The sequence below is a fragment of the Glycine max genome, chromosome 17, assembly GCF_000004515.6.
Source record: "Glycine max cultivar Williams 82 chromosome 17, Glycine_max_v4.0, whole genome shotgun sequence".
Lineage (NCBI taxonomy): Eukaryota > Viridiplantae > Streptophyta > Magnoliopsida > Fabales > Fabaceae > Glycine > Glycine max.
Genome location: NC_038253.2, coordinates 38,521,099 through 38,651,064, shown reverse-complemented (window position 1 = coordinate 38,651,064; position 129,966 = coordinate 38,521,099). Strand labels below are relative to the sequence as shown.

The 129,966-nt window shown below is 32.2% G+C and overlaps 12 protein-coding genes across 23 annotated transcripts; 6 read left to right on the top strand and 6 right to left on the bottom strand.

The window, feature by feature from the left end:
• Positions 1-9,190: 9,190 nt before the first annotated feature.
• LOC100818319 (endo-1,4-beta-xylanase 1) lies at positions 9,191-15,669 on the bottom strand. Of its 5 annotated transcripts, none has more exons than XM_006601189.4 (8): positions 14,916-15,669; positions 14,040-14,653; positions 12,975-13,342; positions 12,726-12,882; positions 12,129-12,481; positions 11,752-11,929; positions 11,035-11,574; positions 9,191-10,494 (listed from the first exon to the last, which is right to left on the bottom strand). In XM_006601189.4, exons 2-8 carry the CDS (start codon positions 14,121-14,123, stop codon positions 9,379-9,381), a joined length of 2,796 nt encoding a protein of 931 aa, XP_006601252.1. In that variant the 5' UTR covers positions 14,124-14,653; positions 14,916-15,669; the 3' UTR covers positions 9,191-9,378. The 5 variants fall into 5 exon arrangements, with proteins under 5 accessions (XP_006601252.1, XP_040867426.1, XP_040867428.1 ...); XM_041011492.1 differs by having other exon boundaries at positions 14,040-14,644; XM_041011494.1 differs by having other exon boundaries at positions 12,975-13,332; positions 14,916-15,668.
• Positions 15,670-19,102: 3,433 nt separating this feature from the next.
• LOC100817786 (RNA pseudouridine synthase 3, mitochondrial) lies at positions 19,103-32,126 on the bottom strand. The gene is made up of 10 exons (XM_006601187.4): positions 31,854-32,126; positions 30,540-30,866; positions 29,619-29,681; positions 29,287-29,445; positions 29,115-29,162; positions 28,949-29,029; positions 21,221-21,337; positions 20,991-21,092; positions 20,709-20,867; positions 19,103-19,616 (listed from the first exon to the last, which is right to left on the bottom strand). The coding sequence occupies exons 2-10, from the start codon at positions 30,864-30,866 to the stop codon at positions 19,242-19,244; spliced, it is 1,431 nt and encodes a 476-aa protein (XP_006601250.1). The 5' UTR covers positions 31,854-32,126; the 3' UTR covers positions 19,103-19,241.
• Positions 32,127-34,533: 2,407 nt separating this feature from the next.
• On the top strand, positions 34,534-37,821 carry LOC100789985 (transcription factor RAX2). The gene is made up of 3 exons (XM_003550246.4): positions 34,534-34,730; positions 35,532-35,661; positions 36,852-37,821. Exons 1-3 carry the CDS (start codon positions 34,595-34,597, stop codon positions 37,513-37,515), a joined length of 930 nt encoding a protein of 309 aa, XP_003550294.1. The 5' UTR covers positions 34,534-34,594; the 3' UTR covers positions 37,516-37,821.
• Positions 37,822-49,618: 11,797 nt separating this feature from the next.
• LOC100789110 (clathrin interactor EPSIN 1) lies at positions 49,619-59,306 on the top strand. Of its 2 annotated transcripts, XM_003550244.5 has the most exons (11): positions 49,619-49,859; positions 50,013-50,064; positions 50,482-50,561; positions 50,689-50,767; positions 50,900-50,983; positions 51,092-51,237; positions 51,353-51,604; positions 52,673-52,821; positions 57,248-57,441; positions 57,973-58,360; positions 58,836-59,306. In XM_003550244.5, exons 1-11 carry the CDS (start codon positions 49,819-49,821, stop codon positions 59,063-59,065), a joined length of 1,695 nt encoding a protein of 564 aa, XP_003550292.1. In that variant the 5' UTR covers positions 49,619-49,818; the 3' UTR covers positions 59,066-59,306. The 2 variants fall into 2 exon arrangements, with proteins under 2 accessions (XP_003550292.1, XP_040867425.1); XM_041011491.1 differs by having other exon boundaries at positions 49,640-49,859; positions 50,900-51,237.
• Positions 59,307-60,526: 1,220 nt separating this feature from the next.
• On the bottom strand, positions 60,527-67,764 carry LOC100788577 (egalitarian protein homolog). 2 transcript variants are annotated; one of them, XM_006601185.3, is made up of 10 exons: positions 67,567-67,764; positions 67,110-67,285; positions 66,271-66,402; positions 66,037-66,087; positions 63,238-63,334; positions 63,033-63,079; positions 62,438-62,654; positions 61,482-61,614; positions 61,329-61,371; positions 60,527-60,931 (listed from the first exon to the last, which is right to left on the bottom strand). In XM_006601185.3, the coding sequence occupies exons 1-10, from the start codon at positions 67,628-67,630 to the stop codon at positions 60,857-60,859; spliced, it is 1,035 nt and encodes a 344-aa protein (XP_006601248.1). In that variant the 5' UTR covers positions 67,631-67,764; the 3' UTR covers positions 60,527-60,856. The 2 variants fall into 2 exon arrangements, with proteins under 2 accessions (XP_006601248.1, XP_003550291.1); XM_003550243.4 differs by having other exon boundaries at positions 61,482-61,611.
• A 4,487-nt stretch (positions 67,765-72,251) lies between these two features.
• LOC100788038 (protein EARLY FLOWERING 3) lies at positions 72,252-77,057 on the top strand. The gene is made up of 4 exons (XM_003550242.4): positions 72,252-72,707; positions 73,484-74,358; positions 75,666-75,717; positions 75,855-77,057. The coding sequence occupies exons 1-4, from the start codon at positions 72,498-72,500 to the stop codon at positions 76,857-76,859; spliced, it is 2,142 nt and encodes a 713-aa protein (XP_003550290.1). The 5' UTR covers positions 72,252-72,497; the 3' UTR covers positions 76,860-77,057.
• A 635-nt stretch (positions 77,058-77,692) lies between these two features.
• Positions 77,693-81,802, bottom strand: LOC100816380 (uncharacterized). Its single transcript, XM_003549314.4, has 7 exons — positions 81,571-81,802; positions 81,236-81,322; positions 80,772-81,089; positions 79,777-79,938; positions 79,447-79,500; positions 79,089-79,235; positions 77,693-78,290 (listed from the first exon to the last, which is right to left on the bottom strand). Exons 1-7 carry the CDS (start codon positions 81,745-81,747, stop codon positions 77,913-77,915), a joined length of 1,323 nt encoding a protein of 440 aa, XP_003549362.2. The 5' UTR covers positions 81,748-81,802; the 3' UTR covers positions 77,693-77,912.
• Positions 81,803-82,650: 848 nt separating this feature from the next.
• LOC100787512 (pyruvate dehydrogenase E1 component subunit beta-like) lies at positions 82,651-86,252 on the bottom strand. The gene is made up of 4 exons (NM_001255165.3): positions 86,046-86,252; positions 85,606-85,706; positions 85,462-85,508; positions 82,651-83,938 (listed from the first exon to the last, which is right to left on the bottom strand). The coding sequence occupies exons 1-4, from the start codon at positions 86,134-86,136 to the stop codon at positions 82,966-82,968; spliced, it is 1,212 nt and encodes a 403-aa protein (NP_001242094.2). The 5' UTR covers positions 86,137-86,252; the 3' UTR covers positions 82,651-82,965.
• Positions 86,253-87,315: 1,063 nt separating this feature from the next.
• LOC100786433 (phenylalanine--tRNA ligase alpha subunit, cytoplasmic) lies at positions 87,316-95,996 on the top strand. Its single transcript, XM_014770005.3, has 18 exons — positions 87,316-87,701; positions 88,003-88,078; positions 88,496-88,509; positions 90,706-90,762; positions 91,371-91,426; positions 91,542-91,634; positions 91,767-91,857; positions 92,446-92,483; positions 92,575-92,613; positions 93,646-93,722; positions 93,805-93,889; positions 94,002-94,098; positions 94,312-94,408; positions 94,893-94,964; positions 95,135-95,201; positions 95,288-95,413; positions 95,584-95,638; positions 95,796-95,996. The coding sequence occupies exons 1-18, from the start codon at positions 87,429-87,431 to the stop codon at positions 95,847-95,849; spliced, it is 1,467 nt and encodes a 488-aa protein (XP_014625491.1). The 5' UTR covers positions 87,316-87,428; the 3' UTR covers positions 95,850-95,996.
• Positions 95,997-97,227: 1,231 nt separating this feature from the next.
• On the top strand, positions 97,228-100,123 carry LOC100527737 (uncharacterized). The gene is made up of 4 exons (NM_001249713.2): positions 97,228-97,436; positions 97,543-97,650; positions 98,530-98,697; positions 99,797-100,123. The coding sequence occupies exons 1-4, from the start codon at positions 97,335-97,337 to the stop codon at positions 99,917-99,919; spliced, it is 501 nt and encodes a 166-aa protein (NP_001236642.1). The 5' UTR covers positions 97,228-97,334; the 3' UTR covers positions 99,920-100,123.
• A 3,918-nt stretch (positions 100,124-104,041) lies between these two features.
• Positions 104,042-108,418, top strand: LOC100785919 (glycosyltransferase BC10). The gene is made up of 2 exons (XM_003550238.4): positions 104,042-105,271; positions 107,549-108,418. Exons 1-2 carry the CDS (start codon positions 104,768-104,770, stop codon positions 108,188-108,190), a joined length of 1,146 nt encoding a protein of 381 aa, XP_003550286.1. The 5' UTR covers positions 104,042-104,767; the 3' UTR covers positions 108,191-108,418.
• A 7,273-nt stretch (positions 108,419-115,691) lies between these two features.
• On the bottom strand, positions 115,692-124,961 carry LOC100784851 (uncharacterized protein DDB_G0287625). 6 transcript variants are annotated; one of them, XM_014769827.2, is made up of 8 exons: positions 124,688-124,893; positions 124,476-124,586; positions 124,181-124,397; positions 122,820-123,089; positions 122,638-122,708; positions 119,309-119,654; positions 116,003-116,095; positions 115,692-115,884 (listed from the first exon to the last, which is right to left on the bottom strand). In XM_014769827.2, the coding sequence occupies exons 4-8, from the start codon at positions 123,087-123,089 to the stop codon at positions 115,834-115,836; spliced, it is 831 nt and encodes a 276-aa protein (XP_014625313.1). In that variant the 5' UTR covers positions 124,181-124,397; positions 124,476-124,586; positions 124,688-124,893; the 3' UTR covers positions 115,692-115,833. The 6 variants fall into 6 exon arrangements, with proteins under 6 accessions (XP_014625313.1, XP_040867424.1, XP_006601246.1 ...); XM_041011490.1 differs by having other exon boundaries at positions 116,018-116,095; XM_006601183.4 differs by having other exon boundaries at positions 122,638-123,089; positions 124,688-124,961.
• Between the last annotated feature and the right edge of the window lie 5,005 nt (positions 124,962-129,966).

Sequence of the window (129,966 nt, the reverse complement as noted above, 5' to 3'; positions counted from 1 at the left end):
ACATCAAGAAAATATAATCTTATAATTATAAAAAAATTAAAAAATTTATTTTTGTTTTCTATAAAAAAATTTCTAATTTCTAGATATATTAACTATTTTTTTATATATTTTTATTTAATTATTTTCTATTAAAATATTAACATGAAAAATAAATATATAAATAAAAAATTATTTAATTATAATAATAATATAAATAATTAATAAATTTAATACGATACTTATTTTTTAAACAAAATATAAATTAATTGAAAGGATATTTTAATTAGTAACAGAGAAAATATATAATACTGAAGGAAATATTTCCGAAATTGATACAATAAACTGTTTTTGTTTCATTATGAGTTTGAGTAGAGTCTTTTTCTGACAGTGCCTGCATTTTTCAGTCACAATCACGTTGTCAAAGTCGCGGGCCCCACCTCACACACCCTATATGCATAAATTTTTCTGAGTAAGGGACCCACCAACGGTGTCGTTTCGAGGAACAGCGCGCGGGAACAGCGCGGGAGCTGTTTCCCAATGCACACTGCACATTGCAATTCCATATCATAACACTGCCCCCACCATCATATAATTTCTTTTTAAAACAAAAAACTTGGAGGATTCTTTGCTTTTTTTATACTCTTAATTTTCATAAATTATTTTTTTTAGTTTCTCGCATAATTAATTTTTAATTATTATAAATTTATTTTATTTTTTAATAGTTAGAATTTTTATTCTAAAACCGATAAAGTATTAAAAATTACCATATAAGAGTCAAAATTTATTATGTGAGAGACTAAAATGAGTAATTTATTAAATCCAGAGTCTAATAAGAGAATATTTAACTTTTAGCATTAAAAAGAATATACTTTCAAGTTTAGGAACAAAAATAATAATAAAAAAAACTTTTTTTTTTTTATATCTTTTGTTTGTTTTCTTCTCCCTCCTTGTTGATTCATTTCCAGGTATATCATACCCCGTGTCTCTGCACAAATTTGTGTGTATTTCGATTGAATTGGACGTTCGGCCTAAGCCATTGTTTGGATTTTAGTTTGTTTTGGAATCAAGGGGGGGTTTGATTGATTGAAACTTCAATTTATTCAAAGATGAATGAAAAAGGTTTATTATTGGTATATTTATGATGTGTCATACCTTACTACTTAATTAGGGCAAGTAAAAGAGCCCAATTGGCAATCCTTTCAATATGAGAGAGACCCATTTGTGTGTTTGTGAAAGCAATAGGTCCGACAAGGGGCACTATGTACCCATGTGAGGAGTGGGCTCCATTGGAGGGTGAGTGAGAAGACAACCTTCAGGTATGGCAATGGGTCTACCCTAACGGGCCCAATTATCATCTTTGCAATCATCATCATCATTCCCATGTTCCTATTTTATAAATATAAAAAAAATCATTAAAATTCTATTCATAATCTAATTTTTTTCATATTATACATCTTTTTATCATATTATAGATTTGAAGTATTCTTTAAACATGATTCATCTTTAGTGTCTCTTTTTTATTTATTTATACGTCAATATTAATTATTATTTTTTATTAATGGAGAATTCAAACAAATGACTTTTCTTTTTTCTTTAGCATCAAGTTTATCTTTTAATATATATAGTGTATATTCTCTTAACTATATATTTTTTTTTATCCCCGAGACTTTAACCTTAAATTAAGCTTAAAGAACCTAAGTCTAGTTACATTTACATTATCAGAATGTTGGTTACACTATCATTTAATTATGAATAAATTATAACATATGATAAAATTACAGAATTTTGTAATATATAATTATGTTATAATTTATATTTAAAATTATTTTTAATTAATTAACAAAATAAAAAATAGAAATTTGATATGATTGAAGAAAATTGACATGATTATATTGACATACGAGCTTATCGGACATGTATCCAAATAAATAAAAAAATATAAAGAAAATGAGATAGAAGAGAAAATAAGTGAATATTAATTTATAATTTTTTATTTTCTTTATACTTAAAAATATAAGAGTCTTTCATATATAACAGAAGTGTATTTATTTATTTATTTATACCATATATAACATGTATTATAGTCATAGGAGTCATTACTCATTAGTAGATAAATAGATAGTGGGAGGTTGTCATGTTGACGTAAGTGGTGTCTGTACTTTGTGGACAGTGTCTCTCTCAGCTGGATCTGGGTCATCACACTATTGGATTCGATGACTTATAAATTAATAATGGACCCTCTTTTTTGTTTTTTGGTAAATAAAAACAAACTCCATTCGTTTATCTTGAGGTTTCGAACCATAAAACTATGCTCACCCTTTGGTAACATTAACTATTTACTCTCGAATCTTTGTTGATTCTAAATGGAATCCATGTCCATAACCTTAATATTATAATAGCTTAATTTATTTTCTTCTATAGTAGAATAGAAATATTAATTATATTTTAGATTGGCCATGGTTGATGTGGGTCAAGTCTACCGTCTCCTTGTCGAGTATCATGGACCCATGATGCATGTTGTCCCAATTAAATTATGTCATCGTGTATGATTGTGAGTATATATATATATTATGTACATGTTACTGATAAAAATATATATATTATATGTACATGTGTAGGTGCGAGTTGTGTTTGACTATGATCAGCTACGTAATCTGAGTGACCTGAGATACTTCATTCTCTCTTTCTAGTTCCCTTTCAGTGATTGAAGAAGAGGAGGTTACTAACATACTATTTATTTTTTTTCATTTGGTTGGTAAGAAGGAGAGAGAAATTGATAAAAAAAAATTATTATTATTATTTAGTGTGGGTTGTACACCTCTTTCACTCTATTTAAATTTAAATATTTTTTCTCTATTTTATTTCATTCCATTTTACTCCATTCAACCAAATCATACCTAAAAGATTATACGAGAGCTTTTATGAAAGTTAAATTTTATTTAAGTTAGATAAAACTATTAATAGGTGATAAACTATTATGTGTAAGAAGGAAGTGATAAAATTTTCTTTCAAATATTTCAAAATTACAGAAATTTATTAACATATTATTTAACTAATTTTTAAGCCCACTTTATTATTTACTAATGTTTTTTATAGGATAGAAATTGAGAAGAAATAAAAAAAAACAAATAGAAATGAGAGAGTAAAGTTGTTCAATTATGTAGAAATATATGGGAAGAGAAAAAAAAAAGTTGAGACCACACCTTTATATTTCTCTACAAAAGTGAGAGGAAATGATCAGCAGAATGACTTTTGTGGCTCCCAGTGGTAGATTTTGGTTTAAACTATAAATCATGCCTTTTTATTATTTTTTATCTCTTCTCTATTTCTCTTATACTAAACACTCACATTTTTATTTTATTTCTTATATATTTTCATTCTTTGTATTTCTGTCTTCTCTATTTTCATTCATTCTATTTTTTTTACTCATTTCTTTCCTTCCTATCATACTTATCATAAAATTTATAAAAAAAAATTGCTAACTTACACTTATGATTAGAAAAAATATTTTAGCAAATTACATCTTATGTTTGTTTTTAGAAAATTTATTTACAAGGTCTACTAATATATATCAACATGTTTATTAAGAAGTATAGTTTAGTTAATTGAATAAGATGCATGAGTTATTATAAATCTTCTAATATTATCTTCAATTTTTATGAATAAAAAATATATCTGTATTTTTAAAAAGAATATTTAACTAATTGTCCTTAATGTATTTTAAGAAAATGCAAAAATTATAACTTACTATTATACTATATTTCTTCTAAAAAAATCGGTACGTGTATTAATAAATTCCGAATATTTTTTCTAAGAAACAATAAAATACGCGTTATTTTCACTTTTCTTATTCTGGCAACCCTGTGAAAGGAAATTTTGTCCTTCTGTCCATGATTCTTTATTAGGAAATTTCTCTAAAATAATTCTAATAAAAGAAAATTTGAATTTAACTTGATTTAAGAAAAAAACAATTAAAACTGAAAAGTACAGTAAAAAGTTGAGGCTTTTTTTTTTTAGAAAACAAGAACACAAAAAATTTTGAGTTAATTCAAATGAGAAAAACATTAAGGTTCGTTCTATGTCTCCTGGAATTCTTAATTTGGGCTTTGATTCAATTTGATTCTTTATTACGTTTGTTGGGATTTTATAATTTATTTACATCACATTTTTTTAGGTAATTGGACTTTACCCCTGATTAACATTTCTAATTTCTTATGAAGCTTTGGTATAAGGGAGTTTTTCGTTTCTCATAAATATGACGCTGAAAATGCTTTTTTATTTATGTTTGGTTTATTGTTTAAAAAATAACACTCAGAAAATATTATTTCTCGGGAATGTGGAGAGGTGCGAATTTAGTTTTTTTTAGTGTAAAAAAAAAGAACCTAACTTTTTTTTGTATTGGAAAAAAAGTTTATTGAAATAAAATATCATGTTGCTTTTATTAGGTCATTTAATAAAATAAAATAAAAATGGAAAAGTTTTACTAAAACTAAACGTAAAATTTTTTAGTTCCCAACAAACATATACAACTATTTCCAATAATATTTATAACCAAATAAACTAAATTTTAATCATTTTAAGAAATTACGATTCCCAGGATATTCATTATTATCAAAAATCATGATTCATGAAATTTTTTTTATAACGGTAACAAACATCTGGTGACTATTTCTAGTTTAGAGAATTACTAGGTTTGTGCCTTAAAATAGTAAAGTCGCATTTACAAGAGGAGGAGGGGGTTTTGACCAATTTATCAGAAGCATTGGGTACAGATGACTAAGACACATAGATATAAAAAAATAAATAAACTTTCATCAAAATACTCTCATATTAAAATTTATTTAACCCCAACAAAGAAGAGTTTAGTTGGACGCTTGAAGAGATATGAGTTTTTACCCTAATCATTCTCCTTATGAGAATTTTGAAGAATCTCACTAACAACGACCGAATATATAAATTGATTTAGTGGTAAAAAGAGAAAAAAAAAAGTTAAAAAATTGAATTTTTCCACTAATAAAAACTAATAATTAACATTTTTGAATAAAAATAACCTCAACAACAACTGCCTAATGAGAGAGTTGAAGAAAAAACAACTTAATCATTTTTTCCTTTCCTGTTGTTTTATATTGTTGGCTAAGTAATTGACATTGAAAAAAAGGCATATAATAATTAAGTTCTATTTTTGGATTTTTTTTTACATATTAAGTTTTCTTTCTTAATTCATTAGAGTTTTTATCCCTCTTTCTTGATTTCTAAAAAGAAAAAATAAACACACACAAATCTTAATTGAAATCCATAAAATAAGACAAAATCATTCATTCTAATATTCTAAATACATTTATTTTAGGACAAAATGGGTCCATATTTAAAATAAGTGTCTCCAAATATATAAAAAAATCTAATGAAGATAGTTCAATTGACAAAACACATTAAAATTCTTTGAGTAAGAACGCAGAGTTTTAAGTATGACTAAGTCTTGAATCCGTGATTACAGTTGTTATTAATTAAAAAATATAAAAAAAAATAGATAACTCAAGAAATAATCAACTCTTAATACTTTTTTTTTGTTCTTTTAATTTAAATTGTATGTAATTTATTTTCTAACCTTTTTAAGGTAAATCATGTCTCTTTGGTTTTAAAATATATTAAAAAAAATCTAATCCTTTGTTAATTTCTTTTACCTAAAATCCTAGAAATCTTTTTTTTTTTTTAAGGAAGAAGCCTTTTTCAAACCTCCGAATTTAAGATGAATGAAATGGAAGTATAAAACACTAGTTCATTTGGAGACCGAAATTGATTTTTTTTTTATATAAAAAAGGCAAAAGACAAAACTGAAATTGATGGCTAAAAGTCTAAAATACATCTTCAAGTCTTTTACAATAACTAGCTAGGTATTGTAAAAAATAGGAGTGAGAATTGTAAGGAAAAAAAGAAGAAGAAGAAGAAGAAAAATCTAACGGCCTACCTGATAAATTTCTTATACGTAGTTAATTACTATAATATTTTGAAAGTAGAAAGAGACATGCATAATAACAAAAATATACTACAAGTGATCCATATGGGGGATCTTAAAAATGTAAGTTGTAAAGACAAGATGGCAATTGACAGAGAAACATAAACACGCGAGTAAAATTTTGTTTATTCATGTATTAAAATGAAGCTATCATAAAAAAAATAGATTTATTACCTATAAAAATAATGTTTATATTATTAATTAATCATGTAGTGCTTTAAATTTAGGATTTAATTTATCATGTATTTATTGTAAATTATCATGTATGATAAGGTTATATATTTACTTATAGTAATTACTTTAAAAATTATATCTTAAGTTATTTCTTATGAGTTGATAGTGTAAAAGTTTTAATTTTAAGAATTTCACATTGTATGAAAATTTAACTTATATTAATCTCTAAGATAGTTATATGGATTAAACAGTGAGAGCACATCTTTATAAATTATATAATCATGCAAGAATAATAAATATGTACAACAATAAAAAAAAATTATGTGGAGGCATATTCCGCCCGTGATAAAATAATTACTTAAAACAGTGATGGATTTGGAGAAGAAATAAATTTATGGCTGAAATTTTTTTCTTTGTGCTACAGGTACAATGCAATTTATTGACGTGGAGAATTAGATTTAGTGAAGAACATTTGTGCTTGCTTGCAAATTGTATAGAAGTTTCATTTGTTTGTTTTGGGAAAAAAATTGGTTGAAGAAAAAAAAAGTCTTCACAGCATTTTGGTGCACTGGTTGCTGAAGTTGGATGATATTAGCCCACTTCGATGGTCCAGCCCAAGCGTTGCTCTGTACGACTAAAACTATAATATTTTGTTTCTTTTAAAATGAGTCATTCACATTAAAAGTTAAAACGACTAAAATTTAACCCATAGAGTTACTATATTGGTATAAGATTCACTGCATTTACATAGAATGTATTTAACGATAAAATTTATCTTTAATCTAGGGAAAAAAAATTAATGGTTAACAATATGTACACATATAACAAATTATTATGTGAAATCTACTTTTGATTTTCTCATTAATGACTATTAGTTACTTTGGATCTGCTCACTTTTAAGAGGCTAGGAGCTAAAAAAACGCTGTTGCAAAAAAGTCTTCACAATACTGGTGTTGCTGATTTGACACCCTGTTACCATTTCTATTTCATATTTTTTAATTGTTATTAAGTTAAAGGTTGGAAAAACTCTTAATTAATTGATCTATTTTTTTAATAGGTTCAAAGTTTTATTTTTCTTGCAGAAAACATACATTGCTCTAATATTGATACTGATGAACAATGTATTAGATAATGTTTTGTGCTGTTTCTAGGCATTGCAAATGGTTCAATCATTGACATTTACAATAGAAATCGATGAAACCTTTGTTATTAATAGGTTCAAAGCATTTAGCTGTTTATCTTTTGCTTACACTGTCAAACGTGTGTATGAACATAAAATCACAGTAACAATTCCCGATATTCTTCAGATCAGAAGGCAAGCAGTAAAAAGTCAAATTTGAATCTATTCCTTTTTGTGTGAGTGTGCGCATCAAAGGTATTTCTTCTCTTAGCATACATCAAAGATTAATTCCTTTTAGAAATGGAAGTGCATATTTGGGGAAATGGATCTTCTCCATTTTCTTTCCCCTCCATTTCCTCAATTTCTTTAGTCTTATAAGCTTTTAGAAAAATAAATTAAATGGAGATGATTAGTAACATTTATTTTCTAAAAAACTTACTAATAAAAGAAATAGAGAAGATCCAAACCACCAAACTCCCATATTTGGTTATGAGGAGGAACAAAAAAAATCAAGTAAAAAATAAATTTGGAAACTATGTATTTGGTTTCACGTTAAAGAATTAATTATGAATCTAGAATTGATTTTGGATCGATTTGATATATTTGATTACACGTTGAAAAATAGTTTGAAATTAATTTTAAATTTAAAATTAATTTTGAATTGAAATAGATTTTTTTTACATTGGATTCAAAATTTTGTATTAAGTTTTACTCTTAACTAAATTTTATAATAAAAACATTTAAACATAAATCACATTATTTTAAAATTAATTTTAATCCAAATCAATTTTATCACCTTTCATTAAAATACATCAGATTAATTTAAAGGTAACAAATCAATCCGGTTTCTTTCACCGTACTATAGAACCAAAACATGTAAAGTCATTACATTAAGTTTTATTGCTCTAAACAAATTTTTTTCTTTACATACCACACCCTTGTTGGTATATTTAAGGGACACAACTATTTGGTAATTATGTTGGACTTTCTTAAAATTAATTTTAACCCAAATCAATTTTATCACCTTTCATTAAAACACATCAGGTTAATTTTAAAGGTAACAAACCAATCGGATTTCTTTTAACAAACCAATCGAGTTTCTTTCACTGTACTATAGAACCAAAACATGTAAAGTCATTACAATAAGTTTTATCGCTCTAAATTTTTTTTTTCTTTACATACCCATTCTTGTTGGTATATTTAAGGGACACAACTATTTGGTAACTATGTTGGACTTTCTTAATTAAATATGCTCTCTTTTCATAATTAATATAAAATTTAGATAAAAAAAACATTTGTTTGACATACAATTAATAATAAAGAGAACATTTTTTTGATAAATGATTATATGCCCTGCAATGATCAAAGAGAAATATTTGAAATACACTTTCAAACATATTATTTTGAACATATTCTCTTTTATATGTTAAATTTTATTAAAAATTACAAAATTTTGTGAGTTCAACGTATTTAATAAATCTCTCTTCTAATTTTATAGCTTCTAATAAATTTTAACCCAAAAAGAGTGTATAAAAAAAGTATTTTAAAAAATATGTTTCTAACACTCTTCCTAATCAAAATCAACCCACGTTAAGATGTTAGGATTAATTTTTAAGAGGAATATAGTGGGAGTTCGAGCTTTAAAAAAATGTTTGAACTCTTAATAAAATAAATCCCTTAATTAAAGGTAAATTAGAATATCAAAATTTAAAAGCAGCTTAATTCAAATATGCAATTTAGAGAGCCTTCTTAATATTTCCAGTTTTGTTGAAGCACCGTTTTATATTTTCTGTTCCCCTTCTGCCTAATCCTAAGGGTAGAAAGTTTGAAATTAAAAGCAACTAGTATAGTAATAGAATGACCCACAGGCATAGGATTGCATGCAGTTTATAAGTTCAAACAACTGAAACAAGTATCCATTTTCATTTATTTTTCAGTTCTTACAAATATATTCATAATGAGTGAGACAATTTTTAAGTGTTGAGATTTTGTGCAGTTGCCCAGACAACTCAAATCCCAACTATTTTAAGATAACATAACACCACCAATATAAAAGAGACATGATATTAATTCTTGGGGTGAAGCATTATGCTTATAAATCAATGGATACCACTAGTGGAGAGTCACCTTTGTCAAGCACAAATGTCTTTGAAATTTTCTTTGACGGTGTCACAACTTGCACATTGTATGTTCCATGAAAGCCTCTGAAGTTGTATTGGCCTTGTTCATCAACATGGCCACGGCTGTGAGAGAGCCACTCTTGTTTTAGAGCTAAGAACCTTTTCCCAGCCTCATTGATGTCACCTTCTGCATTGACCAAATGTGAATGGTCCCTACTCATAAACAGCTCCCAAAATCCCCACAGCATTAAGCCTTCCACCGTAGGATGAGCCATGGCTTCGCGTAGCATAACTTCGAGATCGTCTGCTCTAACGTATTCGTTGACGGAAGACACGTCAAGCTCGGTGAACCATATAGGTAGGCCAAGAATACCCAACTTGTCCAGGGAAGAACTAACAATAGGCCCTATTGGACAGTCTATGTGGCCTTGAATTCCAATTCCCCCAACCGGAGCACCTTGCTCTTGCAAATCAAGAATGTGATGGATGTACTTATCTGGACATGATCTGGTGTCGCATCCATCTTCAACATGATAATCATTCACAAAGAGTGTGGCAGAAGGGTCTAGTTGGCTTGCAGTCTTGAACATGTTTGCCCTTATATCCTTGCCTAGCCTATCTTGGTAAAATGAACCGTGCAGCATTTCGTTGTTGACATCATAGTGACTGAACTTGCCCTTGTAGCGAGTCAGCAGGCCGTTTAGGCGGTTTTGGACAGCCGTCATCAGATCGTTTTTGTTCAGTGACTTGATCCACTGCTGAACGGTTTCGTCCACTTCCCAGAAGATACAATGGCCGCGAGTTTGTATCTTGTGCTTCTGACACAAGCTTAACATATCATCAGCATCCTTGTAATTGAAATTGCCTTGCTGTGGCTCCGTCCAATACCACTTCAACTCATTTCCAAACACAGCCCAGTTAAAATGCTTCACAATGAAGTTAACAAAGTCCTCGTTGTCAATGTTCGTTCTGCTGATGCATGTTCCAATTGGGAAATCATTATGTGTTTGTATAACTTTTACCGAGGTGTTAGCATAGCTGCCAGAGTCCAGTCCAGAGAATTTCAGGATAACATCACGTTTACGAATCTGCAACCCAGCAAGTCAGTATAAATTAAAATATATAAAAATAATGCAAATCATCTCATATTCCATCAATGAAGAATGGATCATGTAATATTAAGACAAGGCACTATAGTCTGAAACATACTTAGCTTCATGTACCATTTATTTCCTGCCATGGAAAATTTTGTTTTGTTCACAAGAAAAATTATGCTCTTTAGTAATCTCGAGCAGATTTTAGAGCTCATGAAATATGCGAGTTGGAAGGTCATATAGGACCATTTGAAACAGGAAGGAGGTAAACACTTCTCATATCATACATAAACCAATCCTTTGTACAGGTTATTGGTAAATTTGTTAATCTATATAGTGGCATCATGCCTATGCATCAAATTCTAGAGGATATTATCTGCATATCACTTGATCTAATTTCTTTTTTCTTTTTTGTGTTAAATGTTATTCATTCAAACCAGTTCAAGTGCAAAGCAATTTAGGAACATTCCATATGTTTCTGAAGCTATTCTCTAAGACTAATAAAATGAGATATAAAGGAAAACTTGATGTCACCTTATCAGTTTGGATCTTTAAATATCTAAATCTTGTGTGTCTATCCACAGGAAAAATTTGAAGTCCAGCAACCATTAAGTCCACACCAGAAGCAGGACCTTGCACATAAACCATAACCTTTGATGGCTGCTTTTCAATTCTAAAGGACCCTCCAATTTCATGCCACATGTCATCCGAAACCTGAGTTTGTCCTCCATTGACCCACTGATTGTCAACACCAAGGGCAACATTCACATTCTGAGGCCCTGATGATCCTGCTGAGCCAATCCGGACCCAAGCAGACACTTGATAAGTCACAAAGAGTTTCACTTTATCAGTGATGGTCTGAGCAGGACCCATCCATGTTTGCATTCGATTAGTTACAAGGATGTAGCGCCCGCTTAGGAGCTCATGAGGACCAAGAGAATCTCGTGCCATTGGTGGAATTATATGTGGTGAACCAGTTTTAACACTTAAAGTACAATTGCCAAGGGGAAACCATCCATTTGTGCTATCAGCCAGATTGCTGTTCTCAATTATATTAACCCCAAAAGCAACATTCTGCAAAACAAAATCAACTGTTAGGTACTTGAAACATAGAATTGGCAGCACAACCAAAGTACATAAGGCAACAGCTAAATTCTTAAACAATGCTTGTGTAAAACAAATTTTCAGGAAAAACTAGCAATAATTTTATTAAAGTAATTTACAAAAACAAAAAAGCTTCAAAAGTCCAACCTTTACATCTGGTGGGGTTGAAGGAGGTGTTTTAGCCGCATGCTTTAAGACCAAATTATTGAGAAGAATGTCAGTGCCTGGAGGGGGACCCTCTAAATAAAGGACCACTTTCGATGGAGAACCATTCAGAAGGAATTTTCCCTGCATTGTTATCCAATCTTTATCTGTTGCCTGCACACTTCAGAACACACCAGCTTTGTTCAGCAAGTGGAAGAAATGTTAAAGGAGCATGCTAATATCATTATATCACTAAATCATACTATAGCAAGTATCTTTTTGTTTTGTTCATCAAGATTCAAGAATAATAAAAAGAAAGTTATATTATGCCTCAGAGTCTATGTGAAATGTGGTGATAGAAAAATAAGACAGATACTAACTTTGCAATGCCTATATACTGCTCTCGAAGATCTGGCGTTTGGACCCACAAAGTAGCCCGTACATCAGCGGTAGAGACATTGTTTCCAAATATTCTAACTAAAGCAGTGACCTCATAGGCCAGCTTGCGCTGCACGCGTCCAGTGATCTCTTGCTGAATTCCATTCCAGCTTTGTGTGCGTTCTGTTGCAGATGCGAAGAATTTCCCGGACTTTGGAACAATTTTCCCATCATTCATGGAATCATGCAACATAATCTTGCAGCTTCTTCCAGACCAGTTTTTCAGGCCATCATCAAATTGGGGGTTGACTATGATGTTGTCATCTCCAGCTGAAACACATCCTGTGCTTGTGGTCTTTCAAAATAGGAGGATAATGTACATGAGTTAGTATGTTGAAAACATACAGATTTCACAAGACAACTAAGCAGTCAAACTAACACATTTCTTGCAATTTCAATCTAACCATAGAAGAAGTAATAACAATTGCGCAATCATGAGTTTGATATTTATCAAGCAGTATTAGACTTTGCCAATAGGTTGAATTGCACAAAGAAATAACATTGATTAAAATACTCAACTTCATGACATATTGACTTACATTATCATTAGGAGTGGAACAGTTGATCACTACCGATCGTATAAGCAGGTCAACTCCAGGAGCAGGTCCTTCCAAATAAATTATAACCCGATCAGGCATAGTTGACAATGAGAATGTCCCTTCCAACTTTTCCCAGCTATCATTATTAACAGAAGTTCTGTAGAAAATAATGGAAAGCATGTAAAGGGCATTTTCCTCAATTTCTTTAAAACAAGGAAGAAGATACAACAAAATCTCAAAATCTTCTACCTTCCAATGAATAAGTAACGAGTAGCTGAATCATGATGTTCTAGTTTCAGAGTAGCTAGAACATCACTAGATCCCTGAGAAACCCCGGAAACTCCCACACAAGCCGAAACCGTGTAAGTGGAACCAATGGAAATTTTGTTGGTGATGTCTTGCTCAAGACCTTGCCAGCATTCTTTTCGGTCGGTGATAACAGCATAATTAGCATCCAAATCCATTGGGATTCCTCCTTGAGTACCTGATTTGGATGAAATTACATAGCCAGTGCAGCTATTGAGATGCCAAGAGGTCAGCCCACTAGAGAAGTCATGATTAAGTAAAATATTAGCACCCTTGCTCCCACTTGGACCAGAAATGTTTCCTGCCATGATCTTTCAAAAAAAAAAAATCAGAAAACAATTGGAGGTAAATGCCCTAGAAGGAACAATGTGCATGGTTGATACGGCTTGATATGTGTTTGTGTTTAACAAATTGGGAAGAACTCTCCAAAGTCACATTGTGTTCTACAGTCTCACTGTCTAGTGCATATCATGTTTTATCTCCCAGCTAAATTTATTTATTTTACTTTGCCATAAGATTCACTCAAGAATGCCTCATTTACTACTGTCGCATTTACTTCTACTTCCTTAAATCAAGGTCTCATTTAATTTGGTTGCAGCATTAGTCCTTGTTAGCTTGCAACTCACAAACATCTAACAAATTATACTTTGCATAATGTATACATTTACTAAATCTAACACATGAAAACTCGACAACTCTAAGTAGCAGTAACCTTAAATACACTTCAAAGCAAAAACTAAATTCAGCAATGAAGCTAGAAATGGACATCTGAGAGGCAAGATCTCAGACCCCATCCATTGTGGGGCTACCAAAATTATGCAATGTGGTTAATGCAAGACCTTCATTAATATAAAAGGAACAAGCAAATCAAAGGGGGGTGCTAAAGCAAAAATGCCAAAGGCATGACCAATCTCATCACATCACTAAAGAAATATGAACCATTGAGCAAACATGAAGTGAATGACCTTTGACACAGAAAGAAATAGCCCTCAGGGGTTATTAAGGTACCTGAGACTGAGAATGGTTGTGCTTCCAGTGGGAGTGAAACTTGGAGATTCTGCTTGTGAAGCAGCAGGCAGAGAACCTCTTCATTATATACACTCTTGCTCAGAAAATTTGTGAGTGAAGGCTACGGATAACACTGTGGCCAACCAGAAAACTTGATCCTCCATTTGGATATATTATTATTATTATCCAAACTTTTTGATCAATTGAATTATATACCCAAGTAACATCAACCTACACTCTTTCAAATAAACCCAATACCCAAAAAAAACAAAACAACTTTTTTGAAATTCCTCTTAATTTGCCTTCTCTTGCCTCTGTAGTACTTTTTGCTTTATCTTGCAGATTAGTAATGCTTGAATTGGAATGGAAGCCTAAGTAAGGATGAAGGATCGGAAGTTAGGGATGGATGCTTTGGTTCCTTATGAAATACTAAATATCTGATCCACTTAGATGAGACTTAGATTGCAAGATTTTGCAGTGTTAGGTGGAAATGGCTTTTTTATCCGTATATAACATAAAGGATCCAACAATTTCCTACGTATATAAGAACATACTAACTTGAATTGAATTGCAGATATCCAAGCTGCCACTATAACACACGATCTCTAAAGCACCTTGCAACATTTAAATGAAACAAAAATCATAAACCTAAACCATATGTTTATACTAAGAATATAACTCAGTCAATTGAACAGGATACGTGAGTTAGTTATAAACAATGCTGCGCTGCTCTAATAAGTGAAGCCACGTTTACAATAGCTTGTACGTTTGTGAATATTTCGAATTATGTATGCAGATGATAAAAAATATAAAAGAATTGGTGGAATAATATGACATAGTAAGTGGCTGTTACCTAAATCAAAATCGAATACTTACTTGTTGTTTGTGTGTCTCCGGTTCGGTCCAACAAGAAAAGCAGCGGTTCGTGCGATTACAAGGTGGTGCACTGACTGTGAAGGACACAGCATCGTACTACTGTGACTATGAGATTGGTCCATTGAGTACAAAACACGGCGTTTCATGGTTTCAGTTTTAGGAGATTTTGTTTCGCTTAATTATACGATTGTGAAACAACCGATTTAGAAAATAAAAAGATTTTACATCAGTCCACCCTCTTGATAATAATCGATGTAGAAAATCGATTTCCCTCAAATAATTAACCAATGTGATGGAAAGGATATACTTCTTTCATTTTAAATAATTGAGGGCCTAAATTGAAAATTTTAATAATTCAGAGACCAAATTCAACTTTAATATATAAGTATGAGACTAGTTGTATAATTAAGCCTCTTTGAGAGGATCATTGACCAGACTAAGAGAGAAGAAAATTTATTTTATGCACTTTCTAACTTGCTACTTGCACTTCCCATTTTAATTTTGTGAACAAAAATACTCTTGATGAATCTCAACATTCCCTTCCCCCAAATGTCTCACCCCTATGCGATCGTCAGCGACCCCTTTCCCTCAGTCGAAAAATCCCACGTGACAGCATTGTTACTCACCCTCAATCACAGGACACTGGCAAAGTGGTTTGCGACCTCATCCTCTAAGCACAACGCCAACGAATTGGTTTGCGGCCTCACCTTCTTGGTGCGACACCGATGAAGATTAGCCATGGTCATTTTTTTGGTTAAAAATGCTTTGATCTACTATGCTGTTAGGTTCATATGATAGTGCTCTGAGACACATTTGAGAATTTTTAAGACTTATGGAAATACACATTCTGAAATCCAGTTGTAAATATGGCAATGTACAATTGAACACCTATTTTGTAATATAGAACTTTTCATTTTTTTTCGGGTAAATACTCACTTTTATCCCTAAATATGTAATTTGTTGACAAATGTGTCCCTGAAAGATAAAAATACAAAATTTACTCTCTGAAAGTATAAAAAGTGCAACAAATATATTCAGTCGTTAACTTTCATTCGTCATCGTAAATAAAATAGTCTACCTAGCACTGATGGACAAATTTGTCACCGAAATGATTGCCAACGTGGTCATATCTAATTGTCAACATAAGGGCATATTTATCATATAATATTTTTTTGATTTTTCGTCTTCTCACTCCACTGACAAATGCGTTCCTGAAAGATGGAAATACAAAATTTAGTTCTTGAAAATATAAAAAGTGTAACAAATATATCCAAACGTTAATAGTAGATTGCAACTAATTATTATAATTTGAAAAAATCTATAATGATTGTGATAAAAAAATTTAACAAACTCGTAAACTAAATTGAGTCTAAAAAAAAGAATACTGGTTTTATAAACTCGTAAATAACTTTTTTATACTCCCATGCTTGATGAAATGTTCAGGTAAAAAAAAACTTATTGTAAAGCATTATAGTTAAATTAGATCCATGAATAATTTTTAGGAAAAATTGTAATTGCAATGACACTTTTAATTTGTAAAAAACACTCACCTCCTTTGGAATTATTCTTTTTAAGGTTATATTTTATAAATGACCAGTCAATAAAAAATAGTTGTGTATGATTTAAAAAAAATAATTTAATAATCAACAAATTTTTATTATAATTTGTAATTTGATGTCATTGCATATATTAATAGACATTCATATTTTATTGTGAAAAAATTACAAAAAAATAATTAAATAAATAGTGTTTGATTAAATAGAAACAATGATTTTCTAATCGTTTTACAGTAAACAAAAATTCATGTGTTGATCGCATTTATTCAAGAGTTAACAACCAAATGATTGATTTTTTTTGTAGTTGAAGAAAAGTAAGAAGAATTCGCCAAAGCAATAAAAAATCACTTCCACTGATAATATTTTGTCGCAATCATTATAAATTTTTCAAAATTATAATAATTAGTCACAATCTATTATTAGCATCCGGAGATATTTGTTGCACTTTTTATACTTTTGGAGACTAAATTTTATATTTTCATCTTCCAAGGACGTATTTGTTAGCGTAGGAAGACGAAAAGTAAAAAAAAACATTATAAGATAAATATGTCCATATGCTAACAATTAGATATGACTACGTTAACAATCATGACAAATTCGTCCCTCTGTGTCACATAGGCTATTTTATTAACAGTGACGGACGAAAGTTAACGGCTGGATATATTTGTCACACTTTTTACATGTTCAGGGATTAAATTTTGTATGTTCATCTTTCAAGGACGCATTTGTCAACGAATTACACATTCAGGAACAAAAGTGACTATTTATCCCTTTTTTTTTCTTTTGAAATAGGTATTTCAGAATCCATTTCAAATTTAAGTGTATTACGAAATGATATTTTTGATAATAGACTTATAAATCTTAAATGTTTGTAGAATACGTATTTTAGAACAATTTATTTATTTATTTTTTCTTTTAAAATAGGTGTTCCAGAATATATTTTTGGATTCTAAGTGTATTATATAATGGGTATTTCTTAATATAGTTGTAAATCTCAAAATGTATTTTGGAATAGTATTTTTTTTTCCTTTCAGAATAAGTGTTCTTCTGAAATATATTCCTGGATTTCAAATATATTACGAAATAACTATTTTGAAAAGTTATAATATGAAAAGGATAATTTAAGGATATTCAAAAAGTCCGAAAGTGAGGGAAGCATGTAGAAAAATTGCAGAAAATAAATGCCCCAAGTTAATGACAATTGGCAAGTATGCGGGATCTAATGGGCAAATAGACCCAAACCAATAAAACAATCTCGCTATTGGTATTGCATATTATTTTGAGGATAAAGTATTTTGTAGTTCCTTTAAAAAAATTGATTTATTTCTTGAAAAAATAAATCCTATTTTTGTCTCTCTAATTTAAAAATGGGTTAATTATATTTTTACTCCCTACACTATTGCAAAATTCGGTTTTGGCAAATTATATAGGCCTTTATGTTCTTCAGCAAGCCAATTTGTCCTCAAGGTATTATTATTATTAGTTTACAGTTCAGGGAATTGATGAGTTTGTGAAAAAGAGATTAGATTGAAGGAAAAATTAGGAATGTTTAATACATTGTTATGTGGACGAAAGTAATAAGATGGAGAAAGGAAGTCTAGAATGTTTGGTAACAGTAGTTGCACCATTTGGCAAATTCAAATGAACTGATACTCTAAAAAGTGACAAAAAAAATTGAGACATGGTGTATTCATTCATTGTCTAGAATCCATTAGTAGGGTAGTTCATCGGTTATAAAACTATTTACAGTGAAATCCCTATTTCTATTACAAATTGGGCCTAAGCCTATTTATCCTACATCATTAAAATTGAATGCACCTAAAAAAAGTCAACTATAGTCAACTTTTCATACTAAATTCACATGAATATACAATGAAATACAACATAATTGCTCATAAGTCATAAGGGGATTTGGACCCCTGCCACATATTTCAACTCAAGTGTGACACTTATATATATACCTAGAACATCACCATAAAGGTACATGCATTTTTTACTATTAGCCTTTACAAGGGGTTCTTTACTAACTTAGACTTTGGAGTACCTTCACAAACACCTTAATTATGCTGGTGCAAACCAAATTCAAGAAATTCGGAATAACACCCTCACATCTCAAGACAATTCACCCATTAGTCTAGGTCGATAAGTCACCGAAACAAGACCACCACCGTCCATACTTTCAACAGAACAATTAACTTGAAACATGAAGAAAAGTCATGTTCAAACTACCATCAAATGTAATATGTGCCTTATCTTCTACAGAATGTGCATTATTTGTATATGCTCCTCTTAAAAACCTCCATCGTCCTTTCATCAGATATAGGTTTTTCGCCTTGAGTACTTCCAGCCATTGGACATTAACGTCTTTCTCGGTATAAAACTAGAGTGAAAACTCAATTGATAGGAAGCAAATTATCCACTCTAGTCTTTTTGCTTCACAAATCAGTTGCTGCTAATTGCTCGGGAGTAGTTTCAGATGTGTAAAAATAACCTGAAACGTGTTTATCGCATTCGCTTTATTTCATCAAATGAATCTATTTTAGCAAATAGAATAGAGCATTTATTTTTCGAGAAAGGTTTCTTGATTTGAAGAATGATTAATAAATAAACTAACAATTTCATAAGCACAAATCAGAAAAGTTTCAATTATATATTAATACTCAATGTCATTGGACTTTAACCTATGATACCTTTGCCTAAACTAATAAATACTAGCTAACACTATTTCTTTCCCCTTCAGTTAATCAACAAAACGCATTTTGCAGTTCTTTCAGACTAAATACGATGACATAAGATTCCAACTAATTCTCATATGTGAAGGCATTGTTGCCACAAAGCGAAGAACATCAGGCTGCTCTCTAAGTGAAGTACGTAGTTCTTCTGAACTATTGTTCAAAACATGCATAAACTTAACAATGTTGGGGAGTACAAGTTCTCTGCAGTGAAGATGCAATAGAGGAACCTTTGATAAAACACTTCCCTTCTGAACATCTAGGCCTTCCGGCCTCCGCAACTTGTATGGTTTTCCGGTGGTTGGCTCGATATCCACTCGCGGCATTTGTTTCCATCGGCTGTGCACAAACCAGCCATACTTATAGTCACCCACTATCGGTGTGCCAAGTGCTTCAGCACAATGGACACGCAACTGGAAAAGGGAAGAAGAAATCAGCAAATAAAATTTATAGAAAAAAAAAAAGCCTGAATCATGCCAAATATTTTCTATCCTAATTATCCCGTGCCATGTGAATTATTACAGCACTTAAGAATAATAAACTTGGACTTTTTTTCCCTGTAGTATTTTAATGAGGTTGGTATATTTAACAGGGCATCACAATAACTAAAATGGCAAATGGTACAAATTGATATGAATTTATAACAATGATGATATGTATTTTCATTTTACATGCAACTTCAAATAGAAGACATGACAGTCATGGCCTCAGGAACCAAATAGAAGAAATCATCTGAAGCATGTAAGGTTAAAATTCCATCCTTATATCAGAAAATAGGAACTGGAACCAGGTCATCTTTAATGAAAGACAAAGCAAAAAAAAAAAAAGGATAAAGGAGGCACCTTTTAGATATTTGTAAGAATTAGTAGGTTTGAAGTGAACAAGGAAAAGATAGAAAGACCGCTAAAGGAAATAAACTTAAAATATAATTTATAGGGTGCAATACATTACAATACCATAACCTAATCCTCTTATTTATAGTTTTATACTAATAATTAGGTGCAACCCCAAGCCCACTAACAATAAGACTAAGTGACTAACAATCTACCGACCTTACCCAAATTAAATACAGAAACAAATCAGGAAATATATCAGCACCAGAAAACAACTCCTAAATTGATTCCTCAATTATATATAACTAATTGATTACACATTTACACACGTTCTTTTTCTTTTATGCTGGGTGGAAGTTTAGATTAGATGATGCCTAGCCTCTATGTAAGGCCAGGGAAGACCACCTACCTCAAAAAGAATTCGTAGTGGGATTAAATATAACCTACCGGTGGGGTTGCCTTGGAATCAAACCAAAGTCCTGGCTTTGCAGGAGCAGAAGCTCAACCCAGAACCACCCCCCTGTTGGTGATTCCACAACATATTCTAGAGATAATCTGGGTTTAAGATATCCCAAGAATATCCTTACAGATGGAAATTGTGTTTACTCTCTCTCTCTCTCTCTACATGAACAATTCAGTTGAATAGAGAAAACAAAATTGTTTCCAAGATACCTGATGCTTTCGGTAAGTAAGTGGACGCAGCTCAACCCACGAGCATCCATTTATCTGTGGACCAAGCACCCTATACTCAGTTACAGCCTCTTGGCGAGGTTCTACACTTGAATGGTGAGCTAGTATTATCCTCTCAGTCTTCCCATCATTTAGAAGCACCTGAAATAGAAGGCATACAATTACAATCAACACACTGGAAGATACCAACCACATTAAACATGTTATCACTGAATGTATAGATATAGAGAAGAAACTAAAAATGAGATGAGAAAGTTCATAAACCTTAGAAAGAGGAGCATGAATTATGCCTTCCTTCTCCTTGGGAGTCCCTATGACTAATGCCCAATACCTCTGATATGTAGCTTCACATGCTTCATTCCAATCCTAAAATATCCAGTTAATGTTAAAATTCAAATGAAAGTATATTAAGCTGTTTTTCAGAGTGTTTTCAAAGATTCACTGACTAAACACTACAGAAAATAGAAGTTCATTATTTCATGTATTTAAGGCACCTTACAAGAAGATTTTGCATTGTTAATGTTACTGAACAACCATTGGAGATGAGATACACTATCTTTAGTTCTCCCCAGTAAAAGGATGCCACTGCTCTCTCTGTCAAGACGGTGAACCTGAGAAGGCCAACAAAATAATCAAGTTCTCTTGTATTTTCAATATCAACCACTTCTAAAAAACAGCTTCAGAGTCCAAATCATATTAGTATAGAGTAGAAGAGCTGAAGAAATAACTACACCATTTGACATATTATGAAGAAAAATAATCTAGAGTGAATGGAGTGCTCATTGATGGCTCCTGGGTCGATGAACCATCTAGAGTGAAAGAGGAAGTCCACAGGATTTTCCAGCAGAGATTCCAAGCAGTGTTGTTAAATGGCGGCCATGGCGGCGCCATGGCGGATTTAGGTGGCGGATTTGCGAAAAAACGCCACCGAATAGCGGTGGCGTGGCGGGTTTGGGATGGCGGCCGCCATAGCCATGGCGGTCGTGGCGGTTATGGCGGGGTGGCGAAAAATGGCGGGATTTGCTTGGTTTTTGTCTGCGGTAGGAGTTGGGCCGACCCGACCCAACCCTACCCGGTTATGCATTCAATTAAATGTTGTCCCACGCAGCTGTGATTCAAAACAGCTCTGCGTCCCTCCCTCACCCCGCCGCACCCAGCCGCTGCCGCGACAGACGACACCCGCACAGTCCGCGCACCCAACCGCCGCCGCCCGCGACACCCTTACACGAAGACGAAGGCCAACTTCGCGCGAGCCCCGGCAACGCAGCCTCCCGCGACCGCGACACCTCTTCTTTCTGTCTCGTGAAGAAGACGAAGAAGACGAAGACGCAGACGCGGGTCAGCCAGCCTTGATCTTTTTTTTTTATTTTGATTTGGGCTTTTTGCTGTTTGACACCCCATTTTTCTGTCTACAACTTTTTTTTTCCTTTTGCTATTTGACACCCCTTTTTACTAACAGTCCCTTTTTTTTCGTATTTGACACCATAATTTTTTTTTCCTGTTCAGTCCCTTTTTAGTGATTTTAAATGGCTGAACCATCATCCGATGCTGCTACTGCAAGTGCAACGAGGAAAAGTAAGGCAGACCCAGGCTGGAAATATTGCCATTCACTAGTGGAAGGAGATACAAACACCATTGTTTGTAATTTCTGTGGAAAAATCACTAAGGGAGGAATAACCCGAGCCAAACAACACCTGATTGGGAAGTCGGGCAACGTTGCAGCTTGCAAGAAAACTCCCCCAAATGTAGTTGAAGAGTTGAAGGAATATATGGCTACAAAAAAAAGCAGGACCACTTACAGTACTTCTGGCAGTGGTAATATGGCAAATATAAGAGATTTTGAATTTGGTGAACCGATTGGATGTGATGGAAGTGAAGAAGATGAGTTTGCGGACTCTTGTAATGCTGCTGCAAGTGCAAAGACAAAGTGTGGGACTAAAAAAGGACCAATGGACAAATTTTGTAAGAATCCAGAAAATGCAATCAATCGGAGAAAAATGGAGATGCTGAGGCAAATGAACATAAGAGAGTCAATGGATAAGAATGAAGTATTGAAGGTGCATCAACATATTGCTCGCTTTTGGTACCAAGCAGGTTTGTCATTCAACCTCATTAAATTGAAAAGCTTTGAGAACATGGTTGCAGCCATTGGTCAATATGGGCCACATTTGCCCATTCCTAGCTATCATGACATTAGAGTTCCACTCTTGAAGAAGGAAGTTGAATATACTGAAAATTTGATGAAAGGCCATAGGGAGCAATGGGTCAAGTATGGTTGTACTATTACGTCCGATGCATGGACTGATCGGAAACAAAGATGCATCATTAATTTTTTGATTAACTCTCAAGCTGGTACCATGTTTTTGAAGTCTGTTGATGGCTCTGATTTTGTAAAGACAGGTGAAAAGCTTTTTGAGTTGCTTGATGCCATTGTGGAGGAAGTTGGAGAAGAGAATGTTGTTCAAGTTGTAACCGATAATGGGAGCAACTATGTTTTAGCGGGTAAGTTGTTGGAGGAGAAAAGGAAACATATTTATTGGACTCCTTGTGCAGCTCATTGTATTGATTTGATGCTTGAAGATATTGGGAAGCTTCCCTTGATAAGGAAGACAATTAGAAGGGCAATTAATCTAGTTGGGTTTATCTATGCCCATTCTAGTACCTTAAGTTTGTTGAGAAATTTTACAAACAAGAGGGAATTGGTGAGACATGCTATTACTAGATTTGCCACTTCTTATCTAACCTTGGAAAGGCTTCACAAAGAGAAAGCCAATATTAGAAAGATGTTTACTTCTGATGAATGGACCTTGAACAAGCTATCTAAGGAGCCTAAGGGAAAAGAAGCTGCAAAGGTAGTGCTCATGCCTTCTTTTTGGAATAGTGTGGTTTACACTCTTAAAGTCATGGCTCCACTTGTGAAAGTGCTTCGTCTTGTGGATGGTGAAAGGAAACCAGCCATGGGCTATATTTATGAAGCAATGGACAAGGCAAAAAAAACAATTATCAAGTCTTTCAACAACAATGAAAGCAAGTACAAAGATGTGTTTGCAATCATTGATAAAAGATGGAATTGTCAGCTTCATAGGCCATTGCATGTAGCTGCCCACTTCTTAAATCCAGAGTTCTTTTATGACAACACTGACTTGGAGTTTGATTTTGAGGTCACCAATGGTTTGTTTGAGTGCATTAAGAAGTTGATTCCACAATTTGATGTGCAACAGAAAATTCTAACCGAGTTGCATCTTTACAAGATTGGTGCTGACCACTTTGGTTCCGACTTTGCAATGGCTCAAAGGAAAACCCATTCTCCTAGTAAGAAACTTTTATCATACTATTTTTTTATGTACTAGTGTTATAATTCAGAATTCTAAGTTATGCTCTTGGTTGGTAATTGGTATTGCAGCATATTGGTGGCGAATGTTTGGGTCACAAACTCCAAATTTGCAGAAGCTAGCTATTAAGATTTTGAGTTTGACTTGCAGTGCTTCAGGATGTGAAAGAAATTGGAGTGTGTTTGAGCAAGTAATTGTGACAAAACTCTAACTATACTTTTTAATTTTATTTAATTTTGATGATCAAGTTTTATTTGGAGTATATTTGAGATTGAAATCAACATTTATTTGTTATGTTGTAGATTCATTCCAAAAAAAGAAATAGGCTTGAGCACAAGAGGTTGCATGATTTGGTGTTTGTCAAATACAACCAACAATTGAAGCAAAGATATAATGCAAGAGATGAAATTGATCCAATTTCTCTTAATGATATTGATGTATGCAATGAATGGCTCGTGGGAGAGATGGATCAAGATGATGATAATGATGCTGGAAATGATTTGGTATTTGAAGATGATGATGCTCTAAATTGGGCAACTGTGTATCAGGCTTCGGGGGTTGGAGAGTGTAGGATGTATACTAGGCGGAAAAAGCAAAAAACAAGTGTTGCTGCTGCCCAAACTTCTAAAAAACAGGCAATGGTTGTTGGATCTTCATCAAGGAAGCAAAAAGCAGTCCAAGAAAATGATGAGGATCTAGATGCTGAGGAAAATATTGATGTTGAATCTGAAGAAGAAGAAATCATGGTCAATTTTGAGGCGTCTGATGGGGAAGAAGGAGAGGGAGATGCTCCATTACCATATGATAACAACGAAGATGATTATGTTGAGATTGGAGAAGATGATTAGAGCCTCACTTTGCACTTTGCATTATGTTTTTATCATTTTCTTATTTTGAACTCTTTAATGAGTTTATTTGGTGTTGGTACTTGATTATTGTATGAACTCATGAAACTTTTTTAGTTTATTTGAATGCAATCCTTTGTTTTTTTCAATTTCAATGAGTTTATATATATGTTTTTTTTTTTTGTCCGCCATGACATCCGCCATTTTCCGCTACGCCATCCGCCATATTTTTATGGCGAAATTTTGACTTTCTGCCATGAACCGCCATCCGCCATTAACAACATTGATTCCAAGATCCCCAGCAGTGCAGGCCAAAACTGAATGGGATCAGCTTTAACAGCATTGGACAGCAAGAAAATCAATCGCTGGTGGGAAGTTTTAATGAGGAAGAAATAAGGAGGGCGGTATGGGACGGCGGTAGTGAGAAAAGTCCAGGCCCGGATGGACTTAATTTCAAGTTTATCAAGCAATTCTGGCAGTTACTGAAACCTGACATTCTCCGGTTCCTTGATGAATTCCATGCAAATGGGATTTTCCCAAAGGGAAGCAATGCCTCATTTATTACCCTAGACCTATTTCACTAATAGGCTGTGTATACAAGATCGTGGCCAAGCTGCTATCAAATAGGCTGAAGAAAGTCATGCCAATCATCATAGATGAAAGACAATCTGCTTTCATAGATGGTAGACAGCTGCTGCATAGTGTAATCATTGCTAATGAAGTGGTGGAGGAAGCAAAAAGGGGCCAAAAGTCATGTCTGGTGTTCAAAGTAGATTTTGAAAGGGCTTACGACCCTGTCTCGTGGGATTTTCTAATATATATGCTGCACAGAATGGGGTTCTGCAATATGCTGATGATACTATATTTTTTGATGAGGGCACCTTGCAAAATGTCAAGGTCATCAAAACAATCTTGAGGGGATTTGAACTTGCATCTGGTCTTAAAATAAATTTTGCGAAAAGTTGTTTTGGGGCAGTGGAAAAATCTGATCAGTGGAGAAGAGAGGCTGCTGAATTTTTGAACTGCAGAATTCTGCCCTTGCCTTTCACATATTTGGGTATCCCCATTGGGGCAAACCCAAGGCGTAGCGAGTTGTGGGATCCAGTCATTAGAAAGTGTGAGAGAAAATTAGCTAGATGGAAACAAAAACACCTATCTTTCGGGGGGAGAGTGACCCTTATACAGTCTACCCTATCAGCTATCCCCATTTACTTTCTCTCTTTTTTCAGGCTGCCCGACAGAGTAGCGGATAAGTTGATCGGACTCCTACGTAGATTCTTATGGGGAGGTGGATCGGAGCAAAGGAAGATAACATGGGTCAAATGGGAAATAGTCTGCCTTCCAAAAGAAAAAGGGGGTTTGGGTATAAAAGACATAAGGACCTTCAACAAAGCACTACTTGGAAAGTGGAGGTGGGATATGCTTCAGCAAAACAAAGAGTTATGGTCCAGAATACTGGATTCCAAGTATGGTGGGTGGAGATCACTGGTGGACGGTAAAAGAGTCAACAACGAGTCAGTATGGTGGCAGGACCTAATGGAGGTGACTCATGACCAACAGCTGAATAATGTCCTTCAAGATGGAACAACATGGAGAGTGGGGTGTGGGGATAAAATCAGATTTTGGGAGGATTGCTCGTCTGGAAATGGTGAATCACTAATTCTGAAATACCCCAGGCTGTATCAGATATCTCGCCAGCAACAAAAACTCATCGAGCAAGTGGGGAGTTTCAAAGAATCAGCCTGGGAATGGAACCTTTCATGGAGAAGGCCTCTATTTGATAATGAAGTTGCCTCGACTGTAGGTTTTATGGAAGACATCTCACAGATTGTACTCCAGCAACATACAACAGACTGCCGGATGTGGAAACCTGAACCTAATGGATATTACTCTACAAGGAGTGCCTACAACTTGCTGCAAGGAAGTTCAGTGGAGGTAAATCTGGATGGAGCACTTCAGGACCTATGGAAGCTAAAGCTCCCAGCTAAAGCATCAATCTTTGCTTGGAGGTTAATTAGAGATCGATTGCCGACTAAGTCTAACTTGCAAAGGAGGCAAGTAGAGATAAATGACAGCATGTGCCCTTTTTGCAGAAATAAGGAGGAGGATGCATCCCACCTATTTTTTGACTGCAGCAAATCACAACCTTTATGTTGGGAATCCCTATCGTGGATCGGAACCTTGGGGGCCTATCCTATAATTCCAAGGCACCATTTTATGCAGCACGAAAACGGGATGAATGGAGGGAAAAAATACAACAGGTGGAAGTGCGGGTGGGTAGCTCTAACCTGGTCCATTTGGCAGCATAGGATTAAGGTCATTTTCTTGAATGAACCATTCAATGGTAGTAAGCTGATGGAAGATGCATTGTTTCTGCTCTGAACATGGCTCAGAGCAACGGAGAAAGACTTTACAATGCACTTCAACTATTGGTCTAGTAATCTAACAGTAGGTTTCTGTAGTTTAGGAGGGGACACTAGCTGAGGGTTATTGTAGTTGTATACATGACGACTAGTTTGGATCCTATCAGTCTGAAACCAGCCTGACCAGTGGAACCACTAGTCTACTTTATATCATCTTGTATATATATATATATATATATATATATACTTTTGCTGACAAAAAAAAATGAAGAAAAATAATCAGGTATTCAGGTTATATAAGAAACATTAAGCAAAAAAAATTCAAATTTTAAAAGCCTTTCATTAGTGAATGAAATTAATTAAATTTTATGCAATCAATATGAATGTATTTTCAAATCTTTTCTAGTTTCAAGCAAACTACACTATCAAAACAGTGGTCAATAAATTCCTATAATTCCAAAGCTAAAACCAAACATCTTTTTTTTCTTAACCACTTAGAATTGGAAAGAGAGAAATAAAAAAGAAAAGCAATGAAGTTTATCATTCAAAATTAAATTAAAATATTTGAACTTTCATATTAAGCATTAAGTTAACTATAACAGTGTTTACTGTATGTTGTGTTTTGTGTATGACCACACAGCCTTTATTTATGATGAGTAAACAGGATCAATTTTGATTACAAAGGATCAATCTAATAATGACTAAATCACTAATTACTATCTAATCATAATAACAGAATATGTAATCTTAACATTAACAAAAAGCCAACTACTAACAGGAAAAGATTCATTTGAGGCATAGGCCAATCACCGAAACCAAGACAATGTAAACACCCAACACATACAAAAAAGAGATATATATCAGTGTAGTTAGTATTGATGGAATCATACGATTTGACTCCCAATTAGATACGAAATGGAATGGCACCTATGTGATACAAATTGTTCTTTGAATCACTTTTTATCTTGAATCGAAAGCCATCATCAAATGAATCGCATCTAAAACAGTTTATTCATGATTCCACAGCCCACTTGCACAATCCAGAAAAGCAGATTGTGGAAGCAGAACAGATTGGGTTTTGCACGACTTGGATTCTGGAAAAGGGCTTTTAGGGTTGTTTTTACTTTGGTAATTTATTTTTTCTTAGAAGAGAGGGAAACTGCCAAAATGTTGCCTCCAAATAACCCAACTCAGTGAGTTGAGTGCCCTGTTTTTGTCCCCACTCTCACCTTCACATGCGATTTGTGGCATTAGATTCAAGCTAAAATTGATTCAAAAACAATTTTTATCACATAGGTGCCATTTCATATCTAATTGAGAGTCAAATCATATGATTTGAACAATACGTACAACACTGAATTATATCTCTTTTTTGGAAGTGTAGGGTATCTCCACTGTCTTGGTTACAGTGATTGGACTATGCCGCAAATAAATCTGCTCCTGTTAAAATTTGGCCTGAAGGTCTTCCCAGTAATGAGAAACCAGGACTAAGCCATGAAATTGACTAATACTTCCAGAGTTATCACAGATTTTAATATGTTAATATTTTTGTAAAAGTAGGGGGTGCCAGCATATCTATATGAAATTATGAATAGATATCCATTTTTTACAAGATGATTAATTTACTGTCAAGTATAGACCAAATTGTTCCGTTGTAATGATTTACAAGAGGGGTAGTTTACCAGTTTAGGACCCTCATCATAATCATAGGATAGTGCCGCAGCTGCCAAAGCATCCATGCTATTATGAACTGGCAAACTCCCCTAACCAGGTCATAAGCAAGAAACTAAAATCTCATAACTAAAAGTAAGTGAATTCCTATAAATATTGAAGAATAGACATCCAAACCTTAACCGGCAATTTTGGAGGTTTATTTAGCACAATAATAGCTGAGTCCTGAAAGCAATACATTCAAATGCAATATGCAATAAATAAATTATATTTCCATGCAATTGAACAATAAGAATAGTAACAGAAAAGTGTAAAATAAAATAAATTTGACACTAGTTGAAAGGCATGCCTTGTAAATCACCAGCCTCTGCAGATACTTAATTTCGTCGGCATTTGGATATAGTGTTCCACTTGGAATAGCATCGTATCTTTTGGAAATCCTAGTCTCACAAATTGACACAGGCACATGAACTCTGGCACCACGTTTCATCACTTCATTTGGTCTAATCTGCAGTTAAGCTGTATAGTTGTAGTATTATTAAACCTAAAATAAATCATAATTCATAAGCAATTGACTAAAATTTATAGTTGAAAAACAGAGATAGAGAAAGAGAAAATTACCCAAAGTTAAATTTATTTATAGAAAATGGTGAATTAACAGGTAAATGTAGAGATGAATACCTTTCGCATAGGTTTCATCTGCTCTTCTTTCTGAGTGGAAGAGTCATCAGCCTCCATTTGCACCTAGAATAGGAAATTATCAACAAAGCCTGTAAGTACACTTCTCAATCAACATATATATATCAGACCATTAAAAATTATCAAACACAGAAAATGTAGATCCTGCAATTCTGCTACTTATTCCAACTTGCAAAGTAATTAGAATTTTATGAGCATCTCCCTTGGACTTTAGAATGTGTAGTATGCCAACAGAATATTCAAAAACACCATCTATACAACAGCATGCACTTCCTTGCTAAATAGGTTCCTCTAGGCACTTCCAGGACTACCCAATTGAACTTTATGACCTTCTTGCAGGATGATGTAAGGGAATTACAATAATTGTAATTCAAAAACAAACCAAGCCCTTATTTTAAGGTTTAAATTAAAGTATAACTTGAATATGAAAAGTAATCTGTGAATCACAAAAATTTTAAGAAAATTTAGTTACTTAGATACAAAGGCCAAGTTCAAGCACAATATTTTGTAGGAGACAAACTGTTTCTGTTATTTATTCCTCCTTTTTTCCTGCTTTATTGGAGGTGTAAGCACCAAGGTAGGCTGGTGGGTGAGGGGTGAGGGGTGAGGGGTGAGGGGTGAGGGGTGAGGGTGAGTAGGTGGCCTTGTAAAGATTTGAACCTACAATATTATTATCACATGCTAACCTTAAAGACATGGCTCTTAATCTTTATTCTTATCATGTGTTCTAACTTCTATGCTCCTCAAGGACATGGAGATTCAACCTCTTATCAGTTATGATAGAAACAGTCCCGATAAAAATTGTATAACCAATTTAAGGCAATGTCAACAAGTAGATAATAGATTAGGCAGCAGGGGGAAAAAAAGTGCATCCGTTAATACAATAAAATAGTAGATACTTACAAGACCCTCCCTGAAATGGGATTCAATGACAGAACCCCATGTGCCCTTGAAGTAATACTTAATCCAATTGACAGCAGTAACATAATCACGCTGTCGAGAACCACTAATTGAGCTCTTGTCGGGCAAGGGGTGACCAGGAAAAGGTGGCAATGATAGTAGCTGTCTGGGTTTAGGACCTTCTTTGGGAGCATCCAGGCGGGCAATATTGTTAGAAACACTGATTACTGGTTCAACAGAAACCGGCCTTGGGGGTTGAATTCTAGAGTAGTGCCTCGCTACAAACAACAGCCATGAGCAGCTATTATTATTGCTCACATGATTCAACATCTGTAGCCAACAAAGGAAAACACTAGTTCATTAGCAGAAATAAATGGGCTTTTTTATTTCTTTATTCAACATAGAATGTTTCAACTTTCAACAATAATCACATTCACAGCTACAATCAGTAAAAAGGCAAAAGTTCTTGAACCAGAAAAAAAAAAGAGAAAAAACATGAAGGATTTCATAGCTAGAGCTGTCAAATGAGCCAACCCACCCCCTCTCAGCCATAGCCTATTTGGGCCAGCCAAAAACCCATAGGGCAAAGAACCTGCAAGGCCAGAAGCCCACAGGACCTTATGGGTTATGGCCAGCCCATTGCCCTGCTCACTAAAAAAGCTAGCCCACTTGCAAATGGACTAGCTCTAGCCCCTCCCATGTTCTTGCTAGAATTGATATCCAAATTTCATATCTTCATGCATTTTTTATAATGATCCTTAGCATCCATTGTTAATGTTTTAAGTTCAGATAACAGATTTTATGTGACTTCATGGAGTCTCATGATGATTATGATATGAAAACAACAAGCAGAAGTAGTTAAGTTAAGATCAATGATGTTATAACATACAAGATTAGTTTCAATCTCAAGACACATAAGGTAGAAAGTAGCATCTATAGAAAGTCAAAACAACAATGGGAAGGTTGAAGCAACCTATAAACATGGTACACATCCGCCTAACACCTAGTCATCTTCGTATCTATTTCAGAAAAATTGTTACACTTAACCAGCAGTAGTCAACAATAAAGTAGCTTATGAATTGTCAACACAAATTCTACATAAGAGCACAAAATAATAAAATAAATATACTTTAAAACAACAAATTCTCACATAGCCATCAACAAACTAAAGTAGAACCAAGCTTAGGGAAGCACTTCCAAACATCATAACAACAAACAGAAAACAAACAATACTTCAAGTAAAACAACATAACGCAGCCATTAAGCTATATCAATAGCATTCGATTCAAATTTCAGATTCCCAGCCCCAGTACTGACCACTCCAGGAATACAACGTATGAACCGCAACGCCGTCGTCGACCACCAACGTTCACGGCGGAGGAGGAGGAGGAGATCAGTGCTAGTGAGTCTAATAGTGTGATGACGAGTTTCAGCGATGCGTGATTGTGGCTGTGTCTTCGCAAGTGCAGTGATGAGTTAGGGTTCAGTGCAATGCTGTTATTGCTGTGAGTATATGCTGCGTGGTGGAGCGGTGGCGGACGCGGCAGGAACACGTCGTCTGAGTATAAAATAAGCAAAATGTATTCAATTTCAGGGTTTAAACTTTTAACATTGGCTTGGATTTTTTTCAAAATAAAAAAGGAATAAATATTCATTTTCGTGGTTGAATTGTTACGAGGTGACAAAAAAAATTCTCCTTGAATTTGTAAGAAGAATCAGAAATTAGTGATATACATTTCTTTATTATCTAAGGTAATTATGTCTGTATGATATTTTCCACGATGACTTAAAATAATTATTATATGTTCAAAAATTGATTTTTTAATTTGATCTATGAACTTAATAACAATTTGATGTTATTTTAATCATTGAATATAACCACTTATTAATATTTTAATCCCTAAATTTAAAATGTAATATCATTTTAATTTGAAAATACTTTGAAATTTTCAATTAATTCTCATGTTGCTTAAAATTATTAGCATAGACATTGTCATATTCTCTCACTCCTATTTTTATTTTGTAACTTTGTCATTTAAAATAGAGTTTAATGCTTATGCATCAATGGTGTAGAGCTATTTTAGAATGACATTTCATCACAAATCATCATTTGAATTACTTAAGATATTTAAAAACTTATTTACTCTCATTACATAACTTTTTTTTTCTCTTTAAATTATTATAAATATGAAATTAATTTATGAGTGTGATTACATTCCAATAGTAAGTGCTAGATTTAGGACATCACTAACAATATTTTATAAGGTTCCAACCAATTTCTTTTTTACACCAAATGATAATTGCTAGTTTTTCAATTTTGTTAGCAAGAGAGAATGAACCTGAATCCACCGTTTTTCTCTCCTTCTCCTTCATCTTAACCATCTAACCAACCTTATATCTTTGGATTTTAAACCAAATATTATATACAAATCAAGTTATTATCTTATATATTATCAATATGTGTAGAATGTTAGATTAATTAATTAATTAATCTATTTTATGGAATAATGTTAATGATTAAAAGACACTTAAGAAAAATCTGACCCAATATAACGTTGAGTATAAGACGACATGAAAAATAAAAGTGTTAGGATCATTTTTTTACATGTCATTTTGCAGTTTTCACATTGTTGATCAATGAATGAGTATTAGAAGACATGATTTGTTATAAACTATTGTAATTTTCACCCATTATATTATCAATAAAGAATTTAGTTGTCATTGGTTATGTTGGAGTATACAATATATACAACCTATAAAATTGAAAATATATTTCACCTATTTTTGTAGACAATAGTTCACCCATTATATTATTCATGTTGGCGTATACAAATAAAAGAAAATACAATCAAAGGTGAAAACCCAAAAATATATAATTTTGTCTTAAATTTTGGTAGGATAAAATGATTTATTTTTGCATCTCTTTGCTTTTAATTTGATTTTTATGAAAAATAATTTAATTTTCATATGTTTATTTATTTTCAATTTAGTTATATTATTGTATGTCATTGTTATAATACTTTTTTTAGAATTTAAAATTTTCAAAATATAAAAAATAAATTAATAGTCATTTTAAATAAAATATGATATTTTTTATTTCTATATTTGACAATTATTTTTTATTCAATTTTCATCATCATAAGTAATTGTTATTATTATAAGCAAATGTCATTTATTATCACTATACTGATCATTTATATGTAGTGTGACATTTAATTAAAAAATTAGAGTATTTTTAGGAACTAAAATGATATTACATAATTAAATTCAATGACGAAAATGTCAATAAGTGATTAAGTTCAAAATTAAAATAATAATAAATTGTTAAGTTTATAAATCAAATAAAAAAAACTAATTTTTTACACATGACAGTGATGATACGTGATAATTTATCATATTTTTTGCAACTTTAAGAATAAAATTTTAATTTTTTTATCTTTGGATCTAACTCTTCACGCTAATAAATTAAAGAATAAAATTAAGTATTTACTCTTAATAAAATACATATTCTTTTATGAAAAACTACTCCTATAATTTTTTTTAACAAAAATGCTAGTAATACTTTTTCAATTGTTTATTAAAATTTATTAAAAATATAAACTTTTGTATGTCTTACTTTGCTGTTTAACGAGTCTCTCTTTTATAATTTTCGGTCAATTTTAATCATTAATAAAATGTACGTTAAAAAAAAGTATATTAAAGAATGTGTTCACTGTCTTATTTTTGTTTTTGTAAAATTGTGTAAAAAAGAATAAACTTGACAGGCCAAGAAGGTGGACCAAACCCATTTTCAAACCAACAACAAACAGGCCTAGAATTAGAACCGAAATTGGCTTGTACAAACTTGTAAGTTGAACAGTCTCAACGTCTCATCTTATCTTATTAATTAGTATTAGTTAAAATGTTGTAGTAAATGCAATGTTCTGTCTTGTAGTTCACTGGGTCCCTCTGCCTCAGATGACACCAACTTTATAACATCTTCATCACCAGAAAAAGCATCAAAGTCTCATTTTTTTTGTTCTGGGTTCTGTTAAGAGGTTTTCTGCGTGAGAGTGGCCATGGGAAGAGCTCCTTGTTGTGACAAAGCCAACGTTAAGAGAGGACCATGGTCTCCAGAAGAAGATGCAACACTCAAAAATTATGTAGAGACTCATGGCACTGGTGGAAATTGGATTGCATTGCCCAAAAAAGCTGGTTTTTCTCTCTTCCCTTTATTAGCATGCATATATATATATATATATATATATATATACATTATTTCAACACTTTCTTGGACACCCATTTTCATTCATAAATATTTGTTGATTCTTTGTTCCTGTTTTATATTTTTTTTCTCCAATTGAAGGATAACCAACACCCCATGAAAATGAATCCAGCCTAGATTGTTCTTAGACTTTTCTTGGATACCCATCTGCAGCAAACATCATTATTTATTTACTTTGTTTTATTCAACATGAAGAGGACTTGGAATATTTTGTGTTATTGATACAGGCATTTTTCCTTAATATCAATGATGATTTTCATTTGCTAGCTACTTTTTTTTTTGTCAATCTTTTGGTTAAGAGTCAAAACTAATATCTCATGATATTGCAATCAATTTACGAGATAGATTTTTCTTAGAAAATATTATTCTATACACACAAACCTAAAATTATATGTTTAATCAACATAATTATCTAAAAACAACCATGCTCGTGCTACTTTAATTTGAATTAAACACATTGAAAAATGCTATCTATTTCCGTTTCCATAATTTGTACAATTTCCAAGTATACCACGCGTTGTTTTTTTTTTGAATCCGGGTTCAAAATTCATAAATAGCTTGTGAAGCTTTCACGGCATAAAACTAGGAGTGGGGAGTTTCACCTATTATATATACTTTCTTAATTAATTTCTCATTTCAACAACTATAAGATTTGATTTTCTCTCTCTCTCTCTGTGTTTTTCTTTTACTTTACAAAATATCACGTCATGATAGTATATATTATTATGCAGGCCTTAGACGGTGTGGCAAGAGTTGCCGTCTACGGTGGCTCAATTATCTGAGGCCAGACATCAAACATGGAGGCTTTACTGAAGAAGAGGACAACATCATTTGCACCCTCTATGCTCAGATGGGAAGCAGGCATGTTTTTCCAAACATCGTTTCAGTTTAATTAACACTATAATATTGATCATCGATTAAAAAAAATATTCAACAACTGATATATTGATGAAGTACACCCATAAGAGATTATTATAATTATACTTTAACCAACCGTTATAATTATGTATTTGAATAAAAAAATTATCATATGGTCTAAATCACCGGATCACATGATCCTGATATATATATATGAATGGTGTGTTGTTAATTTTTTTCATTAATGATGAGAGATTTGAGTAATATTTTAGATTTAAATTTTATTATTGTTACTGTAAAAATTTATATATTTTTGTGAAATAAAAAAGGTGTTATATATGTGTCATAAAGATTGGTCGAAATAATATGATTCTAGATCATGGAATATTTTTTATTTTTTATTTGGAAAGTATTAGAATAGAGAGAAGCTACAGAAAGATAAAAAAAATGATAAAGAAAGAAAAATGACAAATGTGATTTAAAAAAAAGATAGGTTAAATTAATTTTTTTATTTCTTATAGTTTACATTTTATTTTTTTTAGTCTCTATAGTTTTGAAAGTGATTTTTTTAGTCCTTATAATTTATATTCTAATTCTTTTTTAGTCCTTATATTTTAATTTCATTTTAATCCTTACCATCATGAGTAATATTATCAATTATAATTAACTATAAAAAATATTAAAATAATTCGTAATTAATTTATCGTAAGATAATTTATAATAAAATAATAATTGGTAAATTATAACCAAGTTATAGTTAATTATTTTTATGTTTTTTAGTAAGGATTAAAAGATAATTAAAATATAAATTATAGAGATTAAAAATATCACTTTCAAACTATTAAAAAAGAATTAAAATATAAATTATAATAACTAAAAAAAACACACTAAAAAAATTAAAAAAGAATTAAAATATAAACTATAAGAACTAAAAAGATAAGAATAATAAAAGTATAAGAATGAAACGAGTAATTTAATCAAAAAGATATAAATGAAATAAAAAGATAATATATATTTATTATAAGAGTTGTTGTGTATTTTATTATGTAGAGTGCATTTAATGAACACTTTAAAGAAACCAAAACCATATTTTGAAGTTAATGGGGGTCTAATTATTAGGCTTATGAACAAATATTATTCTAAGTTTAGACCAAGGTGATTTCTCATGAAATCTGTGTTCTTTGCTCTTGCAGATGGTCTGCCATAGCCTCTAAACTTCCTGGTAGAACCGACAATGATGTGAAAAACTACTGGAACACGAAACTGAAGAAGAAGATCATGGCTAGAAAAGTTACCCTCAAAACATTGACTCACAATGACACTCTTCCTTCAACTTCAACTCCATCATCACTAACCAACAACCAAAATGTCAAGACTAGTCAAAATTCACCTTTCCCTTCACAAAATCAAAATTCCCCACCCTCAGTGCTGCCAGTCTTAGATGCTAATAATGCATTATTCATCACTAATAATGAAAAAAGCATTATTAGTTTTGACCAAACTCATCATGGGTTGTATAGTCCACAAGTCATGGATGATGTTGTGTCACAAATTGGTGCAAGTTCAAGGATTATTAACAATAATAATAATAATAATCCTATGCTGTCATTGTCTCAAGAAGGTTCAAGCAGCATTTCGGATTCCTCTTCAATTGCAATGAACAACAACAATGTGTCACATCCAGAACAACAGCATGCTAGTGATGAATCTATGGAAATGTTGATGGATTTTGGCTTTGGATTTCCCTTTGATTTTGCCAATGGTCCTAACTGCCATTATGAGAGAGTTGGTGAATTTGCTACAAGTTCCTATCCAGAGTGGGTTGATTTTAGCTATGCTGACATTAAGCCACATTGACCGAATCAAAATGTTATATAGTTAGCTAGTTATACAATATCGTATAACCATGGGATATTCTGTAAGAAAAAAAAATGCAAAAAGCATATGTGAAGGGAAGACTTAGCTGACATTTAATTTTCTAGTTAGTTGATCTAATATAGTATTAATTGGTAGTACTCGTGTGTTGTGTTCATAGATAGGAACTGCATAGTTTTATTAGGTCAAAATTTGAATCAAGCAAATAAGAAAGATTAAAGATTATTGCTGATAAGATGCTCTTGTGTTTTTGTTATTTTTTTTATTTTTGCTCATCATATATGAAATAGTCTTAGTTGGAAATAATGATTATTAATTTTTATTATAAATATACATAATATATATATATATTTTTCTTTTAACATAATTTATTTTTATACTCTACGATTAAGCTTCAAACTCTGAATTATTAGAAGAAGAGATGTGTCTTTATTAATTAATTAAGATTCATACATGCATGGTATATGGACAATATTTTGGTTGTGGGCCCCAGGAGACTTGGGATTTTTGCTTTTATGTTTGTGTTTATGACATAAGCATGTTGGCAAGGTTAATGTTGGTTAGTGATCACGAAAGTTGCATGGAGGGGTGGCCAGTGGAATTGGATAGTGTGTCATTCGCATTATTCATTTAAACATAAAAGATTCTCTATCTTTTTTACTCCCTCACCTCGCACCTCTCGTGATGCACTTTAACAGCAACAATAGTAAATGGTGTCATTCTGAACTCTGAAATATTAATTCAGAAAAAGTTGAGCGTACACCGCAATTTTGGATAGGTAGAACGGAGAGAAAGTTATAGAAAGAAAAATTGATTAATGTGATGATAATTTGAATAAGTAAAAATTGACAGGAAATAAATAAAAGTGCGTATATAATAACCCTATTAGTTCCTTGCAAAAATTCCCAAGAAGATGGTTTATATATTGTCAATTTTTTCTTATGTTCCTTATGGCATGAACAAGGCTTACGGATACTTTGGGCTGTGTATTATGTAATTGTGTGTGTATACATAAAGACGTGTATGATCAACGAGCTAGGGTTAAATTTAGTGGAAAGAAACAAGGGGTCGTTTAGTGGAAAGCAATAAGGGGGTTTATGTTACGGGATTCAACATCTGTAATTAGTGTTGTAAATACCGTATTTAATTTTTAGGAATAAAAAAAATTAGTGAAAAGAATTAATTTTCACAACATGATAAATTAAGATTCCAATATCTGTTTGAGAGAAATATATCTATATGTCTACTCATATCTCAAATATGCATTACTTTCAAGGAAGAATATCTATGTAAAACAAAATAAAACGCGTGTGTGTACAAACATGTAGTATTAAAGATCACCATATCAACTTGCTCCAATTATAAGAATGTTAACTTAAAGTTATAAAAGGCGTGTATATACAAACATGTAGTATTAAAGATCACCATTTCAACTTGTTCCAATTATAAGAATGTTAACTTAAAGTTATAAAATAATATTAATAAAATATGATTTTATTAAATTTAACTATTAAATTGTTTAATGTTATAATGAAATGTGTGTGTGAAAAAAATAGGTGTTAGAAGCCAATAATTAAGTAACTTTTTTAAAATTATTTTTTATTCACATCATTTATTTTCTTGAAAATTAATAGTTAAAATTAATTATTTTTATAACTATTAGATTTCAAGAAAATAAATAATTAATTACTTTTAAAATTACTCATTGATAATAATTAAAATTAATTATTTATTGTAACTTGTACTTGTTTTCCGAGTCAAGACCAAAGTTTTCTGACTTTGATCCCTACAAGTTCAGGAATCTTATCCTTAAATAGAAAAACACTACTAATGTCATTTTCATGTGCCAACCACAGGTAGCCAAAGTTTACTTAACTATTTTGCTCATTGCTTTTATTACACATTTGACCAGAAATATTTTACTTTTTAATGTAATAGTTATATAATGGCTTTTTTAGCCAACATAAATCAACTTTTTGCGAACATATGAGTCTCTTCACTTTATAAAAATTAATAGTAAATATATTTTTTTTTTAAATCTAAAACTTGAGTTTTAGTTATTTTACCTTTGAGTTGGTCTGTATTTATTTATTCTTTTCAAAATGAGAAAAAGTAAATGATATATATATTTGAAATTAATCTGGCTTGTTTTAATTATTATGGGCCAAACTATTCTCCTTATACAAAAAGGAAATAATTGCGTAGCAGCCTTTTTGAAATTGCACCATTTTTTTAAAATTTCAAAATATTATTTTTGAAAGAGAATTTAAAATATTTTGGAATTGAAATTTTAGAAGATTGTTTCTTTTTTTTTAAAAAAAAAAATTCAATTCCTGGAGTAATATATAGAAAACATTTTTTGAATTTAAAATTCGAAATGTATTAAACTCTCTTCTAAAACTATAGTTTCGAAAATTAATGACTTACAAATCACTTCTTAAAATTTAATTCCTGAAGAAATTTTTTTACATTTCAAAATTAAAAAATAGTGGTACCATTAAAAAAACATACAAAAAGTGATTCCTATAAAAAAAAATTGGAATGCCTGGATTGCTGGCCAAACAACTTGTTTGTTCTCATGTTTGCATGTAACAATTTTAAAACTTGGTCTTATGATGTCCTACATCTGCTTCCTCGTGGCATTACATATATGGATGAATATTCCTTGACAAATAGCTTTAATATAAAAGACAAGCATTATCATAAACACTAAAGACCAGCACCCAATATTCTTTTTCTAATCAGGATTCACTTTTGCATTTGGACTCAGTATAAAATATGCTTGTATTTTCATATAAAGAAGGAAACACAACCTTTAATATTGTTCTCCAGTTTGTATCCTTTCATCATCGTTCCACGACCCCCCAAATAAAAAACGCTTTGGGGATAAAGATTAGTTGCTTCCTCTTGTAACAAGCAGAAGATCAATTTCAATGTTAATTGTTACTTATCTAACTATTTTTTACTAATAAAAAATATCACTTTAGAAAGGAAAAAAAAAAAGTAACATCCACATGTAATCATATCATTGTTTATAGACAAGGAGTCTAATTCAAGTAATTCAGCAAGATATTTAAATTATTATAAATATCTTTACATATCTTTTATTTCTAGAAATAAAAAAACTATTATTTATAGAAGTAATAAATTGCTTAATTAAAAAAAGCAAACTCATTATACTTTTCACTATAAGAAATTAATTAAAGATGTTCTAAGAAAATAATTGAACAGATCTACCAAAATTAAGATACTTAGTCACCATAAGAAAATTATTACTTACTAATAAACAAATTTCTATTTCCATGAGTGTGTCTTTGTCCCATTTTTATCCTCAATTAGTACACTATTTTTTTCTATAAAAAAATCAACAAAAGATTGATCTTCAAATAAAAAGTTATAAGAATTCAAAATTAACTAATAACCGTAAAATCTGACATAAAAAACTAAAATTATAATTACACAAAAATATACTTTTGCCTATAATATCAAAATAGAATTTATTAAAAAAAATTAATTTAAATGTCTTTTATGTTTTTTTTTTTGTAATTTTTTAGGTGAGCATAAGATATCTTTCAACTGAGAGTTGAGGTCTAATAATCCCTTAAGAGATTAAAATTTATTTAAAAGACTGAGAACTTTGAATATTTTTGTTTCATACACACAAAAATGTGGATTAAATTCCCAATTATATTTTTTTGTATATTTCCAATTACATAATAAGATTATTTATCAATTATGCTACATCAATAATGATATCATGTTATTTTATATTTTTTTACCCGGTGCTATTTTTTATTTGTCAACTAGCTTAATGGTTAATTTTACCAAACTCTTCTAGCTTAATAAGTTGGCTATATATTTTTTAATTAAAATTTAGTTTTTTTTTTTTATATTCAATTAATTGTCAACCATGTTTACGGAACAAACAAACTATTTGGAAGAAAGTGTAGCACTTCCCTATTCCTAAGAAAGTCCGCTTTTTAGTTTGGCAAATTCTTCATGACGCTTTGCCAACAAATTATAAGCGCCATGTATGCAACTCAGAAACCAGTCTTCATACTCTTAGAGATTGTCCTCATTCTCATGAGCTCTAGTTGAGAGGGAGTACAAGATGAATTTTATTAAAATGAATTTAAAAAAAAAAAACATAAGAAATAAAAAAGAGAAAATAAATTGATACTAATCTTATTTTTTTTATTCTTTTAAATTTTTATAGGATTGACGATAAAAAATTATAAGACATTTTCAAAATATAAAAATACATAAAAGATAATTATAATTTGTAAAAGCATAAGTCTTTTAAATTTTTTTTATCGTAACATTACGTATTTTATAATAGTTTGTGATATTTTTTTGTGTAATAATATTATAAACTATTTGTTGTTCTCACTAAAAAAAAATTATAGATCCACCACTCATTGATGGTTTGTTTGATTAGAGATAGTAGTGTTGGCAGATGGTTTTTCTTGTGTGCTCGTCATTGTGGTTTGGGTGATCCTCTCCTATCTGAGCTCCTTGCATTGACAGATGGTATTCGTTTATGTTGGGAGAAGGGGTTTAGGAGAATTTCGTGAGTCAGATTGTATGAACATGGTGGAGATGATTGGCCAAATTGGCAGATAATTAAGCATGCATGTCCATGCATATACACTATTCATTCAATCAGAAGTTTCAATTCATGAAGAGGGGTTTTGATATTTTACTCTTCATCACGTGAATATGGAGGTGAATTCAATTGCTAACTTTTTGTCCAAGTGGGGTTCCAGCTTCTAGGTTAACAGATTCATCTCATTGTTGGTCGCTCCCCCCAAATGAAGTGTTCCAATTCCTTTATAGGGATTCTTTGGTTGTTATTTAGTTTTTTCTTTTGTTTTGTTTGTTCTTTATTTCATATAATTCGCCCAAAATAAACGGACTATTTATAAATACACATTCTTGACGGTATTTATAATGAGTTTAACTTTTTTAAAAAATCATTAAAAACATTGGCGGTATAAATATTTTTTACACTATCATTTACTTTGTACTTTATTACATGTGGTAAGATTATTAATTTTTTAAAAATTTATTTTACATAACATATTTAAGATGATTTCTAATTAATTCTCTTAAAATAATATATACATCTTTATACTTGCAAAGTAGATATACTAATAATTGTTTGCAACCGACAAATAAATGAAAGTGTTAGTATAAGCAATAATGATTTAAGTTTAAGCGTACCAAGTTAGTTAAATTAATTTACATCATGAAACACTATTCATATGAGGTTTGCGGTTTATTATTAATACGCGATTAGAAAATTCGAACTTCAGTACTATTCATACTTGAGTCAACAAAGCAAGCAAGCAAGATGACTTATTAATATTATACATACATACACAACATTGATATTAATTAGATTTGATAAATATATCTATAATATGAATGTTAACAATTCTCTTTTTAATTCTATTAACAAAAAAGCAACTCTCTTTTTAATATAGTTTTATTTACACTTTTTATTATTATAATTTATAAAATAATTAGTAGGAACTCATTAAATCTTATTGAGTGAAATTTATACAATTTTATAAATATTAATTAATAGAATGTGTTAAATAATGCAATATATTGCTAGTACTTTTTCTATCTCTAATGCATTTGATATATGCATACGTACCTACTAATCCGACAATTCCAAAATATTTCTTTGACCATTTGATTAAATAATCTACCGCCCAAGAGTGTTAATCAATCAACAAAAAACATAATCAACACGAACGATATAATTTAAGTAAATAAATAGCAGAGAAAAGTCATTCCTAATTTGAGCATTTTGCACATCGAACCCAATGATTCTAGGAAATCATCCTTATTAAATACTTTAGACAATGTCCTCGTATCGAAGTCATATATTATTTTTGTTTAATCAATATAGTATATGAGAATTTTTATTTGAGATCCAATTAATCATCGTTCATCATATTGGATTATTTTGAGATAAAGTGGTATTTTCTATTGCAATTTTATACAAGTCAAAGATCCAATCTAAAATATTGATTAAGAGACACAAATATTAAATTACTTATTGCCAACAATTTTTGGTGAAATCATATATTATTAGTGCGTGTTTATACGTGTGTTAATATAATTGATTTTAGATTAATATAATTTTTTACAAGTAATTATGATTAAGTGTGTCAAATTTAAGTTTGTTAATAATTTAGTTTCTGTATTATACAAAATAAATGTTTATTTTATATAATTAAAATTTATAATTTATAATAAATAAATATTTATAAATATATAAATTATAATTAAAATTTGTAATAAATAATTTCTTGACATGTAAATTCTATTTTAGATTTATGTTATGATATATTATTATTTTTAAAAGAAAGTTGAAACTAAAGATGTTAAATAATAAATTAAAAGAATTAAGAAGTTGCTGATTGTTAGGAGTGTATTTAAATTTTTAAGATAATATTAATATATATATATATATATATATATATATATATATATAACAAATTTATGCTTTTTTTAAAAAGATATCTTATATGCTTCTTAAAAAATATTTTTTTAAAATAACGTTTTAAAGATTTTTTTTGTACATGAAAAAAAAAAAGAAAAAAACTAAGCTAAAGCTAAACTATCCTTGCGTAGAGTCATAAGAAACTAGCCCTGAATTTTAAAATAAATGAATAAATATTTTAAATATAAAAATTATATTATAATTGAAATTCATAACAAATAAACATCTTTAAATATATAAACTATATTTTAGTTTCACAATAAACAATTTAAACTTTGGTATAAAAAGGCAATCGGGCCTAGGGATTGGTTGGCAAACTTTGCCCGTGATTTTGAAGGAATTAAAGTAAATTTTTAGTCTTTTATGTTTTTTTATTGTATTTAGTTTAATCATTTATCGTTTAGAAACTTTAATTTAATGCTTTATATTTTGAAACGATGATTTTTTGAATTCAAAACACGATTTTGATTTTTTTTTAGTAACTTGATACATAAAATTTATCTCATTAAATTTACTCACTTAAAAATATAAAACTTAATTAATGTTAGAAACTAAAAAGGACATAAACATGATAAAACATGAATCAAATGAGCAACTAAAAGAAAAAAAAATCTAATAATAAATTATTTTTATGTTGCTAACAAGATTCATTTTTACTTAATTTATTATTATGTTTATGTCTTTTTCATTTGAACATTAACTAAATTTTATAGTTTTTATGTATGTGAATCTAATGAGACAAATTTTATGTTTCAAATAAGTTAAAAAAATGATTCAAATTTATTTATAAAAAAAATGTATACCAATCTAGTGAGACAAATTTTATTCTCAAATAAATCAAAAAATAATTCAAATTTTTTTAAAAAAATTTGGAAGAATTATTTTGTCTCACTTTAAAAATAAAAAAGAATGAGTTGAGTTTTCAAAAAATAAGAAATCAAACTGAATATAATAGAAAATACAAAAGATTAAAAGTGTATTTTAGTTATGTGAGAGGTTATTCAAGTTTTTCAATATCCCCTCATGGGTGGCATTGATTGGGAGCAGGCATTACATCAGAGAGTTGTTATTCTCACCCTCTTTATTGCTACTCTCACTTTGTATCTATTATTTTTTTTATTTTAAATATACAATGAAATTGTATTTTCATTGCATTTTTTTCACCCTTATATTATAACAAAAATATAATTTTATTGTATATTTTACATAACGAAATCATACTTACATTGCATGTTTATGAAAAATTACAACGGGAATAAGTTTCATTATGTTTTGTGATAGGTATACATGATGAAAACTCAATTCATTGTGTTTATTGTCACAATAAAATCATGTTTTCGTTTGATAAAAGAATGGGAAAAAGAAAACTAACCTCCACACAACCACAAATGACAATAAGGGTTTCTTTGACTCCTATGTCAAGCTTTGACACTGACAGAAGCTAATTAACCAAAAAGAAGGGAGAAGGGAAGAGGAAGTGAAAAGGAATCAGGGTGGGTGTTTGTGGGATTTTCCAAAAAGGGGAAAGGAGGAGAAAGGGAGAGGGGGTGTAGGGAAACAACCAAAGGGTAATTTGAACTTTTTAATGGATTTTTGAAAATGTAGGAACAGTGAGAATAATAAATTGGGAGTGAGAATAGCAACACCCATTCTTATGTAGTGGCCTTTAGGCCTCCCTTTAGAAAAAAGAAACTTTAGTGTAAGGTTGTTTTTAAACTATTCACAATTTTTTAAACAGAACAAATGAAATTCATTTAATAAATAAAGATTAAAAAAATAGATAGAAAGGGATAAATGGTTAAGAAAATTATACCTACGGATAAAAAAAGAAGGAGTTTTAGACGATTGAAAAATAAATTTACATATAAAATAGAGGAGATAGATAATATTAATAATGCCTGATTGAAAGAATAAAAATAAGTATCAACTCTTTAAATTGTGTGTTCTAATTTATAATGTAAAATTATATTTTTAGTTATATAAGAACAAATATGATCACATCTGTTCACTTTAACAAACAATAGGCATAAGTGTAGAAGTAATATCTAAAAAATTCACATCCATCGATTGAATGAAAGGAATTTCTAATTGAATGAGTAACGATTTCTTATGACATAGCTGGTGGGATGTCAATTCATAACATAAATCTATTTTCAATGTAACAAAAAAAGTTAATTTGAGTAGGCTTCAAAGACTGCAGGTGTAATTTACTTGATATAAGTCTGTTACAAGTATTTTGATCCTTTCTGTTTGAGGTTAAGTTAAACTTGATAAAAATAAAATTTAAATTGAATTAAATTGGGTTTGTCAAAATTTTGTAGTGTTAGTTGATAACATTTTTATTCTCAAGATTTTATAATAAATAAATAAGGATATAAAAGATAATTGATACATATGTAAGGTGAGTCTATGTTACTTGTAATTAAGAAAAAAAAATTTAATGATCATGTATAATATACATTAATTTATTTTCTAATAAATAACTAATTTACTCAAAAAATAATTTACTCCATGAAGCATAAAAGAGGAAATAGGAGTGAATGACTATAAAGATTGACCTGTAGAAGGCATATGATAAATTAAATTGGAGTTTTGTAAGGGAAACCCTACAAGGTTTTGGCCTTCTTGTTGGTTTGTAGACATGCTATGGACCTACATATCTATGACTTTTATGAGGATGATTTGGAATGGTGAGAAATTATAGGAATTTAGGTCTTTTAAAGGATTGAGACAAGAAGATCCTTTATCTCCCTATCTTTTTGTTCTTTACTTGGAACGTTTATCTCACATCATTGATATGCCAGTTGATCATAGGATGTGGAAGCCCATTAAGCTGTCTAGAGGTGGTCCTGCCCTTTCCCACCTTGCTTTTGCTGACAACCTGGTTTTATTCTCTAAGGCTAGTCTTGACCAGGTTAAAATCATCAAAGCATGCTTAGGATATTCTGCACCAGTTCGAGCCAGAAAGTAAGCTAGGAGAAGACAAGAATATACTTTTCCATAAATGTGGCTATTGGTGTTAAGAGTCAAATTAGTGGTGCTTTTGGATTTCAAAGAATGGATAATCTCGACCATTATTTGGGAGTTCCTTTAATTCACCAAAGGGTGTTGGGTACTACTGACCAATATATTATGAACAAGATGAACTAGAGGTTGAGTAATTGGAAACAAAAGAGTCACTACTTTGCAGGTCATCTAACCCTCTCAAAAGCAGTGTTGACAACATTATCGTCCTATACCATGCAAATGACCTAAGTATTTATGTGAGGACCTTGATAGGAAATGTCAAAATTTCCTATGGGGGGACTCGAATGATCATCGAAATATGCACATGGTGTCATGTGATCATATTTGTAAATGGAAACAAGAGGGTGGTTTGGGCTTGCATCAAACGAGTCAAGTAAATAAGTTGTTTATGATGAAGAACTGTTGACAAATATGCAACTCTCCTATTAAACTTTAGGTAAGAGTAGTCAACTCCAAATACCATTGTGGAGGAGACCTCTTGCCTAATGGGGTTGTATTAGATTAGGGTTTCAAAGAATTTTAAAAGATTATTTTTTATATATATAAAAAAGTCTTTTGATATTTAATTAAGATTTTTAAATAGTATGAATAAGTCTTGTAGTATTCAATTAAGACTTTTAAGATTTTTTAAGAAAGACAACAAAATTCGTATTCAATTAGGATTTTTTATAACTTATAAAAAAATATTTTGCAATTAAAAAATATACAAATTTTGATGGATTGTTTTTTAAGAAGAATTTCAATGAATTTCATCAGACATTTTGGTATAAAACATCTATCATATAATTTGACACAAACCCTTCGAATTTTGCTAGACTTTTTTTCTTTTTTTTTCTCTATTGATTATGATATTTTATTTTCTCTCATCGTACATATCCCATTTTCTCTTCAATATTCTTCAAGATATGTGTGTCATATATATTTCTCATATTTTTTTGGATTAAAAAAATGTCAAATATACTCCTTCCCTATGCACTTTTCCCTTTATTTTCTAAATTAATGTTTGTCTTATGTGCTTAGAATAATCATGTTTTCTTTAAACTAACTATGCTCATCATCTGTGCGACGCAATATTTTTGTGAGTGTTACCTTTAATGTTGTCATTCACATAACTCAGTATCCCTTTTATCGATTTTTCACCCTCACCACTCCCTTCTAGTATATCCCTTCTAGTATATGTTTATTATTACACCCCAATTAAATGTGTTATTAGATTTATCATAAAATAATTGTAATAATTAAAAAATAATAAAAAACTAACGTATAATTTTAAATTTATTGTTCAAATCCAAAAGTGAGAATGAAAAGATGTTATTGTAAAAAAGGTTAGTATAGAAAAACATAAAACTAAAACCAATATAGCTATTAAAAGATTAAAAAATTATATTGATCTTACTTTTTTTTATCTAAACTTCATAATTTCTTTTTTTAGTAACTCTTGTAATTTTGAATGTATTTTTAAAAATTCATAAAATCTTTTTAAATCTTATAAATTAATAAAAAATATTCAAATCCTTTAAATTCTTATGATATAAATCCATTAAAATTCAAATTATTATAAAAATCTTGTAAAAAAATATGATAAATTTATAATATTTCTATATAATTTTTAAGACTCACAAATTTTTTTTATGCTAAAATATTTTTTAAAAATTTTAATCCAATACACCCTCCTAAATTTGAAGAGCAGGTAGAATAGTTCCAACTTCTAGACAGGTATTTGCAATGCTTCATTTGATGCAGTTAGCAGACTTGAAGGGAGAGTAGGTGGTGGTCGTAGCACCGAGTTTTGGTTGGATCCTTTGGTGTCTATGGAGGGGTTGTATAAAGTGGTGGCGGAGTATAAAGAACAAGGAGGATGGAATTTGAATCAGATACAACATTTGTTACCTGAGAATATCGCCGATATTATTCAAAGTGTAGTGGGTAGCCAAGCTCAATTTATCATTAAAAGTGTCTATGATGAAATCCACCAACGTGGTATTGATAATCAAGTTATTTTTCGTTACATGTTATTTACAAAATATTTATTAATTTTATGGATAATTAATTTTCTTGACCGATCATGTTTATGAAGATTCTCTCTTCTTTGATTATTTTTAATAATGATATTCATATTACAACTTTTATAACAAATTATACAATTGTCATGTCAGCAAAATATTTAAATTTTAATAAAAAAAAATCTCATCCCTAGTCAACAAAAATAAAATAAAATAAAAATCAAATCTTAACGAAAAAATAACAAATGTGATTAAAATAAACAAAACTCATTCCATTTTTATCTTATTTATCTTTTTCCATTAAAATTTGATTTTTTTCTAACCTATTTTTTTAGATTTAAAAAGTAAATTCTGACCTGTTAAGGGATGAGATTTGTTTCTTTTTTTCACATTAAGATTTAAATATTTTGCCGATGTGATACTTGTGGTATAATTTGTGGTAAGAATTGTAGTATGAATATCATTATTTATTATTATTTTTATGTAAAATACTACTATTAGAGAGAGGGTTTAAGCTCAACAACTTTTTTTAAAAACAAAAATAAAATTTATTGGTATTCTCGTGAATGAAAAACATATTGGAAAACAAAAATTCGATCCGAATGTATTAGATCTCAAATTATTATTTCTACTGAAAACTACAGCCATCGATCGAATTTGCTGCAATTAACATAATAGCAGAATCCCTTTTCCAACCTTTCTTCTCTTCAGATCGGATCAGATCAGAATCCCACCGCCATGGATTTCATGAAGGTCTTCGATCAAACCGTTCGAGAAATGTGAGCCAGCCTCTTACTCTAATCCTTTATCGTTTTGCATTGCGATTTTCGTTTTTCCTTTTTAAGAAAACATCATAATCGATTTCAATCTTCTATTTGAATTATTAATTCGCCTTGTTCTTATGATTATGATGTTTGCTTCTGCGGAAACAGAAAGAGAGAGGTGAATCTGAAGGTGCTCAAGGTTCCGGAAATCGAACAGAAGGTAAACACTCTCTGATTGTTGCCAAGTTGCTGTTATTTGCGTAGATTTCATTGAAAATATTACATTTCCTGTTTTATTTTTTATTTTTTTTCGTTGTCTGAAATTCTGCTATTTCGATTTGAAAATCCATTGTTTGGGTGCCTTAATTTCAATTGTTATGAGTATATTTTTCTCGATAAGGATTTCTGCGTTTCTCTTAAATTGATTTGAATGGAATGCGGCTGAGAATTGATTGTGGCATAGTACTTCGTTCTCTACCTATTGTCGCGTAATCTTCGAATAATTTGTTGGCACAACATGGTTTTGGTGTAATGGTGTTGTATAACTGCTTGATTTCATATATTCACAAACTTTAAACCACTAGGATTGGCCACTGGTAACATTTTATTGAGTGTTTTAGCATTTTTCGCAATTTAGGTGCTGGATGCAACTGATAATGAACCTTGGGGTCCTCATGGTACTGTGCTGGCAGAGATTTCACAGGCTACCAAAAAATTGTAAGCAGCTATCTATCTCTTTTTCCGCATATATTACTTTTTATTTTTATTTGTTTTTGGTTTTCATATTTAGTGAAAATTTCTGATATCACTTCTAGTAAGTTAATTGCTTCTGCAATACTTTCAGTACTGAATGCCAAATGATCATGAATGTCCTTTGGACAAGACTGGGTGAAACTGGAAAAGATTGGCGTTATGTATACAAGGTAATTCTTTCCAAATAACCATGCTATTTCCTAAGATTTTAAGATACAAAGAGAAGGCTTTTTAGTGGCATTTTCTATGTTGATACATATGACTTACTTTTCTTTCAATAACTTGAATTACTTTTATGTCAGGCATTAGCTGTTATAGAATATTTGGTAGCACATGGATCTGAACGTGCGGTTGATGACATTATAGAACATACTTTTCAGATATCTGTAAGGGCCATTCTCTTGTATTTAGTTAATTTATTCTTGCAATTAACAACAGTGCTGACAAGTAGAATAAGAGAGTATTTTCTCATAATTTTCTTTGGATTGGTTAAGGCACTTTCTAGTTTTGAATATGTCGAACCTAGTGGTAAGGATGTGGGACTCAATGTAAGGAAGAAGGCTGAAAACATTGTGTCGCTTTTGAATGATAAAGATAAGATACATGAAGTCAGAAATAAAGCTGCTGCAAACCGTGACAAGTAGGTCAAATTTGTCAATATTTTCATCCCAGAATTATCAGGTTGATAAAGCTCTACTCTAGATTGTGTAGTCAGAAAATAATTTTCTTGTTTTTCTCTTGGGTGCTCAATTTAGGTACATTGGAGTTTCTTCTAGTGGGATCACATACAAGTCTGGGTCAGCCTCCTCTTATGGTAGTGGCAGCAGCTTTCAGAGCAGTGGTAAATATGGAGGCTTTGGATCTAGAGATGGCGACAGGTTTAATGATAGCTATAGAGACAAAGGATCCTATGAAGAAGAAAAAGATTACCAAGGAAAATCACACCATGCCACCGCAGGTGACAATCAAGAGAATTCCTTCAAGAAGGGTTCTGCTCGCTCTGCCAGGTAGGACATTTCTAGCTGCTATTATGGCCTGAAAATAATTGTAAATGCATTTTTATGACTGTTCCTTACTATAACTGGAGTATATTGCGTAGCCTTTTGAGAGCAACTGGTGACTATTGTAGAACATAGTGCATAAATTTAGTTATTAATTTCAATTTAGTTAATGGTAGATGGCGTTCTGAAGCAATGCGACTATAATAATAAAATAAAATGATATATGTACAAAAAGTATATGAAAACTCAGCAGACTATAATGATAAGAGAAAAATATATATCAAGAAAAACAAAGTAGAAAGATAGAAATAAAATTCACAAGTATCAGTGTATCACAAGTTAGAGGTTTCATTATAGCATAAGTTCAGAGTGGGCAAATCAGAGACTCATGGATCAGAGAGGAATACAGACTCAAAACAGAGGAATAGAAACTTTTTACTAAATAATATCTCATTCATAATAAGCATATCTGCATTCAATCTCTTGTTTGCACATTTCAATTTAACTCGGTATATCACATAAAAGAAACCTCTAACTTTGATACTATATTACTTCATAAAACCAAAATATTAGATTAAAATGAATGGTAATTAAAAAAGCACCCCCTTTAAATGTTGATGACATAAGATTGGCACTCATTGTAATTTGCCCCTCTTTATTTTCCAAAAGGTTTTCTAAAATTGTTTACTTAAGAAGAAATTTTATCTTATGGATCGATTAAAATATTTGCAAAGTGCACATAAATAAAATATTTATTAAAGCAGAAAGGAAGTTAAATATTGTGTCTGAGTCAAAGACATGTTTCTGTGCATGATACATGTTACATACTCATTGCAGGACGCATGTCCAGTCTCAGGCCTTTGATCTGGAGTCTCCTTGCCTAGTTCAACAAGCTTGTTTTGAATTTTGATAGTACTTTTAAATCGGGAACTTGGTTAATGGTTTAGATGCTTATCTCGATTTTCAGTTTCAACCTTTACTTGAACTGGCTTTGGGTTCTATTCTTATTGTCCAATCCCCATACTGCAATGATTATACTGCCCCTATTCTTATTCCAGAATGTCTGTCTTGCAGCAAAAGTCAGGAGAACAAGTCATCTAGAGTATCAAAGTCATCTACTAATGCAAATAATTATGGTTCAGTTCCTTCTCAAAGTTCAAGTGTACCTGCAAACAGTACTGAGGATGACATGGATGATTTTGATCCAAGAGGAACTTCTACCAGTAAGTCCAACATTGCGGTTGCTGATTCTATTGATCTATTCATTTTAAGAGAATTATTTATTCCTTAATGTGGAGTAAAAATTATGTTGCATATTTTACTGTTATGTATGTGATACATGCAAATTGTACTTTTGAGTTACAAGCCTTTCAAGTTCAACATATTGGTGGTGGAATCAATTATCTCTGTAGACTTAGTTTCTCAGATTTGTCACCATCAAGTTGACTAAAAACTATAGTTAAATCCCCTTTCTACCTTTCTTTGAGTGTGACTTTCTTTGTATTCTTCCATGTGTTGATTCCATTCATTTAGGAGAAATATTAGGCTATTCATTCAAGTTCAGTATAAACTACTGTTGTGCACATTTTACTGTTACGTGTGATGCACATGCACTTGCACATACAAGCTTCCAAATTTCAACATAATAAGCATCCAAGGACTTGGGGAATCTTCCCTTAAAAGCTAGCTGTCAAGGGGGGAGAAGAAAGTCACCTAAGTTTTCCACCGAGCATCCCATACTGCTTCATGTGGGACTTAGGCACTTTATAATACTTAAGTCCCTATCATAGCATTGCCCCTGTGAGTTGACATCTCGGTGGGTGCACTCTACGATGCTTTACTCAGTCTTTCTAGTTAGCCCTTCCATAAGTGACATGTTTTGAAACACTGACAACCAGCTTTGACACCAATGATAAGCACCCACCCTCCATTAAAAGCTAGTTGTCAAGGGAGGAGAACCAAGCCTCTTGTGTACTCCATCGGGCATCCTACTAGTCAATGTGTGACTTAGGCACCCCATAATACCCAAGTCCCTATCATAATCTCTGTATACTTGTCACCATTTGACTGCAAACAAGTTAATCCCCTTTCATTCTTTGATTGTGACCTGCTTTTTTCAGCCATATACTGACAAACTAAGGCCATTTGCTCCTTAAACAACCAATGAAGAAGGTTGCTGTAAGTTTTACACCCCTTCTCCCACCCTCCAGGCCAGCTATTGGCCAAAAAAAGAAGAAAAACCAAATTGAGTATTTGACTCTATATTTGGTGGTGATGGAAAACATTTGGCAAGTGCACTAATCGTTTCAAGTACTAAAAGATGAGTATTGTTCCTGAAAAAGAATTGCCCCTGTGAGTTGACATCTCAGTGGGTGCACGTTTCAAGTACTAAAAGATGAGTATTGTTCCTGAAAAAAAATTGATTTTCAATTGCCATTATTTGATCTAAAAATTGAAATGAATGAAAGAATTTCATATTTTGACATGAATAGGTAATTTTTTTTTTTTTTGGAAGGCCAAGATAAATTATATTATATAGTAAAAGTACCAGAGGTACTACATATTACAAATAGGATCCTGAAAGATCAGGAAAACCCCCTACACGAATGAAAATCCTAAAAACAGAAGCTTTAACTAAAAGCTGTGGACATATTTGAAGACCAACAATAATAAGGAATCTGGAAGTTCCTTTCCCACCCCCTCAGCCAGGTCCATAGTAGGAACAATGAGTTATCTTGCAGCCTAGTAATATCAAAATCTTGATTCTGGAAAATGATATCATTCCTGAGCCTCCAAATTGAAAGTGTAGCTGCTATCCACCACATTATCCTTCTTGTATTAGAGACCTTTGATGCTGCTGAGGAATAATGCTGGAGAAAATTATCCATTGGCCTACAGTGAAGCACCTTGTCTTCCTTTACCCAAGATAAAAATTCCCACCACATAGGCATAATTTTGCCACAAGTGAAAAATAAGTGGGATGCAGTTTCAGGTTGACTATGGCAGAAAGGGCATAAATCATTATCCACCTGAATTTGCCTCTTGGTCAGGTTATCCTTCGTGGGAAGTCTATCCCAAAGTAACCTCCAAGCAAAGGATAGGGCTTTAGGAGGGGCTTTGGTCTCCCAAAGATTCTTGAATCCCAGATGCTGACCTTCAACAGGAAGTTCAGGTTTAATAACTTGATAGACAGATTTAGTTGAGATAATCCCAGTGGATTCAGCTGTCCAAACCCAGGTGTCATTGAGATTGTTGTTTAAACTGATTTGGTGGATGTGATCAATGAATTTAGAAGCTAACTGCACCTCGTTATCAAACAAATGTCTTCTCCAAACCATGTTCCAAACCCACCCATTCTCTGTCCAAGATCCCACCTCTGCTACCCTACAGTCTCTTTGAGAAGAAATGTTGAACAGTTCAGGGAATTGGTCCTTGAGAGAAACTCCTTCATCACCCCAAGGATCTTCCCAAAAGAGGAACTTGTCACCTCTCCCCAGCTTCCACCTGATTTGGTTAGCAGCATTGATCACATTCTGATGCTGAAAGATGACCCTTAAGTCAGCCCACCAAGTAGAAAAGTACTGTTTTCTAGGCCCATGCTCCAATCCTCTCCAGCCATTGTACTTAGAGATCAAAATTCTGGTCCAAAGTTGGTCTGGTTGGTGAAACATCGTCCACTTCCATTTGAACAGAAGAGCCTGGTTGAGACTTTGAATATCTCGGATCCCCAACCCACCCTTATGTTTAGGAGAGCAACACTGTCTCCAAGACATCCAAGCAATCTTCCTTCCTTCTTGCTTCCCCCCCCAAAGGAATTTCCTTTGAATGGCAGAAATCTTATGCATGATAGCTGAAGGGACCCTGAAAAAAGACAGGAAAAAAAGAGGTAATGCTGTTAAGACAGCATTGATGAGAGTGATCCTACCAGCCAAAGAAATAAATCTCTGATTCCATTTGCTCAGCTTAGCCTCAATCTTCCTTATGACAGGATCCCAGACCACCCTCCTTCTAGGATTAGCACCCACTGGAATTCCAAGATAGCAAAAGGGAAGTTGCAGTAAATCACAATTGAGATAAGTAGCAGCAGAATTGCACCAAACCATAGATTGACTAACAGCACCGAACTGGCTTTTAGCAAAGTTGATCCTTAGCCCAGAAACCATCTCAAAGCTTCTAAGAATGGTCTTCACTACTCTGACATTTTCCATGGAAGCTTCTCCAAAAAACACTGTATCGTCAGCAAATTGAAGAACATTCACAGGAACTTTGTTCTTCCCCACCAAAAAACTTCTGAATTTATTTTGAGAAATTGCCTCTCTCATCAGTCCTGTGAATCCCTCAGCCACTAGATCAAAGAGGAAAGGTGCCAAGGGGTCACCTTGTCTCAGCCCTCTTTGAGGGTTAAAGGAAGACAATAATCTACAGTAAAAATATATGCAAAGCATTCAAGACATATTCACACAAAATTGAAAAATGATGGTTAACAAACGTTAGCATTAGAATCCTTTCAGTTCTCTTCCTATGTAACCTAATTCCACTCTCAATTCAAGATATAAATCTCAATTAAAGATCAAATTCACCAGATTAGGCTAAACTCAATTCCTTGACATTTAGCTCCTTTGTTCAATTTAAGAACCCTAATTCCTTTGGTGACCCTAACCCTAACTCAAACAAGCAATAAGCAAGGAAATTTATGAGATTTCTAACTGCCTAGTTCTATTCCTAGAATCTTTAGCAATTACGGCTATTCACTACAAATTTCAACTCAAAAACCAATCTTCCAATTGTGAAATTGAGTTTAAATTCAACTCCTAGTCCTAGGTGACCAATCTAAGAGAAGTATTAAGCATGGAAGAAAACACTCAATTAAAAGAAACAAACTTGAATTGAAATTGAAAGAATCAAATCACACAAGGATTGGAATGAAATTCATACATCCTTAACATAAAAGCTTAGTTACACATGGACTGAAAAGAGAAAAGAGAGGAGAGAGGAATAGAGATTAGAAAAAACTCCATTAAAATTTGATAATCTTGCAAGTTGATTCTTCAAACTTGAAGTCCCAAGTCATAATGTCAAAAGAGAGGAGTTTAAATGAAGAGATTAAGTTTTGAAGTCAAAAGTTACAAAGTTCATGGAAATCTTTAAGTATTTATAGTGTATTCTATTGTTATTGTGTGGCACACTCTTCTCTAAGTATAACACACACATGTAATCTAATAGGCTCAGCATGGCAACAAACTTCTTCCAGCATGGTGATGTGCTGGTGCTAGCATAGTTATTCTCATGTAACTCCCCTTCAGCATGCTAATGTTCAAGGTTTCAATCCATGTGTTCCAATGCTTGCAAAACCTTCTTTCCTATTCCAACCACTACTCAAGCAACCCTGCAAATGATGGAAAAGTGAATAGGAATGGATACTCATCATTCAAATAAGAAAATTATCACAAAAATTACCAAACACAACTAAAATATAAAGTATTAATACATCATTAAATTTCTATAAAATGAAAGTCTAATACTAACACACTTTAAAGCATACCATTTTATTTCTCTAATTTACCACAAATATAGTATCCATATGCACTTATAATTTGTAGGACTGTTTTACCTTTTAATTGATATTTAATCATTTTTTCTTTTCAACAGAAACTTCAGCCGGAAACTCTAACCAGGTTGATCTCTTTGGACAAGATTTAATCGGTGACCTCATGGATGCTCCAACATCTGTTCCTGTAGAAAAGGCAGCAACTAGTAATGTGCCAGAGGTTGATCTTTTTGCAGATGCATCATTTGTATCAGCAGAACCTCATCTGGATAAAGGAGCCATTTCTCAACCACAGGTTAGATATTATATTCTTTATTTTTAGTGTTACACTTTTTTTTCTCTCCAGCTTCCAATCACCCACTTGTTTAATGGAATGGTGGATCACTTCTCTACTATTACTTCTTAAGCTCAAATGTGTTGAGATTATTGGTGCCCCAAAAGTGAGAATTTTGCCAATATTTCTGAAATACGTTCATTTGACTTCACTGTGCTTCATTGAAGTAAATTCTTTGTATTAAATTATAGTCAGTTTCATTTCGAAAATTGTTTTGAGATATAATTCTGGTAAGTTGTAAAAGTTTGGCAAGCTTAAATGTCATGGGGGGAATCAAACCGGAGGGCAAGTTGAACCAATTGCAATATTAGCAATGTACAACTTTCTCACATGGTTTGAAGTGTGTTAATTGCATGAGAAAAATTCTTCATCTTTATAAAAGGTGATTGTGAATTACTCACGGGATAGAACAATGGATTTATATTCTTACCTTCTTTCTCCACATTTTTGTCACTGCTAAAATTCCATGTGTCTTGTTGATTGTGTGTATAGGCTGAGGTTGATCTATTTTCTTCACAACCAGCCATTCCTGCAGTTACACCTACAGTTGACTTGTTTTCCATTCCTGAACTGGCAGTGCAGCCAAACAACAAGTCGGAGAAGTCTGTTCCTATGAATAACAGCTCTATCGATCCCTTTGCTGCTGTTCCTCTTAATAATTTTGATGGATCTGATATTTTTGGTGATTTTACTTCTCAATCTGATTCTGTGTCTTCACAGCCCTCCAATAATGTTGTCAGTGATGGCAAGCATGATAATGTGACTGGTAAATCTTTAGCAGACTCTAAAGTTTCCCCTAAAAAGGATGCTTTTCAGGTGAAGTCTGGCGTCTGGGCTGATTCACTAAGCCGTGGACTGATTGATCTCAATATAACTGCTCGTAAGTTAATTATCTCAACTACTTTGTCGGCTTTCCTCAGCATAATATGTTTGTGATAAGTCAATGTTTTATTTCCTATATCTGCTAGTGCTTACTATAAATTATCTGTTGTTTTACGGTCCATTTTAGTCCAAGAGTATGTTCCAGCATTTCTGGGACACCATATTGTGCCTCTAACAGAGATTAATGTATTGCATTCTTGTATATTATATCTTAAAGAGGCACAAATCCCTTGCCAAAAGATACGCACATCGGTACATGGATTGGGTTGGATGATCTCAGTAAACTGGTGTATTCATTCCCTTCCCCCTTGCTTCACTTTGCATGTGCACTATGATGAATGCGCTCATGAAATAAATGTACTCTAAAGATCAATTTGTCCCATTTCTTTGCCTATTTATGTAAAATTTTGCTTTATCCCCCAAATATGCCAATTTTTTAGTAGCTTCAGTAATTTTCTTGTATTGTTTTGCAGCTAAAAAAGTATCCCTTGTGGATGTTGGAATTGTGGGTGGATTGAGTGATGGATCCGATGAAAGGGAGAAAGGCCCTCCACCTTCATTTTACATGGGGAGAGCTATGGGTTCAGGATCTGGTCTTGGAATGGGTAGGTCTGGATTCACTCCTTCACAGCCAATAGCTGGAGACGACTTTTTCTCAAACCTTGGAAACCAACAACATCAATTTGGTGGGTTCCAAAAGTAAAATTCTCAGATTTTATACTCTTCCCATCACATTTTCACCCATTCTTTGTGTGTCGGCATTACCAAGCTTGTTAAGCTTTTTGGCATGGTTTTGTTCATATATATTTCTCCTAATATTGTGATTATATTATTTTAAATATTAAGCTACTACCGATTGCAAACATCCTGCGGACTAAAGTGCCGAAATGTATGGTGGCAGCGTGGCACTACTTTGAGTTGTTCCCATGTGCCTAACTTCAACATATAACCTCTGTCTTGCTTTCTTTATGCTGCTGTTAATGTCAAATTGTTTAAATTTAAATGTGCAAGCTGCTTAAGCAGTACTAAGTTAGTCGATGCTGTCATCTAAAAATATCTAACGGGCTTTTACTCATTTAACTTGAAAGTATAGCAGAATTTGAGCTTTGCATTAGTGGACATGCGGGATTTAAACAGCAGATTGAGGACATATTTGTGGAAATATGTTAGATAATAATCTATTTGATTCTTGGCACTTTCAATCTTATATCTTAATCCGATCAAATCTTGGTTTGGATATTTGTGGAAGTTTGGATGTAAGTGCTGGAATACCATCTGGGTTGAATGCCTGTATCTATGCTAGGACTGTACTGTGCCAATTGTTTGATGGTTCGAGGGAAAAAGTCTGGTTTATTTCGAAGTTCTGATTTTAGGTCGTAAAATAAAGAACAGAGAATATCTTCGAGTGATGAGTCGTTGGACCAAAATGAAGAGAAGTACGATGTGAAGAAAAAGTTTTGGATAAGTTCTAATTTATTCCGTAAGAAAAGCACACGTTTTCTTAAGACGTTATAACGCGGGTTGCTTCCTCGCGGTTTTTGAGCCCAAACCTTTTTGTTTTATACATCTAATCTAATACTCTTATATTGTTATTGGTACAACAGTAATGTTTCTCTCTCTCACCATAACATTATTAATTACATTTAATACTTTTTTTGTTTTCTTTCTCCTCTCTTTTTCTCTCAAATGTATTGTACAAATAACATTTATCTGTATAAGTAAAAATTAAATTAGCTTAATAATTGTTCACACTTGCGGGCCAAAACATTAAACTTGAAAGCACATGTAACAAAAATGATTCCTACACTCTGATTTTTCTAAATAAAATCAATTTAGAGATAAGGTCCAGTAATTTTCCATTTTAAAGAATGTATACATCATAATACCCGGTGTCAAAATTCCCATTTCAAAATAAATGTTTCACAATTCTTCTGCAGTCTATAATTTTACCTTTTTGAGTAATTTTTCTACAACTTGAGCGGATTCAAAAATACTTTACATTATCACTGCTTCTTATCATAGGCCGATGAACCGCACTCTTTCAACTTTTAAACCATTAACCATCAACCAATCCTATTGAATTGATATCATTGACGTTGACTAACTCTCTAATAGTGCCTCTGAAAAAGATTAACAGAATTTGAACATAATCTAGAGTATCAAATTTCAAAAGCACCCTATGATAGATCCCCATTTTCATTTTCACAATCTGATTTATCATTTACAACATCAGAGCTCCAAACTGATTGATTTCAAGGCAATCCATTTAGGCAAGTCTATTTTCTAAGTCCAACAAATCCTTCCAGATCAAATATTATTCAGTTTTGTTTATAACAAAACTTTTTTTTTTTTCTTTTCCAGTAGATACAAGCATGGGAAAAGGAATCTTAAGTATTGAACAACACACCCCTGCCCCTATAAGCCAGTAACTATTGGATCAGAAAAATGATTTATTGCAAAGGTTAGGTTGGAAGAGAAATAACACATTTCTTAACTATATATCCAAGATTCTACCCCGTATCATGGCCTCGGCTTTCCTCACCTCCTTCACTGGTCCGATGATGAAGACCTAAATAAAAACATGAAAACTTAGTCAAATAACAGTGTTTTCATATGCAAATAATCATGTTTGAAATTCAAAACAAAAAAATGGAGAGTTGAATAACAGATTAAAGGAAAGGTTTCCCGAGATCATAAGGATTCTAAATTAAATCTATGATAGCAAGATTGGTTACAAGTCAAAGATACAACTTTGACAACAGGTGTAAAACAATAAAATAATATAGACCACTTTCTGCAAGTTATTCAGAATACTGGTATGGAAAGTACCAGAGACAAAAAAAAGTATATAGATATATTAATATATCAAAATACCAAACTACCAACTGGCAGGTTAAAAACAATCTCAAGTAGCTAAAGAAACTGGAGCTTATGAATCACATGGTACATGATGCTGATATACGAACCTTGTCAGGTGGGCCCTTGGGACCTCCCGTGAGAATTTCGGCACTGAACACACAAACACATTTGAAAATTAAAACAGACAATGGAACAATGGATCCACTGATATACCAAAAAAGGCATGTATTTACTAAACCAAGGGAGAGACAAATTATTACTTGCAAGACTGCTTAATTGACAAAATTGTTGCCCCTCTTTTCCCAATAACAAGTCCCATCTTTCCTTGGGGAATATCAAGAACTGAAAGAATTTCTTCCTTGGGATCACTTCCATCAGCATTCAGGTTATCTACTACAAGAAAGAAGGACATTCTTTAAACATTCAATAGCATGAATCAATCAAAATGGAATACTTCTTGTCAACTGTAACTTAATCTAATAAACAAAGTGGACCAAAGTTTCACTAAATAATTTCATTTTGCATGAACCAGTGCAAGAGGAGTAACATATGTTTATGTTCTTATCTAGGAGTAGCATGTTCACTTTTTTGCAGTAACTTTTAACTACCAAATTATGTAATAAACCTTTAGTTTTTTATTTTTTTAGTGAATATGACATCATAGATCATACTATTTCAATTTTAAATCAAACTCTGCTGGCAGAAAGCATGGGAAAATTTAAAGGCAACTGGCAATATAACAGTGTGTTTGATTTGCATTTTCATTTTTTGTTTTCATTTCCTGTTTTCATTTTCTGAAAACTGTTTTCATTTTCAAAATATTAGAATTCTAAAAACATGTTTGGTTTGACTTCTTGTTTTCTGCTTTCAAGAAATAAAAACACTAAAAATGTGTTTTCAAAAGGAAATGTATTTTTAGATTTGCTTAAAATTACATTCCTTGCCACTGCGTTTTCATTTTACCCAAAATGAGGTTCCTGATTTCAACTGAAAACGAGATTTTATTGTTTCCAATTTTTGGTTCGTTTGAGAAAATATTTTCACTGAAAATGAAAACAGAAATCCAACCAAATGCATTTCCATCACCATTTTCTATTTCCAGTAAAAATAAAACAAAAAACAGCCAAACCAAACACCCCCTAATGTATCCATCATTCCATCTAGTTTCATAATATAAGGAAATATGTTTTATGAGATTCTTTCAGATTTTATAGACCTGGAATCGGAGGTAGAGATGGCCAATCAGCAAAATTGTTACTGTTCAAACAGAAACATCGGCAATACAAGACACCACGAACTGCGAGATACCATAAAGACCGCTCATTTAATTTCTCCATCATTTGGTGATAAATGTAGAGAAGAAAACGAACATCATCAGCAGCAGCACGGACCATTTGTTCAGATAATGGTCTGTGTCTCCAAAACTTGGGGTCCTGACAAAACATTTACAAATAACATCACTAGATGATAGAGATTACATAAATGATTCATATTTCTTCTTTGTTAGCCCATGAAACTCGTCTCATTGACCTTGACCTGAACATACAAATCAATATCTACAGGTGGATAAATAAATTCATAAACCATGATATGCAAAAATGACATGACATAAATAAATGGTGTTATATTGTTTCTTTCAAATAGAAACCTTTTTCAATTACATGCTTTGTTCTGTTTGGTATCAATCAAACCTTTAGCATAATAATATCACTAGATCAAATCAAACATGCATGCAGAACCAACGATTTAAACTTTTTAGTACAAAAGTAAATTAGATTATTCTTTTCAACCAAGATTATTCTAAAACCAACCTGTCGAAGGAGGACACGAACTTCTTCCTTCTCATCATATGATTTGCCTACATGCAAACCCTCAAAGTTAACAAGGGACGAACCAAATGACTCAAAGGAACTTATTAGGAATTATTAATCATTATGTTTAGAATAATGAGGTCATTATAAAAATCATGGCTTCAAAAACATTCAATGGATACCACGACACATAGTACCACACTACCACAATAACGTGGATCTGCAAGGAGGCCAACAAATGAAATGTAGTCATCTCGCAATCTCTTTCGTCCTTCTTGCTCCTCTATAAGTGAATAAGCAATCTGAACCAAACAAGAAGTATGATTAAGTGATTAACCAATCAACAGAACACAAGGATGAAGACGTACAAAAGATTTAATATGCAAATGCAAGAATTCTATGAAATCATTAGTATTTAGTAACACTAAAAAAGAAAAATAGAAGTGCAAAAATTTCTAAGGAAACTTAATTGTATTATAATTTCCACCTCTTTCCAACCTTTGACATTTCTTAAATTCAAATGTATCACTTGTATTAGAGGGACAAGCAAAGAAGTCCAACTTCTAGAATGACTCTTTTCAAGAGGGAAAAATACACATCACCTGTTAATGTGTAGGTCATACGCAAAAAGATTCTCAAAGTTTGAAAAAGTGTATATCATTCCCTAATGTTTATAAGTGGTGCAAAAGACAGCAAAACACACCCTCTACTACAGAAACTGTTAATTCCCAACAAAAAAAATGACACATTATGTGCACATAACTAATTTAATGGTAAAAAATGCCTTGCATCTATGATTGACATTCAAACAATCTCTAGCCTTTCCCTTTAATCCCTTCCACCATGTTCCATTTCATGAAATTCATTTATTATTATTATTATTATATATTGGTGGATAGTTAGGACACACCATTAGACCAGAAGCATTTCAAAGCTTTAACGTTCAATATAATTCTAGCACCTTCTATCATCTATTCCTTCTATCTTCAAGGACTTTGATAATATGAACAAACTTGCCCATTGCATTTGTCCAACCAAACCTTCTATAATATCTACCAAAAAGGAACAAATCAACAAAATAACAAATCTTATCCAAATAATACTGCTAATGCAGACTTTGCTCTGAGTTTCATTTTCATAATGGGGCTAATTGTTTTTAAGGAAAAAAAAAACACAAATTGCTTTTAAGACTAAAGGGTTTCCTAGTTAAGGAGTCCAAGTCAAGTTTCAATTAGCAAAAACTCCTTGGTGGCACCATATGCCTCTTAGCAGAGACTCTGATTCCATTTCATAAAGTTCATCTTAATGCATTTTCAGCTATGGGCAGTGATGTTTCTCCAACTGTGGCTACAACAGAAAAAGGATGGGGAAGCAAGGTGCCCATTTCTCCATCATCAACACCTGATGATGCTGATATCCCAGAGAGCTGAATCTCCACCCAGCCCATGAATCTTGGCACACTGGATATCTACACATTGGCCATAGTGAACTGGTATTTTCATTGAGCTTTCTCATCAAAGTTGCCACCAAGTTACAAGGGCATTTTTTGCCAATGCCCTGCCCATGTACATAATTCCTTTAATAGTCTGCTCGAGATTATAAATTATAATCAGCAACTAAATTTGAAGCATCCTAATTCCTAATCATAACTATAACGCAGAAACATTGGCAGTTATTGCCTCGGCAGCAGATGTACTATTGTTTGCGGTCTGAGTTTGCCCCCAAGGATTGGGTGCAGGCATTGAATTTGACATTGACACAGTTGAACATGGACTGCTAGCAGGTCAAGCAGATAAAGCACCAAGAGAACCCAATGTTTTACTATTGCTACCTAAGGTGAAGGAAGGACCTGAGCTGGAGATGAATGGTGAAGCTGGAGTGGTGCATGAAGATATCAGCTTGAGAGGAGCTCTCACACACTGGGAAAGTTGAACTGTTGCAAATTCTGGCTGGGGATTGGCTGCAAAGGAGGAGACAGGCCAATCTGGACTGATGGCTAGCAAATGTGGAGAAGAAGAAAAAGCACATACACATGTTGGCTGCAAAGATGCTTACCAGCCAAGGACAGGAAGAAAAAGTACGGTTCCAGAGGTCAGAATTGGTGCTTAGAAACAGGGAATGAGATGGTCACAGGTCAGAAATAATATGGGTTAACAGTCCTATTTTTCTTCTAGGAAAGTAGCAGCATGATAGTTACAGAATTAGATTGCAAAGATGGTACCACAGTAACCGCACTCTGAGCATTGATACCAAGTTGAAAATTTGTGTTTGTGAGAAACAGTACATATATATGCTAGCACACAGCACACCAATCTCTTGTATTTAGTATGAATATGATCAATTAAGGAGATATGTACTACAAATCAAGGAGTAATTTACTGGCTAATTGCCTAATTTGCAGCAATCAAATAAAATACGGTTGAATAAATACTAATATTCTAAGCATAAATGCTGATATTCTAATAAAACAAAATGCAAGCTTGATGCTACACAAAAGGACAGATTTAATCATGTACTAAATAAATGAGTAATCTGAAACAAAATTATTAAGTAAACTCATGTAAAGTTGATAGGCTGATAGGCACGTCCGGTATATTGAAGATAGACTAAAAACTACGGGAAAAACACAAATCTCATACACTTTGGCAAGATAATAATCATATCATTGTTAAAAGCATCAAATCCAAGTAGGGACAAAGTACTTGAATTTAGATTTATGAGAAGAATCAAGTTAATAAAAATGGTAAGAAAAACATATCTAGGCAGCAAAATCATAAAAACAGAATATTAATTAGTATCATTTTTACTACGTCCATAAGCTGATATACAATGTTGCATTCCAATATCAACAATCATTGCTCGATGAAAATTGCATTGGGTTCATATAATAAGAAATATGTGCTATTTTGGAAGTGGAAATAATTCATTCTGCGAACTTAACAGGACATATAAGAATAGTAAAGAAAAATGGGGAAAGCTGCGGCCTAGTAACTAGAAAGCTCACCTGGGTATCCACTACGTTGTTCAACTTGATGCCAAACTGAAAGTACAATGCCTAGTAAACAACAAGAAGTTTATAAGAGCTTTAAATGGCCAGACAAAATGGTAAATGCCTAATACCACAAGTCAAGCCACTCAAACACTTTGTTTCCTTTGAATAAACATTCCACAAATTTCAACATATACAAAAGAGGGGCCAGAGCAAGCAAGGAAGAAAGCAATCAAATAAATCAGAGACCTCACTGTCCCGTTTGCAATCATGAATCACTTTTGTGATGTAATTAGACTCAAGTGCAGGCTTACACGCTATGATAAGCTCCTCTCCCCCTTCAATCGCATCAACCAAGTAGACAGCATCCGGAAACGCAAGCTGCAGTAACACGAAACTCTATTGAAATTCTATGCCAAGAATGCAATACAAGTAAATCACCATATAGTCTACTCACAAAAATATAAAAAAAAAATCACAAAAACAACAGAATCACCATCCCAAAATCACAATAGGTAATTAATTAACAACACAACAGAGCAGTAATAGGTGCCTCTTAAAAAAAAAAACAGAGCATTAATAGGTTACTACTTATTGCTATCTACATATATGTAAATTCCTATTCAAATAGATAATAGTTATATCAAAGAGTCTCCAAATTAGCAAATAATATTATTCCAACTTCAGCATACAACATTAAAAATTCTCATCGCATCAACCAAGTATACAGCACCAGGAAACGCAAGCTGCAGAAACACAAAACTCAATTGAAATTCTACGGCAAGAATGCAATACAAGTAAATCACCAAATACTCAACTCACAAAAACATTAAAAAACATAAAACAACACAATTACCAGCCAAAGATCACTCACACGGATGACACAATTAAATCACAGACACGACAGAGCAGTAATAGATTACTACTTACTCCTACCCACATATATGTTAATTCCTATTTATTAACTTAGATACAAGTAATAGCAAAGAGTTCCTTACATTAACATATAACATTACAATTTCAGCATATAATACATACATAATTATATAAATTATAAACCGAAATCTAACACGAGAGAATGAATGGACCTGCATTACGCAGAGAGTGCCTTTGCGGCACAAGTCAACGCCCTCGCAGTCAAAGCCGATGACGAGCTTCGATTGAGGCGAGGGTTCCAGAAATTCGACGGGAAGTTGCGACGCCGCCGTCACGATGTGAATCGGAACGCGCGATTCATCGTCCTCCACGCGCTTCTCACTATCACCTAATTCAATCAATCGCAAATCGAATTCGTCAATTTTCAATTTCAATTATATCTCCACCGTAACCGATGACACAAAAACACGAACACGAACTCAAAAACGAAATAGAGTTGTTGTTGTTATTATGGCATAAAAATAAACGATCCAAGTGTTGAATAGTTGAAAATTAAAATTAAAATTTATGGAGTTATCGGATTTGTTTTCTTTTTAAGTTTTGAAATGAAGAAAAAGAAGCCCTAAATCGGTGAAGAAGAAAATAGATGAAGGTGTTGCGAAGAGTAACCTTGGTGAGAGGGATGAAGAGGAAGATGTGTGAGATATGAGTGAGAGGGAGAAGAAGAAGCCATGTGATTGAGACTGAACTGAATGAATGTCCAACTACATCACACACACACTTTGCTCTTCTAAGCTTGCTCTGCACTCTTCTCTCGCTTTTTTTTTTTTTTTTCTACACAAGAATTGGGCACTGTTTTTTTCCGTTCAATATTCAACACTTTTTAATTTTAATTAACACCATGCTTCGGAAAAGAAAAAGAAAATCCCCGAGTTAGTGTGTTTATTCACGTTTGAGTGTTATTTCTAGTAGAATATATATGTAGTCTAAAAAAACTTAATCTAATCTCCCAAAAGATGATTTAGTTTGAATTGTGTAAAGAAAAAAATTATAAAAATGAAGGGTTGAATTGTAATTTATAAAATTTTTACAAATTATTTTTTTAAGATCAAAGTTATTATCTGTAATATAATTAAAAAACAAAATTTTTACAAATCGTTATGCAATATTCTGACATATTTTTAATAAATAGATTTTTTAAAAGTAAAATCACAACTCAATGTGAGCTAACAACATAAATCACACAGAACATATCTTTTATACTATCTTGACTATATTAAGTTTTTGACAACCCATTAAAATTTTACTCATTTTTAACAAAGTTACAAGTATTTTTAGTGACATTTATAGCTCTTACTAAAAGCTTCCACAAGCTTTACAATTTCATATCAAACCATTTCTAGCTCTAAAATAAATCAAAAGAATTGTTTAAGGTTGGATGCACACAAGCAACAACTATCGTCTTATATACAAATTTACAAGTTAAGCTTGTTAATTGATCTCTCTCAAAATTTACAATATATTTTGAGAGCTTTACATCCTATAAAAATATGAATACAAAAAAATTAAAGCAAAAGAAGATAGTTTGTTCCAAAATCATAACTTTCAAGTATTATTTCATATCAAATCACTTCTAGCTCTAAAATAAATCAAAAGAATTGTTTAAGGTTGGATGCACACAAGCAACAACTATAGTCTTATAGACAAATTTACAAGTTAAGTTTGCTAATTGTTCTCTCTCAAAATTTACAAGATATTTTGAGAGTTTTACATCCTATAAAAATATGAATACAACAAAATTAAAGCAAAAGAAGGTAGTTTGTTCCAAAATCATAATTTAAGCACTTCAAAAACTTCTAGTCTTTATAAGCTTCTTCAACTAGTAATTGTTGTGTGTAAACAATCTTCTTTTTGCGTATGCTGAATCATTTGAACCACATGTCTTTGAAGCATTAAATGCATGTCAAGTCTGAGTTGATAAAACACTATGTTTATCTTTCTTGAGTAACACTTTTCTAGTCGATTTCATTATCAAATAATATTTTGCTCAAAGCATATTTGCGCATACAATAATGACACGTCTTTTTATGTGAAAATGGAGTTTAAAACTTTACTTTTCTTTCACTTTTTTCACTTGGACAAATCTTAGAAAGAATAATTAGACATTTTATGCACGATGGATCACATGAACAAACGATTAATTATGTCTTAAATGCTTTACAAAACCATCGTATATCGATTATGGTGTTTTTCCATCATACGCAAAGATAATGCTTATGTTGACATTTCTGATGCAACTAGCTCAACTTAGTACATATTTATTCGCATCAAATAAAAAACTATATTAATGATTTTGATTCGTCTTATGACTCAATAATCTCTCTTTTTATGATGTCAAACAAATACAAATTTTTAAAGACACACAAGGTATAATTAGAGGATCATATATATATATAAAAGATAAGATTTAGACACTCTCCTAATATGATGTTATTTTTTTATCTTAAGATTGCTCCCCCTCGGATGATACTTCATCTTTCAGCTGATCTTGATCTTCTTTTTGCTTCACCTTTTTTGAATTTTTCTCTCCCCTTTTTTGAAAATAATACTAAAGGATTCTCACTGGGAACAGAAACAATGGAAGAATCTAAGTTAAAGGAAGCGATCCAAACCCATCTTTCTATAGTAGTCTTGAACAAGCTGCATTTGTTTATTTTTTTTTATGATCGATATGTTTTTTTTTTATGAAGAGAGACTAAAAATAGCATATTTTTAAATTTAGATGACTAAAAAATAATTATAAATTTGAGAGACCAAAAACAAAAATGACACAAATTTAAACAACTAAAATCGTATTTTAGTATTTAATATATTAATTATATAAACTCAATGATTTTTTTTAAATAAACTAAATGTTAAGATTATTATAATTTTAATTTTTTAAAATGTGTCTCATTATATCAATACATTTTCTTGATTTTAATAATTCATTTTCAAACCTTTCTTTAATTTTAATTTTATTTAATATATTTAAATATTTATTAATAATAACAAACATATATACTATAAAATTATTTCTTTATTAATAAATTTTATTTAAATTTAAAACTACTTATACAACGTATGCAAAATTTACTAGCTAGTTTTTTTTATATATATAAATAAAAAGTAATATCCAAACATGTAGTAATTCTGTAATTGCATGGTGATGGCCCTGATGGGATCATAGTGACGAGTGAAAATCATATCGAATCTTGCTTTATTCAGTGCTCTTCCCACTCCTTCCAACGATGAAGCTTCCATGAGAATGAAGGACACAAAATGCAACTCAAAGATTAGAGCCCAACACCATTGGATGAGCAAATGCATCCCTCTTCTAATCTTCTTTTGATTCTGTATATTCACCAAATTAACGATTAATTTTATTTTAAGTTGTTTTTTTAATTAAATTAAAACAACATCTAATCCTTCTAAATTCTAAAAACATTATTTTATAAGTGGTCCTTTGAAAGTTTGATTAACCAATGACGGATTATCAGGATCCATTTTATGATAGTTCCAAGTTCCAACGTTGAGAGTGAGAGGAGTATTTTTTTTTAAATGCATGAGTGAGAGGGGTGTTAGTATTCTCCTAATTCAATATGTTTAATACATATTTTATTATTGGTTAAAAGTAATTAAAAATATAAATGAAAATATCATTAAATGAAATGAAAAGTAAGACATATTTTCTATAAATTTTAATTAACAATGTCATTAATTGGTTAGAAAATATCATTAAAAAAATATAAATGAAAATATCTTTAAATATCATTAAAGATGCGTTAGAAAATATGTCAATAATATTTCTTATACCTCAGTTCTTATTATAATTATAATTGGTTTCGAAATTAGGAGATCTCATTTTGCTGACAAAAAATTTCGAGAACAACTTTTTGACTTAATTTTATTTAGTACAACTGTCAGACTAGTTACATTTACGCAACTTTAGAGTCATTTTTTTATTCATAATTAGAACAGTTAATCCGTGCTTTTTGCATGTTTTGTGGACAAAATAAAAAAGCAATCTAGTCTAATTTTAATGAAAATGAAAATTTAAGCACATAATGGAAAGAGACAAACAGCAGCAAGGTAGAATTTTTTACCAAACACATTTTTAAGATGTTTGGCAAACATATTATCCGGATAACATGTTTGGCAAAATTTTTGAAGATTTTATAAGTTGTTTTAAGAATTTGTTTAGTACACAAACTTATTTAATAATTTTTTTTATAAATTATAGATGATGGGATAGAATAAAATGTGTTTTGGACATTTTTTTAAGCATTTATAAACGAAAAGAGTTTTTTAAAAACAAATAAAGAGTTTTTTTTATATAAAGTACAGAAACTGATTTTAAATTTTGAAAAAAAAATAAATTCAATTTATTTTTCTTATTTTCTATTTTTATCATAAAAATTAAATTCCATATTAAGATTTATAATAACTCTCATATATAATATACAACCAACTAAACATAAAGAAAAATAAAATCTTAATTAGGTTTAGGTGATTAGCTATCTTGCAATAAAGAGACAGGTACGGAAATTACAAATGGGTAGTTGGTAACCTTTGAAAACATGTGTTCATTTGACAATTATCTATATTTTTTTATAATGAAAAAATGTATCAGAATTAAGACTCTAAATTTGATGCATTGATTAGTATATCTTTTTACATTATCAATAATTAAAAATCCTTTTAGATAATTTTTTAAATAATAATTTTTTATGAAAAAATATTATAAAAACTAACAATTTATCATTGTAATTTGTAATTAGATGATTGTAATTTTTTATACTATTCACATATTCTAATTAAAAATCTAAAATTAATTTAAATATATATTTTAAGCATATTGAATGATTTAAAACTAATTTTATTTAACTTTAAAACACAATACACAATGTTTTTAAAATCAATCGTTAAGAAAAGTATTTTATTATGTAACTTGGAAGATAAATCCAATTAGAAATTACTAACAATTTTTTTTGACATAAATCAATCTTCAAGTCAACCGATATTACGGATGCGTTTTTGGTAACTATATCATTAGGAGCTTTAAAAAAAACTATAATTAGAATTTGTAGTTTTCCCGTGAAATCTAAAATATCTTCATAAGTTTTGATTAATTATACAATTAATCTTTGATTTATAAATTAGTCATATTTAAATTTTTTTTTCTCTCTCACAAACTCCGAGTTACCCATTGAATTCCGCGTGGATGTTTTGGTAACACAAAATATTACTTCATTTTATTTTAAAAAAATACTACAAACAATATTTATTGATAATTACTCAAAAAAAAGAAAAGAAAAGGAAAGCGAAGCGAACAATCTGAGCAAGAAAATCTAAACATGTGTAGAGATATGTCGTAGTGGACCCCACAAAACCGCACTTTTTTCTATCTTCTCTTACCTCGGAGCCCTGTCCGAGGCTCTGAGAATCCCTAACTCCTTCTTTTTCTTCTTAGATTTTCCTTTCAGATTTGATTCAGATTATGCTTTTTCTTCTTCCATCTCCTTGTGCAAATTAAGATAAAATAAAAGAAAGATATTAGGATGAAGAGAGGGAACGAGGAAGAGAAGTTGGGGGGGCCCATGTTCCCAAGGCTGCATGTGAATGATGCAGAGAAAGGAGGGCCAAGAGCACCACCAAGGAACAAGATGGCTCTTTATGAACAGTTCAGTATTCCATCTCAGAAGTTCAATCCACGCCTTCTTCCACGAAAACCAAATTCTTCTTCTAACATAGTTCCTCCCCCAACCCAGGTGAGTCTTGGGGGTTAATTTTGTGGCTTTATGCTTCACTCTTTTAGTTGTTTGACCTAGAAAAATGTTTTGTGTTTGGTTTAGTTGAATTTAGCAATTTTAGGGGATTCTTAATTAAACCCTTTTTTTTTTTTTTATGTTCTGCCTGGAGTTTGTTGTTTTTATTTAATATAAATTTTGTACAACTTGTGTTGCTTTGAACCTTCAAACAAATCGTTCGGTTTGGTCGAGAGTCAAAGACTTCGACTAATCTCTCGAGGTACTGAGATCCAATTAAGGGACTGACATCTTCCGACAGATGTTTATTCCATACATACAGACCTGATGAGATTGAACTTCTGACCACATGGTTAGAGACTAATTTCTTGAGGTACTGAGATCCATTTAAAGGGCCCACATCTCCCTACAGATGTTATTTCATACTTACAGACCTGATGAGATTGAACCTCTGACCACATATGCTTAATGGACATGGTTATCTGCTGATTGTACCAACTTGTTGTTAACAAGTTTACCCTTCCAAAACCATATAAATAATTTCATCCCTCCCAAGGATAATTTGTATGGATTGTTTGTTAACTCTTGTTGTATTCTTAATCCAACTTTTATTTATAAGAGTGGTGTGGTGATGACTGAAGTACTTAATTGATTCATTGTGATGGCTCAGTTAGTCAGTTCCCATGTTAATGAGTAACTATGCTGAAAATTTAAGCTGTTTGGTGAAGGTTTATGAATGGATTTATGTATATTTCTAACATGAATTGATGTGTTTGCAGGGAAATGGCCATGAGAGAAGTTATGTCTACCCAGTTCGTTTCTCTTCACAAACACCCACTCATCGAGCTGAAAGTTATATTTCTCGCCAATCTGATGATGGATCAAGGTCGAACACTTCATTGGTGCAACTTGAACGGAGAAAAAAAGTAGATGATGACATTCACGTGTACACTTGCTCGGGGATTGATCAATCTAATGATAAAACGATGGAAAGTGTAGATGGGAAAAAATTCACTCCTTTCGGTGCTAGGAATTTTTGTTATTCAGTTGCTGTGCAAAATGATGGTGACAAGGATCCAACACAATTTAGCTCCTGCTCCCTTCCTGTTGATCTGAGAAAAGATGTGAGGAATGGGAATGAGGCTAATCCACATGTAAGCTCAAGTAGACGGAAACCAAAAATGTCGGTCAAAAACAATTCAAGTGGAGAAATTATCGACAGTCTAATGATGCAAGCCAAGGTGATTCCAAATCTAGAGGATCAAGATTATTCTGTGCCAAATATAAGCAGGTTACATCAGGATGATACTTGCCTACAGAAGGAGTGTGTGGCTGGGTCCCAATCCAATGACGTTGAGCATGGTGATGATCTCCTGAACTCTACAAGGGATATTGATAATGGAAATGCCCTTGTACCAAGAGGCTGTTTTCATTCTGCAGCAAACCAAACACGTCCACTTGAGGCTACCAATGACGCTGAATATCACGATACTGGGACTGGAGGCCCAATACAGAAGGGAAATTTTGATGAAAGGGACAACATTTCCAAGATCTCCACTGTAACAAATTTATCAAGTCTGATTGTTTCTCCTGATGATGTTGTAGGGATATTAGGTCAAAAACATTTCTGGAAAGCAAGAAGAAAAATTGCCAAGTAAGTCTTATTGATTGTCAGTAGCAGGTGTTTCTGTGGTGTGGTGTTATCAAACTTGAATTATTTATCTGTGAAATCCTTTACTGATTTGTGGTAAGTGGTTCCTCTTAGATGTTTCAGCTGACTGGTATTTTGTAATTTTTGAGTTTTGTGTATATTATAATTTTTTGTCATGAAAAGTCATAAAACTTGTTTCCTACGTGCGCATGTGTGCAAAATTTTAGAATAAAAACCCTAACTTTGAATTGTCTACTGATTTGACTATCCTTATTTTGATCCCCTTCATGTTTTTGTGTGCATATTTGATTTGGATATGACGTGTGGTTTGCAAAATATGTCAAACTTTTGCCTTATTGCCATTTACTGTTGGTATTTTCCCTTTTTCCTATTTCTAAAAATGTAGAGCTGCAGTGGTTTCTTTTATGCATTGTAACTATACTAGGTAAATGCCCTCAATATTTTTCATTTGAGGAGTTGTATATGTGGCTTTGAAGAAAGCAAATCTTATCATCTTTGGGTCCCTTATAAATTGGTTTTTTGTATGTTCAAAGTCCTCAATAGTTTTTTTAATGGTGGATACTGGATCGTCTTACAACAGGGTGATGAGCAGTCTTAAAATATTGTACTGTGTTGAAGGGGTACCCTTGTGACAGCAGATCATGTCACTATTTGAAATATTCCTCTCTTGGTTTCCTCTAACTTGATTCTCCATGAGACCACTAGGGCAAGTTCCCTTACTATACTACTTGCCCTTACTGCACTGAAGGACTTGGGCTAAGAAAGGACCGAGTGATGCAGGATGATCTCATGGAGTACAGGGACACTTGGAGAGTATATGATGATGACTTGATGAGTTGTTAATAGATGTTATGGCTTACAACAAAGGGATAGTTTGTCTTTTCTTCTTCCCCCATTTTCTAGTGTCTTAATTTTCTGTGTTAAAAGACATTTAGGGATTGTGATTAGGATTTTTCTTTATAATGGTACACACTGTAACTGTAGTTTACTCTGGTATTGCACCATTTAATAGTCCACATACACATACCCAGTCCATGTTTGAATTGCTTGCTTTATGCTTCCTGTTTGAGTCTAGTCTTTATTTTGAACAAGGAACAACAAAAATGCACAAGTATTTCATATGAATTATATAATTTGTTTTTCTGCTATGAGCTATATTCTTATTTGGCATATGTATGAGCTCCTTTGAAGTAAGAAAGTGTGTAAAAATACTTTACTTCAGAGGTGCTTTTACCTTTTAGATGAGTATTGTGCAATTTTCTTGATTGAACTACCATTCCTCTCTACAGTCAACAGAGTGTGTTTGCAGTCCAAGTGTTTGAACTGCACAGACTGATTAAGGTAAAAAGGATCTCTTGTGCTATTCCAAAAGGAGAGTCATGTTAACTTTTCCCTCAAGCACGAGCACATGGACTTGGAGGTTCACTCTTCAAGTCTGTTCATTCACACTCACACATTCATTCTTTTATTTTCAACAGGTCCAACAGCTAATTGCTGCATCACCGGATGTTTTGCTTGAAGATGTTGCTTTCATGGGAAAATTTCCTCTGACGGAATCTCCTCCTAAAAATATCTCATTGGAAGTGGTTGTTGAGCCTCAGCAACAAAATCCTAAGCGGAAAAACGATTCTGAAAAGCTAAACCATAAAACAGAATGTTCAGCTGAGAATGCAGTTGCAAAAAGAACATCTTTTTCGTCCCCGAAAAATGGTAGCCACCTTGCAAATCACACCCCCTTTTCAGGAACTCCACACCAGGCAAATGTAGCTTCTGATAATAAAACAAGTCCCTGGTGTTTCAATCAGACACCTGGACATCAGTGGTTAATTCCTGTCATGTCTCCTTCCGAAGGGCTTGTCTACAAGCCATATCCTGGGCCCGGATTTAAGGGAACAATGCATGGAGGATGCGGCGGGCCATTCGGACAAGCACCTCTCAGTGCTACTTTCATGAATCCCGCCTATCAATTCCCAGCTTCTCATCCAGTAGTTGGGGTTTCACCGTTTGTCCCTCCGGCCAGTCACACCTACTTCGCTCCCTTTGGCATGCCGGTAATGAATCAAGCAACATCAGGATCAGCCGTTGAACAGGTGAACCAGTTTGCTGCACAAGGTTCTCATGGTCAAAATGGTCATTCATCTGTAGAGGGAGCCGATTTTAACACTCATCATAACCAAAGCTCATCTAACTTGCCAGTTCAGAAGAATGGAGCTAGGTTACATGTTAAAAAATCTCAGGCCCTGAAGGAGAGAGGGTTACAAGGGAGCACAAGAAGCAGTCCTAGTGAAATGGCACAGGGAATCAGAGCAGGGAAAATTGCTGACGGAAGTGATGCACAGTCTCTTTCTCTTCACGCTGTTGAAACCAGACAGCAAACACAAGCCATCAAAGTTGTACCCCATAACCGGAAATCCGCGACGGAATCAGCAGCTAGAATTTTTCAATCCATTCAAGAAGAGAGAAAACAGCATGATTTGGTCTAGTGCTGTTTGTGGAGGTGGAGTTATTTGGGTTGATTTTGTACAATGCGTCAAGTCTTGTACTTTGTTGTTTGATAATATGTATCTTGCCGTTTTATTCTACTTTTCCTTTTGGTTGTCCTTTTTATTGCAAAAATATTCGAATGTAGATATTGTTAAAACTACTACATGGAATGCTAAAATTCATCAAATGTAATATTAGTGGATGGTGTCTCCGTGTATAGTGATAATTTTCATTTTGCTCAATTAAATTGAGTTTCAACCCCTGTATATTGCTTGACTAGTAGAGAAATTGTTGTCGGAAGACAAACTGCATACATGAAACGAATTATTTTGGACAAAATATACGCTTTATTTTTTCTCCATAAGTAGTTAAAACATAGTACACTCTAACATTAACAGATGGTATTTAAGTATGGATTTTGATTTTCTCTTCACACTTTTTACATTATTTTTTATTTCTCTATTTTTCCTACCACATTATCGATTCCTTCTCTCATTTTCTTCCTTTAATTTTTCCTCCTGTTTAATCTCTCTCTCTCTTCTTTTTTACCGATGTGAGAAAAAGAAAAACATTACCCTTTAAATATTAAACAAAAGTTGAAGATATTAAAACAATGACATAGTGATTAAACCTCGTAGATAAATAATGCAACTAAAATATAGAACTCCTACATTTTTTCTGCCAAATTGTAATTTGTTAATTTATAAACTAGTAACTACAGTCTTTTCCCTCTAATAAACCAAGAAACCCCAAAATATGCCATCAAACAAGAAACAAGAAATGATAATTCATTCTTAAAAAAATGATAATTCAAGAAATTTTCTCTCTCCACTTAGTTCTAAATTATAATTGATACCCATTAGTTAGTGATCACTTATGTACCTATTCGGTAGAGTAAAAGTAAATATAATGAAAGTGAATTAAGATGCAAGTTTTAAATTGAAATAGAGTAAATGTGTGAATTTTATATAATTTTAGTGTTTATTTCACTCTTTTTTTTCTATGCAATTCACTCCTTTTTTTTACTCTCTTGCTATGCAAACGAAGGGGGTTTAAGGGCATTTTGGATTTTGACCAGGCCCTCCGTAATATAACTCAGGATCTTCAACATAATCTGACAAATACCAAACATCATAGCAGTTAAATTCATCCGTGAATTCAGCAACATATTCTGGGATCTTCAAGGCTGCAGAGTTGTCATGAATTCTCATTCTTGTTATTGTAGACGACTCACCAAAAACTGAAGCAAATTGTCCATTACCCATTTGTGTTGCAGTGTGAGGAGTATGCCCAATAGTGGAACTGTAAACTTCACCACCCCACTCCACAGATTCTGCATTGTAACGTATTGTTTCAAATAACTCAGGTGGCCAATAACCTATGTTGGTATTCTCACCATATTGCACCCACCAATTATTGGTATAGGGATCCTAATGTAAAGGAAAATGACAGAGAAAAGAAATTAGAATAAAAGAGTTTAATTTTAATACATTGTAGTCGATAACCTTATTATCACTCAATGAAATCATAGAATCGTATGATTTGTCGTAAAAGGTATGATAATAATTTTTTTTTAGCATAACGAAATTGTTAGTTACTCGTAAGATTTCTTCTAGCCAATTTACCATTTAGTGATTTATATGAATAATTAATATTTCTTTCATGGAATTTTTGCATTTTTTATATATATGGTTCCTTGCTTAAAAAAGAATAAAAACTATTATTTAAATACAATAATCACATCAAATGATATTTTTACCCAAGACTTTGCTACTTTCAGGATCTTTTAACCAAAACACATAAATCCGTAATCTTAGTACATGCTTTACGGTCCCAATAGTTAATGATGCATGTAATTACGATGATATCGGGTTATGTAACTCTTTTATGTGGATCATCATTATCAATGGAAATTTTAGTTATTACATTTCAAGAATTCATGTAATTTTTTTTTAGATGATCAACTAATAAAGAATAATCATAAATATGACCTAAGGTATTTATTATAAAAATCTATAAAATTATCATGCATACATGTTAATGTGGGATTATGTAATAGTGAAACTTTTATAACTATTGGTACATTCTAATTATTTTTTTTTTAAAATGGAAATCTAACTGAATTATGCTCCATCTTTTTTTTTTTGACTGGAAATTATGCTCCATCTAGATTTATATATCTATCTGATGTAAGTTCACTTCAGCTTATTTAAGAAAAATAATCTCACCTTATAGATGTAAATAGTTATTATGTATTGAAGCCCACCAGGAATTGATATCGGATAAATTGCAGCACCTAAAGCAATTTCATTGCTAATCTGAACAAATCCAGGACAAGTCAGATCAAAGCAACCCGTTTTCTTTGAAGCATCAGCCTGCAAAAATTGGTGTTCCAATAACCATGCCCCCCAAAAATTAGAACAAATTAATAAAAATTGACAATAAATCTAAATATCATGCATGTAGCATATACATATATTAATTAGACTAAGAATTAGTAATTCACAAAATTTGGTTCCCTCTTCTTTATGTCCCATTGGTACATAATTAAATTAAATTTCAAGGTTGATGCAATTGCAAACTTACCGTCCAGTAAACAAATAACCGAGTTTGCCTATCTCCATACACACTGGGATTGACCTGGAGCAAGTTTATTGCACAAAGAGATAATGAATTTTTCAAAGCTGAAAAAGGTTTAAACAATAAACACTAAAACATGTGCAACAATATATAAGTACAAGTTGAAGCATGAGGGAGCTATACATAAGAGCATTTAGAAAATGATACTTTAAGTTGGAGTGCATTTTTCATCATGCATTCATAAAATGTTACAATAACTTTGTGTTTAAGTAATAAGCACAAGTTATATTCTGATGCTTAAAAAAAGTAGAAGTAGAAGATACTTTAATTTCTTACCGCCCAACCAGCTTCAACACACTCAAAGTCATTGTATGGCCCTGTTAAGAGAGATACTTGGGAAGTGCTGTATTCATCATCCTTTTCAACAGAAGGGTTGTCCACTTTGATGTCTCCTTTGGCTCCCAAGTAACGGAACCCAACTGCCAATGCTATTGCTTTCTGTTCCGCATAGATGTCAAATCAACCAAGCAAAAGAGTTAGTTCTTACAAGTACCAAAAAAATTATTCCTTCCTTCCTAAAATAATAATCATTTTAGATTATTTTATATAGACTAAAAAAATAATATTAAATAAATAAAAGAAAATAATAATTTTATAAATTTAATCTTATATCATCATTAATTTACTTATAGATTTTATAGTTCATCATTAATATTATAAGTAAAAGATATAAATGTAAAAATATAATTAATGCTACATTAAAAAATTAAAATAATAATTATTTTGAGATATTTTTTTGTTATTATATAACAGTGATAATGATAATGGGATGGGAATATGTGTTAGGAACAAGAAGATATATTACTTAATAATAAAATATGTGTTAAAGGGTATCTTAAAATTTATTTAAACTTATGAAAGTGATTTATGAAATTACTTTTTAATAAGAATTAACAGGAGTGTTCATCATTAGATGGGTTGAGACTCATTCAGCCGAATCTAACTCGACTAAGACTCAATAAATATGAAATTAACACAACCTGTTAACATAATATATTAATCTTAATATTATACTATTGCAATTAAGATATATTTTATAATATCTATTTACTGACTTAAGTAATTATCTATCTATATATATATTATTACTACATAAGAATTTAAAAAATATATATTTTTAAAAGAATATATGATATAGGACCGAGTTGAAAGGACCCAAAGTATAACCTGAACTGGTCCATAAAATGCACCAGGTAGAGTCATAGATAATTTTATCACCAGGTTTATTATATTCAAAACTGCTACTAGTACTATAACACAAACTTACTTACAGAGTGGTTTTTCAGTTGTACAAAGGAGTCGAGATTATTATTCAGTTGACCAACATGTTGATGAGAGAAGCTTGGCTTCTTCCTTCCATAATCTTCAATTGAATGAGCCTTTATCATGTCTCTTTCTTGTATTCTTCGAACAGGTATTGTTCCCTCTGGACATCTTCCACTTTTCTGCCACACTTGGGAAGTCACAGTCACAGATGACCCTTCATCCCTTTGCTTCATCATTTTGCCACTCTTTGCATTTTTTCTAGTTCTAGTAGTTTTGGTCCCTATTGTCATGTCCTTCTTAGCTGAATTATAAGTGGGAGCCATCTGATTATATGTATACATATACAAATTCAAAGAATAGTTGTAATTAGTCTAGCAATTAAGCTATCCCTATATATATATATATATATATATATAACCATAAATAATTAAATATGGTATAAATTAACAAAGAATCAAATGTGACTCACCTGGATTTTGTGACCTTTCAATGCAGGATGATCAAAAGCTGGTTGCTTATTAATGTCAATGCAATCAATGATATCCCCATCTTCACTCTACAAGCATATATGAAGAATTTTTTTTAGTAATACCATAAAATTAATTAAGCTTCTATAGAAACGACCAATTAGAAAACATTCTCACTCAATAGTCAATACTATTTGATATTCTCTAGTATATATAATTTCAAATTATTTTCATTGATATGGGTAAAATTACAGGACCAATAATTAGGTGTTTCCCGACGAATAATGGAGTTAAGAACATAACCCAATAAAACTATGATTAAGATAATTTTAATTACCTGGATAGTTTTTAAGGAATGTCCTCTAAGCTGCTTTAATTTTCTCTCAACTTCCAAAACCTTGAGTCTTGACAAAGAGCTACTACCATAGTCCACAAAACCGTAAACTGTAACTACCAGCCCCAAGAGAATGAAGATTGTGGATCCCATGGCAGAAAAGTGCAACAACTTTCCCATTCAAAATTTAATAACAAAAGTAATCTATTTTTTATTCCTTTTGACACAAAACAAGTGGGCCACAAAACTGAAATGGAAGACAAAGATACACTTAGATGATATTGTAAACATGCCCTTTAAATTGGAGTCATGAAGTCCTGAATTATAGACATTGCTTAACTATAAGTTAGCTAGCAATGTCTGCATGAGTTACCGTCTATATATGTCATTCAACTTCTGTTTACATCATGACTTGATCATTGAAATGCAAATGCATGCTTCATTTACCAGCCACCTCCTACCCAACCAAAAATTGAAAAAAAGAAAACCTTATTAATAAACCAAAAAAAAAAAAAGAAAAAGGTTCAAGATTTCTTTTAAATCGAAAATTATTTTTCATATTTTAAATTTTAAGTAATTTTAAAAACTGATCTTAAAAAGAATTGATTTACACATATAACTCAAAAGTTACTTATTTTTAATTTTTATGTTAGACCTACTATAGGACTAGGGGGAGACCATACCACTAAAGTGATGCTTAATTAAGTGATCCCCAGGGGGTAGAAACCGGAAAGGTAAAAACTTGCAAACAAATTTATTAACCCAGTGAATAGAATCAAAGGACTTCAAAAATTAATTTAAAAGAACTAGTTTTATTTGAATGATTAAGTATTACTTTTGATATATAATATGAGTGGGTTTTATAAAAATGTATACGTTCACGCCTAGAATCAATTTCATAAGCAAGAAAGTCTAACTTTTGTTAAATCAATTATGAACCTAAGATCTGTCAAAAAAAAAAATTATGAATCTAAGAATTGAGCTGTACGATAAGAATTTAATACCTATGAACGATAAAATTTTCATGGACATATACTCGATGCTAAAAGCCAGTAAGTAGCTGCAGAAATAATAAGAAAAATTGAAACGTAATAATAGCAACAACTGAATTTCCTCAATTGATATCGTCACAAAATGATAAATACGCATAAAGATATTACATGAACACAAAAAATTCAGCTGGTTTGTCTTGTGCAGGTGAATATTTAGCAGCAGTGCAATTCCATAGCTACTATATTCTTCTTTTAATAATTTATTTTTTTTTGCAAAGTTTAACAGAAGTTAAATAACAATTGAAATTTATGGGCTTTAGACTTCAGAAATAAAAGGTAAAGAGAAAACCATGATAAAAATTTCTAGCTTAATTTAACAAGCACAATTGGTAGTGTTTTGTAGCAATTACTGGCAGAGTTGCTCAACTGCAGTCACAATCTGAGCAGGTTGAACTACTGTCCATTCCTCCAATGTTCCAGCATAAGGAGTCGGCACATCCTGAGAGGATAAGCATACTATAGGAGCATCCAAATGGTCATGGAAATTTTCGGTAATGGCAGCCGTCAAACTAGCACCAATTCCACCCGTCCGCATGCACTCTTCCACAATTAGCACACGGTGTGTCTTCTTCACCGAATTCCCGATTGTGTGAAGATCAAACGGTTTCAAAGACCTGATATCGATTACTTCGGGGTCGTACCCCTTGTTCACCAGTGTCTTGGCAGCTTGCATGACATGATACCTCATCCTGGAATAGGTTAATATCGTGACATGTTCCCCAGGCCTAACCATCTCGGCTTCTTCAAGTGACAATACATACTCTTCATCTGGAATTCTCTCCTTGAGGTTATAAAGCAAAACATGCTCAAAGAGAATCACGGGGTTCTCACTTCGGATTGCAGCTTTCATCAAGCCCTTGGCGTTGTAAGGGGTTGAGCAAGCCACCATCTGGATTCCGGGGATTGACTGAAAATAAGACTCCAATCGCTGCGAGTGCTCTGCTCCAAGTTGCCGCCCAACTCCACCAGGTCCACGAATGACAATTGGTATTTTGAACTGCCCTCCTGATGTGTAATGCAGCATGCCACAATTGTTAGAGATCTGGTTAAATGCCAGAAGTAGAAATCCCATGTTCATGCCCTCAACAACTGGCCTCAGACCAGTCATGGCAGCTCCAATGCCCATCCCCATAAAGGCGTTCTCAGCAATAGGGGTGTCCAAAACTCTAAGGTCCCCAAACTTTGGGGCAAGGCCTTTAGTCACCTTATAAGATCCTCCATAATGACCTACATCTTCACCCATGACACATACACAAGGATCCCTCTCCATTTCTTCCTCCAAACCTTCGCGTAGGGCCTCAAAAAGGAGAAGTTCATGCCTAAAAATAAAATGCATACATGGTTAATTCCATCATTATTGGGCATACCTCACAATAGGAGGAAACCAAAAAAAATGTTTTTAGCAACTTCATGTATTGACTATTTTGAATTACACATCACTAGAATATCCCAAAAGTTTTCAATCATCAGCACCTTAACTCTTTTTTGTTACTGCATTCCTTAATACCTAAAGAAGTTGTCATCCCTAAATTTTGATAGTAACCAGGGTAATCTTGGTCTACACTTTACAGGGAGTTTGCCTACAGCTTTCTACACAAAAGTTTTGAAGTACCACATCAAGGGGCCCACCAATTCAGACTCTTCATCTATCTATCTAAAGTACACAGCAATCATTTTTTACATTCTTATCTGTTTTGACTCTTGAATAAGGGAGTCTAGATTATTATTTCATCTATCTCATTTTTTCATCTTTCTATCTAAAGTACACAGCAACCATTTTTTACATTCTTATCTGTTTTAGCCATTGAATAAAGGAGTCCAGATTATTTTTTCGTCTATCTTATTTCATCTCATGTTTGTTTGCCAGTTCCTAGTTTCAGTCAGTCAAGCCTGTCTCTTAACTGGGAGGTTGTGCCTTATACCTCGATTACCTTTTGTAGACATTTGGTATAGTGAAAGAAAAATGGCAAGAGTCTTGAAAACAACGACAAATATTGTATTGATATCTTTATTATCTTAGCAAGAATGTGAAGTATTGTGGGTATCATGGGATGATGAGTTGTTGCATTGCAATGAATTGAAAGGTGACATGAACACAGCTATTCCAAAAGCTTAAAATATTGGGTAAAAACACACGAAATTTTTTATTCTAAGTTGTTAGTTCACGCAGGAACCCATGAGACTGGCCACCCTACCTTCCACTGAAATTTAAATTCTATTTAGAAGAAGGAACCAAACTCATCACTTGAAAAGAAGCTTGATATCATGTAACTGACCAACTACCTCAAAAGCTTAAGTTACAGGATGAAGCACATGGATGGTTTTGCATCTAACATGTTACAATATCTAGGATATATCTCATAACATCATTATAATAAAGTATCTTAAAGTATCTAAGATGATCTCTTAGGAGTGGTTTTCATATTTGTTTCCTATTTGATATGGATTATGAGACGTCCTCTAGATATTTTAACAACATAGGAATAGGATGTCTTTAGTATGTGTTAATATGGCATACAGGGAAAGGTTTGTTTAGTCAATTCTATAGAGCATGTTTGTTCTTTTGCTTCAGTGTCGTATATCCATCACAAAAGTAACAAACCTAAAGTGAAAGAAATAGAAATTGTCCATTATCATTTTGTACTTTGAAGAAGCATTTATAAGAAACCAGAAGATAGTAACAACAATCGGGACCTACATTCATCTCATTTATCAAAGTGCTAACGATGGGATGAAGCAGTAGCCAGTTTCCCACATTCTTTACAATGCTTCCATTTTCATCTATACCAAACACACTCTAAAGGGTATAACATGGAAACAGTAATTGTAGAAAGAGACATACCCAGATCCAGATTTTGATGTAGAGGCCGCAGAACTGGCTCCCTTTGTCTATAAATAAACAGCCAAAAAGCACAATTTACAAACTTGATGACAGCATTGATCACAAACCAAACTGCAAAAAAGGGAATGGAATGAGATAACTCACTGCAACTGCATTAGTAACCAACAATTCATGCTTACGAGCTCCAGTCTTCAGAATCCTTGCATCAGCATCAGATCTGACCACAAATATGCCATCTTTCCTCTCTGAACCAATCAAAGAAACAACATTTAAAAGTCAAAAAACACTAACGCTTAACCGAAAAGTCATTGGTCTGAGTGGCACTGAATTTAGTCCCTAAAGTAAGGTCTCGGTTTTGAGCCTTGTGGATGGAAAAAATGTACTTGGGAGGGGAGAACCTCACTAGAGGTGGCCATCAAGGTCCCGTGTCCCCGACTGAGATTAGTCATTGATAAAATTGCTTACCAATAATATGATTTAAAAAAGAAAACTAGCCATAGGAACTACGTATCCAAAACAAAAATTCTCAATAAGCAGTTCGAAAATTTTGAAGAAAAAAAAGGAAAGAAATTTAAGAAGCGAACCTGAGAGGGAAGAAAGCATGAACTTGTTGGAGTGGGAAGAAGAGAATGATGGGGTCACAACTCCCAATCCCTGGAAAAGGGTCGCAGCCATTGGATCGTATCACCCAAGAAAGATGGAAATGAAAATGAAGATACAGACGGAAAGAATGGGAATTTATTTATAGGAGGGAAATGCAAAATGCAATGGGCGGAGAAATTAAAGAACACAATTTGTGAGTTTGTGTTGCGTTCGGAGAAATTAAGGAGAAAACTTGAGAGTGTGAATTTAAATAAATCTCCACCGTAGATTAAAATTAATGGCTGAGATCCCTTGGAAAATTACTCCCGGCGACTCCCCGCAGCACCTCCGCTTCAGTCCTTACTGATGTCGACGCTGTGTTTACGGACACACCCAGGCTTACTAGGTTCAAGTTGAGCCTTTTACTTCCTGCACCTCCACAACTTCATAATTCCAATATTACCCTCCCTTTATTATGGAATGACCATTCCGAAAAAATGTTCATATTTCAAAATAGTTATTTTGGATTATTTATTCTTACTCTGGAATGGATATTCTAAAATATAAAAATCATATTCTAGAATAGCTATTTCATAATAGAAATACTCTTTTGAAAACCTATTCCAAAATACCTATCGAAATATGAAAAATCATATTCCATAATAGGGTGTTGCCTCGCCCTCAGAAGCTTCATCGAAGAATACTCTGACATCGACCCCAAGTGCATCGCCACCACCTACGCCATTTGGGACATCGAACTCAACCCTTCCCCTGTACCCTATGACCTACACTCTCCAACACAATTGGGAAGGTTGATTGCAAGGGTTTCTTGGAAGTAAGGGTTGTCTCGTGAGGGATATTTTTGTCTGTTGGAGTCTTTAGGCGGTGCAGGAAGTAAATGCCCCAAGTTAAATCTCAAATAAATAATTTATCTCTCTTGACTAATTGATCAATGAAAGATAATCAATTTAAATTTAGTCCGTAAAAAATATAATAAATTAATTTTGTAGATAATTTAATAATAAATTAATTCCTTAAATTTATAATTTAATGTCAAATTAATTTTAAAAATATAATTTATTATCAAATTGATTCTTAACAAATTTTAACAACATGATGAACTCATAACATTTTTTCATATTTAGAGATTAAATTTATATTTTTCAACTCATAACTATTTTATCATCATATCACACTTAAATAATTTGACTATTTATTCTTAAATCATTTAGGAAGACTATTTATTCATCTATATATATATGGACAAAAGTTTGTTGGATAGGATGTTTTTTAGAAACAAATTGTGCTTTGCGGCAAAGGAAAGCAAGAGTGAGAGTGTGCGTGTGTGAGTGAGGACTAAAGACTGAGGAGTCTCTGATTCATTGATGGCGGAAGAAGCAGTTCTGGGATACCTTGAGAAAAACTCGGAGATTCGAGACTCGGGCGAGTTCGCAGCTGAACTCGGCATTGACCACAACGAGATCGTGAACGTGATTAAGAGCTTGCACGGTTTCGGATACGTTGACGCGCAAGACATCAAGAGGGAAACATGGGTACTCACTGATGAGGGCAAAACCTATTCCAGCGTAGGATCCCCTGAAGTGCAACTCTTCTTCGCCATACCCCCAGAGGAGGGTATCTCCAAACAAGACCTTCAGGTTATTCATTTTTTTTATAACTATGTTATTGGTATCGAGTATCACTGACTTTGTGGATGACTAGTCTCTCTCGTTGAATTTGGCTGATCACCTTTAGTGAAATTCTTTCCTCTCAATCGTATTTTCTTTATCCACAAGCTCGAAGTTGAGACCTTACATGGGGGATAAGTCCAATACCACTCAAATCAACTATTTGTTCATTTTTTTCCATTCATTCATTTATTTATGTATTAACTCTGTAATAATTTCTTATTCATTTTGAATTATTATAAGTTTAATTGTTTTTCTTTGGTGGTTGTAGAAAAAGGTTGAACCTTCTGTCTTCAAGATAGCTTGTGCTCAGGCTGCGAAGACAAAATGGGTGGAGATGGGAAACAGTTAATTACTAGAAAGGTAAGGATGGGTTGGTTTCTTTTTTAATTAATAGGGTAAATAATCATTTTCCTCCCAAAAGTGTGCAATGCTGAGATATCCGTCCTTGAAATATGAAAAAAAACAAAATGTAATTCTCAAAAGAGTAAAAAGTGAGACAAATATGTTCTATGTTAACTTTTGTCTCTTAACATTAAGACACTTGCTTATGTGACACGCAGGAATGAAAATGTCACAGAATTGATGTCCATGTGGACATATGTGTTAAAGCTATTGATAAATACATTCTTAAATTTAACAACTTATTGACATTTTTGTCCTTCAATTATATAATTTATTGACAAATATATCCACGAAATATATAAACCTAGTTAGTTGACATCAGTAACAAGATACATGTACCAACAATACATTAGACTTAGAAGTTTCTAATTTTGTTATTGCAAATATTTATTATAATTTTATTTATTATATTTATAATGTCAACTTATCACAGATGAATCAAGATTTAAGAGGAGGTAAGACATGGGTAGGTTAGGTTCTTAAATAAAAAATTAGTTTCTCAAATCTTAAATAGATCATCCACAGGTAAAAGAAAACAAGTATGAGAAGTCTAGCCACCAAAACTACTATATTTTATAGTTTTCCTACTTAGTTAGTGACCACCTATATAATTATAATAGACGTCAAAGAAAAAAGTGACAGATTATACTTTTAGGGACATATTACTCTCACTTTTTTCTTTTACATTTATTATAAATATATAGGTTAATATATAGGTGATCACTAACTGAGGGGGAAGCTATAAAATCATTTTAGTTTTGGTTGTTAGACCTCTCATGTTTGTTTTCTTCTACTTGTGGATGATTCATTTAAGATTTGATAAACTAATTTTTTATTTGAGAACCTATCATTGCCTCACCTCCTATTGAATCTTGATTTCTGTGTGATAAGTTGACATTATAAATATATTTATAATTATAATACATTATAATAAATATTTGGAATAACAAAATCAGAAAGTTTTAAGTCTAATGTGTTGTCGGTGCATGTATCTTGTTATTGATGTTAACTAATTAGGTTTATATATTTTGTGGATATGTTTGTCAATAAGTTGTTAAATTAGGGACATATTTGTTAGTAACTTTAGTCCCTATGTTCATGCAAGCATCAATTCCGTGACATTTTCGTCTCTATGTGCCACATAGGCAAGTTTCCTGATGTTAACAAATGAAAGTTAATGGTGGGACAAATTTGTCTTACTTTTTACACTTTCGGAGACTAAATTTTATTTTTTCATCTTTCAGGAATGGATTTGTCAGCGTCACGCACTTTCAGGGACGAAAATGAACCCTAATTAATATTTTGTTAAGAAGGAAAATTGGGTTTTAGATTTTAATATTGTATGGGTCACTCTATCAGAGCTTATGCCGTATGAGTCAAGCCATTAGGAAATTTGGTTTCTGACCCTTTTTCTCTCTTAAATTCATAAAGTATTTTCATGCATTACGAACTCAAGATATGATTGGGAGGGGTGGTGACATACAGTAAATGTGAGAACATTGTTGAGAATGATAGCAGCCGATTGCATGATGTGGGATGGTTTGCTCAATTTTTGTTCTATGTATAGTGCTTATTCTATTTGTTGGTGATGCAATACTGATTGTTAAATGGAACATATCTGGTAGGGTGCACATGCATTTTGGAATGTGGTGGTAAAATCTGAATTGTAACTAGGATAGCTATTATTTGATATCGTATGATAAAAGTGTATCGAAAGGAAATAGGTGGTTTGAATGCTCGGGTTTGGAGGACTTTGTAGGAAGAGCTGGAAGGCAGAAAGAATTGATCAGGATAAATTAGCAGCAAAACATATTTCACATGCTCAGATGCTTAAGGAAATCACAGCAACACTATGTATAGTTTGTTTTGGTGCTTAGGTGTTCTAATTTATAACCTTGGTGTATTGGAGATGAAATAGCCAATTATCCATCATGTCAGCGTCACAAAAGAGAATTTCCATTTAGCAAAATCTGTAAGGCCACACGAAGTGTTAAAGGCAGCCCTGATTACAGCTTGGAGCTGGCTGAGAGCTAGGAAAAAGGGGGTTACATATGCACTGTATTGTTGGCATTCCAATCCACTAGCCTGTCTAGCTATGGATTAATGGAATTCATTCACATCTTGATCAAAACATCCTGCTGGCAAAATACTGGAGCTGTTGTAATGGAGATAAATGCTATGCGGAATACTGATTTATGCAGTTTCTGTGAAAATTATGCAGCAATTTTTGTATTTTGCAGATTTGTGTTCTAGGATAAGTAAATCAAAGTATGATGGATATTGTCATATTTGATGTGTAGCTGTTAGAAGACGACGCAAGTATAGTTGCATTTTTTCTGTGTGTATTGCATTGTAAGTATGTTGTACTAGCTATGTATATATTTGGACGCATCTTGTGCTCCAACAATATTTTTATGTATAAAATCCTTTTTTTTCCCTTTAAAAAAAAGGATTTTTAGTACGTTGGTTGAGGTGCATTTGCATGTAATGGATAAGTGCACTTTGTCCTTTGAGATGGGCATGTTTTCATGATTTACCGAGTATTTTTAACAAGGCTGTCATGCTGCAGGTCCAACATGTTGATGATAAGGTCAAAGATCTTCTTCTTCAAATACAACAGGGGCTGGTATGTGTACTAATATAAACATTTTTGTTAGTAAATTTATTAGTTACATTAACAGGAGGCAATTTGAAGAACTGAGATTATTTTCTTTCTTGGGTGGGGAGGGGGTTGTCATTAAGTTCTATTAATTTAGGAATAGTAACATATATGAAAATTGAGGAGGTGAAGTGTAGAGATATACCAAGCTATGTAAAATTATTTTTTGGGTTGAGTTGACAACAAGGTAGTCTCATTAGTTGGTATCGCCCATTTTTTAAATGGAGTGTTTTGGCTATATGCGCATAAGATAGGACTTGGGTTTGCAATAATACATTTGGGAAAATGGCAAGGTTTTATATAGAGCATTCAACTCAAACATATGAGATGATTACATGAAGTAGGAAGCGGGGATTTGATTTGCGATCACTTTAGTTATGAGGTATACCTGCACTCTACTCTGAATGATGTGAAAGTGAAAAATGTCCTTTATTTGGTTTGAGTGATTATTGTTGTTCACCTTTTCATATCCTCCTTCTTAATCTTTTTATGGGTTGCTTATCGTTTTCTTTAGCCGTTTTCCCTATGAAATTTTCACTTCTCATTAGAAACTTTACCATATGTTGCAAATGCAGGACATTGCTTCAGATGAGATCAAAGCACTTAAAGCAAGAAAACTCATTGTTCCACAGTAATAATAATTTCACTTGGTTGTGTTAAAGAGATTTTCAGATATACTGAATGTGCTGTAAGTGACTTGACTATTCTTTCATTATTGAAGTTCTTCTTGGTATCTTATAATTTAGGACGTGGAAGGGTTACTCATTGAAAAGAGGTCCTAATTATGCACCTAAAAGAAAGAAGGTTGTCACTGACTTGACACGAGATAACTTCCAGAGGTATTTTTTGCTTAAACTGAATGTGAATGGGGGTTATAACCTCTGTATTCAAGTGTCTACTTTGCGCAAGACATTTTTCCTTGGATTTGCATGTTATCTTATGAACTGACTTTACTGTATTTTTTATGTCAGTGGTGAGTGGAAAGAATTAGAGTTCAAAGAGTACAACTACAGTGCTAAAGGTCAGCCTCTTGAAGGTGGCAATCTTCATCCGTTGCTGAAGGCAAGGAGATATACCTTCCTCCTCTTTTCCCCAACCCAAATTCTATTTGATATTTAGATTAAACAAATATCAAAATTTTTTACTATAGAGATTTCACTTACGATATAAAAAAAAATCTATATTTAGGAAAACATAAACAAGAACTTTGTGTATTTATACATATTTAAACTTGCAGTTTGATATGTAGAGCTTCTACAATGCCCTCTATTTATGTTAATTAAAGCACATAATTGTTTATGTACCTTTTGTGTGTGTAATAGTTTTTATATGTGCGCTATACTGCATGCATCAAGTGTATTATGATTTTAATTTTAATTAAGAGTGCTTTATTCAAAAGAAAAAAAAAATCCTTACTTTTGTTGTGCTTTGTTTCCAAACTTTACATGCATAGTCCGTAGCCCCGAAAAATGAGGGAAATTGTGTTTGGCTGTTATCTGGAAACGTAAAACTTTGACAAATCTGTATGATGTGGACAGACAATTTAATTATGTCATTCAATTTTTTTTTTTTTTTTGATAGAGCATAATGAGACATTGTTTGATCAATTTAGCTAACCTCACCTAATGAGAAACTTTTCTCTACTTTCAGGTACGTGCCCAGCTGAAACAAATTTTCCTCTGCATGGGGTGAGTCCTATCTTCTTTATTTGGAAGGCTGATATCTTTTGTGGTAAATATTTGTTTCAAATTTTGTTAATTTTATTTTCTGTTGCTGCAGGTTTGAAGAGATGCCGACAAATAATTTTGTTGAGAGCAGGTAATTATTGTTTGGACAAAACTTAGATCAAGTTCTTCATAGTTTATATCTCTGTCATCAAGTTCTCAATTCACAAAATGACATATGGATGTTCTTTCCAGTTTCCAATAATAAATAACTTTTTTTTTTGCTCAGCAAAAGTAAGAATATATATATATATATGAGTACCAGAGGTACTAAAGATACATGATGGTGTTTGTTAGATACATAGCTCCTCTAGGCAGACTGGAATCAGTCTGAGGAGGGATCACAGTTATAATACCTGCAGTATATATATTCTCCTATAGGTCCTATATCTGCAACCCTCTACTGACCACAAAACCTTCCATTAGATTACTCGACCATTGGTTGAAGTGTATTTCAAAATCATCCTCCATATCAATGCCTTCCTAGTGTCTTGAGATTCAGATAGGTTCTGTTGCTTTCCTGTCCTGTCAAAAAATAGTACATGATGTGTGGAATTTTCTTTTAAAAAATGGTACATAATTTATAGAATAGCTCTGCTCTTTGCTGATGCTTTCAAGGAAGCAGGTGAAACAAATGTTATTAAGTGTTTGCAGGCTGGTGCCTGTAACAAATCTTTAGTATAACTATAAATCAAAGAAATATCTTAGACTTTGGATATTGCAGCCCTTAAGATTTAATTTCAGAAACCAAAAATTTCCCCTTTCTATAAAAGAAAAATATAGCTTTAGATTGTTTTTTGTCAGTATTTGAAGATGGTATTGTCTTCTGTAACTTGTATCGTTCTTGAAAAGAAACTTTTGTTTTAAATTCTGAACAGTGCATTAGAACATCATGAATAAAGTGACATTTAAAAAATATATATTTTCTAAATCTCAAACCATATTGTTAATCACTTAATCTGCATGATCCCTTGATTCTTTCTTATATAGGCTATTTAGATGATAGAGTTTTATCTTTAAAAGTATTGAATCCAACAGGTTTTACTCACTGTGTGTAGCAACTGGCAAGTAGCAGCACATGTCTGCTCTCACCCTAAATTTTACATCTGAATGTTTTGATTGGCAGCTTCTGGAACTTCGATGCCTTGTTCCAGCCCCAACAACACCCAGCTCGTGATTCACATGATACATTTTTTCTGGAAGGTTAGTAAAACCTTGATTGTTTTCTTGCTAATCTTATATTCTCTGTTTCTATTCTGAGAACATGTGACACATATATCTGCAGCTCGTTCAACAACTAAGATATTGCCAGAAGATTATGTTCTGAGAGTTACGCAAGTTCATGAATCTGGTGGTTATGGGTCTAGAGGGTATGATCATGAGCGAACTCAACATTTTTTAGCAAAGGCTATTTACTATTGATAGATGGATAATTTCCAAAAATGTTTTCTGAAATAAACCTTACAATTTCTTCCTTGGTAGATATGCATATGACTGGAAGAGAGAGGAAGCAAATAAAAACCTCCTGCGAACCCATACAACTTCTGTTTCCTCCAGGATGCTTTACCAACTGGCACAGGTATTTGTGTCATAATTTGCTGGTATCATGGTCTTGTTGGTGCATATGATTGCATGGTGTTTAGTGCCATTCAGTTCTATATAATGTATATTTATTGGTTTCAGCTGGACCAAGTTATGACACAGATAATATGTGATTGTGCTTTTCAAGTTCTAGCTCTGAATTATAGCTTACATCTTTCTTTGTTTCCCCTGCATTTGGATGTCTATGCAGAAACCATTTGCCCCAAAAAAATATTTCTCTATAGATCGGGTATTCAGAAATGAAGCAGTTGATCGGACACATCTTGCTGAGTTCCACCAGATAGAAGGTATGTGAGATCTAACAAGTTACTAGGCCTGTGGCTTTAATTCTTTACAAACTGTTCATCTTGGAAATGAAAAGGGTTCACCTTTGACGTTCCTATATTAGATAGGGGATGGGGGGATTACTGCAATAGACTACAGACGATTCAGTACTCCCTCCTTCCCATAATATTTGTCGTCCTAGATGTTTTTACATAGATCAAGAAAAACTAATAAATAGATGAAAGAGTGACAATTTTACAAGATTAACCTTATCATCATTAATTTTTTAATAAGGAATATAAATGAAAAAAAGTAATTAATGTTACATTGAAAAGCTAAAATGACAATTATTTTGGGACTTATTTTTTCTTCTTACACGACAATTATTATGGAACAGAGGGAATATCTTTTTTGGTTTGGTCCATTAGATGTTTAATCTTGGCATTAAAATTTATCAATAAATTTACTGGATTTTTGTGATGATCACATTTTTACATTTCAATTCAGGTCTTGTATGCGATCGTGGACTCACTCTCTGTGATTTAATAGGTGTTCTACACGATTTCTTCTCACGCTTAGGTAATGTTCTCTTGTAAAGAAAAAGATTTAAATGTGGACTGTAAGTTGGACTGTTGGAGACTTCAAGGAATATGATCCACATCCAAGTTTATATAGGGGACAGGCTTTAGTAGTGTGATTAATCTATTATTGATTTTAGCTAATAGAAGTGATTTCGTTATTGAGTTCAGGCATGACCAAGCTGAAGTTCAAACCAGCTTACAATCCATACACTGAACCTAGCATGGAGATTTTTAGGTGAGTTTTTCTGTAACAATTATCAGGCATGTCTGATCTTGATGTTGCGTATCCTGAGATTACATATTAATCCAGTACTCTAACAGTTACCATGAAGGTTTTAAAAAATGGGTAGAGGTAGGAAACTCTGGCATGTTCAGACCTGAAATGTTGCAGCCAATGGGACTTCCTGAAGATGTCCAAGTTATTGCGTGGGGCCTTTCCCTTGAGAGGTGAGAAAAAAAATCAGAACACTTTAATCAAAACTGAGCATAAAATAAACTAATTTGTAAAATTTAAATTCCTGTTATTATTTTGCTGAACAAATCTAGTGAAACTATAAGGGCATTGTGATGCAACATACTGTAAATTGATTTTAACTTGTTATTTTACGTGGAAACAGGCCAACGATGATACTGTATGGGATAGATAGCATCAGAGATCTCTTTGGACACAAGGTATTTTTTTAGAGGATAAATATAAAGATCATCATATGTATTTTGGTCCTTTATAATTATGGATTCTTTTAAAAAAAGAAAAATTGCAAATGTACCAAAAAAAAGTTTTTTAAACATAAGCAGTGATATTATCTCATTTTTTTCTTGTCTTTTGCAGGTAGATCTTGGGCTTATAAAGAAAAATCCAATGTGTCGTCTTGGAATTGACTAAAATGATTCACACTTGTGTCTTGTATTTTATCATTTATAAATAAATTATAATTTCTTTTGCCTCTTAAGATCAAACACTATCTGTAGTTTATTAGTTCAATTTTCTATATGAAGAATTACGGGAGAAAAAGTTACGCCCTTGTGATTATTTTTCTTATGTTCTGAAAAATTTGACGGGAAAGTTAGCAAATTTCAATTTCTTGTGGTTTGGAGAATGTTATGGTAAAGAAAAGTTATCACATTCCTAGGTAGGACGCATATCAATATAGTACATGTTTGGTTTAATGTTGGATGCTTCAAACACCACATAGAATCAAAAGTTTTGAATTTTTATTTCTGGTAATTTTTTTTATTAGCAAATATTATTTCTCACAAAATATGTATGTAAATGTGTTCGTTTAACCTAACGATAAATCAAACTTATCCAATTGACTTGGCTATGGTTTACAAACTATTTTTACATGTTACCAACTAGGAGCAATTGCTATTTGTTGGAAATTAAGGTACCTTGCAAGTGATTTGTTTTGGATTTTAGCACAGGTTGTGGGTCAAGGGCTCTACAGGGTATTTAATAATGACTTGTCTTTGTTGCATGGGAAAATGAACAACTCCTTCATATATTAGACACTCATCCATTTCTTACACAATTTAGACTAATGCATAATTAATAACATAATTTAAATAACCGACAACTTTATTATTTATGGATTAAATTAAAGACAGATGATTCTACTATCTCAAACTCAGCATAAATTTGTGATGTCTAGTGGGTGATATATCTTACAACATTGGGACCGTAGTCGTGTGCAAATAAAAAAAATTGTCTTATGACTTGCTACAAATTTACTGATTTACTCGTTACATAAATCGTTGTTTTGTAGACACACAAGAGTCTTACTCCTCGTCAATCTTATAAGATCAAAAATACAAAATGAATATATAATATAAGAGTTAGAAATATATTTAAACACTATGGGGGATCTAATTCAATAAAGTGAATGAATTATTATAAATATGGTTATTTTAAATTTCTATGGATAGGATAAAATATATTTAATTGAAAAGAAAAAAGAGAAATAGCCCAAACTTAAAAGACCAACAATATATTTTAGGTTTAAAAAAATAATATATCCAGCACAATCCACGTAATAAAATACTAAATTATTCAATCAAAATAATAATCCATACACCGATCCGAATCATCCATTATTTTAATGAAAAATATTAGGAATATTTCTCTAACAGACTCTTACAAATACTTTTCTTTTTCATATGATAAAATTCATTAAAATGAAAAAATTTGATGAGTGTCGTATCATATTTAATCTTCTTTTTTCTTAATTTTATAGTTTGTAATAACTTTTAATCCATTAGAGATAGTGTTAGAAGGAGTTTGTTATTCTCAGCCTCTCTTGATTTCAATCCAAAGCACCAAATTCGCAAAACTAAAGTGTTACTAAGGTGAGAGAGAGAGAAGAAAAAAAAAATGGTGAACTTCATGTTGATGATTACTGCAGAGCTTGAGAACCTCACGAATCTGCAACCCCAAGATGGCTGCGACGACCCCAACTTCTCCTACCTCTTCAAGGTCCCTTTCTTTCTTTCTCTTTCCAAATCAAATTCAAAATTCAACATCTCTTTAATTAATTTTTCCTTTTTAATTTCTTCAATTTTCTTTTTCTCTGTTGTGATAGTTGAAATGCGGGAGATGCGGAGAACTGAGCCAGAAAGAAACCTGCGTCGTCTTAAACGACACCGTTCCTCTCCCCGTTGGCAAGAGCACCACTCATCTCATTCAAAAGGTTACCTAAAATGCCCTTTGCGTTTCTTTGTTCAATTCTAATTCGATCGATTCAATAGTCTCTGTAATTTGTATTTCTTAGTAATCAATAGCGTTAGGAGCTAATTTGAGACTTGTCGTGATTTTCATCCTTCTAATTTGATGATACTATGTATTTACTTTTAGGGGTATATAATTTCAGTGTTTCCCTTTTATTCATTGATTTTTTTTTTTTTTCATTATGTGTATGTATCTATGTATGGTAGAAAAGGCAAGTGAAATTATTCACTATATTATTTGCAATCTTGACTGTTATGTTCCATCGACTTCTTTTTCAATTAGGTGAAATAAGGTCATGTTATCCATAAGCACTTAGAAGAAAATTAGAGATAAAGTGTATTGAGTTTCTTCATAATCTAAAATCCACTTATGCACCTTAACTTTTGGAGAAGGTAAATGAAATGACTTCTATGAAAACTAAATGTATAAGTTCATTTTAGCTTATGCGAGAAGTTTAATTCAATTACCTTCTTATTTTCTTCTCTTGTAAGGGCCTAAGTGCATTACATAAACACAAAGGAAATGGAGCTCGTTATTTTCTTGCGATTTTATAACTGAAATTAAATTTTACTGGTCTGACTTGTAACTTTGTAAGCTCACTTACGTGCTACAACTTACAACTGAGCAGAATTCTATTTGTTTGGCATGATATGCCCTTTTGCTTATGTAGTTATTTTTCTGTCTCTGACATAGGAGGAAAGATTCTGGAAGTTTTATGTGATTCTGCTGCAAAACTTTAAATTATGATTCCTACTTGTATTAGTTTTCATTCGTTTGTGATTCTTTGAACCGTTTGCTCCTGCAGCTGGTGGTTTTTTAATATCCTTTATTTGGTATGCAGTGCAAATTTTGTGGCAGGGATGGCACTGTGACCATGATTGAAGGCAAAGGTAAACCACTCACCCAGGAAATCAGTGAATCAGGGAAGTACGCCCCATTGATGTTATTTGACTGTAGGGGCTATGAGCCAGTAGATTTTGTATTCGGTGATGGATGGAAAGTTGAATCAGTGAGTATCCTTTTTATTTTTTATGCTATGTTTCCATTATTTTTGGCATCATATCTCTGATCTGTTTTGATTGTTCAATGTTGCTGATATATAAACCGAGAGAGTATTGTATATAGCTCATATACCCATTTTTTTCTATTGAAACAAATAATCATGTGCTTAATGGCATCATGTCTCTCATCTCTTTTGATCGTTCAATGTTGCTGATAGTAGTGAGTATTGTATATAGCTCATATACCCACTTTTATCTATTGAAACAATTAATCGCGTGCTTAATAGCATCCTGTCTCTGATCTCTTTCGATTGTTCAATGTTGCTGATGTATAAGCTGTGTAGTGAGTATTGTATATAGCCCATATACAGATATGCCCACCTTTGTCTTTTGTAACAAATAATCATGTGCTTAATGGCATCATGTCTTTGATCTCTTTTGATTGGTCAATGTTGCTGATATATGAGTTGGGTATGGTACATAGCTCTTATACCCACTTTTATCTATTGAAACAAATAATCACATGCTTCCTTTGATTTGGTTTGATGCTTAGTGTTGATGGTTCAATTGATTTTGTCACTCTTATCAATACTGGAAACCATGTCTAAAAGGTTTATCTATAAACTTAAGACTGGGATGAATTTGATGTGATTAATTTCAATATCTTCTATTCCAATCTTTAAAAATTAAACCAATAATTATCATATACATGAAAAGGTGAACAAATTCAAAATAATTTTGATTATCACAATTTGCAAGTCTAAATTATGGTGAGATTTGCAAGATATGCAGCCCTTTTGATTAGTCTTGAATCAGATTTCGTACGAAGGTTATACAGTGTGTATTAGATTTTCCTGGTGCGGAAACCTGTTCTCTAGCTTTTGGTATTAGCTTTCTTCTTTTCCATGTGATTTCTGTAACATTTTTTTTACATCCTTCTTGTCTATGGTATTTTTTTACTGAATGGTTGTGACACCTATCCTCTGATTCTATAATTTACTCACCTGATTGCCATATATTTTTAACATGCAGTAGAAATTTTGGTGATTTTATAAATTTTCTGTATGTTGGTCATATTTCTAATCGATGCAACTTGTACTTGTGTAGCTGGAGGGAACTAAGTTTGAGAATGTTGACTTGTCAAGTGGAGAATATGCCGAGTATGATGAGAAGGGAGAGTGCCCAGTAATGATATCCAATCTTCGAGCTACTTTTGAAGTGACAAAGTAGAGAGAACTGGTTTACTGTTTGAATATTTTCTTGATGTATAAAATTGACTGTTCTCTTCCTAGATGAGCTTTTGAGCTCTGGGTTGCATCATAATTAGGCAAGAAATTTGTGGGATCTTCTAACATTACATGTTAACCTTGTTGTATTGAAGAGGAAAAAACAGCTTCCAAGTTCCATGTGATTGATGAAGTTCACTTTTCATTTCATGCTTTGTAATGTGTATCGTTTCAATGCCTTTGTCCATTATAGATTACCTTCTAACTGGATACAATTGTTTGTTACACGGATAATGTCTAAAATATACGCTATATAAGAGAAAATTCAAATGAAATGAAATGAGTTCTTAAGATTATAAAAGATTTAAATTGATATTTTTTATCAACAAATGTTAAATGTTAATTGTTAGTATTACTAGTTTTTGTTAGCCGAGTCGAACATGTGACACTTTTTTATTATTATTATTAAATCAATCTTGTATCTTTTAATTTAAATTGATAATTCATATTTTTTAAAATTTTTATAAAAATGAAATTTGAATTTTTAAGCTAGGAATTAGACAAATTTATTGCCAAATAGTAAGTACAATTTTTTTATTGGTAAATATTAATTGTTATATTGTTAGTTTTTGTTAATAGAGAAAATTGAATCTGTAGTCTTTTTTATATTCTTTTTTCATCTTAATCATTCATTCACCTTAAATCTTTTAAATTGTAATTACAACTTGAAATGCATTTTTAGTGAGTAATTACAAGTTGTATCAAATAAGTTGAAACTCATAAAATCATAATGGATCCTTTATGATTACGCACTAAAAATGCATTTTTAGACAAATTTATTGCCAGAGTGTATCTATTAAGTTGAAACTTCATAAAATCATAATGGATCCTTTTGTTAAAGTTGCCATAGTAGCAAGAAAGTCCAAATTCATGTCCACCAAATTAAATGATCTTTAGCAAGAAAAATAAGAAACCGAATGAAATGAAATATTTGGTGCGGAAAGTTCTAGTTTAACTTGCACGATGCACCAAATGGTCTTCAGCAATATATGTGCTCTCTGTGCTGATAGTTAGGTTACATGTACGTTTTTTTTTCCTTTTGAAATTTTTTAATCTAAAAGCAAGATAATTAATTTTGTTTGTGTAATTTGTGTAGTTGGTTATACAATTCCATCAAAATAATTTCGCTTAATTCATTAAACAATGTTACTTTCCATTTCTTCTTATTATAAATATAGTTGCATAAATTTGTACACGTATGTATCTTTTTTTTTTAAGAGGAAATTTTACTATAGTTGTCACTTTGTTGAAAAGTATTGCTTTCAGTTAGACACAACCCTATATCGATATATAGGCAAAAGCTGTATAGTTTGTCAATTTTTTTGCCAAATATTTTTCTTTAGCGGAATAAATCTAATTAATGAATGAAAAACAATTTATAAGCAGACTTTCTTTTTGGTCTCTTATGCCGTCCCCGGTTTATACAAATTACACAAGGCGAAACTAACGATAATTAGAAGGGGGGCAGGTGCCACACTTTTATTTTATGTATCACACTATGATCTTTGAGCAGATAGTAAGGTGAAACCGCTAAAGTGTGTTTGGATGGAGAAATTTTAAATTCAAAGAATTTTAAATATTTTAATTGAAATTTTTTTATTTTTAAAATTTTATGTTTGGATAAAAATAAAATTATGAGGATGAAAAAAAAAAAAAATATAGTTGGTGTACTAATTATACGTATTCTTCTGTGATCACATCCCATGCATATTTTAGAAACAGCTCAAGTGGTATTTCTTGAAAAAGAATGTAAGAAGAGAATTTCAATTTTTCACATTTTTAGTTGGAAATTGAAATTCCAGATTTTTAGTTGTTTAAAATTCTGTTTTAAAATTTCAAAATTTTTAATTTTTCATAAAATACATCCAAACAATAAATTCTAAATTACAGAAATTTAAATTTTTTCCTCAGTTAAAATTCTCTATCCAAACATACTCTTAGTTCTAGAAAATTACAAATATGAAAGATTGATTTTGGTTAAAAAGACTGTGCGTTAACAATTCAAAGCTGGTGTCTGACTATGAATGGAGAACGTTCTCTTATTACAGATGAAAAGTCAAGCACAAACGATTTCTAAAACCAAAATAAACGAAACGCATGGTCCAAAAGTTTTTGTAGTAGGTAAACTACAAGGTATTATTAGACTACTTTTAAAATCTGTAAATATTTCCAAATTCTTCTACATTTTCATTGTACTAAAGTATTTCCTTTTTCTACAACTAAAAATGGATTTAAAAAAAATAGATTGTTTAAAAAAATACTAAAAAATATTTATAAGGGGAAGTTGCTGTAAATATAAAAAAATACAAAAAATTATTTAATTTCATAAACTTTAAAAATAATCAGTGTAATTTTCTCTAAATAACATGAAAACTTAAATTGACTTTAGTAACAATAAATTAGTGAAATATAATAAATTTGTCTACAATAACTTAAAATATAAAATATTATTAAACAGAACAATATAAAAATATTGTACAATTATAAATAACAATAGTAATTAGAAAAACTAAAAAAAAATTAGAATAGCCTTTTAAAAAAAATTGATTTCTTAATATCACTTTTTAAGATTTTGATATTATAAATAACAATAGTAATTAGAAAAACTAAAAAAAATTAGAATATCCTTTTAAAAAAAATGATTTCTTAATATCACTCTTTAAGATTTTGATATTTGTAGTCATTTATTGAGACTTTCTAACATGATTTTTTTTAGGGTTTAAATTTAAATCCTTAACCAGATATTTAAGGAATTCAAAGTCTTCACCATCATCACTCAAACCAGTCACTTATTAATGAGATATTAATAAATCCCTTATCTTGTCTTCTATTCATAAAAAAAATAAATAAGTACTTATTTTCACTAAAATAAGAAAAAAAAACCACTTACTAGTACTTAAGATTATTTCTTTGAGATTAAAAATAAAAAATTATTAAAAAATAATTTATTATATTTTTCATATTTCTATTATAATAAATACTTTTTTGAAAATATTTTTTAGTTTTTACTACATAAAACTAATATTTAAATAGAAGTTAACAAAATCCTTCAAATCTATACGATATAATATTTAACCAAAAAATAGATAAATTAATTTGAATTTAATTTTAATAGACTAATAATGTAAGGATTTTTGTACATCATGCAATCACAAATTATCAGATGTCATGTATAAAAATTGTGTTGACTTCCACAATAAATTTTATAAAAAATAAATGAATGAATTTGAATTAAATTTAAATAGAATAATGATGTAAAATTATTTATTCTATCATGCAATCACGAATTTTCAAATGTTATGTATGAAATTTTTGTTGACTTTCATAGTAAATGATAAAATAACTTTAAAATCATATCAAATATAATTTTTAATTAATTGATTTAACAATGAAGAACATTTTTACATTAATAGGGTTGAAAATTAAACTCTATTAATTTTTTTTTAAAAGACTATTCCTTATAACAAAGGAAATGAATACGGTAAGTTAGAAAAGTAAACGGCTAATATGATATAACCCTTCAATGCAAAACTTTACTAAACAAAATCCTTCAAAATCGGATGAGCATTGAGCAAATACTTTTACCGAAAAAAAGTTTATAAATATTTGAATAAATATTCATTTTGATCTTTAGGATTGAGAGATAACAGATGCATTTATTATATGAATAATTAAAGATTCAGATTTAATTCTTAAATATGTAAAAATAATGATAAATTGATTATTTCATTATTTAGTGAGATTATTTTATCATTAAATTATGATATTGAATAATCATGATAATATGTGGTATGATTTATGACCTATTTAACATTAAATTATCTTCAGATAAATTTATCATATTTTTTACCTATTCAAAAATAAATTTGAATCTTTCCTATCTTGAGAAATAACAGATTTTATCATCATTTCAACTTTCATAAAATAATAAAATAAGTATTTATCCTAAATATTTTCTTAAAACACTGTTTTTTTAGCGGTCTTAAAACACTGTTTTTTTAGCGGTCTTAAAATACTGTTCCTACCTTATATGAGAGGAAAAGAACATGGAAGTTACAAAATCAGATAGATGCCTGATTGATACGGTAAACTTTCATGCAAAAACTGTAAATAAATACTGCATTAATGTGCCAGTACAAAATATATGTCATTAAAATTAAGCAAGAAAAAATTGAGACCCGCTTCAAGATTATCCTTATTCCCCTCACACACTCCCAACATGACGAGGTTGCAACTCTGAATACGAGAAGTCGTGGGAACAAACACGCAACACTTGACAACAGAAAAAAACAAATCCAGATTCACACATTCATTCATTTCATCAATTATCTCCAAAATCCATCCTTACTAGTCAATACTACCATGTGTGGCAATACCGCTTTTTTCTTCTTCTGACTATTCACTCCTTCCTTCACTCCACTGACCCAGCACCAGCACCACTCCTTTCATCTTTGGTTTGGCAAGATCAACAAACGGAAAGAAAAAAAATCCTACCTTTTGCTTCTGTTCCTGAGAAAATCACTTTTTTGTCAATACCCCATGTGCTATATTCTTGTTATTCCCAACATCACATGTTCGAAAGTTGATTTTGCAGTTTGCACCCTTGTTAGATCTCAGGGTGGTTTATGTTGTGTCACAAAAAAATTCTGAAATTTTGATGACCATGTGATGAATTTCACACCTTTGTATTACTGGGTGACTTCATTTGTATTCAAAATTGGATATTACATAAAAACCAGAGGGTGGTTGCCATAGAAGTTTTTTTTTTTTTTGGTTTTAATTTGTTAACAAGATGCAATCAAGGGTTTTGACCCTTGAAGAGGGAAAGGAGAGAATCAACCAATCTAATAAGCCTTTGAGACCAGTGCGGTTACTTGTGTTGTTTTTTGCTCTATGTGTTCTGTTCTCAGTGATCAGCATATACACTGTTAAGCATTTTGGAATTGAGAGTGTGGTGACCACAATGAGTTCTAGTTTTCAGCCATGTTATTATGAGGAACCTGGTGGTTTGGATAAGTGGATTAGGCCACCTTCAAGCCTGATCCACAATATGAGTGACGAAGAGCTTCTTTGGAGGGCTTCCTTTGTTCCAAGGATCAAGGGTTACCCTTATCCTAGAGTTCCCAAGATTGCATTCATGTTCTTGACCAAGGGACCATTGCCTCTGGCACCCCTTTGGGAGAGGTTTCTCAAGGGGCATGAGAAGTTTTATTCCATATATATTCATTCACTGCCCTCATATCAACCTCAGTTTCCTCCTTCATCTGTCTTTTACAGCAGGCAAATCCCTAGCCAGGTATGGCCATATCCATCTGATGCCGCTGCTTGTTTATGAAACTGCTAATGCTTAATATTTCCCTTCTAGACACCCCTTTGATCTGATGTTGCAAATGCTTAATTGCTGACAGTTTAGTAGTTTTAACTTTTATGTAGTTCATCTCTATTCTCAAATGCCTTGTCTTCTTTTAGGCCTTGTTTGTGCTTGTTTTAAGGTTTTTATGAGAATTTAGTTATTGCTGATGGACTGATGGAGGCATCTATGCATTTGATTATTGTTACATCTTACTTTCTGAATTCTGTCTGGTGGTGGTAATGTTGATTTTCTTATCAGTGTTACTTGGTTAGTGCATCAGGTTGCTAGATTTTAAGGTAAGGACTTCAGGAAGAGTCTGATTAGGGGATGCAAAACACGCAGGTTTACCATGTTGTGAATTTAGGTTTCTAATAGGCTTGAGTCAAGTTTAGTAATCTTTCAATAGCAGTGTGATTAGAAGAATTCTAAATTTTACTGAGAAGATAAAGATGGTTTTAGAATATGTGTTTACATGGAGATGAGTTGTGGTATGCATCAGCCTTGAAGATGGTGAGAACATAGAAACCAGTAAGTATTCTATCTAATCATCTATAACTTGTTACAAGTTCAGAGTTGTTCATTCACAAAATATCATTGTATCTGCAAATCTTATGTAAGTTCTATGGGAAAGACAGAAAGAAGATTATCCAGGGCTTAAGCTTGAGCTTGCTTCCTAGGAGAGGTATGGCAGTAATTGACAATTGTTTAGTCATTGTTTCCTTTTGTAATTCATAAGATAAGTCTGTAGCCAGGGTTAAGATATTGTCCTACTGGATGGTCTGCACATATTTAGGATTTTACAGGAAAATGGAAAAGTTAGCTCAATAAATTTTCATCATGCACAATTTTAACCAGGGTTTGTCAAAGCTCAAAGGTTTACTTTTCTAAAAGCTTAAGCTATTAGGTAAAAGCACAAGATTGGTTGTACAGCCATTTGCCCTTAAGGTGTAAACAATACACCGAAAACACTCCATTTTGTGCTAAAACTCAACTTAATTATGAAGAGTAAGGGTCGAAAGGATCTAGCTCCAAATCACTTGGTCATGGAGGCTTTAATATTATATAAAGGACTAACTCTCCTAAAAGATTACATTGACAGATGAAGGTATAAGATTAGTTTTACATCTCAATTTATGTTTAAGGGTTGTTATTTTTCATATTTTGCATGGTTTTTAGTCCTATGAAAAGGGGAGAAAGAAGCCAAGAAGGACTTTGGAGGAAGTTGTTAAGAGAGATCGATCATATGGTGAATATCTCTCAGGATTTAGTCTTTAACTGAGACCAATAGCATTGTGTGATCCATATAGCCAACCTCATCTAGTGGGATAAGACTTTTGTTGTTGTTGGTTGTTGCTTTTCATATTATGGATTCACAGCCTTACATATCTGATGTTCTTGTTAAAGTAACTCCCTGAATGTAAGCTTCCACATTACCAGGGCGACTACTGTAATCCATGGAAATTGATGTAAGATTTAGGGAACTCACTGACTTAGGTAGCAGCTTAGAGCTCAAAGGCTGATGATAAAAACAATTTCTCAAAATCCTTCAACAAACATGAACTACAATTAATTTAACTGATGGTAAACTGTAAACCATTAAAAATGATCCTTTTATGTTGAGAATTAGTGAAGATACAAGTTGTAAACAGGTAGGATAACATAGCCAGTATTTTTTTCGTTGTATTTTAGTGCTTTGGGTCATTATGAGTCTTTGTTATCTCTTTTAGGAAATTGTCAATTTATGCCAGATGGTTCAGTTTCAAATAAGTATGAAGCTATGTTTACACGTGTCTTGTGCAGATCTGTAGTGGTTGCACACATTGCTTTTACTTAGGTGTTAACACGGGTCATGTATAGATTCATTTGTCCATATTATATACACTCAGTTGTATCATAAATAAATATCTTGAACCTACGAGCTCATGAATTTTTACTTTACACCATGAATTTGATGCATTTTGGAGTTCAGACCTTAAGATTATTCTTATGTCTCTTATTTTTGCTTAAACCTCTGTTACATGTTTCTTAGCATTGAGCTTTTCTTCTAAACATTTAACATACATGAAAGCATATACTGATTTCTAATTTACATTAACTCGTGACCATGAGTTTTTTGTGCAACAGTTTATATGATTTCTTGTGAGCATTGGAATTTTCTTGCGAACATTCATCCAATTTATTTACGCCTCTGATGATGATGTTTTGGTGTTTCATGTACAGGTTTCTGAGTGGGGAAGGATGAGCATGTGCGATGCTGAAAGAAGACTCCTTGCTAATGCATTGCTTGATATCTCCAACGAGTGGTTTATTCTGCTGTCTGAATCATGCATCCCCCTCTACAATTTCAGCTTTGTCTACCACTACATAATGAAATCCAAGCACAGCTTCGTGGGTGCATTTGATGATCCCGGTCCATACGGAAGAGGGCGCTACAACGAGCACATGGCCCCTCTGGTGAATGTCACCAAGTGGCGCAAGGGCTCTCAATGGTTCGAAGTAAACCGGAAGCTCGCCATCACCATAGTTGAAGACACTACATTTCATCCAATATTTGAACAATATTGTAGGCCGGCTTGTTACGTTGATGAGCACTATTTCCCCACCATGCTCACCATTCAAGCAGCCAATGTGTTGGCGAACAGGAGCATAACTTGGGTGGACTGGTCTAGGGGTGGAGCTCACCCTGCTACATTTGGAAGAAATGATATCACTGAGGAGTTTTTCAATCGAGTTCGCAGAGGTCACACTTGCCTATACAACAATAGAAACTCTTCAGTTTGTGCTCTTTTTGCCAGAAAATTTGCTCCTAGTGCTTTGGAACCTTTGTTACATATGGTGGATTCAAAGGTTTTGGACTTTTGACAAATATTTTTATCCTCACTTACTTTCCATTGCAACTTTGGGAAAATATAGATGTAGAATAAAGTCCTTAGATACTAGTAAAATTCATCATATGGCATGGCATGATATGATAATTGCCTGATTTGAGAGTGTGTTAGGTGGTAGAGTGACCCCATTTCATATACACCGTCGAGTCATTTTTGAATGTACAAAGGAGACGTATTTTATCATACTTTTGCTTAACATTAATTGCTTGGATATTTTCTTTTATCTCTTTTTTACTTTTTAAGGTTTATAAAGGTTATGACTAAGTTGTGAAGCAAGAGTGGCCATAACTTTTGTCCTTAATATGACAAAAAACAAAAAATATGAGAAATAATAGAGGCACAAAAGGTATTCTCACGAAACAAAAGTTTACGTGTGGCTGGAAATTTTTGGACTTCATGTTAAGAGTAATTGATTATGAATTTTCTTTTTATACTTTTAAGTTTATGTTTATGTTTATTTTGTATAAAATGGCAGTTATCATGCAATGAAAAAGGACTTCATGTTAGATACTATTTGCGATGGACATAGGCATACTAATTTGACGGTTCTCCATTCAAACTTTTCTTTTTAAAAGAAGAAAATACGACTGGTTAAATATTTACTAGTAAATAACCATTTGGAAGAAGAAAAAATATAAAACAGTTTAGATGATTAGAGATATCTACTCTTATATTAAAAATTTAAATTCGTATATGTGAATGATAACGTATTTAGATTCTTGAACAAAAACATTTTCAAGAGTTATTTCCACAGTTACATACTTATATGTTTTGTCTTAGTCTTACTGAAAATTTGGTTCTAATTTTTTATTATTTTGAATATTTTATTAATTTTAATTTTAATTTAATTTAATTTAATTTAACAATTAGTCCGAAAACTTTCTTCCTCATTCATATAGTCTCGAATCACAATATAGATTATATATATATAAATTTAAAATATAATTTATATGTTTAAAAAAAATTGTGATAAATTTTAACTATAATGTAATTTATTCATTAAAACTATTTTTATTATAAATTCTAATTATATAAAGTTAAACCTTTATCCTATTCCCTGTGTGTGCTAGGCAAAACGATCAAATGGGAGTAATTTTTTTTTCTAAATTATCAAATGGGGATAAAATTTAAATTAATACTCAAAAAAGAATAAGTCATAAGATTTTTCACTAAGTTGAATATCATAAATTATTTTACAATTATTTTTTTCTTTTCTATTGAAGTCATAAAAAATATAATTCATATTTTTTTAATTATGACTTTAAAGTCTTAAGTATTTTAAATTTTTATAATTTTATTAGAATTCATAAATTATTTACAACTTCAAAGTCATAAATATTTTTATTTAAATTAATTATTAACGAATTTATGTATGTTTTTATTTTTAATTTTATTTAATATTTTTTATATTTTTGAAGAGTTGAAATCCTTTTTAAAAGTGAGTGATGAAATATCTTTGATTTGAAAAATAAGAATATGAAATTAAGTATGTTTTTTATTCCTTATATCTTTATTTGGTAGTAATTTTAAAAAAAACACAATAATAACTAACAATAATAACTAAAGATTCATAAAAATTACTCCCATAAAACTATATAAAATATTTTGATAACAAAACTAAAAAAAGAGAAGAAATAGAGTCAAAATACCAAATAAATCAAAAACAATTCATAATCAATTAATAAGTGTTTTTTTAAAATAATTTTTTTATTTGTTTTGATTTGTGTTAACTTTTTATTTTACTAATTTTTATATATTAATTAAAAAATAATAATTTATCTAGAATAATATTTTTAAAAAGAAATTAATTCTTAAATGAAACTAAATTCATCTAGATTGAAGTAAACAAAAAGAAAAAAAAAGACTTAGACAAGTAAAGAAAATTTATCTAGAATAGGTGACTTAGATAAATAAACAGATATTCATGTTTATGATATTTTATCAATCGAATGTTAGTGAAGTCCTTAAATATATTGTTGGTAAAATATAAATTTTATTAACAACAAATAAATTATATTTTTTTATAGAAATATTAAAATATTATTTTTTAAAAATAAAAATGGAAAGAAAAAGGGAAAAATTATATAATATTAATAGTTTTATTTTTTTCATTTTATTGTCATTAAAAAATTGTGGATATAATGATATTTTACATGATTGAAGAAGAAATAAAAGTTTAGATAAACAAAAAAAAACAAAAAAAATTAAAAGAAATAAAAAACTAGTTATGAAATCGGTTGCTTGGAGAAGTGATTTCATAACATAGTTTTCAAAGAAAAAAACACTAGTATTATGAAATCGATTCCCTAAGAAATTGGTTTCTTAAGTACTATAAAAAAAGTGAGAAATTGGTTCAGGGGAATTAATTTCTCACTTCCTATAGTATTTTATATTATTAGGGTAAATATTTTTTGGATTGTATTATTTGGATAAATATTTATTTTTTTATTTTTTATGTAAAAAACTCATAATGATACTCTTTTTTTTGTTCTTTTATGTGTCATTTTAAAAATATTTTTATCAAAATATTTATTATTTTTCAAATATTAAAAATGAGTTAAGTATTTTTTTAAATACTTTTATTTATTGCTAGAAATAAATATACTAAGAAACATATAATTGTAACTGTACAATGTATTTAATTTTTTATAAAATAAATATGGTTTATTGAAATATATTATTTTTTTAATGATAATTAATATAATTAATCATTATTCAAATGTGTACACTAATCTAATCGACAGAAAAAATAAAATAGAGGAAATAATTTAAAGTTAAATTATTTTGAAATCAAATAAGTAATAATATGTTTATTTGTAAGTTTCGATACAACTAAGTAAAGAATATATATTTTTATTTACTTACTTTAAAAGGAATCTTACCTTATATAGCCGAAACGATAATCAAAGTTAATTATTTTAAATGAAAAAGAGCGCGTGCGTGCGTGAGTGAGAAGGGGCGAGTGGGAGTGCGGCAAGGATTTCATTCGGAACGACGTCGTTGCAATAAACAGTCATGTGAAATCTGATTTTCTCAGAAGTAGATGCAGCTGGCAACGGACCTATTGCCAGTCTGTACTTCGGGCAGGCGGGCAGCTACCCGAACTGCCCGTAACGTCTCCTCTCTCTCTCCCTCTATATAAAACCTCTGCTTTCTCCTCTTCTCAAAGAGAACTCTCACTGCCCCCAACGAAACAAACCCCAAACCCTAAACAGTTTCAGCAAAATTCACCAATGGCTTTCTCCAAAGCATTGTTCCTCGCCGTCGTAATGTCGGTGTTCGTCGCCGTCATCTCCGCCGCTGAAGCTCCGGCTCCGAGCCCTACCTCTCCCGCTGCCGCCGTGTCGCCGTCATTCGTCGCCGGTGTTCTCGCCGCCGGAGCCGCTCTCGCGTTCGGATCTACACTCCGGATCTGAGCGTAGCTCATGGATTTTATTTGTGGATTTTTAGTAGAAGCCGAGATTTGAGTAGCATTAGTATATAATTCTCTCTATTGATATTGCTATGTAGCGATTATTGCTAGATATGTTGATTTCTGGATCTATATTGCTTTTATGGTTTGACTAGTATTCTTATTGTTGTTATCATTGGTTCTAGTACATAATCGATTTGTTTTATATTCAAATTTGTTCTTCGTTTTTGTTTTAATAGCTTGATTTCTTTGTTTTATTTGTTCCTTTTTTTTTCTAAAATTATTTTGTCGAGTTTGCTGTGAATGCTGCTTTAATTTTGGTAGCGATGAATTGGTTTGACGTAGATTTGAAACTGAAATGTCTCTGAAAAACGTGGTTTCTTCGTCGAAGATTTCAGTTCAATTCGATTCAATGTTTGTCGAAAAGAAATCAAACCGTTGGATCTGTGTAATTGACCACGCGCTATGATTTTGTGTTTGTTTCGGCTAACAAAATTATAATTATTTTGGACACGAGAATTAATTGAAATTAGAGAGTATCACTTTTATTTTTATAACACCGGACTTTTAGTTTTTATCTTAAAATAGCAAGAAACTATATTTATTGTAGCTTACTAGCAGTATTTTTTTGTATCAAAAGTTATTTTTAATAAATTAATTAATTTGAATGTGATTTGATTCAACTATTATTTTTTTTGAGAAAATATTGAGCATTTAAATAGTTAAGTAATACTCCTATTTTATTTATTAATTTATATACTATTTTACTTAATAAACATGAAGAACCAAGGAAGCATAGTACTTATACACAATAACACGTTTTGCAAAGATGACAATCATATATTAAATTATTTGGCACTTAACAGTATTGAAACGAAATCTTCTGAATTACGTTTCTTGGAATAGAATAGAATGAGTTGGTGGCCACTTTTTTCTTAGGTGCTCTTAAAGCTCTTTGAAATATACCTTTTGACCTTTATCTTTTAGTAAATTTCGTGCGAGCCTGACCCTTCCTGAACGGAAGCTTGTCAATTACTACACCAAGAATAATTCTAAATTCATGTTTTACTAAATTTTTTTAATTTTATTTTATATTGAATCTATACAGTAAAGAGCCCATAACTGCTATTTTTATTGTTTGAACCAGACGTTTATGTGGTGGTACTCTTACATTTTTAATCTAAACTAGAAAATAATTTTTGCATATTAAAAGCTAAATTGCGACACGTTGGTAAAACAATATCGACATTTTTATGAATTAAAAAACAATATTGGCATCTGGCAGTGAGGACTAAAGAGAGACGTGGCGTCATTTCCTATGTAGTAAGACTTGTGTCTGAAAGCAACTCCAACAAAAATAAAATAACCCCCAATTACTTCAGTGGATTGGAAAGACTTTGGTTTTGGAAATGGAAAGGGTTTGATTAGTATTCTTTCAATACAATTGGCCTTTTTTATAAATATATTTTTAAGACATTCTATGAATACAATTTTCATATTTTCATTTAATACTTTATTGATATATTTTTATTAAGAAAATGTGTAAAAAGTGATAGCATTAATCAGTGCTAGGATTCATTTTGCTAAAATTAAGCGTTTGGTGTACATACCAAGAAGAAAAAGTACCCAATATGAATAATGAATCAATTCCTGAAATTATTCCATGCTTCGCTGTCTTTATATGATCACAAGAAGGAATAACGGCATCTTGCCCCTAAACCAACAATCATGTGTTTAACCATTCTTTAAAAAGGGAATCTCTTTGTTGTGAGATACTAAAAAAAAGAAAAAGTGTTATGCATACAAAAAAAAAAAAAGTGATTATAAGAACATTTTAAAAGTACAAACATTTCTTATGATTCTTTTCACTTTTGCGAAGTAGTTTCTTTATCTTAAAAAGCAACTCCATAACTTCTCTTTGAATTTTGAAGAGTGCGTTCACTGGGGCAATCTTTGCTACCTATTCTAATTGATCGGCCATTCTTTTGGAGAGCTAACTAAGACCAGCTAATTTTGAAAACATAAGATGAGTTAGATAATTAAGAAATATTTTTTTTTATATAAATTTGATATTTTCTGCTAACAAAATTAACATTTGTTGGAAAAAACTAAAATAAAATAAAGACCAGCTCATTCCTTAACTCTTTAAAATCCGCAACAAAGCTAAAGTCAATTCCAATATCCCTCATGCTCCTACAAACTCAGTTGCCCCATTTGTCTTTGATAATTGATGCATTACAGAACAAGTAGTGGTCTATGGTTTGCCTACGTAGGCATCATGTGCATCGAGTCTATAAAATGAACCCCTTTAAACTTTATTCCAGACAACCTCAATTCTATGTTCCTTTGTCTACTTAGAGCACTTGCCGTTACATCTTAAAACTTAATGGCTTTACTGAGCAACACTGAAACCAGTAGACATCTATCATGCTCACAATGTTATTTTTGCCAACATTTAATTCAATAATTCCAAGTTTTCCTACAATATTCTCCTACTGATTTTATACTATAAGTGTTATTTTTTTTGTGTGTATTTTCCTACTCCATTGCCAGATATTTCCCAACAATATTCTCCATGTACCAAAAAATGTTATTTATATTTTTAAAACATTAAATATATTTCATTTTTTATTTAAAACCTTATAATATTAAGAAGATTTGTAAAAATATATAACATTACTTCTTTTCGTTTACTATCTATGAATACACCAAATACTATACTGGTTCCTTTTTCTTGGTGAATAAAAAACTGGTTTTATAAAAAAAATGGTGACAAATTTTTTTAAAAAATTAATTAATGTTTCCTTTTTTTTGTTAAAGTTGTAATATGAATATTTTAATATATCTTTTATCTGCTACTTTTGTTCCTCCATACAAGAACCTTTTGATAAATTCGTTTGGTCCATTTTCAAAAGACTCCATCCACCTTAGAAAAAAAAAAAAAAAAAAACTCCATCCAAATTGTTTCATGCATTTATTGTTTCTTTAATCAAAATTTTCCCACTTTCCTTCTCCCTTAATCAGCCATGACCCAATCCACCTTATATCTCCTCCACTAAGCCTTTTGCACCTATAAAAAAATCAATATGTTTCAGTCCTTTGATGATTCAATTTCCTCTTTGATCCTTACACACACTTGAGAATTCAAACTCATTCGATTCCCAATCAATCCTACTTCACTTCAAGTATTTTCCTAAATTATACTAACACCTCTGCCCCCGCCCACAAAAAGAAACGAAATCCTTATTACTCACCCTTGTCTTAATGCATATTTGTTTATTTTAACACCAACTACATAGCATGGATAATCATTGTCAGAGAGATGTGAAATTTTAAAACAATTGCAATCCAACAACAAACACACAAATTTAAGGCCGAATAAAAAATATTCAGGCCATTTCCACACCTATAATTAGCAGTAAACATTATTGAATAGTTCAATTATAGAAAAGTTTTCATTAATAATTAAGTTATTGTTTAAAAGGGCAATAATTTAAAAATTATCACCCTGTTCATAAGTTGTGACATTGAATGAAACAATGAACCACGAATAATCTTTTGAAAATGTTAAATGGACACCCCATAAGTTAATATTTTTTTTTATTGTGACTCCAAATGCTAATATATACTTAGAATGAGAAAGAAATAGTAAAAAAAAAAAAAAGATATAACATGTATTCAATGTGACATAAAGAGAGATATCACTGCTCTAACTTTTTTTCTCATTCGTGAAAGTTATATTTCTTGGTGTCATTGGGGTCTGGCATGTGTGTCAACATGGTTGGAACTCATATCATCCTCCAAGATTTCCACACTAATTTTAATAAAAACCATTTCTTGAGGCTTTCCTTTTCCTACGGTGGATTTTATTTTAGACTCCTATCTGAGGGTCCACCAATAGGTGGGAAACCGACACCCCATAGCTGGAAGTCATCCTTCAGCTGAAGATGGGTCCCCTGTCGTAATTGCGAGGAAAAATTAATCTTGGACCAAAAACACCAAATTAAGGTGAGAAAATCATGTTAGACCAAAAAGGAAGAAAGATGAGAAAATCAGGGTCATCAGAGCGAAAGTAATTTATACTATTTGATTTCGATTTCTTGGTTGCCAATTGCCGTGCTTTACAATATCTCAACATTTCTCACACCCCTTAGACTACAGAAAAAAATAAAATAAAACAACTTTACTCATTGCCTTGCTTCTTTCTATTCAGACTCAGAGTCCATGTTGCCCATTGCTTTCAACCCTCTTGGTCTCTGCATAAAAAAAAATCCAAATTAGGCTTCTTTATTTACGTGCAAAAAAGAACAAAAACACTAGCTAGCCACTTATGATATGATACACAACACAGCAGAAGCAGGTTAAAGTCCTTACTTTTTTTTCTCCTACCTTTTTGGATATCTTCTTCTCCCTAACTTCATATCGTTCCAGAGTAAGATCGCACAGCCATGTACCTGGACTAACGAGCTGCAACACAGTCCAAAATGAACAAAACAGCTAGTTGGACATTTTAAGTTTAGACTATAGTCCATCAATGAAAAATGAAAACTGAATCATAAACAAGAGAATAAGATACTAGTCATACTACCAAATGCAAAATAAGTAATAAACTTATATAAGTAATCTCTGAAATATTGTTGGTTTAGTCCTTATGTTGATATATTTTATTAACATTCAGAGATCAACTTGAAGGACTACTTGTTATGGACAACCCATATCATTCCTATCACAACTCACAGGACATTAATTCCAGCATTTCCAATCCTGCTTTTCAACATACGCAACCAAACCCCAAGGTCACGATATGAACCTGAACACGACCAAGGAGTACCCTCTTCTTGGTGTTGCCCACCTTCAATTTTGGTGGTTTATGTAAAGTCTATTTATTGAACATTCAAAACTAAGAGCCTTATGAACAAACCCACAAGAAACCCAACTCAAAATAGCGTGAATAATAATACACCAAGCAACTATGATTTTCTCACTTTCCTTTCTCTTGCGTTTTTATATACACTCCCTGTACCTTTCTATATTTTTGTTCTTAGATAAAGATGCATGAACACCCTGTTATTTGCCATCTTAAAAGAGAGGGAAAAAAAAGAGAGCTATAAATATAAGATATAATATGAAAAAAGAGAAATAATATGTTATCCATATATAATTATTCTTAATAATAATAATAATTGCATTCAGCTTTAATTTATTAAGTTCTGAATTTTTCTCATCCATATTTTACATCCTCCCTATATCTCATTTTATTTTTCTCTATCTATCTGTCTTCCTTTCTTATCACAGCAGATATTACATTGACTTTGTTTCTATTCTCTTATATCTTTTTTTTTTTCCTATTAGTTGAGAAAAAATAAACATATGAACAGAATACCTGCAACAAACTCGAAAGAATTACTAGTATTATGGTTGTGTAAATTTTATGAAAATTGTTCTGTACCTTTTAAAACCTTTCTTTTGTGTAAAAAAAGAAAAAAAAAGCACCTTTCTTTAATTATACTCGAGTATTAGAATATCATAAGATTTCCCCACCTAATTTAGTGTACCACAAACTTTTTAAATGAACAAAATGTATGCCACAAAAAGAAACCCGGTCAGCATCACACATTGATCACACCCCATTGGATGTGGACGTGGCACCTAATTAAGTGCGTCTTCTGTTCCTTCTCTGCCGAATCAAGATATTAATTACTATTTTGCAAGACACAAATTTTAGGATATATTTCCTTTTTTTATAAAAAAAAATTCATCCTTAGCTTCGCCAGTACTAGATTTGCTAGCATTTAGACAGGTTCTTAACCATCGGCTTCTGACTTGAATTTGAACATATAAGAATTCTTTTAAGATTAAAATCATTTTGATTATATATGTATTCCTTGTTTTAATTTATTCTTCATATAAAAAAATAGTCTAAGATAAATAAATTTTATGATGTTATAATAACAACAAATAACATGAACGAAATTTAAAATAATTATATGTATATTTTTTTTTACAAAAAAACCTTCGTCACTTTTTAAGTTATAGGCATTATTACATTATTTCTAAAAAAAGTTATTATTAAAATAATCACATAAATACTTAAAATATTTTAAAAAAATGGGTTCATCAAAGTTTTAAAATATCACCGTATTCATACTCAATAAAGAAATAATTATTGATTTCTACGTATAATTTTAAAAAATAATAATATCAAACTAAATCTTAAAAAAAAAAACTAGTTGGATAACCAAATTTTTTTTTTAAAAAAAAAACAATTTCAACGTCTACGTATTATTCCTGAAGAACCAAATAGAGTAATTTATCTTTAAAATTTTGTGAGATTAAACTACGTATAAATGCTTTGTAGGTTATCGTAAATAGAGTATTTTTACTCTTTTTTTTGAGAAAATGGTAATTGAGGGAAAATATTATTAATTAGTACATTTTATTATAACTTTATTTTCGTGATTTTTATTAAAAAAAATATCATTAATTTTTAGGAACTTTTATTTTGTTTAAATAATAAATACCTAGGAGTTTGGACTTTTGAGTTCTCGTAACAGAACTTTTGGACCCACACTATTCGCTGTGAAACAAGCTTCCGCTGACGCGTGTAAACCCATCCACAGCTTGCCAACCCTCTGTCTATAGCTTTTCCAGCCAGAAGTCTAAAAAGTAAAAGAAAGAAAGGACGCGCACTACCGTACAAGAGCCACAGAATATTTTTTATTTTAAAAAAGAAGCAAAATAAATGGCATGCCACATTCTATCCCAGAATAAATAATTATTCTCCTGTATTTCCTTTCTGTTTTATGTCATTTTCTTTGTATTTTTTCCTCTATCATATCAATTATTATATCTATCATTTTTTACTTTAATTTCTTTTTTCTTTTTCAATCAAATAATAATTTAATACATATGATACTTCCTAGAAAAATATTTCTTAGACACCTCATACGATAACATATACCTAAAGAGAAAAAACAATAATAAAAAAATGATAAATATATAAAAGATAATTGATTTGATTGATATAGTTTGATAGAAAGAAAAATAAAAAAAAAATATTGTTGATAGAATATTTGAATTTTGATTTTTATCCAAGTTCCAAGTATCACTACTCTTTTTTATATTTCTTTTTTTTTATCTTTCTCTTCCTTCCACTTTCATACATCCCACAATGGAGTGTATGTTTCATAAATTGGAAGCGTTTCCTGATGTTGAATTTTAGTCTGATTATTAACAAGTGAATTTTGTGTATCTAACTCTCTTTTCTTAGAAATTAAATAGATGAATCATATTAAAATTTGTATAATTTAATAAAACAATTTTTTCACAAAATATAATATGGTCACTAAAACATTACGCGCTAACTATAATTAAGTCCCCCAATTTTTTTTTTCGGAAAATTATACCATCATTCATTCTTGTTCATTGTCCAAGCAATTCTCACAAAGCGTTTCATTTAGTCAAAATTCTAAACTGAAGTCACGTGAAAAAACCTTGCTTTCTTAATCAATCAACAATCAATTACGTTTAAATATTTCTAATGCATCGATTTCTGCAATCTATGATTTAGGAAATGGTCCATGTAGAAAAACTTCATCAAGAAGATATAATAATAACTAAATTAAAGTGGAAATGACGTAAAGCAAAAAAATAAAAAAAAGGGGGTTAGTGGAGCCTTACATTGAGGGTTCGTTGTATGAATTTGGCTCTCTTTTTGGGCCTCTGTGGAAGCTTTGAACCCTTCAACAGCAGAAAATCTTCTTCCTTCTCCTTGTTCGTCAAGGCAATCACGAACTTTGGCGGCCACACCGGCGGAGCCACGTCACCACTGCCGGACGGCGAGCCACCACCCTTCTTGCTTTCGTGCGCGGTGTCTGATGAGACCACAGACTTGTTGTTATTATTGTCATTAAGGTGGTTGTTATGGGTCCCCTTCTTATCGTGCGCACCCCTGTCCGGTGAGGCAATTCCCCTAACACTCCCGTTGCTTTGGCCTCCTCTCATAGCACTTGAAGTCTCCGAATTCCTAAGTAAGATGAATGATAAAAAAATAAAAAACAAAAGCAAAACCCACATATGATTATTATCCCATATGTTTTTCTTTCTTAACCGTAAGAACGCGAAACACGACGTGATAAATAGGGAAACAAACAAATATGCATTGAGAAGTATTTTTTTGTTTTTTGAAAAAAATAATAAAAATAATAAAAAAAAGAAAATTAAAACTTTAGGGGAGAGAGTAGTGGGTTTACGAAATTGACCTTGTGGGTCGATCTAGATCGCAGGGTTTGAAGAGGTTGGGATATCAACGGAATAGCGTAAAATATGGGATGATTTTTGGCTTCTTCGTGGGGTATTTGTAGAAACCGGGGGCTGGTGTGTGTCTTTAATTTTATATTTTATTTTACTTCCTAAGATGAAAAGATTTAGATGAATATTTGCGAGATTTGTGCATTGATTCCTTATAACGGACACAGCTGGTTCCACGGAAAGTTAGGGGCCATTGGATCTAGAATGCTTATTGGCTATTTTATTTACTTTCCTACGTGGTTGAAGTATAGAATGGGACGTACCAGATCTGACACCTGGTGCCTCATCCAACGGCCACAAAAGGGGTTTCTTATAGAAAATGACTTTAGAGACACGTGGAAGGAGACCCTCCATTCCATCTTCCCGACAAAGACTAGGGACTAGGAGTAATAATACTCATGATAATGATGGGTTCCGGTACTGTGTTGTTATTGTAGACCTAGAGATCCACAAAGTGCAATGCAGTTATAATATGATCTGGACATCTGGTATGACGGAGGATTAAGTTTAGTGCTACTTTTCCAAGGTCATCAAACTTGATCTCTCCAAGGATGGATAAATTTAGAAAATGAAAATTGAGAAGCTAGAAATAAAAATAAATTTTTAAATTAAAATAAAATATAAAAGATGTAAATCTAAAAAAAAATATTATTTTCATTTTAAAAACAAACAAAGCCTAAAAGGACACCCTCCATGGTCATGAGACATCATATCCTATTGTTTGGTATGTGTATATCAATCATACACAGTGAGACAAAAGCATAAAAAAGCTGAGATAAAACCAATACACATCATAAAATAAAATACCAGATGAAGATTTGAGAGGGTTTCATAAAACTTCAATTTGCAGAGAGAATACATAGACCCATAAAATGTCATTTATCATGAATATCAACAATGAAATATCAAATGTCATATATCATGAATATCAACAACGAAATATCAAAAAATTTGTTGCAAAAACATCGAGGATGATGGAATAGATTAAGACAAAGTCTTACATTTGCCAGATAGCAAATTGAAGTCTCACTTGTCTTTTTTGGGTGAGATAACTATAAATATCTTTCCAAACACTCTCTCTCTTTGAATCTAAAACCTAAAACCTTTTCCTATCTTTAGACTGATCGCTATCCCTTCCTCTTAATTTTATGATTAAATAACATATCTGTTTCAAAGGAAAGGTTGGATTTAGATCTTCACCATAGTTTAGATTATCAGAATTTGTTACCAAAGACTGCCCAACCCACACAACTCAGAACTAGCACAACCATTTGCCTGTTGCCTGTTCCTGTCTTTACTTGCGTCTAAATATCACTAACCCTTAACACTTCTAGTAGAAAACAATCAATATGAAGAAATTGGTGAGGTAATCATTACTCATTGCACATTAATACGAGCTTCCTAAATTAGTAATAACAAAAATTTCCAAATGAATAATTTTGATTTTTGAGGGAAGAAAAGAAGACAAACGACCTCACGTGCACTTACCGTTAGCTCTTCTTTATAATTTGGATGAGACGTCATCCACGAGGACCTAACCAATTGGAGAGTGGACAAAATATAAGCCTCATCTGATGGGTCATGATAAATATTCAGCCCAAATGCAGCAAATATCCCTTCAATGCCCAATTTTTAATATTCACAATACCATTTGAAGCTGAAGATTTTGTGACTGACACAAGAGTCTTACATGTTGCCCTCATCGCATTTAGTCGGCCCCCGCACGCACAAAAAATTTCGTGGCAGACATGAATCCACCACTTCCACACAAAATCCTATACGAATAATAATTTATTTGCTACATGCTTATCGGATATTTGACTAGATCTGAACCCATTAGCAAAAACATTGCATTGGATAGGAATAAAATCAAAAATTAAATTTCCATTATCGGAAACATCGATTAGACAAAGAAAAATCTTTCTGAAAATGTCCAAGAATCAAGCAAAATCATTTCATACCCCCGTACCATTGAACAAACTGTAAATTAAGAAACAACTAAAAAAAAGTATCTTTTATTCAGCTCAATTCGATCTTCGAACCAAATCAAATCAAATTGCAAACATATTAAACTCATACTAATTTTGTTATTTTTATCCCAAAAAATTAATAATCTTATTATTTTGTATGTTTAGAAAAAAAATATTTAAAAATCATTTTATCTTGTAACTAATAATTTAAATCCACTTGTGATTTATGAAGCTTGTTTAACAAAAAAAAAATATACATCTTATATATTTGACTTTTTATTCATTAAATACTATTTTTTAAAATAAAAACTAGTCAATAAAAATTTATTATAATTTAGGATATCACACTTATTTTAATTGATAAAATTTATTTGTTGTAAAAAAATTAATTTGTTTGTTAAAAAAATTAAAATCATATTTAAAAAATAAGACAAAAATCAAAATAAGGGATCTAATTCAAACCCCTCAAAAATCAAATCAGTTTTGTTTGAATTCAATATTAGATCCATGTAATTTCCACCCAAGTTTTACTTGTTTCCAAATCCAACACCCCAACTTTCTTATAATTTAATCACAATTTATTTTTTACTTAATTTAATTTTTTTATAGATAATTTAGAATTTTTAACGATCTCAACACTGTTTTTTGGGTTAACTGATATCAGCATAAATAAACAAACAAATAAATGTAAGAATAAAAAAAGTCGAGGGAAGATGCAAACAAAAATACCTGAGAATTCGCGGAGGAGGTTGCTGCGGGGAAGGTGGGCGTTGACGGAGATTCAGATACCCGTTGTTACTCTGATTATTATTATTATGAAAGTTATTATTAGTAATGTTGTTGCTGATGTTGTTAATAGTGGGTAAGGGTCTACTAATAATATTTGAAGAAGAATCTTTCTCGGTTCTAACCACTCTCCGATCCACCCGAACCGTTGTTGTGGTTGTCCTCTGAACCGGGTTGTTTGAAGAAGAAGAGTCGTGTTTGACCTGCACCTTCATGCACCTTAGTCTCTTCCTGTTACCCCACTGCAGCCCCAAATCCGACGTCGTTGCTTGCCTCATTCCATCGGAGCCACCTCTCAGCAACAACGACCCGGCCCCACTACTATTATCCCCTCCTCCTCCAACTTTGTCTCTTTCTCTAACGCTATTGCCATTGTTATGAGACTCTTTATCCATCTGTCATCATCACAATTAATGAGGTTAAGTTTCTAGGGATATTACTGGAATAACAAAAAAAAAATATGATTACATACATGCATACATACAACAAACTAACTTCAAATTGGTGTTGGATTTGTATTATCTACCGTAACAACACGGCATGCTTTAGTGTCCATCCAAGCTTATTGTTTTTTTTTCATATATTAATGATGCATTACGCATCTACTAGCTTCTTACTATATTTTAGTAATAATAAAGATAACGAAGGTGCGCTGGAGGGTCCACGGTTTTCGAGAGGGGAAAAGGAAGATGAAAATGAAAACCATGGGAATCGCGCGGTGTGAGCATCTTCTTCCAAGGTGAAGACAAGAAATGGGTGATGAAAATTGTGAGGGATAACTGGGTTTTAGCGATTTTATAATTGGATTCAATTTGCTGCACATGGACTGCGAGATTTTCAACCATGATTTGATGGAATGATATGTGTAAAACTGAAAAAATGAAAAAAAAAAAAAAAACTGATAAAAAAATGCATGAGAGCTTGGAAGGTTGAATGGCTTCTCTTCTTAGACTTTGCAGTTATTTATCTCTTTAATTGTTCAATTGGTTTGCTTGAGTCTGCAGATATCAACGGTTGAGTAAGATTTGCTGTTCAGGTTTTGCTCTTTGAGCCAATTGAGTAACAATTTGATTCATAAACACCGAAAGAAAGAGGAGAAAAAGAAGAATTGAAAATAGAAATAGAGAAAGAGTCATAACCGAAACATAGAGAGAGAAACAGAGGACTTGACTTAAATCCACTATATTTGTAAGCGATAGAAAAAAAAAATTAAGAACAAAAAAAAAACAACCAAAACATTTGCAAGGGGAAGAGATCCAAAATCATGAAATTGAAACCGTAAGGGATGAAAATCAACGCATTCCAGAAAACTTGCACGATGTTAGAAACCACAAGAAAAATGAGACAGTTTTTCGATTTTCAGAAAGAGATGAAGAGGCAGGGGAAAATCAAGGAACTGAAAACGAACAACGAAATTGGATTAACATTACGGTGAAATTCATAACCTTAGTTCCGATTTTAGGCAAGTAAATTCATAACTTCTCACCTAAACTAATCCGATTCCGTCAAAACCCAAGGCTCACAAAAGCTCGCTGGTTTCAGTTCTGAAGCTTCGAAAAATGCAAATCTATTTCTAAAATCCAACTAATAACGACATTTCAGAGCTTCGATCTGCAACCATGGCCACAAGTACAAACTCAGGCACAATCTAGCAGATAGTCCAGAGTTCCGAAATTCAGAGATTTTTCCAGAGAAAAATGTATCTGCAGATGCGAAAACAGAAAACCTCAAAAAACTTAGCACATAACATGAAATAGAAGAATGGAACAATTGAAACAAACCTGCAAAACTAGAAATTATGGAGCGCCTTTAAATACCGAAGATGAACGAATGAAATCTTTAGAAGAGAATTAACAATGTGATTCTGACAAATACTTGTCTGATACATACACCTGCAAATAGAAAAAAACGAGACGAAAAAAACAACGTCAAGATTAGCGATTCGATTATACTCAAAATCCACAACGAAAAAATAGCAACAAATTGCAGTAACCTTATTCAATGTTGAAAAACGTAGCAGATCCTCAAAATTCACCGTTCAGTAATCACAATTCGCGTCGCCGACGCAGCTTGGCGTAACAGAAAATGGTGGAAATGAAGAAATTAAAAAAAAAAAAAGTCTTCAGAAAAATAAATTAAGATGTAAGAAGGGTACTGGGTGTTTCTTCTTCGTCTTTGCTCTCAGTGATAGAACGAAATGCTCTCTGTTTATATACATCTTCTGCCACGCTCCGGAAATTGTTGACCGTTGATCTCTGATCTGACGGCTCTCGCTTACCCTCGCTTGAACCATACATAGAAACCCGTTACGTCGTTTATTTCTGCCGTTTAATTTGTCTAACGGCGTTACTCCAATTGACGGAATCTGCAGAGCCGTCAGATCCTGATTATTTATTACTTCTATTTTAAAACTATTTTTTGTTTTATTTTACTTTCTTATTGGTTACTTCTCGCGCCTAGAAATGATGGTGGGTATAGCAAGTTAACTAGGGTTAGTTAACCTGATGATGGTTAGTTTTATCATCACCATTTACTAAACCACCAGAACATTGATTTGTTTCTCTTTGGTCTCCATTTTCTGCGATCACTGATCATATGTCGGGTCTTTTACTTATTTTATGTACATAAGTTAATATTGATTATAATAATAAGCAATGATGTTCATACAGTCTTTTTTATCTATAATAACAGATAAGGAAAATATTATTTATGTTATTTTTTTCTCTTTTTATTCATAAATAAATTGATGTTTTTAGTTAAGAATAAATGTGTTGATACAGTCATTTCTACGTATATTAAATAAAAATATTTTATACAAATTACATTAAAAGTAAGTTTTTTTTAATAAATTTTATATAAAACAACAAATAATATATAAAAAAATTTAAAAGTGTGATCTCATCCACTAACTGATAATTAGAATAGACTATATGTGTTTCATAAAGATAGTTATAGATTAATATGGGTGAAAGAAGATAACTCTTTTAGGGTTTTGAGTAAGATCGATGATACGCTTACGAATATAAGGGTCTAGAGGAAACAATGGAGGTGTAAGAAGTAGGTGAGACAAGGCCCAAAAGGAAGAAAAGGATTCGAGCCTATTTAGAGGAGTACGTGCGAAACGTGTAGAGTGTCATGCACCATGCAAGAAGCACGTAACAGTAGCTAGGATTGTAATGTGTAGCTAGGTCATTAGTAGAATATCAAAGAATATCTTTCAGTGTGGGATAATTCCTTGATATAGCTATCTTTTCCGTTCGTGTTGTCGGGTCCATGTCCCTTATCCTTACCACTATAAATATCTCATGTAATAAGTGCTTCTCATCAGAAATAATATACTCCTTCAGCTATCTCTTATCTTTAATTCTGGGAGGGTACTTGGTCCTCGAAATCCAAGTGTATCATTGGTGCTTTCATTGCCATAGCGGGCGCCACCCGCTCTAAAACATCTTCCTCGTCCTCCGATCACTTGGAGGAGGCTATTGCTAAACTCACCGCTTCTCACCTCTCCATGTCCTCCAAAGTCGATGATCTTCTTCATCGCATGTCACAACTCGAAACCTCACACGACCATCCACATACATCGTCCTCGTTATAGTCGGGGCCTTCTGCTGGTTCCATGGCCGACACCAACCACCGTATGAAGTTGGACGTACCTCGCTTTGACGACATCGATCCTACAGGCTGGATCTTTTAGATAACTCAGTTTTTTGAGTACCACTCGACACCGGATCAGGAACGCTTAACCATCGCCTCCTTCTACATGGAGGGATCAGCTTTGGCTTGGTTTCAATGGATGCACCGTAATGCTCAGCTCTCGTCGTAGTTTGCGTTCCTCCATGCTCTGCACTCTAGTTTTGCTTCCTCCACTTATGAAGATCCAACAGGTCTACTTTGCAAACTTACGCAACGCTCCTCGGTGAATGTCTATTTGTCGGAGTTTGTGGCTCTAACTAATCGTATAATAGGTCTTCCGGCTCCTTTTTTGCTTAGTTGTTTTATATCTGGCCTGAGTCCCGCCATACGCAGAGAGGTTCAAGTTCTTCAGCCCATTTCCTTCACTTAGGCAGTGGCGTACGCTCGCCTTCAGGAGGAAAAGATCCTCGACTCTTGTTGTAATACATATCAGTCGGCCATTTCCGCTTCTAGTTCTCTGGCTTCGCGCGCTCCCTCTGCACCTTCGGTTCCACCTCTTCTTCCAACACCCGCCTGTAACCCATCACCGTCCATACCTTTTAAACGACTGACGCCGGAGGAACTCGCCGTCCGTCGTGAAAAGGGATTGTGCTTCCATTGTGATGAGAAATATTCCAGAGGCCACAAGTGCGCTTCCTCCCTGTTCCTCCTGGTCACTGATGACGAGGAACTACAGCTAGACTCAATTCAATCACACCCACCATCGCCATCTCATGACCTTCTACCAGAACCTCCTCCAGCCCAGCTTAGCCTACATGCCCTGTCCGGCCATTTGGCACCGGAAACACTACGCATGACCGACATCATTGAGGATCAACCAATCAGCATTCTGATCGATGGAGACAACACCCATAACTTCCTCCATCATCGCATGGTGCTCACCCTAGGCCTTTCTCCGACAGAGACCACTCCATTCAAAGTCACAGTAGGCAACGGCGATGAGCTTCACTGTCATCAGCTATGTCAAGCGGTTACGGTCCAAATTCAGGACCACTCCTTCACCATTAATTTCCATATCCTACCCCTTTGCGATGCCGATGTTGTGCTTGGGGTACAATGGTTGAAGACTCTTGGCCCGGTCCTTACATATTATACAACTTTAACTATGAAATTCATCATTGTGGGTAAATTAATCGAGTTGCATAGGGATCGTGAAAAGAACTTTGAGTTAGTGTTGCCCTCGCAGCTTCGTCGGCTGCTTCACACCAACACATCCTGTACCTTTTTCCACATTCGACTTGACCCACCCACTACCTCAGAGTCAACAGTCGAGTCTACACCTTCAGCCATTACCCAATTCACCACTAAATACGCAGACCTGTTTCAACCCTTGAATACCTTGCCTCCCTCTCGCCCAACTAACCATACAATCACCTTACTTCCAAACTTCACTCCGATGAACGTGCGTCCCTACCGGTACCCATATTTTCAGAAGCAAGACATTGAAGATCAAGTGGCTTCCATGCTTGCGAGTGGTTTCATTCAACCAAGTTCAAGTCCCTTCTCTTCACCAGTGTTATTAGTGAAGAAGAAGGATGGCTCTTGGCGGTTTTGTGTAGACTATAGAGCCCTCAACACCATCATTGTGCACGACCATTTTTCGATACCCACCATTGACGAGTTTCTTGTTGAACTCGGCGGTGCTCGATGGTTTTCCAAACTCGACTTGATGCAAGGATACCATCAAATCCTGATGAACGAAGCAGATATCAACAAAATCGCGTTCCGCACTCACCATGGACATTACGAATTTCGCGTAATGCCATTCGGGCTATGTAATGCACCATCTTCTTTCCAGGCTACAATGAACCAATTGTTCCAGCCATTCCTGCGTAAATTCATCATTGTCTTCTTCGATGACATTTTGATATATAGCAGAAGTTTTTCTGATCATCTCCTGCATTTGGAAAGCGCTTTTCAGGTTCTCAGGAATGGCAAGTTCTCCCTTAAACTTTCAAAGTGTACATTCGCTCAACAACAGCTTGAATATCTCGGCCATCTCGTGTCAGGAGAGGGAGTTCGACCGATGTCAAGAAAAGTGCAAGCCATTCAACAATGGCCAACACCACGGTCACCACAAGCCTTGCGTGGTTTCCTCGGGCTGGCTGGATTTTACCAAAGGTTCATCAAGGGGTATGCTGCTTTGGCCGCGCCACTCACCAAGCTTTTGTGTCATGATCAGTTTCAATGATCAAAGGGAGAAGAAGGTCAAAATGTATTTTTGTGGTGAGTTCAAACAAGGGTATTGAATGCAGTGTCAAAGATGATGAAGTCTTATAAATGACTTGTGTTTTTCAAAAAATAGGCACAGGTTTTGTTTTTGGAAGGGATTACAAGTAGGATGTGTTGGAAGAGAATGTTATTAATGTATATGAAGATAATAAGCAAAGATTGTTGCATCTTTAGATATGGAAATCAAAAGTGCGATTGTTTGTCAATTAGGTGATACTAGAATTGTATAGGTAAGAAGAGTAAAGGGTTTGTGAATCTTATGACTAAGATAAGAAGAAAATGTTTTACTTCTCTTATTTTTCTTTTGGAGATGCAATATTGTGGAAAGAAAGCTTAGTGTCTTATTCAGAGGATGGGTTTAACAGTTATTTTGTTGAGAAAGCTCGTGGGCACTTTGGTGGTATTTGGTGCCTATGGGATTCGACTATGTGAAAGGTGGAAATTTTTTAGCACTCATCTTAATTTGTTCATATAAGAGTTTGTTGGAGGAATTTAATGCTTGGCTTCTGACTGTTGTTTAAGAATAATCATCTTTTTACGCTTCGTCAAAGTTTGTGGGATGATTTGAGGTCTCTAGTCTTGGATATTGATAGTGCATGGGCGGTTGTGGGGGATTTTAATTCTATCCTTCATTCTCATTAAAGGAAATATGACTCTCATTCTTTGTCTTTTATAGATGTTTTAGGCTTTAATCAAATGGCGAAGGATTGTGAGCTCTTTGACGCTGGTTTCCAAGGATATTCGTTTACTTGGAAAAGAGGGAATTTGGAGCAAAGGCTTGATAGAGTGGTGATGAATTTGCATTGGGGGTTGAATTTCTAGGATGTTACGGTTTATCACAAGCCTCTTTTGATAAAATTGGAGGTTAATGTTGAGCAAACTAATCAAAGAAGGACTTTTCGTTTCATGGTTGCTTGAGTTACTCATGATGATATCAATAGGTTAGTGAGATCCTATTGGAAACCTTCAAATTCTTGCAATTTAAGCCAACCTCTTTGTGAGTCTTTTTTTTTTTTCCTTTCTACAACTTTGGAGTAAGATAATAAACAAACTTTAACAAAATGATAAGCAACACATGAGTATTAATAAGCTTTAAGTTAGAACAACCTTGTGCCATGTGTTCTTTAAATAAGCTAGAGTCATGTTCGAAAAATTTATAAAATAGTTATTTTACATTTTTACTTAGCTAATTTAATAACATTTAAATATTTGTTGAATTTTAGAGAATGACAAAGTTGTTACTATCATTTTTCTTTCCCAATTTTTAGATATATTTCTGATTGTTGTGGTATGTGCATGGGAACATTACAATATTTTTCACAACTAATTGTTTTACTCGATAAA

Coding starts and splice junctions, on each gene's coding strand:
- LOC100784851 (XM_006601183.4), bottom strand. CDS start 123,089: ATGGATAAAGAGTCTCATAACAATGGCAATAGCGTTAGAGAAAGAGAC. Junction 119,655..122,637: donor CCTCCTCCGCGAATTCTCAG/GTATTTTTGTTT, acceptor CATCTTACTTAG/GAATTCGGAGACTTCAAGTG. Junction 116,096..119,308: donor TCATACAACGAACCCTCAAT/GTAAGGCTCCAC, acceptor ACTGTGTTGCAG/CTCGTTAGTCCAGGTACATG.
- LOC100788577 (XM_006601185.3), bottom strand. CDS start 67,630: ATGGCTTCTTCTTCTCCCTCTCACTCATATCTCACACATCTTCCTCTT. Junction 62,655..63,032: donor TTCGTGTCCTCCTTCGACAG/GTTGGTTTTAGA, acceptor ATGTTTTGTCAG/GACCCCAAGTTTTGGAGACA. Junction 60,932..61,328: donor CCAAGGGCCCACCTGACAAG/GTTCGTATATCA, acceptor GTTTTTATTTAG/GTCTTCATCATCGGACCAGT.
- LOC100817786 (XM_006601187.4), bottom strand. CDS start 30,866: ATGTTGAATCATGTGAGCAATAATAATAGCTGCTCATGGCTGTTGTTT. Junction 29,163..29,286: donor AGAGGCTGGTGATTTACAAG/GCATGCCTTTCA, acceptor TATTGCTTTCAG/GACTCAGCTATTATTGTGCT. Junction 21,338..28,948: donor ATGATGAGGGTCCTAAACTG/GTAAACTACCCC, acceptor TGGCCTTCTCAG/GTTCACCGTCTTGACAGAGA.
- LOC100818319 (XM_006601189.4), bottom strand. CDS start 14,123: ATGAAGAGGTTCTCTGCCTGCTGCTTCACAAGCAGAATCTCCAAGTTT. Junction 13,343..14,039: donor ACAACCATTCTCAGTCTCAG/GTACCTTAATAA, acceptor TTTTTTTGAAAG/ATCATGGCAGGAAACATTTC. Junction 11,930..12,128: donor CAGTATATAGGCATTGCAAA/GTTAGTATCTGT, acceptor TGTGTTCTGAAG/TGTGCAGGCAACAGATAAAG.
- LOC100785919 (XM_003550238.4), top strand. CDS start 104,768: ATGCAATCAAGGGTTTTGACCCTTGAAGAGGGAAAGGAGAGAATCAAC. Junction 105,272..107,548: donor GCAGGCAAATCCCTAGCCAG/GTATGGCCATAT, acceptor TTTCATGTACAG/GTTTCTGAGTGGGGAAGGAT.
- LOC100789110 (XM_041011491.1), top strand. CDS start 49,819: ATGGATTTCATGAAGGTCTTCGATCAAACCGTTCGAGAAAT. Junction 52,822..57,247: donor TCCAAGAGGAACTTCTACCA/GTAAGTCCAACA, acceptor TCTTTTCAACAG/AAACTTCAGCCGGAAACTCT. Junction 58,361..58,835: donor TGATCTCAATATAACTGCTC/GTAAGTTAATTA, acceptor ATTGTTTTGCAG/CTAAAAAAGTATCCCTTGTG.
- LOC100786433 (XM_014770005.3), top strand. CDS start 87,429: ATGGCGGAAGAAGCAGTTCTGGGATACCTTGAGAAAAACTCGGAGATT. Junction 94,965..95,134: donor CGATTTCTTCTCACGCTTAG/GTAATGTTCTCT, acceptor TATTGAGTTCAG/GCATGACCAAGCTGAAGTTC. Junction 95,414..95,583: donor TGGGGCCTTTCCCTTGAGAG/GTGAGAAAAAAA, acceptor ACGTGGAAACAG/GCCAACGATGATACTGTATG.
- LOC100527737 (NM_001249713.2), top strand. CDS start 97,335: ATGGTGAACTTCATGTTGATGATTACTGCAGAGCTTGAGAACCTCACG. Junction 97,437..97,542: donor ACTTCTCCTACCTCTTCAAG/GTCCCTTTCTTT, acceptor CTGTTGTGATAG/TTGAAATGCGGGAGATGCGG. Junction 98,698..99,796: donor ATGGATGGAAAGTTGAATCA/GTGAGTATCCTT, acceptor GTACTTGTGTAG/CTGGAGGGAACTAAGTTTGA.
- LOC100787512 (NM_001255165.3), bottom strand. CDS start 86,136: ATGGCTGCGACCCTTTTCCAGGGATTGGGAGTTGTGACCCCATCATTC. Junction 85,509..85,605: donor TGGTTACTAATGCAGTTGCA/GTGAGTTATCTC, acceptor GTTTATTTATAG/ACAAAGGGAGCCAGTTCTGC. Junction 83,939..85,461: donor ACATCAAAATCTGGATCTGG/GTATGTCTCTTT, acceptor TTTTATTTTTAG/GCATGAACTTCTCCTTTTTG.
- LOC100788038 (XM_003550242.4), top strand. CDS start 72,498: ATGAAGAGAGGGAACGAGGAAGAGAAGTTGGGGGGGCCCATGTTCCCA. Junction 74,359..75,665: donor GCAAGAAGAAAAATTGCCAA/GTAAGTCTTATT, acceptor TCCTCTCTACAG/TCAACAGAGTGTGTTTGCAG. Junction 75,718..75,854: donor AACTGCACAGACTGATTAAG/GTAAAAAGGATC, acceptor TATTTTCAACAG/GTCCAACAGCTAATTGCTGC.
- LOC100789985 (XM_003550246.4), top strand. CDS start 34,595: ATGGGAAGAGCTCCTTGTTGTGACAAAGCCAACGTTAAGAGAGGACCA. Junction 34,731..35,531: donor TGCATTGCCCAAAAAAGCTG/GTTTTTCTCTCT, acceptor ATTATTATGCAG/GCCTTAGACGGTGTGGCAAG. Junction 35,662..36,851: donor TATGCTCAGATGGGAAGCAG/GCATGTTTTTCC, acceptor TTGCTCTTGCAG/ATGGTCTGCCATAGCCTCTA.
- LOC100816380 (XM_003549314.4), bottom strand. CDS start 81,747: ATGGGAAAGTTGTTGCACTTTTCTGCCATGGGATCCACAATCTTCATT. Junction 81,323..81,570: donor ATTCCTTAAAAACTATCCAG/GTAATTAAAATT, acceptor ATATGCTTGTAG/AGTGAAGATGGGGATATCAT. Junction 79,501..79,776: donor GTGTTGAAGCTGGTTGGGCG/GTAAGAAATTAA, acceptor AACTTGCTCCAG/GTCAATCCCAGTGTGTATGG.